General features: G+C 46.8%; 2 protein-coding genes across 5 annotated transcripts; both read left to right on the top strand.

Annotated features, from left to right (window-relative positions):
• The first annotated feature begins 295 nt into the window (after positions 1–295).
• On the top strand, positions 296–108,507 carry LOC142577907 (uncharacterized). 4 transcript variants are annotated; one of them, XM_075687337.1, is made up of 4 exons: positions 296–394; positions 532–650; positions 107,911–108,050; positions 108,191–108,507. In XM_075687337.1, exons 1-3 carry the CDS (start codon positions 298–300, stop codon positions 108,040–108,042), a joined length of 348 nt encoding a protein of 115 aa, XP_075543452.1. In that variant the 5' UTR covers positions 296–297; the 3' UTR covers positions 108,043–108,050; positions 108,191–108,507. The 4 variants fall into 4 exon arrangements, with proteins under 4 accessions (XP_075543452.1, XP_075543451.1, XP_075543449.1 ...); XM_075687336.1 differs by having other exon boundaries at positions 108,142–108,507; XM_075687334.1 differs by lacking the exons at positions 107,911–108,050; positions 108,191–108,507 and adding exons at positions 17,760–17,899; positions 18,039–18,354.
• Positions 44,293–52,186, top strand: LOC142577653 (uncharacterized). Its single transcript, XM_075687127.1, has 6 exons — positions 44,293–44,298; positions 46,810–47,354; positions 47,883–47,983; positions 48,096–48,214; positions 51,707–51,846; positions 52,003–52,186. The coding sequence occupies exons 1-6, from the start codon at positions 44,293–44,295 to the stop codon at positions 52,037–52,039; spliced, it is 948 nt and encodes a 315-aa protein (XP_075543242.1). The 3' UTR covers positions 52,040–52,186.
• Positions 108,508–109,421: the final 914 nt, after the last annotated feature.

The following is a 109,421-nucleotide window of genomic DNA, read 5'->3' as shown; positions in this document are numbered from 1 at the left end:
TCCCTCTCATTTTGCGAAGGCATCCCTGCAGTTTAAACCGATTCAGCAGTGCTGAGAGCAAGCTGGTTGAGTCGCCCATGTTCGTGCCTACAGGCAGCGCATAATTCAGATACTAGGAACAAGCACCAATGCGGTGACCCACGTATATTGCTTTCTGCTCATGTCTTTCTCACTATGGCATCGTGCAATCATCACGTTTTAGCTGCTCGTTTCGACACATGCTTGCGTATCCATCGCGTGACAATGGTGTTCGCCAAAAATGACCGTGCCTCGACTATCTCCCTCGCATGCAGGTTCATGAAGCCAGCGCCTGTGTTTCGGATTACAAACTTGGTGGATCACTGGCAGTACAAGGCCTGGCTCACCTTCACGGATTCCACTGCGCACCAATGCGGTCAGTCTGAGCCGGACGCTATCGTCGTCGGCCTTATCGCCGCCTCCCGAGAAAGGCGTTTTTCTTTACATTTTTGTGTTTGTCTATTTGTGGCGAAGCGAATTTAAGCCCTAAAGTGTATCCTTGCACTTGTGCAGTTGGTCAGTACTGCCACCCGGATTCACCGCGGCCCGGTTTCTGGTTGTACGGCCGGGTGCTGTCGTTTTCCAAGCTCAAGCTCTTCTCCAACGAGAAAAATATCCCGAACCCGCCTCCGGTAAGAGTTCGTTCGCCACTTCCCCATTTTAGTCGCGCTTGCTAGTTAGGTCGCCGTTCGTAAGGTGCACAATACTTAGCGAGTTTGAAGAAGCCTACGCTTTGCACTAACACCCTGGTCAGAAGGCCCTCGGTTTTACCTAGCTCTACTGCCGTAAATATTCAGTTCTAGTGCTGTGTGCGATCGTTCAAAACTGGCCCAGCGACATTTGGGGAATCCGTCAACAAGACATGACGGCGCGGTTGCTACAAGTTGTTACCGTACTGACCTGTACGATTTTTTGTTAGCCCAGGGAGGAACGTGGTCTTATATTTATACTCGTCGCTATACCTGGGGACCCGCCGTGGTTGCTCAGTGGCTATGGTGTTGGGCTGCTGAGCACGAGGTCGCGGGATCGAATCCCGGCCCCGGCGGCCGCATTTCGATGGGGGCGAAATGCGAAAACACCCGTGTGCTTAGATTTAGGTGCACGTTAAAGAACCCCAGGTGGTCAAAATTTCCGGAGTCCTCCACTACGGCGTGCCTCATAATCAGAAAGTGGTTTTGGCACGTAAAAACCCCAAATATTATTAATTATACCTGGGGGAGGGGGCTATTCTACAAGTGACCGCCTAGTCGACATTTCCATTTCGTCTGCTGCTGAATTGGCTAGAGCCGCCTGTTTCCTTCTGACGCGCACTGCAGCCCAGCTATACAGAACTTTAGCAGTGGGCGAAATGGACATGACCGTTCGGTGGACCCTTACAGAATACCCCCCTCCCCCCTTCCTGATTTCTGGCTGGTCACTATATGTTGTTTAAGAAAAAATGCGGCACACATGACCAAATGCCCCAAGGAGAAGGAACTCTGATTACGGTAATTTTCGCTGTTATAGAATATGGCTTAATTAACGGACGCCGTGACGTAAAAAATAGGTTGAACGGTGTACGGAACTCACGTCGAGTTGTCGGAGCTTGTCTGATAGTTACCTTGTTACTTGCAACGCCTCCTTGCACCTAACGCATGTATCCCTGAGAGATAAGGAGCAAGGACCAATGCGTGCTATATACTTATCTTCATTCAAGGGACCAAAGACGGTCTTTTGTTGATTTCAGTAAGCTGTAGCTCTTTGGCATATTCTGTTCTCCACCCTGCTTTGTTTCTTCAAAGGGAGTCGGAAACGGTAGTGATGTTGCAATAGCCTCATACCGTTTTGTGGGACCAACGCATGCCTATCCTAAGGAGGCCTGCGCACCCTTCCGAAAAGAGAAATACGCAACTGTATGTCCCGTGGATAGAAATTCCTTGCTTGGAAGGAAGGCCCACTTCAATCTCTTGCCGCAATGACATTGGACGAGGTTCTGCACTAGAGCGCACCGACCAAGGTGTATTGTTTATCCGTAGGGCGGAGAAGCGCGCTTTGATGAACTTTTTTTTCCGAAGGCTCGAAGTGGTCTCTAAACACCTCCCCTGGAAATTTGACCAACGCGATGGTATATGCGTGCGAGGAATTGGGTGAATACTAATCCGAAAGACTTCCCTGAAATTCCTCCTCGACTTCTTTGTATACGTGGTGCGCTTATGGTCATCATTCGCGAACAGGACGGGGGCAACCACATGTATATCGAAGTCGTCCTTGCCCGACGCGACAACAGCGTCGTCTGCTACGGCGGGCACCATTTTCCACAGCGCGCTGACGCGGAACGCTTTATTTGGGCATACATACGTTTCTGCATGGAGTAACCGCCACTGAAGAGTCCTCAGAATATACAGTGCGTCAGTTATTGCTGCTATTTTTCCCAATGTCCCACTGTAAACACGCGTACTAACAAAATGTAAACTTTACTTTGCATATAATATTTCCCCGACCTTTAGTTTGATTACAAACCAGATAAAAAAAAAAGCAGGACATGCTGTCGTATAAAAATTCCTAGCGACATTTTTTAGACTGTCTTTAGACTATTGTTACTAGAACCTACCAACTGTCAATTGAAATACTACCAGCTGTCTTTATAAATGCTAACAACGCTCTAGTAACACCCTAGACACAATTGGCCACCAACTCCCAATAGAAACGTGTTCATAGTATGTATTTAGGCTTCCTACCAACTTCATATGAACATTTGTCTTTGTTCACTCTAGTAACATTCTTTCAAAAGAAGAATGTTCATATATTTTCGGCCAACTTCCCACCAACCACCTATTAACATTCTTCCAATTGAAGAATGTTTGTAAACGTTCTTGCCAACTTCCTACCAATCCCCTATTAACAGGCCTTCTTTATACGACATATTAACATTGTTCCAATTGAACCATGTTTGTAAACATTCTGCCAACTTTCTACCAATCACCTATTCACATTTGTCTTTATACACCCTAGTATCATCCTATCAAGAAGTGGCCACGGTACTTCAATTGAAGCATGTTCAGATATGATCTGTAAACATTCTACTAACCATCCACCAACACAAGTCTTTAGGCTCTGTTGTAATACTCTGGCAATATTTTACTTACATGTGCATATGTACTTGCTACTGACGTGTTACTACCCCTCTAGTAACATTTGTCCCACATACGACCTAGTAGCGTAGTGTAAAAATTTGTCAGTATGTGTGAGCATGTTGGTAAAAGGCAGTATGCAACGTAGAAGGTGCATGTACATGGAAAACAAATGTAAGTTTGCACTGAAAGAAGTTTATTCACACAAAAATATTTACACAGTATTGTGAGAGAGGTAATACAGAAACTAATAAAAAATAATAAATGATTAGTGACTTAGTTATTACGGCACGGCAGCTGTCGCATAATCTCTAGCAAGCATCGATTATAATGTATTTTTACATTCAGAGCTGATGTCTCTCAGAATGTTTGCAGGGTGATGCCTGCACAGAAACAAAATGGTCAGCGTTAACATCATGCTCAGGTTCGCACATGACAGACATAGAACAGCTTTTTAACAAGGTTCACATGAAGTCTAAAGTTGTAACCGTCATCCCTGTTTACTTGCAGAGGAGATAGCAAGGATGGGGCACATGTTGCAATGCATATCCTTTGCTGCGTTGTATTTTCTACGTGTTAATAAAATTAGGAAAGTGTGCAAGGTTGTTTCCGGAAAAAAGGGAACAGCCTAAAGCTATTGTTATAGCCTCCAATGTTGTGGCCTGAATAAATTCAGTTTCTCAAAATGTTTTCTTATCCAATTATCTGCATAAATAATTTGCTCCCTCAAAAAGTCAATTACATGGTTTATTCCTGGTGAAATTTGTAGCGCACACAATATACACGGACGCAGAGAAGGTGGGCGCGCGAGCGCTTACTCACAACTGTTTATTTTTGGAAAGAGAACGTGAAAGCGCCAGCCAGCTGCACCGAGCATGTGCAAAACTTGTCCGTGCCATCTATTTTTACATAAACAGATTGCAGTGCTTGACGCAGTATTCAAGAATACGAATTCTTTGTCAGTGATAGCAACCAATGGCTGACTGACGCATTTTTAAGCACGCCTTATTATATGGAACGCTTCTGTAATTTGACGTGTTCGTTTATTTTTACTCGAAAACAAAATATCAGTGTCAAAAAATACCGGTTCACAATGACATAGGTTGCAGTGGTTAGACAAGTGCGAACAATTTTCTTTCACATTCGCACTTGTCTAACCAGTGCAGCCTATGTCATTGTGAACCGGTTCGCTGAAACGTATGTCATTGTGAACCGTGAAATTGTACGTTCAATATTCGACTATCTCTCATCCTGTACAGCCAGAGTAGGAAAGAGCAAAGAATGAGTTCATGATCAGACAATATTTACGAGACATTAGGTCATTGCGAATGCTGTGAAAACGAAGTATTTGTACGCTTCGTGTTTATAGCAACTTCAAGCGAACCGCATGACGCGGTATAGTTCAAGTATGTAAGAAAATCGTTCTTAAAACATTTCACGTCGTTACTGTTCGCGCCATAATAACCTGCCAAAATGCAGCATAAGAAACTGAAATAAAATAACATCAAAATAATATGTTCTTTTCTGTCATTCTTCATAAACATATCTTTTATTATAATTTGGAGACAGATAAAACTTCAACGCAGTGCTGTCTTGAGGAACCGCTGTTCGCTATTTGTGCAGTGTGCAGTTTAAAACACGGACAGTGCCAATATTAAATTGCCTCACACGACACTGCATCGCGGCTGGCAGAGAAGCTGCAGAAACGTTCACATCACGGAACGAAGAAAGCACCGTGGGCTTCGCAAACACGTTGCTGGTTGGCTTGGAACGATGAATTAGGCACAACACAGCATAAAGCATAAACAGCAGCAAAAACAGCTAGATTGCTGCTACAATGCGCGACGAAGCACCTACATCGTTCCGACCGTACCATGCCGGCGTCGCAAAGGAACTGATTGCGATTATTCGTGATTTGGGAGAGGGCATGTACGCCTAATTCTTCAGCACAGAATTAAGCGTACTTTTCTTCTCCCAAATCACGAAGAATCGCCGTCAGTTCCTTTGCGACGCCGGCGTGGTACGGTCGATTGGGACGGTCTCCTTCTTTGCCTCGACTCGGACCACTGTCAAATTTGTACGCATGCGCGAGATAGGCATGTGACATTCTTTCCATCCATCTGCTTCGCCTTGACCGCCGCGGAACTAAAGCCCCGTTTTACGCCGAAACATGCGCCCCTCCCTCCCACCTTGCGATGGTTGACTCAGACCTAGACATTCATCGCTTCTCGGTGGAACATGTGGCCGGCTTTTGTGTGCGCACCCCTTTCTGGGAACTGCACTTGGGGGAATGTACCTCGTGGCAGAGGTTGAAAAAATAAAATGACAAGACAGCTGGCTCAATTTTGTTGTGCCTTTAGGGACTGTATAGCTTTATATTTCGAGGCAAATATTGTTCTGAAAACAGGCCTTTTTTTCTTCAAATGTAAAAAACATAGAAAAATAAAGTTATATTGGGTAAATTAAGTTGTTATCCTATTTTGCGCAAGAACATCCTTTAGCGCTTGCCGCTTTCAAAGAAAAAATTTTGCTCCAGGGCGCCCAGCGCAAAATAATGCTGAAGCCTATTGTAGTAGTATTTTTATAGTCAAATACATGTCCAAAGCGTGGCGGCTATGACGTTAGCAGTTTTCAGACGCCCGAAGCAAGGCAAAATCATGGCCTTTGATATCCTGGCTCTTGGTATCCGGAATGCCATAATTACAGATGTCATGGTGACCACTGGTTGGAGCTCAAAATTTTGTCGCCGTGTTGTGAAGCGGAATCACGGAATACTAAGAGTGCATAATTATTTCTTTTCAATCTGTTTTCACACACAGCAAGCTACCATCGCCGTAAAGCAGGGAAGTTGGCATAGTTACTTTGCCTTCACTTTGATGCAACGTCCTATTAGTTACCTTTAATGTGCAGAAGCCGTCGGTAGGAGACAGGGACGAAAGCGCGCGAATAGGGACGCGTACAAAGCTACATTTTTTTTATAGAGTAAGAGTACTTTCTTTCTTTTTTTCACAGAAAGGTGTTACCTGCACAGAGTTCAGCTTTTCTTTCTGTTCGACCTGTGCGCTTACTCAGGTGGAAACTCGCGCTCACTCAGCAGCAGCTGTATCGCGACGCTACTGTGCTGACACACCCGCCGTGGTTGCTCAGTGGCTATGGTGTTGGGCTGCTGAGCACGAGGTCGCGGGATCGAATCCCGGCCACGGCGGCCGCATTTCGATGGGGGCGAAATGCGAAAACACCCGTGTGCTTAGATTTAGGTGCACGTTAAAGAACCCCAGGTGGTCAAAATTTCCGGAGTCCTCCACTACGGCGTGCCTCATAATCAGAAAGTGGTTTTGGCACGTAAAACCCCAAATATTATTATTATTATTACTGTGCTGACACGTCCCAGCTTAGGGCGTACTATTTATAGCGCGGAGTGCGCTGATCTGATTACCTCGTTGCAAAGCTAATTGGTGGCCTTGCAGTAGCAGTGCGTGGTAAGGGCCGATTTACGCTCGAGCCCCACGCCGCACCACCCGCCTGCCCGAACGCATGTGGTCGGGTGAAAATTTGCGCATTTCGCAGACTGGTACACACATTTCGGTTTACACGGCATGTGCGAGCCCAGTGTATACCAAAATTTGTGAACCAGTGTGCGAAATGTGCTGTTTTCTGCACGACCGCGCGCGTCACGGCTCAAGCGTAAATCGGCTTTTAATTAACCAGCCCCAAGGCGGGGATAAAGCTGTGCAACTGGTGCGCGGCCTGCACAGTACTCAGCTATCACACCGGTCAGGTGGTGTAGCGGAAACAAATTTCTCGGAGTGTGCTGACGTCACCGCACGCTCACGTAGTCCAGTAGAACCTTTAAAAAGATTAGTTCTAACAGTTAACGAACATATTTCTTTAAAAATTTTAGTAGCACTCCGTCAACAATAAATCGCTACCGACTTCGATTGGGGCTACGATTTAAAACAAAGAGCTTGATTCCTGAGTATGTCATATATCGGCACTAATGTGTGTTAGAAAAAAATATCAAGAACTCTCAAGTTACTTCCCATTCTAAATATTTTTCGTCAAACAGTACGAGCTGTGGACGTACTGAGGATACATGTCCTTCAGAAAAAAAATAGTTTGATGATGTGTTGTAAAACATTCTTTACACAAAAGTAACGAGCCTTCTGACGCAGTACGAAAGTTGTTATATAGACAAAAGCTAGAAGACATGTTGATGGGGCACTTAAAGGGACCCTGAAACGCTTTTGACCATTTTCTAGAAACGTACTGAGTCGTTAGAGTATGTCCTTCTGATCATTAATTGACACATCTAAGTGCCCCGCATAAAGCGTGTAATTTATTCTAAAGTTTTAAACATGCACATCGCTGCCGATCGCAGCACACTGCTCGGTGGAATTTTAAGCCGCCCCTACCCATATGACCGAAATCACCCATACGACGTCAGTGGGGCGAGCTATCCGATTGGCTGACAAGGGCGCGTGTCGATAATTTTTCCAACTTTATGGTAAACAACTGATCTTCGTAATAGTTGGAATGTTAGTTAATTTGTTTTTATGAAAACAAAGTAACATAAAGAGAATGCACAAGAATAATTTTCGGTACGCTTAAGCACTTCCGGCACACAGCAAGTGTCGTCTGCTTGTGTTACAACGTACTCCATTTTGACGACAGCTCCGCGGTCAGGGTCGGTCTCAGTCTTTTCGCGAGCACTATGATTCGACTTCGTTACCTTGTGGACTGCAAACGTAGCGACTGGCAATATGTCAAGCTGCGACATCGTGTCCTTCTTCAAGGCAGCGTACGAGCGAACTGGCTGCTGCGCATCGGACTGCTGCTATCCGATCGGCGCCAGGATTTGCGCGTTTGTGGCCGTCACTTTACACCGGAAGATTACTAGCGCAATAGCGTTTCGCGAGTCCGGTATTAGGGCAAACACAAGCGCAAGGGGACAGAGTCTGGCCGCTTGACTGTGCCGTAACGGCATGAGCCATGAGATGAGCAGCAGAGCAAATGTGAATGGTCTGCATGGTGCAGCCACCTGGTGGCACAGAGCTCAACCATACACAGTAGCAGCAACGAACTGTATGCTGCAGGTGCGTATTTTTCGCAGGAGTGTAATCATCAACACGTTGTTTTTATAAATGTTTTTAATGTTTTACACTTGGTTAGAGCAATATTAGCGCTTTGTTTGGCTGGTTAAGCGCTGCGCCAACAAGTGTATAGACCGTGCAGACCGATCAGGCCGCTCACGTACGTCTACGCTAAAGTTCCTTCATCAGCTTGAGTTTATGCCTCCAGTCATTTGCCGAAATGACCAGCTTGCCTGTGGCTACAGGAGTACAAGACACGTCAGAATGACAGAATGCTCGCAACGCAAGCTGCTTCATTAGCTCTCGCTTGGGGTCGACCGCCAAGCGGCTAGCGGAGAGGTCTCGCGCGGGCGGGGGCCGGCTCCAAAACAACCGGGAGTGGACGATGTGACGGCGCATCGTGACGCTTAACCAATGAAGGCGGAGCTTAGCCCCGCTCGCTCGGCGAACGAGTTGAGGAGGAAAAGCATGGCTAGGGAGGAGGGTAACTTCTAATCGCTTGTAGCTCCATTAATACGTAACGCTTCACTTAAATTGTGGTGCGAATGTTCTGCTTAAGCTGTACCGTACGCGTCTACAAAATTTGTCCGAACGGTTTCAGGGGCCCTTTAAAATATTATATGTGCAAAAGTATGAAGGAAGTCTTTTAAGGCTTATTTAAAATATTCTTTATACAAAAGTGAGAAGGAAGTCTTTTAACGGTGTACTTAAAATATTCTTTATACAAAAGTAAGAAACAAGTGTTTTGACAGTGTATGAACAAATGCTACCAGAATGTAAATGTAAGTAGACTGTCAGTAAAGCAAACAGAAAGTTGGTAGAAGTTCTAAATAATGTTATTAGGTATTTTTGTAAGGCCTACTCGCATTGCCCACGGACACGAGGCATTTGTTGGCGTCAACGTAATTGTACTGTTTAATCTTCACCGTCCATAGTAGCCTAATTCGTTTTCGATGTCTGGAACTTGAAAACAATCGCCAGCCATTTGTCGAAGTATTAGAGAAGAGAACCGCAGCGCGCAGCACCTGGTTATCTTGCAAAATTCGCAACGTGGTGGCCGTTGAAAGTGTGATGGAAAAAGGCGGGCGGCGCAGAAACGATCCGTTCAAAGAATGAGGCCACCCTGTGTACGGAGCGGGGCAGGAGGCGCGCATAGAGGCACCCAGCGTTATATTTAGCTCGGGCCCAACTCCTACGCGGCCTGTTCAACGAAAAAAAAAAAACGTTTTTCTGAGATAACTTCTGGACCGATTTTAATGAAATTTAATGCATCCGAGCGATAAAGTTAAATTATAGTGACTGCTGGGAGCGGAATTTTGATTTAGGCAGAAGAGAGGTAAGGTGTGCAGACAGGACGCAAGAGTAGAGAAGTGGACAGCACGAACGCCGCTTCTGCTTCCACTCCTCTACTCTTGTGTCCTGTCTGCACGCCTCACCTCTTTTTTGCACAATGAATCCTTAGCGACTAGCTCAGCTTTCTGCCGTTCTAAGTTCGATTTAGGGCCGGAATTTTGTCGAAAGAATTTTCAAAAATTCGAACGCTCGAAAAAATTATAGAAACATGAGGTTTATAAATTAATAGCTCTCCGTCAAGAACAGATATGACGGCCGTTAAACGGCATCCATTAGATCATTGAAAGTAGACAAATTCGATATGTCAATTTATATATTACGTAAGTTTGTTACGTTGTGTACAAGCGTGCTGCAAAAGCTGCATTTACACATTACTATTTTTTTTTAGATTCATGTGTAAAGGTACGTCCTCATTTGCGGAAATGAGTTTCAGAAATGAGCGGCAGAGCTTGTTGTGTCGTCTTCTCGCCTCGTGTCCCGTCTAAAGCCCCTCCATAAACGTTTTCGCCGACCAGGTTAAGTAGCGCCAACCTACCCTCCTCCTCCGCACACCTCTCCCATTCACCCCCTTGCTTCCGGCGTCAAGCGGAACTCACTTAGCTGCAGCTTCAGGCACGTTCACACCGAAGGCGGAGCGGACAAGCGGATCCGGCCAAGCGGCCGCGGATTTTCCGCTTTGCGGAAAATACGCGGCCGCTTGGCCGGATCGCGCCTGGACCGATTTTTTCCGCGCGGATAAGTTGGCCGCTTTGGCCGCAGCCAATCAGAACGCGACACTGCGGAAGCGTTGGTGAATGAATGTAAACGAATGTCTTTCTCTGGGCTTTTCGCTTCTGTTATTCAAAAGCGTCAAAACGCCAAGTTGGGCCAGTTGGTTGGGATTTACAGTAAGGTTTGTTACAGCGCAACACAAGACAAGGACAAAAGGAGGTATAAAACGACGACACGGCGCCGTGTCGTCGCTTATTTTGCAGAAGATAGCGGACGGGAGCGCGCCGACCCACGAAGAAAAAAATATCGAAAGTGCGCGCACAAACCCAAAGTGCCGCGAGATGGCGCCACGTCCTTGAAATTGCTAAAGAAATTGTGAGATGCCCCTCCTTCCCGGCGGCGCGGATAGCCAGACAACGCGGCCGGTCTGAACAGGCGCGGGCGCTCGCCGGCTCGCCGCTTTGAAAATCCGCTTGTCCGCTTAGACGCTCCGCTTTCGGTGTGAATGTGCCTTTCCTGTTCCGAGTGGAAGTGACGCTATGTGTTTATTTTAGCGTTGTTCACTTTTGCGTCGATGGAGATGCTTTAATTGTACCAGCTGCGGTTTAAACTCTGAATGCGATTCCGTCCAAGAAGCACAGCCTATTGTAATCAGCGATATGATCGTGTTCGCTGCTTCTCGCCAACCTGCGATGGTTTGTCCCACGAGAGACAACGTACAACGGGATGTAGCGCCTGGGTGCTCGGAGACCACTGCCGTTTTTCGTGCATTTGGAAAACAGCGTCCGCGATCTACTACTTCAGCGGAATACAACAGCCTGTCACCTTTGCATTCTTCTCGTGGTGGCTGCCACAGCTCTGCTAAGCACGCGCGGCCGTCTCACCATCGTCTAACAGCAGTCAAAGCGGAAATTCCCGCAGCGCAACTCCAGGAAGCGGAAACGCCGGAACCGGAAGTGCCGGAACCGGAAATGCCGGAACCGGATTTGGTGTGAGGGCAAAAGGCGGCGCTCAACAAAGGTTGTCGGTACCTAAGAAAGCGGCGGTGGCGCGTGGATGCAGCGGTTTTAGTCCCGTCTACCTTTTGCGCTGTTAACGCCAGGATGGAAAACCAAGCACGAGATACGGAGTTCAGCGTGTTGCCGTAGCCACGCGTGCGTTTTGCTTCCCGAAGCATAGAATACTGTGCGAATGCCATATATTAACTGGAATTTTAAGCAAGAATTATGCTGTACTTAATAACAGTTGACTTATGTGCTTACTGTATGACTTACTCGCAGAATACATCCGAAGTGCCATTATTTCAGCGCCAGGTCTCGCCACTTACTGGTTTTTCAGACTTCCTCTGCCAAATTAAAATTATAATCCCTAATTAAATCGCGAACAGCGTGCTGGATTCTATCACTGTAAGTCATGGTAAATTCATTTCCATCAACGTCTCACAACACATTCCGGTCAGTTGTCAATTCCTTTCAACGTATCGTTGAAAGGGTTCAACGCGTTCAACGTATGGTTGAAAGATGTCCATCTTGACACTCGTAAAATGTTTACAACTGTAGAACGAAGGGTCTCCGATACAATTTTTGTGGAACCGATAAGAATTTCGCCTGTCGTACGGAACGCTTTCCCGCTATAATTCAATGCCCCAACTCCTTTCGTCGCAAGCTGTAGCAGACGATCGATCCTCATGCATTTTCAGGTTAAAGCGCGCTATTGTTTTAAAGAAACCTCTTCATATATTGCATTTGTGTATTTCTTTTCGAAGGCGCACTAGTTACTGTGCGTGTATACGTGTGCCATTGAAAATAAGCCTAATGTAGGCGGCATTAATCCAAACACTCTCGATGACCTCGTGTGGAAAGCCAGTCAGACATCGATCTCTCGAATGAGTGACATCGCTCACATACTCCACGTAGAGTGGGCAGAGACGGGTGTAAACGTGCGGAACGATGCCACTGCGATATGCTGCGATGCAGATGTTTAAAACCTAATATTAGACGCGTTACGCAGCGCACTTGAATTTGCCTCTCGGTGATCGCAATGATGGCCTGCCCTACCGACTGATTGCGATGGCAGAAAAATAATTTCGGAGTGATTTTAAAGGCACACCAAAGATTAAAAAAACCTGAGCTGCATTAGAAAATTCCGTTTCACTTACTTAAAAGAAAAATCGTGTCAGGCGAGGGGACCCGAAAAGACACCAAAGAGCAAAACCGGGGTAGATGGCGCATTGAACTTTGCGAACCAGATTTGATTTTGAAAATGCAATTTGACGGCATCTGCCTGGGCCTAGATTTTATCGGTGAAGGTGGACTACATTCTTTTGTAATACAGCCAAAAAATGCACTTCAGGAGTTTCAACATCGTATACTTAACCGCAGCGGCCCAAACGTGGAAAAATATCTTGAAATGCGTGACGTCACTAACTGCAGCGGCTCTGTCGCGACATTCATAAAGTGAAACATCAAAAAAAAATTATATAAACCACTCTAATATGGCGAAAGTAAAGTTTTGAGAGAATATATTACAACTTTAAACTTATTTGCTGTTTCCCTATGGGGGGGGGGGGGTTAAACACGGGCGGCTGACTTCAAACCTCTGGTACGTTGATTCATGGAGATATCGTAACGCTTCGCAAAAATATTCGCTAATCCCAGAACACTGAGTGTCAGATAATCTACATCTCTCCTCAACTGAGGACCGTAGATAAGCGTGGCGCCCCCTAATATTTCGCAAAGGTCCATGTGTCGCCTGTGTGTACTGTCTTTGGAGCATGCTGTATAATGCATAGCAGTTGTCTGGGGTTGCCCAATTTAAGTGGCCATCCAATATTCTTTGGGCATAATTCTCATCGTTTATGACTGCGAATTCAAAAGTTGCAAGGAAGCACACGCTGCTTCCCGCGCCTTGATTAGGCCGCCATTCGAGATAAAGCTTCGATATGTTGCCGAAAGCTGTTGTCTGTAGTCATTCTTCTTTCACTGCCTTTTCTAAAATAAATGCACGAAGTATACATTTTTGACATCAGTGATAAAATTCGTATAAGAAGTGGATAAGAAGCTGTAAGGACTCGGGAAGATAGATCACTGTTGATTACGAATTCACAGATTTCCATGAAGTGGCTACGGAGGCGACCGCAGACTTCAGCGGGCCATTAAAGAAGCATTCAGAAAGTTCACGCCGGAAAGGAAACCGGCATTTCTTTTAGTCGTCCTGGAAGGGCAACCTTCGTCACCGAATTGGAACGCTAATAGCGCACTCATAATTGATATAAACTGGTAAGTCATCAGTAGACGGCGGCCATCAATTTGTTAAGTTGTCAACGGTGAACTTAGCGGAGCATAGTGCTTGGTGGCCAGTGCGCAAAGATGGTTCGGCGATATACATCGGCATAACATACACCCATTCTTCTTGTCTTTGGAAGCGTCGATATATACATTCACGACTAATACTTGCAGGCCTTGAACCCCTTTTAACTAGACTAAATGATTCAAAAGGCTGTCCGACAGCAATATTTAGCGCATTTTGAAATTCTAGGATGACGAACAGCTTAGATTTTTGTTTTCGTTAAGGGAAGTTTAAAAATTACCTGTTATTCAGATTGTTTTTGTTGAATTTCTATTTTTTCTCTTCCCATCTCCCTTATCGGTCACCTATCGTTTGGGTCGGGAGATAAGCGCGGCGATGGCACATGACCTCCGAGATTGGAATATTTCGGAGGCTATGGTATACAGCTTGTACTGGTTGTACCGTTCACCGTAGATCGCTGGACATGGAAAGCACAATTATAAAGTGGTCCTGGCTTCCACTTTCGCGCTTTCCGAAGTCATGCACAGATAGATTCACTTAGGTGACCATGTATGCGAGATTCAAAGCGGAATAGCATAGCGTTCCACGCGTAAGCTACGCTATACCAGAACTCGCTTTCTGCAAAGTTCGTTTGCGGAACGGTAACGCCGTTTCATTTAACCCTGATATTATGGTAATGTTAAATTAAACCTGTCTTGTAAGTGCTTTCGCATTCACAACTCTTAAGTGATTGGGTGTCCTCGGATTTTTGTTTTATAGCGAAGCGTTCTTTGCCTCTTCCTTCGACTTTCCCACTGCTGCTGTCGCGCACACCGCGTCGGGGGGTGGTTCAGATCGTGCATGAGATTCGCGAGTAAGACGGTAAAGGCGAAGGGAGAAACTCGTTTTCCCCCCACCGAGTCGAATGCGCACAGTGCCTTCTGGAGCTCCCTGGTCGTCGCCACATTAGCCTCTTGACAACTATAATTATCCATACGCACCCTCAGAAGCCTACCAGAAACTGAAGCGCGTTCCCTCCGCGTCCCCTCTGCAGGCCAGAGGGGACGCAGAAATGACTGTAGAGAGAAGGAGAGGGAGAAGAGGCAGTTCCCATATACGAGAGGGGAGAGGTGAGCAGTTGCAAGGAAACAGGCCAAGCTTAAATAATTGGTACGGTACAGTACCTTGCTGCTATTTCTAAAAAATAAACTGCATGCAAATATGTCAAGCGGGCAACTTAAGCAGGGCATGCAGAAGCTGAGCCGTGTTAATTAAGTCCAGCAGACACTACGGAAGCAGTCGACCGTCAAATCAACACTTCTGTGCCCGCCGCGATAGCTTTACGGCTATGACATTGCTAGAGGTCGTGGATTCCATCCCAACCGAGGCAGCCGCATTTCGACGGGGGCGAAATAGCAAACGCACCTGCACTTAGATTTTGGGACACGTTAAAGAACATCACGGTGTCAAAATTATACCGGAGTACGCCACTGCGGCTTGCCTCATTGTCCGAGTCTGGTTCCGGAACGTACAGCCCCATAATCCAATTCAAGTTTTCTAGTTCTGCCACAATGCGATGTGCCATGTGAAGAAATGACAACCTTCAACCCTCTCAGTGGTTATAAAATATGACACACTACAACGCCCCAAGTAAACATCTCTCCCTGTGCGTTCTATGTACTACGCAGACAAAAAGCAGTGGTACCTGCAAGGTAATGTTTAACAAGCCCCTCTCGTGGTAGCCTAAATGTTGAAGAAATTAGGCTTTAGCCGCCAACACCACCACTAATTATCGTCAATCAAAGCATCCAGCACGGTAAGCTTCGCTTACATCGATTCCCGCAGTACGTGGGATCTGCATAATTTTTCTTGTGGATTTCGGCCATTGCGGTTGTGCAAAAATCCTTGAAACTTCCAAAGTTGACTTTTCTAGGATACAACACAGACAATTTTACATATAGAAGTACAACTAGGTTCGAGGAGACGTCACTGCTGGCTGGTACAGGAGTTTCGCTTCACGGCGACGGCACCACCAGTCTTTCGTTTGCGCATCTGTACAGGCTTACCATGCTGGCGTTCTCGCGGCAAGAGTGGCTTCTTTTTTCAGTTCTTGGCATAGGTGGAGGGTAATTTGCTAACATACCACAAATGATTTTCCTCTTCATTGTAGCTTGATCACTTGAACAGAAGAGGCGAAAGCGTCACGAGGCGTAAATGAAATTAATCTCTTCTTTCAGCTAAAATACAGAAGTGCCCTGCTAACGCGCGTGTTACCACTATAGTGTATGAAATACGCTTCGGCTATCTGCCCAGACAACGGTCCCGTTGCCTGTAAAGTGTGGGTCTCCTTTAAATTTCGACTAAAGCTTCCGCACCAGCTTAACATCAAGTCATGAATTTTGACGGTGTCCTGCACGGATCTATTATTTATTTATTTATTTATTTATTTATTTACTTTTATCGGTAAACTGGGCCTACATTGTATTGTAGTAGAGCCAAAGAGTGAACTTGGCAAGTTTCACGAATTTCCATTGTACCACAACATAAATGCATTTAAATCCGTAACGTCACGCTGATGTGTGGCACTGGAGTTCTATCGTGGAATAAAACAAAAAAATGGAAGTTTGGCTTGTAGGAAGCAAAGTTCAGAAGTGCAAGTGTTTCGTAACTATCAGTGTCAAAATTAGCTAACATCTCATTGACATACGATTTCAGTGAGTCGCAAGGAGTTGCTAAAGGAGCGTGTGAATCTTTTTCTTATTCAGGTATTCCCCGAGAATATTGGTTTCGGTTCAGTTCCCACGTAATTCAGGCTCAGGTTGTTTGACACCTAGTGCTTATGTACGCGAGTAGTTCTCCCCACGTTCTCCCATTCCCTAACCCCTCTCTCTAGTTAGGCCACAAGCCATTCTTTCCGAAACAATATGCTTTGCTCAATTATCACTCAATGAAAAAATACACAATTGCATTCTGCTCAATGAACCCTTGCCCTTAAGTAGAGAGAGAAAGCGATGAGTACTACCGACAGCATGGCACCGGCAGGTTCAATGTGTATGCACCCTTAGCTTGTTTCACGATGGCCTGCATTGCCATTTGCTTCACCAGTGGAACACTGAAATGCCTCTATGCTGCCGTTTGATTCATTGTGTACAGGGTTTGTGCAGTGTGGCTTGATAGCACGAGGTTGTGGGTTTGACGAGATTCCGGTAACAAATAGCGGGTGGTAAACAAAAAAAAATTGAATCCCCATGCTTTCGGAGCCTGTTGAGAGTGCAGGAGGTGCCAGGCCAGTTTTCTACCGAACTAATTCATGAAGTGTTTGGTGCTCTCCACACAATTGTGCACGGCCAATGCTATCGGTTCGCTCAATACAGTTTAACCTGCTTTCCTTATGAGTGGGCAGTCCACTCAGGGCGAGCGGGCTGCCCAGTCGCACACTAAAGTATTGGTGCTTCAAGCAGGCTGGATTTTGATTTTACAGCGAAGCTGTTAGCCTCTAGTTGGTCACCATTTTTCGTGTTCGCATCTATCGGCAAAATTGTGGGCCGATCCTGGCGACAGTGCTAAGACAAGAGCATTTGCCCCTACCCCAGTGTGGCACAGGCTTCAAGCAGTTAGCAAAACTTAGTGAACAGTGCAGACATTCTCTGGGATCGCTCATGCAACGTATACAGAACAGTATACATTTCAATAAAGAACAAGCATAAAGCGATCATCCAAACCACATAATTGATAAGGCGCTCCTGATAACAATGCCAAGCACGTAGCTTGGCATTGTTATCATTTCCAGGTAACGATTATTGCTGCGCAAGCTGCCACAGTGATGGTAGCATGCAACGTGAGGAGCGACGTTCCTAGCCTTTCGTATATAAGAGAACCAGCCGATCAAATGACTTCAATGTTGTTGCAGCACCGCTATGGGGGGCAGCGTGCTGTCACAGTTACCATTACTCTAAAGCAATAAAGCGTTGCATAAACCCCCAGTAGTTGCAGTGGTGGTTTTCAACAGCTTCACTGGACATACACTTTTGCAAGGCTGGGACGTAGAGTCAGTTTGTTTGCAAATATGTATGTCATATGAATAATGAAAAATAAGCATGCAGTCTGTTGCCTAGACCAAGGCCTTCCCCTCTCCACTCCAAACTAAAAGCTCAACACCAGAAACTGCCCTCCTTTGTATGTCTTGCAGATCAGCCTGAGGTGTTACCGCACTTACCGTATCCAAGTGAATGTTGGGATTTTGGACGATTACGGACACATCATCAGCGCATCGGTAGTCCGGCAATCTGTTGGTCACCGCTTCATTGCCGTCACAAGTTGAAATTCTAGGTGGGTGTCGTGCTTTGCATGATAGCTGTTTCCTTTCCAAATCTGTGCATTTCACTGTCCTCTTCTTTCTCTCTCTCTTTTCGTCCTACAGCTGATGAAACCACGTTCCGTACTTTATTTTCATTTTTTTTTCTTCTAGTCTCAAGCCTCCAGTCAAGAAAGGGTTCAAGACTAAGGCACATTAAGCAAAGCCTCCCTCTGATGCTGTGAGCTCAGTGCGTGGTATTTTACGAAAGCTCTAGCTAACACACGATGCTTCTTTCTGCTGAAAACTATGGTTTGCTTTAGAAAAGTGGTTTTTACAATAGATGTACTTATTCAAATTTCACTTGCACGAATTTGTTATGACCATAACCGGAAATTGCAATGTCTTGTACACTTACCTTACCAGGCTATTTCAAGAAAGAAGTAGCGATTTTTTTCCACATGAAAAAATAAAATTTTTCCACCCAATTCCCATTCCCCCAGGCCTCATTTTGTTATGACAAGCATCTGGCGCGTGCAAGAGCCCCTGTAGTATGGCGACACACAGCGTCCGAAGTTGGAAACAAGGTTTCATGATAAGGGGGAGGGATTAGGTCACAACCTAAGGGCCGTTTTGGTTTTTATTCTAATGCCCATGTCGTGCTTTAGCGAGTTCGACCCAAGTAAATAGTGGCGTACTGAACTGAATTTCAAGTAGAAAAAGAAACACGGCTAATGCTTACCGTGCGGTGGTGAAGAGGGCCACTTATTGGCGACTGCGGTGCTCACTCTCCTTGTCTCGGTAGCGATCTCTCTGGTGACCGGTGCCTCTCCCTGGAGCGCGGACGGTCCTTACTCCTGCGCATTGCAAAACACGCAACAGGTGCACATGAGAAAGGCGTTCGCGAAATCACAACATGCAGTAATTTTCATTCATTTAAGAAAAAATAAGAGCGGTGCACCTATACATGATGCTGATTAGGTTGTATGTAACATGCAATCTCGGCTACAAAAGTTTGCAAGAGAGGGATCCAACCGCATCTATGGAGCCCGTACCGTTATATTAAAACGCCATACTACAACACCACAGATTGAACAGACGACAATACTCACCTCAAAACAAGACCCTCTCACGTTAAGACGCCGTAACATGTCGACAATTACAAACCGATCTATACCCCTATGTAAGCAGACTACACGCCACACACCCCACACTATATTCATACAAATGTCCCTTTTGTAACAATTACGCTTCCCTATATCACACCACCTGGGCGTGCCCCAACGTGAAGGCAGCCCCACAAATACCCAACCCCACACCCGAGCAGTGGGAGGCCGTGCTGACTAGTTCGGACCCTCGTAACCTGCAGTAACTGCTGTGGCGGGACCGGGAGACAGCAGGAGCCGTGGACTAAGGGCGCCTCGCGCACAAGCAGAAAGACACCGGCTTGTCCTTTCCTCTTTTTAAAAATAAATGTTTATCCTCCTCCTCCTCCTTACCGAAAGAAGTTTACCAGTAAAACCGGGCAACATCTCCACACATACAGATGACTTCTCTTGATTTGACCTCTGCAGAACTGAACAAGTTAAGCTATGCCGCAAGCTTTATTTAACAGGACGCAGAAAAAAAGAAAAGCCCAGGAACTGCTTATTTATTCATCAGTAATTGGACAATTCTAACTTGCACCCACATTCCGTGTTCAAAGTAGAAATCTAATGTGCACCCATCTTTCTTTTATTTTAGCGAGAAAAGCGTAGCATGGGGGGGGGGGGGCTCCTCTTATGGCAATATGAAAAGGCGAAATCAGCAAACTTTACCTTCAGAGAATAGAAATTTACACTTAACGGTCCATCATTAGGTGTTACTCAATCTTAATTGCTACAAACCACAACACGTGCTTCATACAGTCCATTGGGTTTGATATTCTACGCTTAAGAAACGACTTCGTAACAAACACAAAGATCTTTAGAATGAGCTTTTGTAATCAAACACAAAGTAGCACGTCATCAATGTCGTCGTGATACGTGACAATGAGAACCGCTGCCATCGCTTGCGGTTTTGCATTGTATCCGATTGCATCACGTGCAGGCAATATTCAGACCAATCTTCAAATGCACAGAGAGAGAGAGAGAGAGAGCGATCCGAATTGAGTGAACACCGTAACCATTTGATGCGCTCTATCGTTTTTGCTGTAAAGTCATACTAGGGAAGGCTGATAATAGGCATTTCTGGTGGATGATGATGTGTGTTCAAGGCCTTCACCGTTTCTTAACGGGGTTGCTATTGGCGCCCCCTTCGAGGTCAGGCGCGTGCATGTTTACCACTCAAGTTGGAATTATTCAGCGAAGGCCAAATTTGGCATCGAAATAACGAGTCTAGGCCAACAGACAAACACGGATGCTGGCTGGAACCTTCGGTCGGGATTAAACTAACTGAAAAATTTAATATAATGGCATTCTATTAACGATCTACATGACCGATCGCAATGATAACGAGATGCCAGTAAAGGCAACAGCAAGAAAAGTGCACATTTCGTAAATTCCGAAAGCGTGTGCGTAAATGGACCAAACTATAGATGATGATAGGAATGCAGGTTGTGTTAGGGCCACGACGACAGACGTTATGCAGCTTTAAAGGTCGTCAGTCTAACCGGCACACGCAAACTCAAATCATCGGTCACAATTGAACTAACATATTAGAGGCACGCATTCCACAAAGGTTTGCAGCCCGTTGCCAAAGCAACCAACAGTGAATTTTTGTCACGGCCAAACTGCCTCGACTATTATAGGCCTACTCGGCGCTGCATCATCATTTCTTCTGGAAAACCTTTCAGCTTCCCTTTAATCGTATTGACAGGGGTACTCGTTTATGTTCATCGGGCGACCTCGTTTCTGCGCCTAACAACACTTATCGCACAACGCAGGACGCGCCTGCATGTATCGGAAGTTTCTGGAATGTTATCGACGGTTCCATCCGCTGTATGTCACCGAACCTTGTGTAATCTGATTGCATGCACGCGCGACGCCAAATAGTATAGAATTTTATGCAAAACACGTGGAATTCCCAGCTATTAGTCTGGAGCATTCGACGACTGATGTATGAAAGCCGACGCGCTTGCCCCGCTGATCAGATTTTGATGATCGCCGACTGTCTTCGCCGCTGTCGCTGTTCTTTAAGTGTAGCCTGTTTTTATGGGTATAGGTGCGCCCAATAAAAGTAAATTTCGTCTTCCACAGTATTGCTACTGCGTTCTTTACACGTCACTACTACGTGACATCAGCATACTTTTTTTATGTATATATATATCGCACTAGGTATTGTACCAACCACCATCTATTGTGTTGGACATTGTCTTGCAATTCTTCGCAGTGTTTAATTTAGTGCATTGTGTGGTGTCAAGCGAAATTATCATGAGCTGTAAGTAATAATACTGAAAGCCTGAATGCATGCCATTGCTTAGCGCGTTTATTGCGCGGTGCTATATGCGTGTTGTTCTTTTCGTGATTTCTTGGTGCTCTGGAAAAAATAAAACAGTGCATTTGCAATAAAGACTGCATTTGCCTTATCGTGAATTTGCCTCCGTGCTTCCGTTTCTGCATTCCTGGCGCTTGTGCAGCATCTCTTGTCCGTGCCGCATGGCATCCGTGACGATGAGTGCCGAGGTCATGCGTGGGAAAATGAATATGTAGGTATTATTGCCGAAAATGAATTCGATATGCTTATGAAATGTCTGCACAAAAATACAAAGCTCTTTGGATATTTTGGGCTACCCAAAAGTTTCGCTTTTCGCTACATTTGGCTGCCTGTGGTTGGAGTGATCTGGCAACCCTGCCCACAAGCTGCCTCACAAAGAAAGGCAAGTGCTTGGTATGGCAACAAAGTCGTTCGCGGAAGCCACTTTGCTTGCGACGCATCTTACGGCGGCCTCTCGTTCCTGATGCCGTTTGTGACGCACAGTCTCTTTTCGTAGCTTTGAGCAACTCGTCACAAGACCAGCTTTGGATTTCCGCGGCAAGAACTAGCGTCAAAAGCCGGTTGTATGCATTTATGAACAGAAGAGAGGGTGAGCAACCAGTGACCCTCCAGATTCAAAACCTTTGGCAGGTGCCGAATAATTAGCCCTAAACCTGCCATTGAAAGAGTGTGGACGGCACATGTTCTTAACCGTCAGCGCTGGCTGTGCGCGCTATGCGCGGGGATAGTCACGTGATGCGTGGCTGTTTGATCATTGACCTAAATTCTCCTGATGATAACCAACCTGTTCTAATTTTGGGACTACCCTTCCATATTCTGGAGAAATACTGGAAAGCAAAACTTTCTGTGCAATAAATAAAACTGCGACAAAACACAGGTCCACCATGAAATGAGAACCTCGTTTGAATTCATTATGACAGAATGTCAAAATTTTATTAGTTTAAGAGTAAAATAAGCACTTGATTCTATTCAAAAAATTACCGCTAAAAAGTTCTTTCTGGACCTTTGTGTACTAGACCCACAGTGTCTACCAAGTTAACATTTCCAAATTCGCTGTTTTCCACTTTCCCCGAGTGCCTTTGCGAAAATTCCCCGAGTGACACTGAACTTCGTTTTAGGTCAAGACGGTTTGACTCCATGTCGCCCGATGCTGCCGCTGTCTATTAAGCGTGTAAAAAAAAGAAGAAAAAAAAACACGACGTAATACACTTTAAACAGTAAAGATTAATGTTTATTTTATTCAAAAAGAAAACGGAAGGGTGGAGTTAGTAAAGTGCCCAGCGCATAAAGTAGCTTTAAAAAAATAGTAAAAACCATTGCAAATCGAGTCGTACATCCTCAAATACGAATAAAAAGGAGATGCATACAGAATAAACTATCTTCGAATATGAGCAATTTCTATAGACTCATAGCAAGCTCATTGGTATGCGGCCTGAACTTTGTCATGAGTGAGATTCTCTCTCAACAGTTGGTAAGTAAACCTCCTGTCCTGACATAGTCTCAGCCCAAGCAAAACATCTGAGTGTTGTGTTTCAGAGCTTTAGAGAGTTTATTTTCGTTTGGATGAGGGACACCTGCATCTCGGTTATGTACCCTCTAGGGAGCGTACTGCTGCAAAAGTTTTTCAAACTGGTTCACGAATAGCCGAGATAGAAATATTTCAGTGCCGAAGCCATGATTTCAGGAGGCGAGGGCCGCTGCCAAGAGAGACACTCGTTCCACTTCCCCCGTCGAGCCTCCGCACGCGAAATTCTTTCCCTGAATTCTCCCATGCATACCGGAGTTCAAGGATCACGTGATGCAAATGTCACGGGCCCGCCTTCATTTTTTTTTCTCATCTCTTTCTTGCTGCGCGGTGCACTTCTGCTGACGGCGTCGCGCATGAACTGTCGCGTCTGTTTCGCGCAGCACGCAAAATCGCGCTCTGCCCAAGATAACACCTGACTAGAAGTATGAGCCAATGCTAACGCGAATACTAAGGAAGACACACGCGGATCACGGAGCATGATCGCAAGCTCGAACGTTGAAGAAAATAACATAGTTTCGTTGTCCGCGTGCGACAGCACGACGTAGGAACCTGCAGACGAAACGGAAGTACAGCCTCCCTTACAGCGGTGTAAAGTAAAACAAGAACGCACTGACTTTCTGTTAGTGTGTTTTATTATTTCTTTAAAGCTTATTTCGTCTTTTGAAGCAACAGATTGCACAAATAACAGATGTTGTCTTAAATAATTCTCGAAGTCACGTGTCACTACGAGCGACGTCACAGCAGTGCGGTGTACGTAGGCGTACTTGTACAATTACGTCCGCTCTCCGACTGGAAGCATGGCGCCCCCGAGGAGAAGCGCAGATGGCATTCGGTTTGAAATTTGAGCTCTTTCCGCGGCGCGTAGCGATGTAATACTTAGCAGACACGATCGTTACCGAGCATAGTATGCAGGGCGCTTTTTGGCTCAAAATGGCCAGACCTGGTGAGGGGCCCTTTAAGGGCTCAAATCGCTGCAGGCATATGCGAAAAAGCTCAGAAGGCCTGCCAGTACACTAATTAGGCATATTGGAGCTCGTACTGTGAATGGAGATGGCGGGTGCACGCATATATAATTAAGCAATGCATACTGCGCCCCATGGCAATTGCCCCCTCACGACACTTGTTAGGCGTCACCGCAATACTTTCGCGTATGCTCCACTACGTAACACAGCTGTAATGAAGGGAAGCTGACTTTCAAAAACCGTATTTGGAATGTTTTGTGCATTTAGAGCTTCGAAACAAATCGCGAGGTCCACGAAGGCGGAGTGGGTGCCGTTGCTAACAACGGCGAAATCTTACAATGTAAAACCCGGCGCAGAACGGCAAGGCGCCTGATAGCGAACGTCGAAGCAGTTAAGCCCAGCGTTACCACGGTGGTGCCTACCGTTGCCAGCAGATCCGCCTGCGAGAGCGCCGGTTTGAGTCATCATCATCATCATCATCATCATCATCATCATCATCATCATCATTATTATTATTATTATTATTATTATTATTATTATTATTATTATTATTATTATCATCATCATATTTATGTCCACTTCAGGACGAAGGCATCTCCGAGCAATCTCCAATTAGCCCTGTCGTGCACCAACCGATTCCGAGTAGCATCCGCAAATTCCCCAGTTTTGTCGCACCAACTAGTCTTCTGCCACCCTCTAGTGCGCTTCCCTTCTCATGGTACCCTCACCCTAATGGTCCAATGGTTATCTAATCTGCGCATTACACGACCTGTTCAGTGCCATTTTTTTCTCTTAATGTCTATTAGAATATCATCTATACCCGTTTGCTCTATGGTCCAAGCCACTCTCTTTCTGGTTCATAAAGTTATGCCCAGCATTCTTCGTTCCATCGCTCTTTGTGCGGTCCCTAGCTTGTCTCAAGCTTCTTTGTCAGCCTCCAAGTCTCTGCCGCATGTGTCAGCACCGGTAAAATGCACTGATTGTGTGGCTTCCTTTTCAATGATAACGGTAAGCTCCCACTCAGGAGCTCACAATGTCTGCCGTATGCGAACCAGCCCTTCTTATTCTTTTGTGAATTTCCTTCTCATGGTCAGGGTTCCCTGTAATTAGTTGACCTAGGTAAACATACTTCTTCACAGATTCCAGAGGCTGACTTGCGATCTTAAAATCTTGTTGCCTTTCCTGGTTATTTATCATTATCTTTATCTACGGCATATTAATAATCAGCCCCACACTTACACTCTCCCTGTTTAGGTTCTCAATCATTTGTTGTAACTCATCCGCAGTGTTGATGAATAGAACAATGTCATCGGCAAACCGAAGACTGCTGAGGTATTCATCACCAATCCTTACTCCTAAACCTTCTCAGCTTAATAGCTTGAATATTTCATCCAAGCACGCAGTGAAGAGCATTGGAGAGATTGTGTCTCCTTCTCTGACCCTTTTCTTTATAGACGAGAAGAAAGGGGGTTAACCGTGGGCCAGATTTTTATTAGTCATATCATGAGAAGCCAACAATCACTGACACCAAGGACAGCATAGGGGAAATTACTTGTGCTGAATAAAGGAAATAAAGAAACGATCAATTAGTGGAAATTAAAGTGGATGAAAGAACAACTTGCCGCAGGCGGGAGCCGAACCCACAACCTTCGCATTTCGCGTGCGATGCTCTACCAATTGAGCTACCGCGGCTGCGTTTCCCCATGCACTTTCTTGGGTATTTACGTGTACTAGTAGAACACATAAATACCTACAACCCACAACCTTCGCGAAATGCGAAGGTTGTGGGTTCGGCTCCCACCTGCGGCAAGTTGTTTTTTCATCCACTTTAATTTCCACTAATTGATCGTCTCTTTATTTCCTTTATTGAGCACAAGTATATTTCCCCTATGTTGTCCTTGGTGTCAGTGTTTGTTGGCTTCTCGTGATAAGACTAATAAAAATCGGACCCCTCGTTTAACCCCCTTTCTTCTCGTTTATTACATAACGAGGGTCTCGAATCCGGCAGCATTGATGCCTTCAGGTGGCATATGTGGTTTTATTGACCAGTTGCCTTCACCGAAAAAGATCACGTTCTCGTGACGCCTGCGGCAAAAACGACGTTCCATGTCCGCCGCCAAGGTCTATGATTGGTGGCGCTGGCTAACACTCCCAGGGTTCTACTAGTACGCATAAATACCCAAGAAAGTGGATGGGGAAACGCCGCCGCGGTAGCTCACTTGGTAGAGCATCGCACGCGAAATGCGAAGGTTGTGGGTTCGGCTCCCACCTGCGGCAAGTTGTTTTTTCATCCACTTTAATTTCCACTAATTGATCATTTCTTTATTTCCTTTGTTCAGCACAAGTAATTTCCCCTATGTTGGCCTTAGTGTCAGTGTTTGTTGCGTTTTCTTTATAGGTATCTTCCTAATTTTCTTGAGTAGAATTAAGGTGGCTGTGGAATCTTTATGGCCTGTACTCCTTGATTACGCGATGCCTCTATGACTGCTGGTATCTCTACTGAATGAAATGCTTTTTCGTGATCTGTTAAAGCCATATAGAGAGGCTCATTGTACTCTGCGGATTTCTCGATAACCTGATTAATGACACGGATGTGATCCATTGTAGAGTATCCTTTCCTGAAGCCAGCCTGTTCCCTTGGTTGACTAACGTTCCATGTCGCCCTTATTCTATTGGAGATTATTTTGGTAAATATTTTATATAATGCTGGGAGTAAGCTGACGGGTCTATGTTTCTTTCAGTTCTTTAACATCTCCCTTTTTGTGGATTAGTATAATGTTTGCATCCTTCCAGTTTACTGGGACCCTTGCAGTCGATAGACACTTCATATTGAGGGCAGCCAGTTTTCGTAGCATTATGTCTCCTCTTTCTTTGATTAAATATACTGTTATTCCATCCTCTCCTGCCACTTTTTCCAGTTTCATGCCATGTAAGGCCCTTCTGACCTTATCCCTAGTTATAGGAATAGTTTCTGTATGCTGTTCATTATTGTTTCGAATAGAGTACTCCTGACTCCTCTTGATACTCTACAGGTCAGTCTGGAATTCTTCAGCTGCTTTTACTATGTCTACGATATTTCTGATATTACCCGGATTACCCTTTAGTGCATACATCTTGGTTTGTACTATGCCAAGTTTCCCTCTCACTGATTTTAGGCTGCGTCCATTTTTTATGGCTTGTTCAGTCTTTCTCATGTTATAATTTCGTATATCACTTATTCTCGCTTTGTTGATCAGTTTTGACAGTTCCGCGAATGCTATCTTTTCTCTTGAGATGGACGATTTATTTATTTCTTTAAAAATTGAATTATGGGGTTTTACGTGCCAAAACCACTTTCTGATTATGAGGCATGCCGTGGTGGAGGACTCCGGAAATTTCGACCACCTGGGGTTCTTTAACGTGCACCTAAATCTAAGTACACGGGTGTTTTCGCATTTCGCCCCCATCGAAATGCGGCCACCGTGGCCTTATTTATTTCTTGTTTCTTTATTATGCCCTTTGTTACTTGGGTGAGCTTGGCTACTGGTTGCCTTGGTGCCTTGCCTCCCACTTCAATTGCTGCTCCTGAAGCCAGCCTCGTTACGCTTTCATTCATTACATCTATGCCAAGATCATCACCTCTCAGTTCTAAGGCTGCATATTTGCTTGTAAGTACAAGCCTAAATTTGTCTGCTATTACATTACCCTTACTGCCTCTAAGTTAACCTGTTTTTCTTAACCAATTTTGCTCTTTTTCTGTTCAAACTGAAAATTCTAGCCCTCACTAACTTATGATCACTGTACTTTACCCTATCTATCACTTCTATATCCTGCACTATGCTAGGATAGGCAGAATGCATGAAATCAATTTCATGCAATCAAAATGGCGGCGATGGTGGTGGCTTTGATGAATGGTGTTTCGGACCGGCGGTCACGGCAAGAAGTCTGAAAACTAGGACGGCGAAGGGTTCTCGCGTCCGAAATTTCTGACGTTTTTCTACGTTGACTCTAAGGGGGACTTGGTGGCGCCACGAAGCCGTCAGAATTATCAGGCGTCAGGAAAGTGTGCCGTTGACGGCACACTGACAGCTACTCCAGCGGATAACGTGGCGTCAGAAGGGATTCGTTCCCATTCCTCTCTGTTACTCGAGTCAGCATTACCGCGGCTTTCGTTCCCTTTCAACAAAATTACTGCTCATTTTCCCTGATATAAACACAAATTCCCCGAGTTTTCCCTGAGTATTTCCAGACTATTCGAAATCGTTGAGAATTTACGGTTTTCCCGGTTAGTAGACACCCTGCTAGAACTGAGCTGTACTCAGTGCTGGTGTAGTAATTAGGAGTTCCCAATAACAACAGTACACCGTACTGTATACGGTCAAACCTAGTTAATACAGTATTTACTTGCATAATGATCGCACTTGCGTAATTATCGCACCACTGAGTTTTGTCGTAAAAATTCGATTTTTTTCTCTTTCCCGTGTAGTGACCGCACCCCGAACTTGCCGCACTGATATGTCGTGTGCCAAGTCTAGCTAATGATGATCGCGCTTACCACCTGTCGAATGCTGTCAAATGCTACGCAAACGGCTCTTCAAGACCTACCAAGCGGTCTGCACGCACTAAACATGCATTCTTAAGCAGATGCCCCATTTCATTCCTTTCATCACTTTCCGCACTTCTATGAAGAAAAAAAAAGCTACAACCAAACTTGCCTTGGCTTTATTAATTGTAGGCGTTATGAAAATGGTGGTCAACAACAGCAACGACAACAAAAAAGTGCCTTTCGATTCTTCTCATCTGCACTCCTGGGCGCACAACAAATCACGAGCGGCAACGATAGAAACGTTTACATTCATACGTTAGAAGCGTACCTTATCCATACACCGATATTTGTAACGCAGCTAAGATATTTGCCCAGCCTTAGCGGAAACGTGCCTTATTAGGATAGTAGTGAAGACAAATGCCACAGTTTCTGCAACATGCCCGCCATGTGTTTCTATGTCACTGGCAGCTAAGCGCGCCCATCTCCGTTTCTGTGCCCTCAAAGTGGACATGGTTATGTTATTGCCGCAAACTTGCCGATATTAACGATATTATTCATTACTGATACGGAATAAACTGTTTCAAAGCAGCTAATGTACTCACGAGATGAAAAAAAAAATCTCGTTCGGTGCCTTCGGCTTGCCCCGCTGGCTATACAATTCTTGTTTTGGTATCCCACGCTTACCGCGGCAGCCATCTGTTTGTTTGTACAGCGGCAGCCGTCTGTTTGTTTTTCATCCCGCGTTTGCGGGAAATTTAACCCGCGTAATGATCGCGCCCCTGAATTTGCGTAGATTTTTTTTTTTGACAAAAAATGTGTCATCATTATACGAGTAAATACGGTATGTACCTGCTTTATATGTAATTGCAGTTTAAACGTAGTCTCGCAGATTCCCCACCCAGACCCATTGAACCCCGTGTGTTGGCTGACCGCTTAAGCCGTAGTCGCTCAGTGGCTACCGAATGGTTAGTGCATACTACTTTCTTTCTTGTTCTCCACGCACAGACACAAAATCGGCAAAATTTCATTTGCACAGACGTTCGATTCTCGAGATGCGACACCCCGATGACAGCCGCCAGCGATAGTGACGTTAAAACATGGCCACTATGATTCATTTTTTGCTCATAGAGCTGTTGCCCATTGCAGCGCAAGAATGCACGACCTTCGAGACTGGCTTCCTGTAACACGAAGAAGCTGCCGGTAAGGCTGCGAATTCGCTGTCGCCGTCGAACCCAATCTAATTCGATGCAAGTAGCAACGGCGTGGGAAAACATTTATGTTTTAAATGCGTAGGCATTTCTATGCTTGCCCAATCAGAAAAATGCCCTTCCCTTCCATCAAATAACGACCGCTTTCAAGATAAAGCCCACAGCAGCGAGCGATTGCTTCTTCAAGCCGCCTGTCGCCTCAACGTCAACAAGGCGGCGAGAACACAGCGCTCGCGAAGCTCTCGGCTCAAGCCACTACCTGCGCCTTTCGCAAATCGCTTTCAATACGTGGACCCGCACGTTTCTCTTTAGCGCGCATTGGCGAAAATCAAGCGCAGGGAGCTATTAGTAGTCAGCACTCTCTGTCTGCATCGCAGATCGTTCCCAACATAGGGCCCGCGCGGTGATGCCATATACGCAGGCACCACTGGTGTACGTTTGATCACGGTTCATGCTGGCTCGATGCGGATGGATAATGCGCTAATGAGCGATAACGGCTTATAATGAACAGAAAATCATCAGCGCACCACGCACCGCCACATGCAGTACTTTGATTGCGTCATCAATGCACCTTGCGCTACCGTCCGCACCAGTTCGTGTCATCGCAGCACAGTCGTTTGTTTGCAATGGCCTGATGAAGTTTCATAACATTGATAATGACACCGGGCTGTGTGGAGATGATCAAGTGGCACAACGCTTACGCATACTCAGACGACTGCCTGTTAAGTTCCTGCATGAATTTTTTTTCTTCATTCCGCCAGTGTGTTTGCGGTTGTAGCATCGTCGTGGTGTCTAGTGGTCTTTGCTGCAGCGTGTCGTGTTGATGTTATGAAGAAGTACTGTACACATTGTTATATCCGCGGAATTCTCGGATAGCGGCACTGTTGCCACCGTCTCGCCTTGCCAATCTTCATCGAAAGTGATGACAACAACGACGCTGTGAAAGTGGACGATGGCCCTTCGTTATCTGACGCAGAGCGTGCTTAGAGGAATATACGTTCCTCACCCTTGTCTGAAGTTTCCACGCCCCCTCCTCAGTCCACTTCCCCCCGAAGGTTTTTTTTAATGACTTTTGTCAGGCGACTTGCACGTGCCGTTGTTGCTATCACCTACACTACAGTTGTCATAATTGATGCAGTAATGCATGCCCCGTTGTTAGGCGAATTTTCTGTATGTATATATAAAGAATGTAATTTTATTGCCAATTCTTTTTGACAGCACATGCTCGAGCAATGAGGTTCCTGATGGTTAGAAAATATATTTAGTAGCAAGTGAGTGTCTTTCCTTTCCACGTCTCCTTTTACCGCAACGCGTCTGCGCTCCTCTTTGCAAAAAGTCGACTCTAATGGAACTTTATGCCGCAGCATATGATGTGACCGGCGTCGAACGTAGCTTCGCCTTCATTTACACACCTTTCCGTCTGTTTGGCAAGAGAGAAAGTATGGTTCGCAGCGAAACTAGAGGGCCTGACGTGCTTTGCTGCTCCAGATGCAGACGCTAGCGAGATCGACTTATAACGCCCCCTCCATTTCTCCAAGTCTCGAGCCATTTTGGCTTACGGTCGCGCCACCTATAATCGCTGCTTGCCTTCTCAGGTCTCCTCCCCCCTCTATTATTTGGGAAGTTCCCCTTATCCTCTCTCTCCTTCTTCTCCACTCTACAGTTCTATGTGCGTCCCCTCTGGCCTCGCACGTACGTTAGCAGAAAGGGAAGCGCTGCAGTTTCTGCAAGGCTCCTGAGGGGAGTCACAGATAATTACTGCTGTCAAGCAGCTAAGGTGCCTACGGCCAGGGAGGTCCAGAGGCCATTGTGCACATTCGACGCGGTGGAGAGAAAACGAGTTTCTCCCGTCGCCTTTCCTCCTGACTCGCTAACCTGTCGCTCTTGAGCGCAGATGCTCTGAACCACTGCCCGAGGCGGTGTGTGCGACGGCATCAGCCACAGCAGCTGGAGCAGTGGGAAAGTCGAAGGAAGAGGCCAAGAAAGCTTCGGTTTAAAAAAGCATACAAGTTCATCAAAGCCCTGATTGCAATTGTTTCATGCCACCTTGCAATGTCTCTTCCCATCTGAAGAAAATGTGCGGCTATTATTAAAAAATATATAATTTTTCGCAAGTTTGACGGCTCTTTGAAACGCGCTTCAGCAGCCCGCAAAGAAATTTTGGTTATATGCTGGAAATTGTTATATGCACTCTAAGGAGTGTTCCAGTGCAATAATTTTGCACGTTGGTTAATTCATAGTAGAGACAGAAATATTTTAAGTGCCGCGAACCCATAATCTCCGCATTCGAGCGTCACAGCCAACACAGACACTCTGTCCACGTGACCCCCTCTAGCCCTCGCATGCGAAATTCGTTCCCTGCAATCTACCACACAGCAGCCCGAGGAGAGCGTGACGAATAAGTCACGGGCCCCACCTTCCTTTTCTTTTTTTTGTGCATCAGTGACGGTCTCGCGCGTGAGCTATTTTCTTTGTCTCGTTTCGCTCAGCGGAAGACTTACGCGCTCTGCGACACCTTATTAGCGGTATATAAGTAAGTCGGATTATAAGTCGGTATATAAGTAAGTCGGATTATCAGTCGGTATATAAGTAAGTCGGATTATCAGTTGGTATATAAGTAAGTCGGATTTAATCGCTCATACAGACACGCGGGCACAGTAGTAGAGCAGCAGCTTCCATATTTATTTTATGCGGTATAAGTCAGCGCCACAGTCACGAGCACAGAGGCAGACGCGAGAAGATGAAAAAGGACGGCGCTGGAACACGGGAGAAAATGACAAGGAAACAAGCTGACAAAACGGAAGTACATCTCTCTTGCTGCGGAACAATGTAAAACAAAAACACGCAGACCTTCGGTTTGTATGTTTTATTATTTATGTAAACTTTAATTCGTCTCTTGAAGCAACAGATTAAACAAATAACTGATGTTACCTTAATTAAACTCGAGTACACATGTGACTGTGAGTGACGTCATAGCACTTCCATATATGTAGGCGCACAGCACCCGCGAGAAGAAGGACAAACGGCGTTTCGCTAGAAATTTAAGCTCCTTACGCGGCGCGAAGGGAACAGACACGGTCATTAGCGCGCATTGTATCCACTGAGATTGTGGGCTCAATATGGCCACACCTGGTGAGGGACCCTTCAACGAGGCCTTCAATATCAGTTTTCTTGCTATAAACGTGATGTGCGGCAAGCAAAACAAATTGCCTGTCACATAGCAACTAAGCTCCGGACTCGGTTTTCCGTGTGACGAAAAGTCCGGTGCCACGAGAAGTTATCGTATGTCATCCCCCACGACAAGTTCACCTTTCTGAGAAGTTTTCCTATGGGGAGCTGACCTATGACGGCTGGCCGCGTGACAAGTGGGCCTAGGTCCGCAAGTGCCAGTGCGAGGCGAAGACTGACTCATTATACAATCGCATTGTAGGTGAGGCGTCCCAAATGATCTACACCAAAGCCTGCTGCATGTGAGAAGAAGTTGAAATACTTGAAGATTTTCGTGAATGCAAGCAATGAAACAAACATTCACCTTCGTGACAAGTTGAAAAAAAATAAGAAAAGAAGCCGCACACTCGGAAATTTGACAGCTGGGCCGTTCTGGCCTGGCGCTGCAAGCATGACAGGCATTTTTCAAAACGGCAAAGTGAGAGCCGCATAGGCCCCCAGCGTTGTGCGCTACGAAAGCAGTTTCTACATTTATGCGTGCATCACACGTGTGCTAATTGTCGTGCATGTTCGCTGAGTCTTTCGTGTCATTTCAGTTATCATCGCTATCACGGGGAATATATAACATGCTGTGGGCCTTCCGCCAGGTGTATATTAACCTCTCCAATTTAAATCAAGAGCGCTCTCTATCTCTGTTCTCTAACCTCAATAGCCATATAATTCGGGTCTCTTTTGAAGTGATGGATATCTCCAACATCTTGGGCGTTATTGTTGGCTGCGCCGTTGGCAGAGCCTCTGTGCAGAGCATTGCCTGCGAACGTTTTTCGAGAGAAACGGGTAAAACCAGCGTGTGTCCTGTGCTCGTCTTTTTCACGTGTTTCAGGGCTTCGATTGCGCCAGGACAGCCACATCAGTGAAACTTCCATGCTCACAGAGGCGCGTTTTATGCACACCAACGGCTTCTTTTTGTAGCTTCTAAACACTTATTGAATTGTAGCAAATCATGTGCATTCGACGAGCCTGCCTCTGTCGATCAGTGCTGCGCAAAGCGTCTGAACTAACACGATAGAGAGAAAGAGAAAACTGGGCAGTTAAACATTCACCGCAATAGATTACTTTTTACCCGTCGCGGTAGCTTTGCAGCACGAGGTCGAGGGGTCGAACCGTGGCTGCGCTGGCCGCATTGTGATGCGGGCGAAATGGAAGAACTCCCAGGTACCGTGAATTGGGCGGACGCAGAAAAACGAGAAATAGTCAGAATAATCCGGATTCGCCCCCTCTCCCCAATACGATGCGCCTCAGAAAAGCCCAGAAATTCATTTAGATGTTACTTTTGAACGAGAGGGCGAAAAATTCGGACATCATCATTTGCTGGCCGGCAGTTCATGAACGCCGTGGCTGGGGGGCGATATAGTTTCTTTCGCCGTGTTTCTTTTCAAAATGGCTTCCCGTTGTCCGTATTATACCGCGTTATCCAGATACGATATCGAATGGTGTATAGGAATGAACGTGCGATGCCGTGCAAGTGTTAACGTAGCGGTCTGTGTGGAATGTAATGACGAAGAACGAGATGAGGAAATGTTTATTTCCTGAAGACAAGGACACTCGGAACTAGTAAATCTGCGCTACATTGCTCGGGAATAAATTTGGGCCTATGTCGTCGACGAAAGTAAAATTACTCTAGCAGGCGCGTCGCGACCAGCTCCCTCCCCCCCCCCCCCTTTTTTTTTTTTTTGCCGGCCGTGTTCTGAAGAAAGCGCTTGATGAGGCAAGCGCTGCATGGGCAACTGAACGTGACTGGCGCCTGACCTTTTCGTTTTTAATTGCACGGTTTTTATACTATATATTTCAGTTGAAAAAATGCGTGCCGTCGTTCATCGAGAAGGAGCAGTGTAAGTGGCCTGTGGGGATTATGATAAATAAATCATTTCAATTCAATTTATTTACCATAAATTTTCCCAGAAGGAGTTATGGGTAAAAACCGGAGTCAACCACCCGAATTCGGACCACTGTTCCAATCAACGGGTCGTACATTCTGTGGGTTGGTCTGTCCGTATATCCGCACAAGTCTGAGCACTCTTTCTCTCGTGGTCTTTAAGGCTTTGAACGCAGAAACAGCAGGTGGTCAGTATCCGCCACAGACGGCCCGCGAGGGCTCACTTGCATACGTAGGTTGTGCATCCATGTTCGCGTCATCCATTGTCAGGCAAGACAGATATCCTACACCGACACGAGGACAGAGAGCGTTCCCGACATCTTGACACTGCGTGCGCTAAGTCGCAACGCCTCTACCTTTATCACAGTTTCTTTAAGCAATATGACTCTATTCCAATTATACGATAATTCCAATTATAGCAATGATTATATTTCAATTATATTGCTTATTTCGATCCGCATGCATTATCACCACGATCGGCCAGTCTTCGGCGGTGTAGATGATAAGTAAGTGCCAGAATTGAGTTAAAGGCAAAACACTTCAAGACAAAAGACACTTCAAGACACTTCAAGACAAAAAAAAAAAAGGAGTTCAATTGTTGACAGAGTTGATGCCGCGATGCTGTACAAGTGATGTTCAACCATCACTTCAACCAACCAGTTCTGCGCGCGACTTGTAGCTGCCTTTCAACTACAGAGGTTCGCGAATCACTGCTTCCAGTTCGGAGAACTTCAGAAACAGCTCTCTCCTGCTTTTTTCCGCAGTCCGAGCATGAAAAGTCACCCATTGCCTTGAAACATAATGAAAATGGACAAAATTCGCACCCATAAATGAATACAAAGCTATCTCTAAGTCCTTCCGAAAAATGAGTTTTGCAAATCGGATGTACAATACCCTTTATTGATGCTTACGCTCCCAAAAGTGGTGTTGGCAATATGGATGGTATACTTTCGAAACAAGACACGTTCACTAAAGTTACTCAACAAGTAGCACTGTGACAAATATGTATACGGGATGATCATATTTAGGTTTTCCGGATTTTTCTTTAAACGCCTGTCGCAGTTGACATCGTTGTAGTCCTTGAGCTGGATTACTCAGAGAGGCGGACATAGTTGCTGCTGAAAGCGAAACACATATTCAGCTAATTAAAAAATCACGAGTTAGCGTATTAACAACTTACCGGCATATAGTTGCAATTTGCGGATTGTAGCAAGGCGTACCCATTTGGAATACATTTCTGGAATGACACCAGTTTTGAGATTTGCGCCTTCAAGCTCGCAGTGAGAATTCACTGTTGTCGACTTTTTAACGAAACGCACTTTTACGCGTTGAGCAATAGAGCAACTCGAACGCCCATGTATTTTGTCCCACGAAACGAGCGTACTAAGCGTATCTTAGTCGAATACTTCAACTTAACGGGGATTGATAGGGGAACTCTGAGAATTTGTAGAAACGAGCACAGTAGTTGTGAAATGCTTCTCAATCTTATGTTTAGCTTTTCTTTAACCCAGCTTGTTAGGGAGCCAAAGCGTATACAAGGGCAAGCAAGCTCCATTCTTGATCTCGCTTTCGTTTCCAAGACACTAAACACTGATATCAGTATCAAAAATGGAATGTCAGACCATAAAATGCTTTTACTTACTTTTGATAACTTCAGTTTCAGTCCCAAACAAATCACGAGTAAATCTCGTATGTCTGTCAAATATTGCAGCAGAGCCGATGATGTCAGTGTTATTGATTAAATTGAAATAACGCTGGATAGTCTTTTAGAGTCGGAATTTGAATACGCGAATGACCTATGGTTGAAGCTGAAACGAATAGTATAGCGTAGTGTGAAGAAAAATTGATCCCATAAATAAAAATGCGAGTAAAGAGGAAGACACCTTGGATTACACGCAGCAATATCCACCTCAAAAGAAGGTTACAACGAATAGTCAGAGCAGAAATTTCTTCAGCAAGAAGCTTTTTCTTCACAAATACGCCGACCAATTTTACGACACACGAGCCAAGAAAGTTCTGGCATTACCTGGCAAAACCGGTGGCTTCGATCGACTAAATGGAAATAGAAGGAGCCGTTATAGATTACGCAAACTGCCTGTATCGCGAACGCCTTTAATCACTATTTCATATCTGTGTTCACCCGTGCTCCTGCCTGAGAATTCAATCAACCGGAATACCATTTCCGCATGCCCGACCTTGTCATAGCAGAATGCGGCATTCTTAACTTACCTCTACAGCTTAATGAAAAGAAATTGCTGAGCCCGACGGTTTACCTAATGCTTTCTTAAAGCGATACGCGCAACAACTGTCTCCTCTTCTTCAAAAAAATGTTCTCCTTATCCATAGAAACAGCATCCGTACCCGCCGACTGGCTTTGCGCAAAAGTGGTCCCAGTTGTTTGCAGGGGCCTTTGATTCTGTCCCACGTTGTAAATTATTGAGAAGCGTAATATTATTGGTAGTAATTCAAACATAGTTTCCTGGATTGCAGCTTACCTCTCAGGCCATACTCAATACGTCGAAATAAAGGATGCGAAATCCAATAACCTAGACGTTTGCTCTGGTGTTCCACAGGGATGAGTATTAGCAACTACACAGTTTTTATCGATATAAATGACATTTTTTCCTGTGTCACTCCAAATGTTGTACTGAGATTATTCGCAGACGACTGCGCGGTGTACACTGCGGGTCGATCGCAAGATGGCCAAAATAAATTGCACTTAACGCTGACTAACATTGATTCCTCTTGTAAATTTTGGGATATGAAAATTAATGTAAGCAAAACGTCGTCTGTCACCATAACAAGGAACCATCTTTTATCAGGATTTGCTGTAACGCGCAATAATGAAGTAAAATACTTGGGGGTAACATTTACTGAAGAGTTGAGTTGGGAATCCCACATAGATAATGTATGTTCAAAAGCATACTGACACTTCGGATTCGTTCGACGAAAATTGTCAGCTGCACCCCCGCAAGTAAAACTAAAGGCCTATAAGACTCTAGTAAGACCCATTTTTACTAGACCCAGGTAGTAATGAAGAAGGTCCCATAGGGGAACCTAAAGAGAGCATCGCCGCCGATAACAGAAAAAGATGTAAAACAAGAAAGAGAGCTCGCCATGCAATACGCTACATAAACAGAGAGGGCGGCAGAAGAAAGGAAAAGTGGGCAGAGATTGAGGACCAGTTAAATAAACAGCAAATAGAGATGTATTTGGTTACAGAAACACACCTTAGAGACTCGGAAACGCCGCTGGAGATTGAGAATTATGTTTGGGAAGGGTGCAACAGAACGAAGTCGGAAAGAAATGGAGGGGGAGTCGGAATGCTCATCCATCAGGGAGCCAAATGAAAAAGAGTAAATTCAAAATGTCAAGATCATGTTTAATTATATCAGGTACAATGAGTGGGAAAAAATTTGGCTGGTTGTTACGTATTTGTGAACTGGAAGTAATTGCTCAAAGAAGAATAAAGAGTAAGTGGAATGCATAAGCGCTGATATTAGGGGTTTAGGTAGTGGTGCTGAGATCATCCTATTAGGTGACATGAATTCCCACATACAGGATTTAGATGGCTATATCGACAACAACGAGAAGTCACTCCTAGACCGTTGTGAGCAACTTCACCTCGTTATCGTGAATACAGGGCCTAAGTGTGAAGGGCAGATCACGTGGAAAGTGGGAAACCGGCAATCAACCATTGATATTGTCTGATGACAGAAGGAATTCATGATAAGTTGCGAGAAATTGTCATCGATGAGGAAGCGTTTAGCAGTATAGGAAGGGACCATAAACGCATCATTTTGAAAATGGGATATGTATTTGGGAAAGAGAGCACGGAGTGCTAAATGGGGAGTCCTAATTTGAACGCTGAACAAATAACAAATATACTCACTACAGTCGAGGAAAAACTTGTCAAATGGATAAATAAAGAGTGGGAATATAGTGCGCTTTTAAGTGTAATAACGACAGAAATACGGAAAGAGAAACAACATGTTTGTTGGAAAGGAAAAAAGAAACCAAAAAGCTGGCGGAACAGGGAGATACAAGAAGCGATCGCCGAACGACAGAAAGCATCCCGCGAACACAGGCAGGCAAAGAAGGCGCAGTTGCCGCAGGCTTAAGTCACCAGTAAATGGGAAATATATCGGGCGAAAAAGTCTTGGTTCAAATGCTGGTGCAAGGAAAATTAAGAGGTGAAATTGAACGTTGGTTGTCAGAAATACGTGAGAAAAAGCAGACCGCCCCAAGAATATTTTTGAACCATATAAAATTATTAGACAGGAAATCAACAACAATACATCATATCCTAGACGCAGATGGAAGCAGACTGGAAGGAGAAGCGGCAATAAATTATATCCGAAAATTAACAACCGAGTCTTTCCATTGCAATGACGAGGTTGCATTTGAAGAAAAACAAAGAGCATGAAAGAGACCCAGGCGGGAAAGCAGCTGGTGCTGACAAATTTCATGTGGAAGAAAGCCGAAGAGAAAATTCCTAAGCGCACAACCACAGGGCTAGACGAGGTTCCCGTTAGGCTGATTAATGAACTAGTACCTAAAGGTAAGGAATCTCCGGTGAAAGCAGTGGAAAAAACTTTAAAAGATAGACGAATATACCAGACAGTTGGCAACAAAGTAGTTTAATATAATTTATAAAGGTAAGGTCGAGAAAGATAGAATTCACTCGTATAGACCGTTGACCATTACATCGGTAATATGCAGGCTAGCAATGCAGGGAATCAAATTAATGCTGCAAGCATGGACCGAGAATAATGGGATTTTGGAGAACTTCCGAATGGCTTCAGAATAGGTAGGCGTTTAGATGACAACTCATTTGTTCTTACTCAGTGTATTGAAATATCAAAAGTATCAAAAGTAGAAAGCACACCGTTTTATGTGGCCTTTTCAGACATTACAGGAGCCTATGACAACGTAGACCGCAATATTTTGTGGGATATTATGGAAGGGAAAGGCTTAGATGACGATTGTCTACAGCTTTTGAAAGAGATTTACCTGGAAAATATCCGTTTGCGTAAATGGGAAGGGATGAGGAGCGAGGAGAAAGTTTATATCAACAAGGGACTGAGGCAGGGGTGCCCTTTATCCCCACTGCTGTTTATGATGAACATGGTGAGGATGGAAAGGGCGCTAGAAGGAAGTAATATCGGCTCTAATCTCTCATACAAACAGGCGGATACAGTAGTAGAGCAGCAGCTTTCAGGTATATTTTACGCGGACGACATTCTGTAGCTAGCTAACAAGCAAATGATTTGCAATGTCTGGCTAATAATATCTGTGGACAGGAAGGCAACAATTTAGGTTTGAAATTTAGTGTTAGAAAATAAGGTGTTATGGTATTCAATGAAAACATTGAACAGACAGTGACGCTACAGGGCCAGAAAATACCTCGGGTAACAGAATATAAGTACCTTGGTATATGGACGAACGAAGGCAACAGATATATGGAAACACAGGAAAAATCAACAATCCCGAAGGAGAAGACAAAGGCAGCCATAATGAAGCACAGAGTGCGATATGGGGATACTGTAGACCTTTTCATCGGGCGAGGAGGACGGGGCGCGCGGAGAGCCTTTCCTCCTCTCTGGCTTGGGCGATCCGGCGCGGCGCTGCTTGGAAGTATTGTTGTCGCGTGCTGCGGAACGATTTCGAGATGTTTTAGATGGTACTTTGTAAAAATTTACGCCATGTCCGTTCATATAAGGTCGTCGGGGAAGCCTTTCGGTGCATCGGTAACTAAAGTAGGCGGAAATATCTCTTGGGGGAGCAAGAATGTGACGCTCTTTATCTGCCGCGGCGTACGGACATTATCAGTCACGGTGTGTTTATGTGCTGTGAACTATTTTGCTTATATCGGTTTAAATTAAACAAAGAAAACCGGTGTCTCTGTATTAGCAGCATGAAATGGTAAATCTGCTCACTATCACATCGCTTGGCGTAGGGAGTAAAACATAAAGCATAAGAGCGCATGCTCGTGCACGGCCAACCTAAGGCAACCACGAAACATCTAAGCGGCAGGCGCTGTCAAATATTTGTGATGCACCGGCATCGTTGTCGCGCATTTCAAGTCTAGCAGGCTTCAAATTACCATATGTCTACGCTAGCCTTCCTGCATGAGGCCGATGGCGTTGCTCAACACAGAGATTACTGCGGTTGGTGAACCAGCACGATACATATGTGAGCTGTGCGCTTCGGCATTGCCTTTTTGGCCTGTATACAGCCATAATATATTAGAGGTATCGCATTAAAAGAATACGATGCCTATTTCTTAGGACAAAATTTCCGTAATACGTGTGAGTGCGTCGTAAAGAACGGAACGAACACAACCGAAAAAAAAATTCGGTTATCAGCCTCTTTCTCGAAAAAGCAAGAGAAAACGGGCTAACGCCGCAATACGACCTCGCATAGTCACGCCGCACAACATTTATAATTATATAACCGCTCAAGCCGTATGCTTGTACCATGCGGTATATAGAGCAAAGATATCTGTAATCCAGCACCTACCACTGTTTAGGACGCTCGCGCAGTTCGTAAACAGTCCCTTTGCTGGACAAGCTTAATTCAGACTGTAAGGTATGCTGCTATTACTTGCCAAAAATATTTTATTGAGGGGCGGAAACCTCATCCATCGAACCAAGTAGTCACGCAATGTAACCTGCACCAAACAGTTTGAACGCTTGTACCCACGGTACCCACGGTTGTAGAACGGTACCCACGCTGTTACGATCGTCGCGTATGTTTCATGGCTCCTAAACCGCAGCTTAGAAATAGAGGATAATACTGCAATAAGGTCACATTAGTGATTGGAACATTCAGAAATACACAAATGATCTGCGAGGCTGATTGTAGGCTCAAATATGCACGCACACATCGCGCTGCGTGTTCCGTCCACCTCAACGCCAACAGAAATTCCGGCCATGACGCCTTAAACCACTTCAGCACGTCTCACAGAAACGTTTACCACGTAGACGACGCACGGTATACTAAACAGACCGCACGACCGCGAAAACAAACGCCAGAACCTACCGCCGAGCGCATACCTGCCATGCAAAAGACCACTTTCACCCAAGCCAGTACGGCGCTGCTCATAGGCGGCGCCATTGCGTTCACAATATGGCGGCGCCTACGAAAAAACGGTCTATAGGCACGAGGTCCTCCGAGGTACGTGGAAAGGTGTAATGGCTCCAGGACTTACTTTTGGAAATGCGGTTGTTAGCTTTATATCCGGGGGTACAATCAGGACTCGATGGGAACCAAAGGTCAGTGGGTCGCCTCGCATTGGGCGCTCACGGAAAGGCAACAAATGCAGCTGTGCAGGGTGCTATGGTCTGGACTAGTTTTGAAGTGAGTACAGCTCGCAGTAAAAATGAGTATGAAGAACGACTGAAGAATAGGGAAGAAGGCTGGGAGAGTGTTGAGCTACCTGTACAGGAAAAATATTGATGCACAATGGAGGAAAAGAACTAGGAAGCTTACCAGCAAGTATGCGGCCTGTAGGGTGGGCAACACAGCCACAAACAACGTCAAGCGGGAAGTCAGACCGGCTGAAATAATGTCATGGGTGGCGGCAATGGAAAATAAACCTGCCATGAGTAACTACTTAACAGGAAGAAAACGAGGTCCGGAAAGAAACCATTTATGATAACTGAAAGGGAAGCTCATTACTTTTGGAAGCGAGATCGGGGTGCCTTAGAACACGCATCTATAAAGCGAGATATAAGAAAGAAGCATGCTTGCTGCGGTAAAGCTAGGGAAACTATGGAGCATGTTTATTAGAATGTGAAGACGTCTACGCAGCGGTAGATTTAGGCACCACTAGCCTGCTTGCAGCCCTTGGGTTCAGCGAGAGCAGTGGAAAAGTAAACATGTCTGAAATAGGAATTAGCAAGAGGCGATTGGAGGATTGGCGGGAGAAAAGTATATAGGCAAACGACAAAAAACGGTGATGTATAAAAGCACAGTTTGCAATAGGAGATCAGAAAATTTGGTTGTGCGAGTTCATATTGTTTTTTTTTTATTGTTTATCCTAGGTACGGCATTAGGCAGTATAATAGCAAGAGATTGGTGGCGCAAACCCCCACCCCGTTCCGAACGGGACGCTCAAAACATACATACATACATACATACATACATACATACATACATACATACATACATACATACATACATACATACATACATACATACATACATACATACATACATACATACATACATACATACATACATACATACATACATACATACATACATACATACATACATACATACATACATACATACATACATACATACATACATACATACATACATACATACATACATCCTTATCCATCCATATCCATCCAGCGCGCAAAGCATACCAAGCGTAGATCTTAAATGTAACTGTATTCAATATATGCAAAGCGACGTGGTTCGACCAATATTGCAAGGGTTCCGTCCTGTTTTATATTGATCCGCTTATTGAATTCAACTTTCCGTTAGCGTTGCATAGAAACATAGGAAGTCTTATAAATTGCATCACCGGTTATGCGTAGCCCACAGAAAACACTCTTTACACAGAACTGTCCGATCTGAAATTCGTCAGTGTGATTGTGGCTTTGCACACGAAGACACGTATCACGTTCTTCTAGAATGCCCGCACCACGACACACCAAGACGCCGACTTAAATCGTCATTACCGGCTTTAGAGCATGGTCCTCTAAATTCATGAAATTATATTAGGTGCATCACCAAGAAGAGCTATGCAGATGTGCGCTTTAATAGCATTAAACGCATTTCTGGAAGACAGCGGAATAATTGGCCGTTATTAAGGCCCGGAAAAAATTTTTCTGAGAATTATTTTTTTTATTGTCAAGGTGTACATGTGATACTATCATAGTTTGACTCGTTGCTTGAGTGTTTATTTGTTGTGTAGCACCGCGTTTCGCGTTATTGCTTTAAGTGCGTTTTTGTAACCTCGACTTGTTATTTTGAATTCCATGTGACAATGCAACGTTGTCATATCTTGTTATATGCTGTGTGCTGCTACTGTATGCTGCGTGTATCATATGCATGGCCCAAGCAGTAGCCGACGCTGCATTTTTGCGCCAACATCTTATATCACGTCAATAAAAAAAACAACGTAGGAAAAACGGCGCACGGCCGGTAACCTCTAAGCATACGTAGAGATATTGAGGAGACAATAACAACATAATCGGTTATTATTTGACTCAGCGGCAACAAAAGTAAGTCACTGTTAGTAAGGACCTCTGATGTTGAGCAAAACACGATGACCCTTCGAAGTCAATGACTTCCTGTTTACCCTAGAACCGCGCACAGAGACGAAATTATTTTTCAAAACTTGTTTTCCTTACACGATAACTCGGATCTCTGGCTACCTACCACTTATTAATTGCAGCTCTTCCTGATATTCAGCATGACATATAACACACTACGTCACCAGTGACACACCCACCTCAACGTAAATTTCTAATCGCATTAACGTCGCCACACATCTCCAAAAAATGGATGGGTCGCCATTATTTCTTTAAAGACAAGCTTTCTTGTCCCCTTCCTTCTACTTTCCTTCTACTGCTGCTGCTTCTGTCCGGTACATCGCGTCAGGGCATGAAGGTGAGGGGGAGGAAGGGTGGTTAAGAGCGTTTCTATACATGACAGGAGCGCGGCAGAGAGGAAAGGCGAAGCGAGAAACTCCTTTGTACCTTTTCACTTCACCGAATGTGCAGAATGCCCTCGGCGTCGCCAGCAATTATCCGTGATTCTCGCCGGAAAAGCATTGAAAGGATAGAGGCGTTTAGCTTTCTGCTATAGTGAAAGTTGAGAGGGACGCAAGGTAGATTGCTGGAGAGGAGGACGGATAATGGTTAGAAACGATGCCATCGCGAAACGCGTGAATAACAGCCTTGACCGCTCTTCGCTCGCGGTTCCCATACGATCCGGCTGGAGAGGGGATCGGGAAAAGGTGATGTGTAAGGAAAGGAAACGCTGCTACTCGACATTCGATTGCGGGGAAACTGGATAAACTTAAGTTCAAATTAACGTACGGTATGCTACTGCTATTTGTGAAAAATAAACACATGCATATATGTGGAGCGGACGACTTAGGGTGGATGCGAAGAATCAGAGCCGCATTAAAGAGCACCGTAGGGCCTAGCCCACGCTACGGAAGCCGTCACACATAAAATCAACACTTCTGTGCCAACCGCGGCACCTTTGCGGACCCGGGGATCGAATCCCGGCCGCGGAGGTTGCATTTCGATGGGGGCGAAATGCAATAATGCCCGTGTCCCGTGGATAGGGGGCACGTCAAAGATCCCCTGCGGGAAGTCAAAATTAATCCGGCGTCCACCAGTAAAGCGTGTACGCTTCATAATCAAATCATGCTTTTGGCTCGTAAAACCTCAGAATTCATTTAGCTTTGCGGCTATGACATTGCTTGAGGTCGCGGACCTGATCCCAACCGCGGATGCCGCATTTCGACGGGTAAAAACTAAATTTAAAAAAAAGAACTCTCCTGCACTTAGCTTAAGGAACACTTTAAAGAACACTACGGTGTCAAACGTAATCCGAAGTCCGCCACTACGGTGTGCTTCCGAATCCGATTGTAGTTTTTCCACGTACAAGCCCATATTTCAATTAAAACCTAATATTTCTGCCAGGATGCGATGTGCAATGTGGAGCAATGAATATGCTCAACCATCTCAAATATTATAGAGTATGGCGCACAACAACCTGAAATGAAACATTCGCCGTCAACATCACCGCTAATTATCGTCAACCGAATCAAACAGCACAGAAAGCTTCGCTTAAATCGATACCGCGGCGAAATGCTGTAGGCAGCATCTCCGCGAAAGTGGTTGAAGTAACCACTTCCTCTTGGTCCATTTGGTAAAAACAGTTTTTGTTGAACTAAACACAACGATAAAGATGTTTAAGATGCGGGCGACTAACCCCAGCGCGGAAGACTCGTTCTTCTGACCTCGTCTTGTTGTCCACGACTGGGGGTACACTTTTATTGTTCGCCCCTTTTTTTTCGTTATTTTATTATTTACTTTATAATTTATTTTATCCCCCCCCTATATTGTTTAGGAGCAGCAAGAGAATGGTGGCGAGGCCTCGTTTATTCACTGGTTGCGCGACTTCGTCGGTTCTACCCATTTTCTCCCTCCCCTCACCATCCTCTCTTCCAGTCAATCTAGCTTCCGTCTGGTCTTACACATTAGTAAAAAGGCAGGCGCTGCTTTTGCGAGAGATCACGGTGAATTACAGCTGTCAAACGCTAATGTGGTATACCATCTCTCCCGGGGAGCTCGAGATGGTATTTTGCACATTGGACACGGTGCAAAGTTCAGAAGCGTTTCTCGCGTCTCCTTTATTCTCTGTCCTCCATGCTCTTTCCGGGAATATACGCTCTCTGAACCACCACGACTAAGCCTGCAAAACAGCACCCCATTGTCCTTGAAGTGTCGTTTCGCGCGGGTCATAGCTTCTCCAAACGGAGAAAGGGGGGGAGAGGGGTATATGTTCGTCCAGTATGTCAGAACAAAGGAAAAATTCGACGCAAGCTTTTCGGCCTCCTGCGGTTCGAGGGAGGGGAGTAAATCGTAGAACGAGGACACGCCCATGTTGCAGAGCCAACCAATCGTGGCCGATCACCCGTGGTGGGTTGAGCTATACACCCTTGGGCTCCAATTGAAATCGAACCCGTGAGTGGGCACGTGCTAAATACTTTCGAGAACGCCATAAGACAAGTCGCTGCACAGCAAACGGCAGCTACTCGACCGTCACAGATCAGCTGAAGTCGCGCTCCCTACGATAGAGTCCACCGACTCCGCTTGTGCCTCGAGTATGGCATCGTCGGGCCTTGCTTCTACCTCCGCTGCTGCTGGATTCGACCCTAGACTCTACGGCTACGTGATGCTTATTGCAGACCGTTCCAAGCTGTCGACGAGCATCAGCTTCAACGACGATAGCAGCAGCAGCAGCAGCGACGACAGCTGCAGCAGCAATAGCAGCAGCAGCAGTAGTAGCAGCAGTAGTAGCAGCAGTAGCAGCAGCAGCAGCAGTAGTAGCAGCAGCTCCTCCAGCAGCGACAGCGACGTCGTGCCGACCGGCGCCTCCCAGTCGAAGGACATCGAAAGCGTGCCATCCACCTCCGGCGCCGCAGCCGTCTTCGTTAGGAGCGAGCCACCGGCCGGAGCGTCCCAGTCAAAGGACATCGAAAGCGTGCCATCGACCTCCGGCGCCGCAGCTGTCTTCGTTAGGAGCGAGCCACCGACCGGAGCGTCCCAGTCAAAGGACATCGAAAGCGTGCCATCGACCTCCGGCGCCGCAGCCGTCTTCGTTAGGAGCGAGCCACCGACCGGAGCGTCCCAGTCAAAGGACATCGAAAGTGTGCCATCCACCTCCGGCGCCGCAGCCGTCTTCGTTAGGAGCCAGCCACAGATCTATATACAGCCGAACCTCGTCCGTCCGGCGGACTTTCCTAGTGACCACCCGGACCAATTTCACGACTGGAGCGCTTGGCCCCAGTTCCCTCCCAAGAAGAAAGCGGACCCACAGCGGGCGATCTTGGAGAGACTGCCGGCCATGCTTCCCCATGTGACGCTCGTCAACCAGCACGAGTTCCTGCTGCGTAGGATGGAACTGCGGATACACACACTGGGCAGGCGAGTGTTTTTTACAGCCGACGTGTTTTCGCGCCGTAGTGCACGGGGTGATCTCAAAACGGTTCGCTTTCAGAAGCGTTGCAATATCGCACTCCACAGGGCAGCGTGCCGGCTTCCGTTGTTGGCATGAGCGTTCCGAGCACGTATTAGCGTCGCTGCCGAGAAGCCTCACATGCCACATCGTGGTGTACATGCTGGTCTGAGAAAAAAAAGCAGTGGGAAGTAATCATGCGAACGATAATCACCCTCATTTTTCGAAGGCATCCATGCAGTTTAAACCGATTCAGCAGTGCTGAGAGCAAGCTGGTTGAGTCGCCCACGTTCGTGCCTACAGGCAGTGCGTAATTCAGATACTAGGAACAAGCACCTATGCGGCGAACCACGTATATTGCTTTCTGTTCATGTCTTTCTCACTATGGCATCGTGCAATCATCGTGCTTTAGCTGCTCGTTTCGACACGTGCTTTCGTACCCATCACGTGGCAACGGTGTTCTTCAAAAATGACCTTGCCTCGTCCCTCGCATGCAGGTTCATGAAGCCAGCGCCTGAATTTCGGATTACAAACTTGGTGGATGAGTGGCAGTACACGGCCTGGCTTACCTTCACGGATTCTACTGGGCGCCAATGCGGTGAGTGTGAGCCAGACGCTACCATCGTCGGCCTTTTCTTTACGTTTTTGTGTTTGTCTATTTTTTGGCGAAGTGAATATAAGCCCTAAAGTGTATCCTTGCACTTTCGCAGTTGGTCAGTACAGCCACCCGGATTCACCGCGGCCCGGTTCCTGGTTGAACGGCCGGGTGCTGTCGTTTTCCAAGCTCAAGCTCTTCTCCAACAAGAAAAAGATCCCGAACCCGCCTCCGGTAAGAGTTCGTTCGCCGCTTCCCCATTTTAGTCGCGATTGCTAGTTAGGTCGCCGTTCGTAAGGTGCACAATACTTAGCGAGTTTGAAGAAGCCTACGCTTTGCACTAACACCCCGGTCACAAGGCCCTCGGTCTTACCTAGCTCTAGTGCCGTAAATATTCAGTTCTAGTGCTTTGTGCGATCGTTCAAAGCTGACCCAGCGACATTTGGTCCACGCGACCTGCCGGAGAGAGAAATACGCAAGTGTGGATAGAAATTCTTTGCTTGGAAGGAAGGCCTACTTCAATCTCTGGCCGCACTGACATTTGACGAAGTTCTGCAATAGGCTGCACCTACCAAGGTGTATAGTTGATTCGTAGGACGGAGGAGCGCGCTTTGATGAACTTTTTTTTTCGGAAGGCTTGAAGGGGTCTCTAGACACCTCGCCTGGAAATTTGACCAAGGCTATGGTATGCGGGCGACGATGCCTTTCAGTGAATACTAATCCGGAAGACTTCCTTAAAATTCCTCCTCGACTTCTTTGTTTACGCGGTGCGCTTATGGTCATCATTCGCGAACAGAACGGGCACGACCACTGGTATATCGACGACCTCGTCGCCCGACGCGACCACAGCGTCGTCTGCTACGGCGGGCACCATTTTCCACAGCGCGTTGACGCGAAACGGTCCATCTTTACATACAGACGTTCGTGCATGTGTTAACCGCCGCCGAAGCGACCCCAGAATATATGCCACTTACTGGTTTTTGACTTTCTTTGCCAATTTAAAATTGTAATTCCTAGTTAAATCGCGAACAGCGTGCTGGAAATCATGGTAATTTTATTTCCAACGTCTCAGACCACATTCCTGGCAGTTGTCAACCCCTTTCAACGTATCATTCATCTTGAGACTCGGAAAAAGCTTACAACTGTAGAACGAAGGGTCTCCGATACGATTTTCGTGGAACCGATAAGAGTTCCGCCTGTGGTACAGAACGCTTTCCCGCTAGAATTCAGTGTCGCAACTCCTTTCTTCGCAAGCTATAGCAGACTATCGATCCTCGTGCATTTCCAGGTAGAAGCTCGCTTCTGTTTTAAAGAAACCTCTACACATATTGCATTTGTGCATTCCTTTTAGAAGGCGCACAAATTAGTGTGTATACATGTGCCATTGAAAATACCCTAATGAAGGTGGCATTGCTCCTAGCGCTCTCGTTGACCCCGTGTGGAAAGCCAGTCAGATCTCGATCTCTCGTATGAGTCACATCGCTCACTCATTCCACGTAAACTGGGCAGAGACGGATGTAAAGGGGCGGAGCGATGCCACTGCGATATGCTGCAACGCAGATGTTTAAAACCTAATATTAGGCGCGTTACGCAGCACACTTGGATTTGCGTCATGGTGACAGCAATGATGACCGGCCCTACCGAGTGATTGCGAATTTGCGCAAAAATAATTTCGGGCTCCTTTTAAAGGCACAACAAAGATAAAAAATCTGAGCTGCAATAGAAAATTTCGTTTCCGTGATTTAAAAGAAAAACCGTGTCATGCGAGGGGACCAGAAAAGACGCCAAAGAGTAAAACCGGCGTATACAACGCATTGAACTTTCCTAACCAGATTTGAATTTCAAAATTAAGTTTGATGGCATCTGCTTGAGCCTAGATTTTATCGGTAAAGGTAGACTACATTATATTGTAGAACAGCCTAAAAATGAACTTCAGGAGTTTCAACATCTTTTAGTTAACCGCAGCCGCCGAAACGTGTAAAAATATTTTGAAAATTTTGGCGTCACTGACTGCAGGGGCTCCGGCACGACATTCAGAAAGGGAAACATCAACAATGTTTTCTCTTATATAAACCAATCTAATGCGGCGAAAGTAAAGTTTTGAGAGAATATATTACCACTTTAAACTTATTTGCTTTTAAAGACGGGCGGCCGACTTTATACCTCTTGCACGATGATTCCTGCAGATATCGTAACGCTTTACAAGAAATATTCGCTAATCCTAGAACTCTTAGTGTCAGATAATTTACATATCTCCTCAACTGAGGACCGTAGATAAGCGTGGCGCCCCCTAATATCTCGCAAATGTCCATGTGTCGCCTCTGTGTAGCGCCTATATGGAGCATGCTGTGTAATGCATAGCAGTTGTCTGGAGTTGCACAAGTTTAGTGGCCATCGAATATTCCGTGGGCATAATTCTCATCGTTTATGCCTCCGAATTCAAAAGTTCCAAGGAACACACTCTCCCTCCCGCGCCTTAATTTGCGTGCAATTCGTGATAAATCTTTGATATGTTGCCGAAAGCAGTTGGCTATATAGTCATACTTCTTTCACTGTCTTTTGTAATATAAATGCACGAAGTATAAATTTTTCACGTCAGTGATAAAATTCGTATCACAGAGGGATAAGAAGCTGTAAAGACTTGGGAAGCCAGATCGCTGTTGATTACGAATTCACGTATTTCCGTGAAATCACTGCGGAGGCGACCGTAGACTTCCGCGGGACATTCAAGCAGCATTCAGAATGTATACACGCCGGGAATGAAACCGGCATTCCTTTTAGTCTTCCTGGACGGGCAACCTTCGTCACCGAATCGGGACGCTAATAGCGCTCTCATAATTATTACAAACTGGTACGTCATCAGTAGTTGGCAGCCATCGATTCCTTGTTTTCGTTGTCAACGGTCAGCTCAGCGGAACAGAGCGCGTAGTTGCCGGGGCTCGCCGACGGTTCCGCGACATACTTCGGCTTCCCACGTACACATTCTTCTTGCATTTTGCAGCGTGGATATGTACATTCAATAATGATTTTTGTAGGACTTGAGCGCCTGTTGACTATGTCATTTAAAAGGTCTGACAGAAATATTTAGCGCAATGTGAAATTCTAGAATTCTAGCCTAAAGGGTTAGATCTGCCTAAAGGAGCAGTCCCGTGGCCTGTAGAGTGTGGTGCTCCCTTAAATTTCAACTGAAGTTCGTGCACCAGCTTAACATCAAGTCATGGCGTAGGACGGTGTCCTGCTCAGGTGTATTTATTTATTTTTTATCGGTAAACTGGGCTTACATTGCATTGTACAACAATGCAAAGCACGCAGCGCTCCCTGCATACATTTCCCGATTAAGATTATTGCTGCGCAAGCTGCCACAGAGATGACAGCATGCGACATGAGGAGCGACGTTCCTACCTTTTGCATTTAAAAGAACCAGACCAACAAATGATTTCAGTGTTGTTGCAGCACCGCTATAAGGGCAGCGTGCTGACACAATTTCCATTATTCTAAAGCAATAAAGTGTCGCATAACCCCCTCAGTAGTTGCAGTGGTGGTTTTCAACAGCTTCACTAGACATACACTTTTGCAAGGCTGGGACGGCGAGTCAATTTGTTTGTAAATATGTGTCGTACGTATAGCGAAAAATGAGCATGCAACCTGTTCCCTAGACCAAGGCCTTCGCTTCCCCACTCCAAACTAAAAGCTCAACACCAGAAACTGCCCTCCTTTTTCTTGCAGATCACTCTGAGGTGTTACCGCACTTACCATATCCAAGTGAATGTTGGGATTGTGGACGATAACGGACACATCGTCAGCGAATCCGTCGTCCGGCAATCTGTTGGTGCCGACTTCATTGCCGTCACCAGCAGCATTTTTAGGTGGGTGTTGTGCTTTGCATGCTGGCTGTTTCTTTTGCAAACCTCTGTATTTCACTCTCCTCTTCTTTCTCTCTCTCTTTCTTTTCTACAGCTGAAGAAACCACGCTCAAAATATTATTGTCATGTTAATTTTTTCTTTTTTGCTTTTATTTTCAGGCATCCAGTCAACAGGGGTACAAGAGAGGCACGCTAAATGAAGTTCTCAAGGCTGTTTGTGTAATAACAGTAATAAAGAAATATTTATTTGTGAGTACAAACAGGCCCTTTCTCTTTTTTTTCCTTGTTTATTGACATTTTACAGTAAAACCAAGACAAACAATGCAATGGTGGTGTGGCTACTGAGGAACAGAAGAATAGACCTGCTGCACACATGGCGATGCTGCAGGTCAGTGTCGCCCTGAAAAGAAAGAAAACAAAGTGGAAGCGGCCTCTGCATATAAATAAGAACACTCTATACCCTTGCATACCTCAGAGAATAACGGGCACGTACCCAGGGGCTGGAGGGGCCCGAAATTAAGCGGCATGTCCCCCCGCTCCTCACCGCCTCGCCCATGTTAAAGCACCGCGAAATCAAACGTGAGACTTGACAGCTATTAGGGGGCCAACATTTTGCTGCCTTTTTCACTCCTTTTAGATGGCGATAGTTATCCGCATCTCCTGGGGTGTGAAGGCCAGTTTTCTCATCGATCCGGTGCCCGCGCGATTAACTCAAGAAATTTTCAGTGTTCGCCATTGTTTGAATCCCACCGATGGCAACGGTTGTTGTGGTCGCACCGATGGTACGACCTGTTGGGAACTCGGCGCTGACGCCCGTGGTTGCACCTGGGTCGCAAGCCCCAAGGGTAGCGTTGGCCTGGCGGCCTGGGGTACAACTGGAAGCATCCGAAGGTCCCGGCAAAGCATGAGTCGACTGGTAACAACAAAACAACTTGTTTATTCTAACATCGCAAAGAGTTGGCGGTCAGGTCGACCGAAGTAGAGAGACGGGAGAGCACTTTACTCAACAGAAGAAATCGGAGCCCCTCTCTTGGCGTCCGGGAGCAGCTGCTCTTATACTCTCGGAGTCGAGGGCAAGAAGGAACGTCTCTGGAAGGGGGCGCACGTGACGGCGCCGCTCGGGCACGTTGGGACGAGTAGGTGACGCATCCGCAGGGCCGGCGCCGCTCGGGCACGTTGGGATGAGTGGGTGACGCATCCGCAGGGCCGGCGCCGCTCGGGCACGTTGGGATGAGTAGGTGACGCATCTGCAGGGCAGGCGCCGCTCGGGCACGTTGGGATGAGTGGGTGACGCATCCGCAGGGCCGGCGCCGCTCGGGCACGTTGGGATGAGTAGGTGACGCATCCGCCGGGCCGGTCAGACCTCCTCGCTTCACAGTTGGGGGAGCTCCTCTCCCCGGCTGCCGCGCTTTGACAAGCGTGGGCACCAACATGCACACACACACACACGCACACCGAAGACACGTGGCATTGGAACATGCCTGGACGCGCTTGGCGGGGAGGCGTAGCAGCGGCGCCGAACGGGCCAAAATGTCTGCCGCTTTGACCGAAGCCCCGGCGTCCGTTGCAGTCGCGCCGGCTAAACCGCGCGTCGTAGGCGAAACGTAACAGACCGCCCCGCCGGGGGAAGGAGATCCCGATGGACAGGGGACTGCATCCGCTGTCCGGAGGGATGTCGCTCGATGATGCTCATAACCGAAGTCGGGCGTCCCTCGACGTTTCTTGAGCGCAGCGCACAGAGAAGGCCTCGTTCTCTCGTTCAGGTTCGCACAGGACACTGCAAAGTGACTTCGGGAGAGTTCACATTCTTGTTCTGGTTCCCGGCAAGCGTCAGAACTACGCTGAAACTCAACCGCTCAGTCAGCAAGCACGGCACAACCCTCACTAAGCCCTGCCAGGCTCTTTCCCCTTTTATACCACTGCCTAGTTCCTTACAGTAGTCTAGCATCACTCAGAACGCGTCCACAAATTGGAAAATTGCACTAGAAAGCATATCATCACTTTGAAACACTAAACAAAAGCAATATGTTAAAAAACATCCTGCCTCAGGAAGAAAAACATCAGTAACAAACAATTTTGAGGCTGATTCCTACGTTAGGGGCCTCGACTTAAGCCATCGGCGTTACCGTTGAGACTCCCCTTTTTGTAACGCACCTCAAAGGAATATTGTTGCAAAGCGAGGCTCCAGCGCAGGAGGCGGCCATTTTTGGGAGAGATGGTCTGCAGCCATTGGAGAGGGCAGTGATCCGTCTCAATGATAAACCTCGAGCCGGCTAGATAGCATGACAATTTCTGGACGGCCCACACGAGACACGCACACTCTTTCTCGGTGGCGCTATACGCCTGCTCACGACTGGTCAGCTTACGACTAGCATACAGGACGGGGTGTTCTACTTCTCCATTTTCCCGTTGGCACAGTACAACGCCCATGCCTCGCTCACTAGCATCGCACTGAACAACGAACCCTTTTGTGTAGTCTGGCGATCGTAGCACAGGCTGGCTTGTTAGGGCACTCTTTAGGGCGCTAAAAGCTCTTTCCTTTGTCTCGTCCCAGACGACTGTTTGGGGCTCTGTTTTTCTTAGAGCATCCGTCAGGGGAGCCGCGATATCAGAGTACCTGGGGATGTACCTCTGATAGTAGCCGGCGACACCTAAGAACGACCGAATATCGGTCTTCGTGCGCGGTTGCGGAAAGTCTCGCACAGCGGCCACTTTTATTTCAGAGGGGCGGCGACGACCCTGACCAATCACGTGACCGAGGTAGACAACCTCGGCCTGTGCTAACTGGCACTTAGGAGCCTTTACTGTCAAGCCCGCTTCGCGCAGGCGGGTTAGCACTGCCCGCAAGTGTGCCATATGCTCAGACCAGGATGCGGAGAATATCGCTACGTCGTCTAGATACGGTAAAGCGAATTCTTGCTGTCCCCGCAACACTTTATCCATGAGGCTTGAAAAACAGTATGGCGCGTTCTTCAAACCAAAACTCAACACTTTAGGACGGAATGTTCCCATTGGTGAAATGAACGCCGCATACCTACTAGCCTCTTCTGTAAGTGGAACCTGCCAATAACCCCTGACAAGATCTAGGGTGGAAATAAACTGAGCGCTACTAACTTTCTCAAGGCGCTCCTCGATGTTAGGGATCGGATAAATTTGATCCTTAGTGATGGAATTAAGCCTGCGGTAGTCGACGCAAGGACGAGGTTCCTTGCCCGGTACCTCAACTAAAATCAAAGGGGAGGTATAATCACTCTCACCTGCCTCAATAACACCGAGCTGTAGCATTTTCTTTACCTCAGCCTCCATAATATCGCTCTGGCGGGGTGACACCCGGTATGCCTTGGATCGTACTGGCTCTGGGGAGGTAAGTTCTATATCATGAGTAAGTACAGAAGTCCTACCAGGCCTCTCAGAGAACAGACCTTGAAACTCTTGTAATAGCTGGTGTAGTTCGGTTTTCTGCTCAGGCGACAGCGATGCTCCACTGACTAAGTCACTAATGACTTGACCGGTGTCTTCCCTGTTCGTCACTGAGCCTTGTCCCGGAAGCTCGACCGGAAGCTCTTCAGGAACGTTTACCATCATGCACACCACTGCTTCCCTTTGTCTATAAGGTTTGAGCAGATTACAGTGGTAAACTTGCTGTGCTTTCCGCTTTCCTGGCAGACTTACCACGTAGTTAACGTCCGACAGTTTCTGAACAATTCGTGCTGGGCCCTCCCACTGCACGTCTAGTTTGTTGTTTAGCGATGTGCGCAATATCATGACCTCATCGCCCACCTCAAAACGACGGGCCCTGGCTGTCCGATCATAATAAACCTTGGCCCTCTGCTGGGCCTTTGCCATTGCTTCACCTGACAACTCCTGTGCCCTTCTTAAGCGTTCGAGGAGCTTAAGCACGTACTCCACCACGACTGGGTCGTCGCCCCTGCCTTCCCACGATTCTCGAAGCATGCGAAGCGGAGATCGAAGCGAGCGACCGTACACCAGCTCAGCTGGCGAAAACCCCGTAGCCGCATGCGGCGCGGTCCTTAATGCAAACATCACCCCAGGCAGACACAGCTCCCAGTCAGTTCGATGTTCAAAACACAATGCTCTCAACACGCGCTTCATGACGGAGTGGAGCTTCTCAACGGAATTCGACTGTGGGTGGTACACTGAGCTGTGTAGCAGCTTTACCCCACACCTTTCGAGAAAAGTTGTCGTCAAAGCGCTAGTAAACACTGTGCCCTGATCTGATTGGATTTCCGCAGGAAAACCAACTCGCGCAAATATGGACAGTAGTGCATTGACTATCTCACCTGAGCTGAGTTCTTTAAGCGGCACTGCTTCAGGGAACTTTGTCGCTGGGCAGATCAATGTCAAAATGTGTCTGTACCCCGTGGCTGTTACCGGCAGAGGTCCCACAGTATCAATAACGAGCCGTCTAAAAGGCTCCGTAATGATAGGTACCAATTTCAACGGCGCCCTTGATTTGTCCCCTGGTTTGCCCACCCGCTGACAGGTGTCACATGACCTTACGAAATGGTCTGCGTCCCGAAAACACCCTGGCCAATAGTACTCTTGCAAGAGACGGTCCTTAGTTTTCTTAACTCCTAGGTGTCCGGACCACGAACCCCCATGCGTCAAGCGCAACAGATCCTGACGATAGCATTGAGGAACGATCAGCTGATCGAACTCCACTCCTCTGCGGTCTAGATACTTCCGGTACAGGACTCCACCTCTTTCCACAAAACGCGCATTTTTCCGGGCGATACCTTCCTTGACATTGCAGCGCACGTTTTCTAGGCTGCCATCCTTCTTTTGCTCGGCTATAAAAGCCGACCGGCTGACTTTTAGCAACCTATCAAGTCCGTCTGACGTAGGCGCGATGAGCAAATCTGCAGATAGCTCTTCTAACTTTCCGGCATCGGGATTTTCCTCTCCAGTATCTGGCGCCTTCAACGCTACCGGCTCAATTTTATTCAGTTCGTCAGCTTGCTGCAGCTCTGACCCTTTTTCATTGTTCGATAACGTCGGCCCCGCAACTACCGCCTTTGCAGCGAGCTCCCGAACCTTCGATCTGGTTAATGCCTGAACGCTAGCCTCACCAAACAAAAGCCCCTTCTCGCGCAGGAGGTGATCGGACCTGTTCGAAAATAGGTACGGGTACTGGGGGGGCAGCATAGATGACACTGCCGCCTCCGTCTCAAGCGCTCCGAAAGGTCCTTCAATAAGCACTTTTGCTACTGGCAGACACACGCTATAAGCTTCCACGGCTTGCTTGATCCATGCGCACTCGCCCGTGAACATATGGGGTTCTACGTAAGACGGGTGAACTACATCCATTGTAGCTGCGGAATCGCGAAGCACACGGCACTCTTTCCCGTTCACGAGGAGGTCTCGCATGTAAGGCTCGAGAAGCTTCATGTTCTCGTCAGTGCTGCATAATGAAAAAAACACAACTTTTGGTGTTGTTTCCGGACACTGCGCCGAAAAGTGACCCGGCTTCTGGCACGTATAACACACGCGCGCTTGCCTCATCTCGAACCGCTTTCTGCGTTCGGCTTCGGCTGCCGCCGTCTCTTTAGGTTCGGTCGCACTGCTTTCACTCGCATCCGCACTGCGTGTGTTCCCCTTTGCTCTCATGGGTGTGAACTTCGGCCTCTCAAACTTCGAGCCAAATTCACCCTTTTGACCGTCCTTAGCTCCGCGAGCCCGACGCGTCACAAACTCCTCGGCTAGCTCAGCGGCTTTAGCCACCGTACAAACGTCTGGCCTATCCAAGACCCAGTACCGCACGTTCTCCGGTAACCGACTATAAAACTGTTCTAGCCCGAAACACTGCAGAACTTTCTCGTGGTCACCAAACGCTTTCTCTTCTTTGAGCCACTCCTGCATGTTTGACATAAGCCTGTACGCAAACTCTGTATATGACTCACTTTTGCCTTTCTCATTTTCCCGAAACTTCCGACGGAACGCCTCCGCTGACAGCCTGTACTTTTTTAGCAGACTCGATTTCACTTTGTCGAAATCCTCTACCTCCTCTCTATCCAAGCGAGCGACTACGTCGGCCGCCTCGCCGGGTAACAAAGTGAGCAAGCGCTGTGGCCACGTTTCCCGAGAGAACCCCTGCTTCTCGCACGTTCGCTCAAAGTTAACCAGGAACAAACCAATGTCCTCTCCAAGCTTAAACGGCCGCATCAGGTCAGTCATTTTGAACAATACTCGTTCTCCTGCACCGTGTGCCTAACTTCCATTACGAGCGCGTTCCATCTCTACCTCAAGACGCTTCATTTGCAAAGCGTGGTCGCGCTCTTCTTTTTCTTTCTGCTCTTTAAGTTCGCGCTCCTGTTTCTCTTTTTGCTCTTTAAGTTCGCGCTCCTGTCTTTTTGACCTCTCCTCAATAGTCTCAAGGCATTCCGACAGCTCGTCATCCTCAGCCTCTAACTCAAGAATAGCCTTTAGCAGTTCTGGTTTTCTGAGTTTGTCTGAGACATCCAGACCCAACTCTCTTGCAAGCTCCAGCAATTTCGGTTTGCGCAACGACTTCAAATCCATGGCTGCTCTGAATGCTGCTTTCTCTACTGCTTACTATTGTCTTGCCGCAAACTAACCCGGCAGCAACGACAACCACAATTACCAGCTCTGTTTCTGACACTAACAAAAGCCTGGCAAAGCTCAGAAGAAGAAAGTCCCGCACTCACCAAACCTCGCAGCCCAGAATTCCGCGCAGTCGTTCCGCTGCAGGCAACCAGTCATCACACAGGGCTCGTTGCTCTGCTCCCGGATCGTTGTTGAGCTGCTCAGCATACAGTCAACTGTATCTCTTCGCTGCTGGCCTCCGTTGTCGCGATCTCACCGCTGGCAGACAGTTGTTTGAATCCCACCGATGGCAACGGTTGTTGTGGTCGCACCGATGGTACGACCTGTTGGGAACTCGGCGCTGACGCCCGTGGTTGCACCTGGGTCGCAAGCCCCAAGGGTAGCGTTGGCCTGGCGGCCTGGGGTACAACTGGAAGCATCCGAAGGTCCCGGCAAAGCATGAGTCGACTGGTAACAACAAAACAACTTGTTTATTCTAACATCGCAAAGAGTTGGCGGTCAGGTCGACCGAAGTAGAGAGACGGGAGAGCACTTTACTCAACAGAAGAAATCGGAGCCCCTCTCTTGGCGTCCGGGAGCAGCTGCTCTTATACTCTCGGAGTCGAGGGCAAGAAGGAACGTCTCTGGAAGGGGGCGCACGTGACGGCGCCGCTCGGGCACGTTGGGACGAGTAGGTGACGCATCCGCAGGGCCGGCGCCGCTCGGGCACGTTGGGATGAGTGGGTGACGCATCCGCAGGGCCGGCGCCGCTCGGGCACGTTGGGATGAGTAGGTGACGCATCTGCAGGGCAGGCGCCGCTCGGGCACGTTGGGATGAGTGGGTGACGCATCCGCAGGGCCGGCGCCGCTCGGGCACGTTGGGATGAGTAGGTGACGCATCCGCCGGGCCGGTCAGACCTCCTCGCTTCACAGTTGGGGGAGCTCCTCTCCCCGGCTGCCGCGCTTTGACAAGCGTGGGCACCAACATGCACACACACACACACGCACACCGAAGACACGTGGCATTGGAACATGCCTGGACGCGCTTGGCGGGGAGGCGTAGCAGCGGCGCCGAACGGGCCAAAATGTCTGCCGCTTTGACCGAAGCCCCGGCGTCCGTTGCAGTCGCGCCGGCTAAACCGCGCGTCGTAGGCGAAACGTAACACCATCTATTGAACGGCCACGCGCATCGCTGTTGCTTCGTTAGTTCAACCTTCTTTGTTTTAACTGGTCCAGGGACCAGGAAAGGGATTCGCTTCGTGGTAGGTTGGTCTGTATGCTCGTGAAACAAATTGCAGCGGTAGAAAACACCATCTGCGCTTAACTTTTCTTTTCGCTTCATCATTTCCTCGAGCGACTGCTCGCCGCGACGTTGGCAGACCCTCAGAACCGTATACCCGCGATATATGGGTTAGATAAAGTGGAAAATAAAATAATGCGAGGCAGCGTCCATCATAAAACCATGCAATAACCCTTAAACCTATAAGCAATATGACTGTCAGCCGTTACCTAGTCTCGTTTTCCCTAATTGTACAGCGATTTTCGTGCAAAGGAAACTGGAAACAGGAGTCGCAAAGTGTTGAGAAATTAAGTGATATACTAAGGCAGAGAGACAAGGCAACAGCTGCAGGAAGGAAAAGCGAAAAGTAAGAAATTTAACAATTGTTTATAAAAATATTTATGGATCAACATCTATTTACTTATCAAGAAAGTAGAGAAAATTGCGCCGGAAGTGAGAATAATTCAGTGTATATTGAATGACGCTTCTACAGGCATCAGTCCAGCCACATGACATAGCCACTTCTCTGCTGTGCTTATGTGGGTGTTTTTCTAACCTTCCGCGGTGAAGTGCGTTTAAAACTGGTGGCCACGCATCGTTATACAACTTCCCAAATAACAATATGAGTCGGTTTGGGTGCTTACCTTGGTAGATCAGTAAACAAGGGATCCAAAAGAATTGTGATTGTTCCGCAAATAAATATTTCTCTATAATTCTTCCAGAGCCGATTAAAAAACGCGACTATAGTCGGATGCAACTTAAGTCTGCACGGAAGTCCCGCCCACGACCTCATAACCGCCAGCCACGGTTCCTCCGCGAGGCTGCAAATAATTCATACTTCAAAAGGTTTCCTGTTACCCAAATAAGGCGGTAACTACAAAAATAATTATTAGCGCGTAATTTTACGTTTTCCCTCGTCTATTATAGTCAATGGCGAAAGCCTAATTCTTCATTGAACTGAAATAACATGCTTGCTTCGCAGAAACTATTTACTGTCAAGTTCCACTTCAATGGGAAGTGAAGTTTCATGAGTAAAACGGGTTCAGCAGTCAAATGAACAGTACCGGAGACTTTTGAAGAGTGAAATGCCCAGACTTCATACATTTTGTCCATGTCGTCTGCACACCTCATTGCTTCCACCGATGAAAAGGCTGTTAAAAAAAAGCAGACTCTCCGGAGGTATCAAGTACGACGCCATATTGAAAAGGGCACACGACGACGATTTTGTTTGCTTCTGTGATTGGCTGGCAGACTAACAAAACCCTGCGCGGTCCGTGTGTCTTGGTTGTCAACTGCTGTTTTTTTAAGGTGTATTCTACTATAGTAATCGTTCTTTTACCCTTCTTTTCTGCGTGAGTCCATTTGACGTGGTGCCTTGATCGCCAAGTAAAGGAGAGGTGTTTCTCACAGGCGCACCTGCAAGATATACACCTTACTTCATTTATCTTTTGCGGGTTTCATTACTAATATGGATGAGATAGTTCAAGTGGCTGAGGAGTTCTATAGAGATTTATACAGTACCAGTGGCAGCCACGACGATAATGGAAGAGAAAATAGTCTAGAGGAATTCGAAATCCCGAAGGTAACGCCGGAGGAAGTAACGAAAGACTTAGGGGATATGCAAAGGGGGAAGGCAGCTGGGGAGGATCAGGTAACAGCAGATTTGTTGAAGGATGGTGGACAGATTGTTCTAGAGAAACTGGCCACCCTGTATACGCAATGCCTCATTACCTCGAGCGTACCGGAATCTTGGAAGAACGCTAACATAATCCTAATCCATAAGAAAGGGGACGCCAAAGACTTGAAAAATTATAGACCGATCAGCTTACTGTCCGTTGCCTACAAATTGTTTACTAAGGTAATTGCAAATAGAATCAGGAACACCTTAGACTTCTGTCAACCAAAGGACCAGGCAGGATTCCGTAAAGGCTACTCAACAATAGACCATATTCACACTATCAATCAAGTGATAGAGAAATGTGCAGAATATAACCAACCCTTATATATAGCTTTCATTGATTACGAGAAAGCGTTTGATTGAGTCGAAACCTCAGCAGTCATGGAGGCATTACGGAATCAGGGTGTAGATGAGCCATAAGTAAAAATACTGGAAGATATCGATAGCGGCTCCACAGCCACCGTACTCCTCCATAAAGCAAGCAACAAAATCCCAATAAAGAAAGGCGTCAGGCAGGGAGATACGATATCTCCAATGCTATTCACAGCGTGTTTACAGGAGGTATTCAGAGACCTGGATTGGGAAGAATTGGGGATAAAATTTAATGGAGGATACCTTAGTAACTTGCGATTCGCTGATGATATTGCCTTGCTTAGTAACTCAGGGGACCAATTGCAATGCATGCTCACTGACCTGGAGAGGCAAAGCAGAAGAGTGGGTCTAAAAATTAATTTGCCGAAAACTAAAGTAATGCTTAACAGTCTCGGGAGAGAACAGCAATTTACAATAGGCAGCGAGGCACTGGAAGTCGTAAGGGAATACATCTACTTAGGGCAGGTATACTGACGGCGGATCCGGATCATGAGACGGAAATAATCAGAAGAATAAGAATGGGCTGGAGTGCGTGCAATTGGCAGGCAGTCCCAAATCATGAACAGCAGGTTGCCGTTATCCCTCAAGAGAAAAGTATATAATAGCTGTGTCTTACCAGTACTCACCTACGGGGCAGAAACCTGGAGGCTTACGAAAAGGGTTCTGCTTAAGTTGAGGACGACGCAACGAGCTATGGAAAGAAGAATTATGGGTGTAACGTTAAGCGATAAGAAAAGAGCAGATTGGGCGAGGGAACAAACGCGAGTTAATGACATCTTAGTTGAAATCAAGAAAAAGAAATGGGCATGGGCAGGACATGTAATGAGGAGGGAAGATAACCGATGGTCATTAAGGGTTACGGACTGGATCCCAAGGGAAGGGAAGCGTAGCAGGGGGCGGCAGAAAGTTAGGTGGGCGGATGAGATTAAGAAGTTTGCAGGGACGGCATGGCCACAATTAGTACATGACCGGGGTTGTTGGAGAAGTATGGGAGAAGCCTTTGCCCTGCAGTGGGCGTAACGAGGCTGATGATGATGATGATGATATAACATAACCAGCCTAAGAAAAGATTTCAATGTTGTTGCAGCATCGCTGTGGGGGGCAGCGTGCCGTCACAATTACCATTATTCTAAAGCAATAAAGCGTTGCATAACCCCCCAGTAATTGCAGTGATTTTTTTGAACAGCTTCACTGGACATACACTTTTGCAAGGCTGTGACGGTGAGTCCATTTGTTTGTAAATATGTGTAATATGTATAACGAAAAATGAGCATGCAACCTATTCCCTAGAACAAGGCCTTCCCTTCCCCACTCCAAACTAAAAGCTCAACACCAGAAACTGTCCTCCTTTCTCTTGCAGATCACTCTGAGGTGTTACCGCACTTACCGTATCCAAGTGAATGTTGGGATTGTGGACGATAACGGACACATCCTCAGCGCATCAGTCGTCCGGCAATCTGTTGGTGCCGACTTCATTGCCGTCACCAGCGGCATTTCTAGGTGGGTGTTTTTTTTTTTAGCTGGCTGTTTCTTTTCCAAACCTCTGTATTTCACTCTTCTGTTATTTCTCTCTCTGTTTTATTTCTACACCTGTTGAAACCACGCTCAGAATATTATTGTCATCCTTAATTTTTTTTTGTTGTATTCTCAGGCGTCCAGTCAACAGGGGTACAAGAATAAGGTCCGCAAACTGAACTTGTCAAGGCTGTTTAGGTAATAACAGTAATAAAGAAATTTTTATTTGTGGGAACAAACAGGCTTTTTTCTTTCTTTTTCCTTGTTTAATGACATATTAGAGTACAACAAAGACAAACAATGCATTGGTGGTGTGGCTATTGAGGAATAGAAAAATAGACCTGCTGTACACTTGGTGATGCCGCAGGTCAGTTGCCTCTCTGAAAAAAAAAAAAAAGGAAAGTGGAAGCGATCTCTGCAGATAAATACGCACACCCTAGTTCCGTTGCATACCTCAGAGAACGCCATTATGTACAGAATGCAGGCACGTACCCAGGGGTAGGAGGGGACCGAAGTTAAGCGGCATATCCTCCCTCCCCTCACCGCCTCGCCCATGCCACCACTCCTCACACACATTGCTAAATTTCCGCGTAATCAAACTTGAAACTGGACAGCTATTAGGTGGTCAATATTTTGAGGCCTTTTCGCTCCTTTTGGATGACGGTAGTTATTGGCATTTCCTGGGGTGTGAAGGCCAGTTTTCTAATCGATTCGGGGCCCGCTCGATTAATTTAAGAAGTGTTCAGTTGTCACCATCTATTGAACGGCGATCGTGTCGATCCAAGATGGCAGTTTTGCCCGCAGTTTCAGCAAACGACAGTTTTGTTGTTACTCGGTGCCTGCGTCGGCCACGTGGCTTCAGAAACGCAAGGTCACTGTCCAGATTTGAGTTGGCAGCGGTTGCGGTCTCATCTGCAGCAGTTGTGGCAAAAAGTTGTTTTCGTTTTGGCATCGCGTTGGATATATGTTCTGCTATAGCCACCGGCTCACTGGCGCAAACATAATCAGGATGTGCGCGCGGCAGTGAAAAACGTGTTTCAAACGAAGACGTGCTCTGTGATCGCGCTGCGAGAGCCAATCAGTCACGAGAAGCCGTGACTGATGGTGGTGACCCTTCCACACCGATATTGTGCATGCAAAATATAAACAGGATTTGATCAGTCTGAGTAAACGCGCATTGGCGCGTAGTAAGCATTTGGGTATTGTTTTCTTGATACCCTCGATAATTCGACAATCGGCTAATTCAGACATTTTTTTTTTCAGTACCGTGAAATCTGAATTAATGGGATTTTACAGCAGAGACTTTTCAAGTAATTTCTGAACACAGTTTGCATGTGTTATCGAGCAAATTTCAAGCAAGAACTCCTGTAATTCACTTTTTTCTTTAAGAATAAATGGTGAACAGATCATTTATGCTTTGCAGCAAAGCCACCCTCTGATGCTTTGAGCTCCGTGCCTGGTATTTTACTAGAGCTCTAACACACTATGCTTCTTTGTGCTGAAAACTAAGGTTTGGTTTAGAAAAGTGGTTTTCAAACAAAATGTACTTATTCAAATATAACATGCACCAATTTTTAGTCACCATAAACGGAAACTGCAATGTCCTGAACAGTTCCCTTACCAGGTTATCATGGTATATTTAAGAAAAATATAAGCGATTTGTGTTCACATGAAAAAATAAAATTTCTTGCATCTGATTTCCATTGCACCAAGCCTCATTCTGTCATGACAAGCATCTGGCGCTTGCAGGAGCACCCGCAGTATGGCGAGGCACAGCTTCCGAAGTTGTGAACAAGGTTTCAAGATAAGAAGGAGGGATTAGGTCACAACCTTTGGGCCGTTTTCGTTTTTATTCCAATGCCCGTGTAATACTTTAGCGAGTTAGAACCAAGTAAATAGTCGCGTACTGAACTGAATTTGAAGTAGGAATAGACACACGCCAAATGCTTACCACGGGGTGGTGAAGAGGGCCATTTAGAGGCTCGAGACGGCGGTGCTCCCTCTCCTTGCCTCGGTAGCGGTCCTCATGGTTGCGGTCCCTTTCGCGGCTGCGGTCTCTGTAGTCCCGCTCGTGGCTGCGCAACCGGTCACGCCTACTCGACTTCTCTCGGCGTGACGATCTCTCTTGTGACCGGTCCCTCTCCCTGGAGCGCGGACGGTCCTTACTCCTGCGCAATCGCAAAACACGCAACAGGTGCACAGGAGAAATGCGTTCGCGAAATTGCAACATGCATTAATTTTCATTCAGTTAAAAAAAAATAAAAGCGGTGCACCTACACATGACGCTCATCATGGTGGTGTGTGCCGTGCACTCTCGTCTGCAAAAGTTTACCGACAGAAGCTTTCGAGTAAAGTCATGCAACTTCTCCACATATACATTTCACTTCTGTTGATTCGCCCTTTACGGAACTGATGAAATCAAGTTATCCAGAAAGATTAATTTAAAAAAAGAAGGTTAAAAAATCAAAAGCCCAAGATCTGCTGATTGATTCATCAGTAATATTGGCCAATTCTAACTCGCACCCACTTTCTGTCTCCAAAGTAGAAATCTAACGTGCACCCAATCTTGTTTTATCGAGAAAAGCGCAACATGCTTCCTATTCTGGCAATACAGAAGAAGACGAAATCGGCAATGTTTACCTACAGAGAATATAAATTTACACTTAACGTCCATCATATCTGTCACTCAATCTTGACTTCTACAAAGCACAGCACGTCTTCCATACAGTCCATTGCGTTTGATATTCTACGCTTATGAAACGACTTCACAACAATCACAAACATCTTTAGAATGAGCTTTTGCAATCAAAGATAAAGTGGAACGTAACCAACTTCGTCATGATACGTGAGAATGATAACCGCTGTCATCGCGTGTTGTTTTGTATTGTATTCTACTGCACCACGTGCAGATCCGGATTGAGTAAACACCGTAACCATTTATTCCGCTCTATTGTTTTTGCTTTAAAATCCTACTAGGGAAGGCTGACAAATAGGGATTTCTGGTGGATGATGATCTGTGTTCAAGGCATTCACCGCTTCCTAAGCTGCCGCTAAAGGAGCCTGCTATTGGCGCCACCTTCGAGGTCAGGCACGTGCATGTTGACCACGCAAGTTGGAATTATTTAGCGAAGGCCAATTTAAGGATGGAAATAACGAGTCTAGGCCAGCGAACAGGCACGGACGCTGACTGGAACCTTCGGTCGGATTCAAACCAACTGAAAAATCAAATTAACGCAATTCTATTAACGATCTTCTGCATGCTAACAGTCTACATGACCGATTGCTATAGGATAACGAGATGCTGGTAAAGGCAACAGCGAGAATGCATATTTCATAAATTCTGAAAGCATGTGCGTAACTCGGACCACTTAGATTATGACAGGAATGCCGGTCACGTTAGGTTCACGACAGACATTACGCAGCTTCAAAGGTCGTCAATCTAACCTGCACATGCAAACTCTGCTCATCGGTCCCGACTGAACTAACACATTAGCGGCACGCATTCCGCAACGGTTTGCAGCCTGTTACCAAATCGGCCAACAGTGAATTTTCGTCAAGGCCACACTACTTAGACCATTGGGTATTTATACTCGGCGTTGCTTCATCGGGCGTCGGCGACTAAAGTCACTGTTCGGTTTTTAATCGACACAGATCTATTTGCAGCAGCTGCACGGCATTCAGAAAGCCGACAAACTGCCTCACAAAGAAAGGCGAGGGCATGGTATGGCAACAAATTTAAGCTGTTCACGGACGCCACTTTGCTAACGACACACCATACGGCGGCCCCTCGATCCTGATGCCGTTGGTGACGCACAGTCTCTTTTCGTAGCTTTGAGTTACTCGTCACAAGACTGGCTTTGAATTTTACGCTGCAAGAACAAGCGTCAAGAGCCGGTTGCATGCATCTATAAACAAAAGAGAGGGGGAGCAACTTGTTACCCTCAAGATTCAGAGCTTTTGGAAGGTGGCGAATAAGCCTCAACCTGCCAATGAAAGAGTGTGGACGGCGCATGTTCCTTGCCGTCAGCGCCGGCTGTGCGGGCTATGCGCGGAGGGAGTCACGTGATGCGTGGTTGTTTGATCATTGACGTAGATTCTGATTATGCCAACCAACCTGCCGTAAAGTTGGGACTACTCTTCTGTATTCCGGAGAAATACTGGAAAGCAAAACTTTCTGTGCAATAAATAAAATTGCCACAAAACGAAGGTTCACTATTAAACTGAGACCCTCGCTTGTATTGATTATAACGGGGTGTCAATAATTTAATTGTTTCATAGGAAAAGAAGCACTTGATTCTATTCAACAGAAATCATACCGCTAAAAAAATTTCTGGACCTTTGTGTACTAGAACTGAGCTGTACTCAGTGCTGGTGTAGTAATTAGGAGTCCCCCAAAACAAGAGTAGAACGCACTGTATACAGTCAAACCTCGTTAATATTGACACAACTATATTTGGCAGAACCATAATGCAGCGGGTATGCGCCAGTGGGGACGAAGCGGGGAAAACGAAGAAGGCGTTGTTGTTTTTGCCTTGGACGACTGATATAAAGTGCGTTTCTTGGCGGTGCTGCTACGCATACTCGTCGATCCCACGTCGTTACAATATGTACCCGCTTATGGGGAGACGCGGGTCTTGAAATGACAGAAAATCGCAAGAAAGTCGATTTTCGGAAAAGTGTATTTTCGCTAGGTTTATACATTCAAGAATCCCTCCGCGGAATCTAGAACCTAAATTTAATCGGAAAATAATCATAAAACATACGGGCCAAGGTGCCCGCGGAATTGTAAAAAGATTGCTAAAAATATTTCAACTTCGTGCCGTCGTCATTTGCGAACGCGGTTAAAACCCCCTAAACTTCGTTAAGTAGTGCCAGGCATTGAAGAATGCCGTCTGCTCCTCGCGCGCTACGGCCGAGGCCTATGACGCGTCGCTAATGGCGTAATAGCATCACGTGGGCCCTCGCGCCGTGCATCAGCGCCATTTTTGCTCGAGAAGCGTCTACGGAATGGCGAGGAGCACATGTTGGGTCTGTTGCGATTCGCCTGCGACACGTGGTTTTGCCGGCGCGACTGCGGCGGGGCGGCAGACATTTTGGCCCGATCGTCGTCGCCGCAACACTCATCGCCAGGTGTTTCCAGGCGCGACTGCGGCGATGCGACCGCCTAGGGATCATCCTCGCATTCCAGTCATTGTGCCCGAAACAGGCGATGCCAAAGCAGGGACCATCCTCTCATTCCAGTCATTGTGCCCGAAACAGGCGATGCCAAAGCAGGGACCATCCTCTCATTCCAGTCATTGTGCCCGAAACAGGCGATGCCAAAGCAGGGACCATCCTCTCATTACAGTCATTGTGCCCGACCGGCAGCGCTACAACAGGGTGCTACGAGATCGTGCTCGACAGGGTGCTACGAGATCGTGCTCGTCATGGTACTACGGCATCGCTACGACAGTGTGCGTCACCATTAGCCCATTGTACATTCACGTGCTCGTCTTTTGAGGGGTTCCTTCTTGCCCTCAACTGCGAGAGTATAAAAACAGCTGCCCCCGGACGCCAAAAGGAGGGCTCCGATTTCTTCTGTTGAGTGAAGTGCTCTCCCGTCTCTCTACTTCGGTCAAACCTGACCACCAACTCTTTGCGATGTTAAAATAAACAAGTTGTTTCGTTGTTACCAGTCGACTCATGCTTTGCCGGGACCTTCGGATGCTTCCAGTTGTACCCCAGGCCGCCAGGCCAACGCTACCCTTGGGGCTTGCGACCCAGGTACAACCACGGGCGTCAGCGCCGAGTTCCCAACAGATCGTACCAGCAGTCCGATCCAAACAGCGCCGTTGCTACGCTCGAGCAGTTTAGCCCGCGCCACGGTCGAGGAGGGAGCATGAAAGAGAGGAGAAACGAGGAGGAGTGAAGATGGAGGAGGAGAGTGCCGTTTCATTGCTAAGTTTAAGGGGCTTTAAACGCGGTGGGCGGCGCGTGCCATCTTGAGCTTGTTTGGAAGCTGCTTTCTTTGTGCGTATTTTGCGCCGGTTCAAAAGGGCGTAGGTGAGGAGGAACCGACGCTATGGCGTCATTTCTGAAGGATGAGCCGGTGCCGCTGATTGGCCAAAGCACGCACGCCCCCCGCGCGCCTCGCTCCTATTGGTCTGGCGCCGTTTGGGTGCCGATTCTCGCGTGCCCGACAGGTTGGTCGCTCCCGTGTGCGCTGCGTGTTTCTCTCCGTGGTTTTTCTTGCGCCGCTGTGCGCGTTTGTTCAGCCGCTCGCTTCTCGACAACGTTCGATGAGGTGTCTTTTCGCCGCCCGAATGGCTGGAGCAGATCGTCGTCTGAAGACTACTGCGCGTCAAGCGTTCGGCTAGGCGCGAAACGCCCGTGGAATGCGCGACAGAAGACGGATAGGCATGCACCCGGAGTCGGCCGTTGCTGGTCTGCCTGAAGATTCTGCCGGATCGAGTTCCGAGCTGCAACTCGGTACGTCTAGCATCAACACTTAGTCCACCCACGCCTCGCGTGTTGGCAGACACCGTGTAGATACCGTTTTCTGCACGACCGAAGAGAGTAGCAAGCGCGCAGCGTTCGCCGATAAGGTGAAACCGCGCCTGGCGTCGCAGTCTGCAACAGAGCGAAAGTTTGAGCTGCTGGGTGTTGACACGAAAGAGGACGTCAACGACAGTGGAACGGAATTCGCGATCGTGGATTTATCCGTGCTACAAGACTTTTTAGGAACTATGCCGTGTCCCATGTGCGGTAAGAAAACGCTGATGCTTTCGAAGGACCCAACCAAGGGGTACGAGCGCTGTGCCAAGCTTGTGCTGGAGTGCTTCACGTGTGGCATGCGCGAAAGGATCGCCGGAGGCTTCACATGTCCAACAAAGATCACACAAACAGAAATGCTTTCACAAACAAGCTTGCAAAGAGGCACAAGCCAACAACAGACTCTGCCTGCTGTCCTGGGCTTTTATAGGGCTAGGCGTGACCTGTGCTGAATGCACAATTGTGTGAGTGTGCAAGAGATATACATATTTTTTATAAATCTGAATTCTGGGATTTTACGTTCCAAAACCATGATATGATTCTGGATTAATTTTGATCACTTGGGAAGCGCTAAAACACAAGCACTTGAACTTCCTTGCATTTCGGCTCCGTTGAAATGTGGCGAGCACCACTGATATTTGATCCAGATTTTTTGTTGTAGCCATAAACTTTGTGGAAAGGATATATTTTGCTGTGGCCATGAACTCTGCAACTTTATTTGCATAGGGATGCCATTTGTGTGCCTTCTGTCAAATAAGGAACTAAAATAGATATGTGAGGCTCGTGGTGCTAGCTTTGTGGCATTGCTTTCAATGACTATGCATGATGTTGCAACCAATATCTCTGTGTTATTTTTGCACAATGGCCAAATGTATGTCATGAACTTCTTGCTGAAAGACAGGGCTACACAGGTATGCAATTCATAGTGCCATATTGTTAGGCCATTCAAAGTTACTGTGAAGTGAAAGTTCAAATTCGTTTTTCTCAGGATCATTTTTTTGGACATCTCCAACAAAACTGATATAAACATAATTGCAATATTTTTGCTAATTCTCATTTGTATTTAGTGGCAATTAAAATTTAGCCGACAACTTTAGAAATAAATAAATAGCATCACCGGCTAGATCCGTTCGACGCAAATATATTGATACCAAACATTTTGCTGGTACTTAGAAAGAATATATGAACATTCCCCCCTCCCCCCCCCCCCCCCCGTAAGCCAGTGTGTGGTACACCACACACTACCTTACGGGGGGAGGGAGGGGAACTGGGGGAACTGCACAGAAGCACATTTTTGTTTCAAATGCATAGGCATTTCTATGCTTGCCCAATCAGAAAAATGTCCCTCCCTTCCATCAATTGACGACCGCTTTCAAGATAAAGTCCACAGCAGCGAGCGATTGTATCTTCAAGCCGCCTGTCGCTTCAACGTCAACAAGGCGGCGAGAACACAGCGCTTGCGAAGCTCTCGGCATAATCCACAACCTGCGCCTTTCGCAAATCGCTTTCAAGACGTGGGCCCGCACGTTTCCCTATAGCGTGTATGCGGCGGAAACGCAGCGCAGAGAGCGATTAGTAGTCAGGACTCTCTTTCCACATCGGAGATCGTTTTCAACATATGGCACGCACAGTCATGCCATGTACGCAGGCACCACCGGCGTACGTTTGATCATGGTTCATACTGGCTCGATGCTGTTGGATAAGGCGCTAATGCGCGATAACGGCTTATGATGATCCGAACATCATCAGCGCACCGGGCGCCGCCGCATGCATGCAGTACTTTGCTTGCGTCATCAATGCACCTTGCGCTGCCGTCCGCACCATGCAGTTTGTGTCACCGCAGCGCTGTCGTTTGTTTCCACTGGCCTGAATCAAGTTTCATAACACTGATAATGACACCGTGCTGCATGCGTGGAGATGAGCAAGTGCCACAATGCTTACGCATACTTAGACAACTCCCTGAGAAGTTCCTGCATGAATTTTTTTTTCTTCATTCCGCCAGTGTGTTTTCGGTTGTAGCATCGTCGTGGTGTCTAACGGTCTTTGCTGCAGCGTGTCGTGTTGATGTTATCAAGACGTCCACATTGTTATATTCGCAGAATTCTCCGATAACGACACTGTTGCCACCGTCGCACCTTGCCAATCTTCGTATGTGAAGTGGATCGCGATGTGAAAGCGGATTATACGGCACTTCATCATCTGACGCGGCGCGTGGTTTGAGCGTCATGCGAGCTTTCGCACAGAAGCGGGGCCTCGTGGACAAACTCGCCCGCGGCCTTACCGAGTTCGAAGGTGTCGGGGCAACGCCACCACTGCGGCAAGTGAAGGTTGCCGATTTTTTGCTGCCTATAACCCCAAATAAAGCCTGCCGTGTGTGCGTTTGAGAGCATCGTGACGTAGTTCTGTCCCGGCCGGTAAGTATAGCTTCTAAACTGGCATTGGCGACTAATTTGTACATCGTTTAGTGCATCCCTAAACGTCGATCCCATCCGATTACGTCTTAATGAGGTTTGATTGTATCTTGATTTTCTAGGCATGTATGTTACTGATAGCCTGCTAAATTATATTTATGCAATGCTGTGGAGGCTCCCGGGAATGTGCTACACGTATTTTCTTGCCCGAAATTTGTAAGCATCAAGGGGGGACCCGGCAGAGTTTTTAGAATTGCTAGTAGGTAGAGCGGGGCGTGGCACTTTTGACGGAGCTCGACGTTTCTGCGCAGGCGCGAGTAAGAGCGGGCGCGAGAGAGAAAATCTGGGGGCTTTTGCTCCTTGAATATATGACTCAGCCTGGGCACTATACGGAGGAGGTTTCTCAGAGCGCGTTGTATTCGTTTGTCCCCTATAGACACGCAGGCATTGCGGAGTGCTGTCGAGTTGGTTCATACGCTCCGCCGCTGGCTGCCCGCGCGGTGATGCAGTGGGCGCCGACGCCGCTTCCATGGTGATCGCGGTGTCTGAAGGGACAATGTTCTGACTGGTGTTGTATAAGTCGCGGGTCGCTTTTTTCGTCGCGGCGATAGATCGGATTTTTTACAAGCACTGCTCCAGGAGGGCACATGTAACCGGCAAACGGAGGCCTCAGGAGAGCACCTGAGGTTTTTAAAAGCAGGCGGCGCAGGACCTCCGGGGCACCCAAGCAGCAGCGGAGGGATCAAAGCTGGAAGCAGGGCGGCCCGTGGGTTGGGGCCGCAGAGGCCGAAGCGTGCCAGGGGGTGTTCGCATAAAAAATTACTAAACTTTCAATCCAAGCATTCCAAAGTAGTAAAAAACGGAATTGCCATGTCGTGCCTTAAGTCTTCTCTCACCAGATCCTGCATGCATGCACAAAATGAGCGCCAGTTTTAATGCGCAGGTCCGGCGCCTATTCCAAGCAGGTTATCCTAGTGTAACAGTGGCCACTGTGGCTGAGCGCCTAAAGAAGTCGGTTTCCAGGGGGGCGGACGGGATTACAGAAAGCAGTAATAGCAAAAAAAAGAGTAGTGGCTATTGCGTATATTCATTCAGTGTCGCACAGGCTTAAAAAAGTTGCAAGTAGATATGATGCTAATGTTGCTTTCACTGCTCCCAATAAGCTAGGTAAGATATGCGCTGCCGTACAGAGGAAAAAGGACCACGTAAAAGGCAATAAAAAACGAAACAGATATTTGTCCAGTGAAGCACAATAAGAACAACAGTTTTACTGACTGTCGTATGGGTGTGGTTTATAACATTCCCCTTAGCTGTGGCCAGTTCTACGTAGGGAAAACAGGACGGTGTATCAATGAGAGACTAATGGAACGTAAGAGGTCGTTAACCGGTGGATTGCCTTCTAATCTTTCCTCACACTGCCAAGATTGTAACTTCACGCCAGAGTTAGATGAATGCGCGATATTGTACAGGCATAAGAATGAAGATACGCGTCTTATGGTAGAGGCATGGCATATCTATAATGGCGGAAGTGCGTGCGTGAATCAGCCTTCGATTACTTTACATACGGAAGAGAATAAATGCCTTAACAGTTATCTCTCACCTAGACTGGCACGTGTATCCGACTGACGCGTGGTGTTACCATTCCTGAGCTTGCGCAGATGAGTTTTCTGTCTTCTTTCTTTTTCGCCTCAGTGCTCCATTCAGTTGATATATAGTCAGCGTTCGTGTTGTCCACTTCTCTTCTCTTGTGTCCTGTCTGCACGCCTCACCTCTTGTTTGCATAATGAATCCTTCCAGGTGGCGCTCACGTCTCTTTGAAGCGTGAAAATCAAAACGTAATGCTAATATAACTTGTGAGGCACTCGAGAAGCACACAAAGGCAAACCAAGCGCAGATCTTAAAAGTAACGTTATTCAATTTCTAAATTCCTAAATCGCAGTACGTGTCATGCACAAGTATGAAGTTTATTAGGGAATTTGTGTTAATTGTTTTAATATGTGCTTTGATGTCTCCTTCCAGTAATGTCCGCCTCTTCGAATATTCCAGCTCAAGGACGAGAATTACGCTATCTGCAACAGGCATTATGTTAAAACGTTCCAGAAAGCTTAGATATGATGACCCCGTATATGCGGCATCCAGGATACATAGCATGCCTATACAGATGACACTAATTCAACACAATCGTCTACTTCAGCAAGAGTTATACCGTACTTCAATAACGAACAATCCTCTCGTGCAACATCGTCAACAATTACCGGCTTAACTATTCGCTATCTTATGCGCGAGAATATTTATAACTTCCTTAAGAGAGGCGCGAAAGAGGATAGTTTTCATCGCCTCCCAGGCGGCGCTCACGTCTCTTTGAAGCGGGAAAATGAAAACATATAACGCTAATATAACTTATGATGAAATCGAGAAGCACAGAAAGGCAAACCAAGCGCAGATCTTAGAAGCAACATAATTCAAGATATGCAAAACGACGTGGTTCGACCAATATTGCAAGAGTTCGGACCTGATTTATATTGAACCGCCTATTGAATTCAACATTTCATTACCGTTAGATAGAAACATAGGAAGACTTAGTAGTGGGATAACAGCTGTGCACCGCCTACACAAAACACTCTTTATACACAGAATTGTCCGATCTTAAATTCCTCAGTGTGATCGTGGCTTTCTTGACGAAGACACATGTCACGTTCTACTAGAATGCCCGCACATCGCCTTACCAAGACGCTGACTTAAATCGTCATTACCGGCTTCACAGCATCACCCTCTCAATTTGAAGATACTATATATTACGACCATGACCAAGAAGAGGTATGCAGGTGTGCGCTTTAATAGAATTAAACACATTTCCGGAAGACAGCGGCGTACTTGGCTGTTATTAATTAAGGCACGGAAGAAATGTTTTTGAGACAATTATTTATTTTTATTGGCAAGGTATACATATGATACTATCGTAGTTAGAATCGTTGCTTGAGTGTTTACTTGTTGTGTTACACCGCTGTTCGCATTACTGCTTTAAGTGCGTCTTTGCAACCTCGTCTTGTTATTTTGATTTCCATGTGACAATGCAACATTGTTGTAACTATGTTGTATATTATTATCTGCTGTGTGTTGCTACTGTACGATGTATGTATCACATCCAAGGCCCAAGCAGTAGCTGACGCTGCATTCGTGAGCCAACATCGATCTCCTTCTATCATGCCAATAAAAAAAAAGAACGAAAAAAAAACGACGCATGGCCAGAGGCCTCTAAGCTTGCGTAGAGATATTGAGGAGACAATATCAAAATATACGGTTATTATTTCACTCGACGACAAAGATAGTAAATCAGTGTTAGTAAGGACCTCTGATGACGAGCAAAACAGGATGACCCTTCGAGGTCAATGACTTCTTTTTTACCCGAGAACCGCGCACAGGGACAAAATTATTTTTCAAGTTTCAAGTTTTCCCTACACGCCAACTCGGATCTCTGGGTACCAGCCATTGATTACGCACAGCTCTTCGTGATAATCTCCATGACATATAACACACTATATCACGACTCACACGCCCACGTCAACATAGATGGCTAATCGCATTAACGTCTCCACACATCTCCAAATGATGGATGCGTCACCAGTATTTCTTTAAAGACAAGCTTTCTTTGCCCCCTCCTTGTACTTTCCCTCTACTGCTGCTTCTGTATGGCACACAACGTCAAGGCATGGGGGGGGGGGAGGCGGGTTCACAGCATGTGTACATTACAGGAGCGCGGCAGGGAGGAAAGGCGACGTGAAAAACTCGTTTGTATCTTTTCACTTTGTCGAAGGTGCACATGTGCCCTCAGCGTCGCCACAATAGCCGCTTGACAGCTGTAATTATCCGTGATCCCCCAGCAAAAGCATTGAAATGATTGGCGGCGCTTACCTTTCTGCTATCGTGAAAGTCGAGAGCCACGCGAGATGGAATGCTGGAGAGGAGAATAGTTAGAAACGACGCTGCCGCTATATTACCGGTGTTTGCGACAACATGGTCCACATACGTGCAAGGTGTGGTGGTGGTGGTGGTGGTGAATTGTAGCAACAGGCGGGTTTAGCCTGGCGAACAAGGCCGGCAATTGCTCCGCCCGAGCGTCTCGCACAATACCGCTGAAGGGTTTCACCATAGGTCTATCAAGCCAGTCTCTCTTAAGAATTCGATGAGTAGACGTGAAGTTTCTTTGCGGGCTATAACTGATCCCTCTGGAAATATAAGGTGTTGCAGGCACGCATGCGGAAGGTCCTTGTTTTGCAGATTCTTCAGGAGAGTGTCTCTTTCATTTTGGAATTGCTGGAAGGACCACAAAAAGTGCTCAATGTCTCCTGTCTCATTGCATGCCGTACAGTTCGGAGAATTGATTCGCCCCGTTTTAAATAACCAGGCTGGTGTATTAGCAGATCCTGTCCTTATTCGATATAGAAGTGTCGCTTCCTCTCGGTGCAATCTCTTGGTTACGCAGGGCATATGCGGTGGAACCCAAAGCGACGCAAAGTGATTTCGAATGTCAGATTTTTGCACTTGATCACTCTTCGGGGCCTTGATTTTGGGAGGATGATAGAGCGCTGCGTATGCAAGCGCATCAGCTTTTTCGTTTCCTGAGATACCAATGTGGGAGGGAATCCACTGAAACTTTACTGTGAAGCCTTTGTTGTTCAGTTCTTTCACTATGGCTAGCGATTTGCGTGGGAACTTGAGGGATGGCAAACCACGGTATACTTGTTGTAATGCAGCCTTTGAGACCGTAAGGACAACAACATTCTGCGGAGGCAAAGTCTTTAATTTGCGCAGAGCAGAAGCTATTGCGACGCCTTCAACAACTGTCGACGAGGCTATACAGTCCAGACGGCCAGACCACGTATAGCTTAGAGAGGGAATACAGAATGCAGCTGCGCAGCGGTCTTCGTCTGCCTTGACAGAGCCATCTGTGTATACTTGTAGGTGATTCGGGTAAGTCGTGTTCAGGTGTTCCAGGACTAATGACTTGGCTTCTGCAGATGGGATGCAGCTCTTTGATTGCAATCGTGGTACACTTAAGTTGCATGTGATGTCCTCGAATGTCCAGGGTGGTTCTATCCTCTCCCTCTGTCTGGAGCAGCGCAATCCTAATACGCGAAGCGTGTTCAATGCTGCATAAAAATGTGAGCGCGGCCTGTTACCTATACGTCGTAAGAGGGCTCTGCTGGGCGTAGACTCACTCAATCGTAGTAGCTGGATCATCAGAGCCTGGGAAGCCTGAAGTCGTAGAGGGCGTGACTCAGCTTCGTAGAGCACTTTCTTGTTTTACGCTGGCTGAGGGACTCCAAGGCAAAGTCGGATACCTTTTCTGTGGATGGCTTCTAAGCGCTCGTATTGGCTGTCTGAGGGTGACATCAGAGGTAGCTGATACAGGATTCGACTGGTAACCAACGCTGTATGTAGCCGTAGCATCGACGTCGGGTGGTTGCCCCAGCGTATGCCAGCGACTCGCTTGAGCACATGTAGCCTGGGTGACGATGACGCCACAACGTGGTCAACACCGCGGCGCCAGAGTAGCCTGTGGTCTAAGGTGACGCCCAGAAATCGGACGTTGGTGACTTGTCGAATCTGGTATCCGTCCAAATTCAGCGTCAAGCGTGTAGATTTTCTTTTCACTCCAGGAAATAGAACGAATGATGATTTCTCTGCTGATAGTGATAATCCAATCGTTGCCAAGTGGCCCTGAATGGCTTTTACTGCTCCCTGGGCTATTCGTGCGAGGCGGCGATGCTGGTAGCCGGAGACCCATATACAGATGTCATCGGCATATATAAATATCTTCACTGGTGTTCGATAGTTTAGTACTCTTGGGAGGCTACTCATGGCAATGTTAAATAGTAAGGGAGATAAAACACTCCCCTGTGGCACACCACGAAACATACGTATTTCATCGCTCAAAGTGTCGCCAAGACGAACTCTGATGCGACGATCATTAAGGAAAGTATGTATGAACTGCAAAAGATGACCCGTGACGCCTATAACTTGTAGCTGGCTGATGATGGCTCTTTGAGACACGTAGTCGTAAGCCTTAGAAACATCCATGAAAACAGCAAGTGTCGATAGGCCATCCGCACTGTAATGTTCTATGTGGCTCAGCAGGTCCAGCACATTGTCTTGAGCGCTTAGACGCTGCCGAAACCCAGTCATGCACGATGGTAGTTTACGACCCTGCTCGACATACCAAGTGAGTCTTGTGCACGCCATCTTCTCCATTAGCTTCGGTGCACACGAGGTCGGCGATACCGGTCTGTATGAGTCCAGAGCTGCAGGATTCTTTCCAGGCTTCAGAACCGGTACCACCCATGCTACCTTCCATAAATGTGGGATAGCCCCACTGGCCCAGATTTGGTTAAAAAATGCCAGCAAATCACGCCGTCTCTCAACCGGTAGGTTAGTCAGCATCTGATTACTGACAAGGTCAGGACCCACCGCACAGCGACGTCGGAGGCTGCTCATAGCTAGTTCCAGCTATCTGAGTGTGAAAGGAGCATCCATTAGAGACGACGATAGCGACGGAGGCGGGTTGGTTGTGCCGGCTGACCTGCCGGAAGAGTAGATTTTAGCGAAGGCATTCGCAAGACAAGACAGTGTCTTGCCTAACTTCAATGCTAGGGCTTCGAATGGCTTGTTTGGTCGAAAGTTTCCAGCAAGGTTATTAACGACCCACCATATCCTTGGAACTGGCGTGAAGACCGATAGGCTTGCACAAAATGTTGCCCATTGATCTCTTCTTAGTTTCCTTGTATAACGTCGAATCACTGCGTTAATCCTGTTATATATAGTCTTCATTGGTGGGTCGCCCTTCGTCCTCATCAGCCTCCGTTCCGCTCTTCTACGGGCAGCGCATAGATTTTTGAGCTTTAGATCCGGAGCGGGGAAGTGGTCGGGTAGCTTCAGCTCAGCGGTAGCCAATCTCTTGCTACGTAGCATGTCCGCGAACAGGTCTCCAGATGATTCGCTTAGGCCGTCCCTGTACATATCCCAATGCGTCACAGGACAGGATCTTCGGCCGTTGGTTCTATATCCAGCAATGTTAACGAAGACAGGAAAATGATCGCTGCCCATTCTATCTTTACTAGTCGTTGCCGATGCGAGGATGTCCGTTGAGTGTAACGTCAAGTCAATGACACTGTAGGAGGCCGGTGGGCGAAAAAACGTTGCCTGTTTGTCATTTGCCACGCAGAGTCCCTCGGTGTTTAAAGCACTAACAATTTGCTTTCCACGTGCATCAGCCGCCTTGTCGCCCCAGAGAGTATGGTGCGCGTTGAAGTCCCCACATATAATCCTCGGAGCTGGGCAGCGGCTGCAGAGGTCTCTTATAATTTTTCCCATCGAGACCTTCAGGCGAGAGCTCACATACACGGAGGCCACGCTGAGGCTTCGGTTTCCCAGCCGCACTTGTACAGCAGTGACTTCCAAAGCACTGCTGCAAAGGTCTTGAACTGGTAGAACGTAATGTGGTATTTCACGTCTCACATACAGCATGGCGCTTCCGTTCGGAAATGTCGGAATACTTTGGTTTCCATGTGCGACATAACCAGCAATTGATCTGGAACTTGGAAGACCAGCCTCGGACAGGGCCAATATTGGTACAGGCATGTTGCGTAAGAAAAGCGACAGTTCAGGTAGATGGCACGCAAGACCCGCACAGTTCCATTGCATAATAAGTGGCACCTGTGGACGAGATGGTGAACATTGTGTCCTGACCGCATCCATATTGCTGGGTGCTTTAAAAAGAGGTAGAGCTTAGAATCACTGACTCGAGAGCCAGGACTACTTCGAGCATTTCCTTCATCGAGCTCGCCGGCATCTTCTCTATGTGTGATCGCAAGGCCTTGAAGAGAGCACGTAGCACCTGCTGACAGTCCTCCTGTGGTGTTGTTTCATCGCAACGTGGTTGGGGTCGCTGCAGTACAGACACATAACTTCGCTGTTCCGGTTGTTCAGCAGTCTTCGCTTCTACGGGGCCTCTGTTCATTGATTGGACTGCTTTAGCCGGTCCGCTGCGCGATGGCACAACTGTGTCCTGGATTCCTGGAGAAGGCTTCAGGCTTGGAAAATCAGTTTCACTCTTTGAGCTCCATTTGATTTCGTCTGACTCTCTGTGACTTTCTGTCTTTTTCTTCGGCGTATTTTTCTCGTCGTTTCCTGTTGGCCCCATGATAAACGTTTTCTTACGCTTTATTGCCGCTGCCCGCGTAGGACACTTGCTATAACTAGCTGGATGACAACCCCTGCAGTTTGCACATAGAAAGTTCTCGCTGCACGCGCATGTTTTGAAATCGTGCGGTCCTCCACATCTCTTACACCGCGGCTCACCACGGCAGTACTTGGCCACATGTCCATAGCGCTGACACTTGAAGCACCGAGGTGGTGTCTCAACGTAGTCAATGGTCTCGTGTCTTGTGAAGCCCAAGTTGATCTTGTCTGGACGGTCTGTATTTGGAGCGAACGTAAGAACCACGGAGCTGGTTCGCCTGGACTCCCACTCGGTTCCGGAAATTTGGACGCGTCGCGTGACTCGCCTTGCATGGTAAACCCCTTGTGGCTTTAGGTATAGCAACAGTTCCTCGTCAGTGTACCACTTCGGTACTCCTCTAATAATGCACGTGTTTTGCAGGTACGAATTGGGCACTCGTGCTGAGATCGCAGTCCCTGAGATTGACTTGCAGCTGAGAAGGGAATTCACATGCTCTTCTGTCTGTACATCTAGAAGCAGGGCTCCTTGAGCAGTAAATCGGCTCCTAACTGGCGATGCGCCAAGAATTTTTTCAATTTCCGTAGACAGAATAATGGGATTTACTTTTTTCAGGTCGGCTCCTTCTGTGGCAGGCGTAACAATCACCGGGATTCCGACGGTCCTCTTCTTGCGGTGGCGCACAAGCCTGAAGCCTTCATCGTCCAGATCTGTGATGTCAGCTATGTCACAATCGTCAAGAAGCGTAGACTCGTCGTCTGTCTCTGTAGCCTTGTATCGCTTACAGTCACGGTTGCTCTCAGGGTCAGTCGGTGGCCTCTGGCCCGGTGTCAGGTCAGGCGTAGTCATGACGGAGCTCTCGCCGCTACCAGATCGGGCTCTTCTGCAGGCTCCTATCGAAGCGACGGGAGGCGAAGGCCCCACCGGCCTCCGGTAGGGAAGATACCTTGGCGAGTCGTCCGACGTCTTCGACAAATCTATTTGACAAGATGTCGAAAAATATCAAAAACACTAGGGAGCGAGACAGCAGTGCGACTGTCCCGCAGACAAACGCCATGAACCCCATTTACATGACGTGGAGCTCATATTCACTAGCCGTTAATTTTGTTGAGTGATGCGATCTCTCGATGGTTTCTTTTTATTCTACTCTTGCCGCAATGCTGCTTCTGTACCTGACTAATAAGCACCCGTCGTTAGTGCAGACATATATCAAACAAATCTGCACGGTGCAATCTCTGCATATGTCGTTGTGATTTTTCTGACGATGAATACATGTGACATCGCCGATTAAGTGCAGCCGAAGTCGCCTCAAGAAGAGTAATTGCCAATTTATTGATGGAAACGCGTACACTAGCCAACGAGGTCACCAAACACACAGGTTGATAAAAGCGCGCGTTAGTGCTGTACCTCCGATGCAATTCTGCTGCATACGCGGATGAACTACCGTTCCCGCTGCAGTTTGTGCAATCTTATATTCCCCAAGGGAGCTGCTTCGAAACGTACAAAGCTAAAGACTGACTAACTTTTCAGTACTTTTCTTATATTACTAGAGAGAGCTGCCACGTGCTATATTTAAAGGACAGTCAAAGTAGATGAGCGCTGGTGGCAAGACCTGCTTTAGTCGTCTGCAGCGTAACTATAAAGAAATCAGTTGAGTACAAAACTCGCATGCAAGAAGGGACTACGTTGTGAAACAAACAAATCACAGATCACTGGGCTTGTTAAGTTTGCATAGGCAGCATCGAGGTGTGATGACTTCCCATTCCCAAACGGGACGCGAACTTTTCAGCGAGAAATGGAACAAAAATACCATATGCACCACCTATTAACAATTCTCGCCCTGAACTATCTATTTTCTAAACACATTTCCAAAATCGCAAACGATATCTAAGATGCCCTCGGGCGAAAAAAATAACGCTTTTAAAGAAGCACTTCCTTGGTATCATTCCGATAAGACACAGCGAGATTTATACCCTTTACAAACAAGGCAGGGTGAAAACTTCGCAGCTCAAAAGAATCGACAAGAGTTATGCATGGAGCAACTAGCAACAGTTAAACATGTGCGAAGCCACGCGTAAAATAGATGTAAAGACATGAAGTGCACGACAGCTGGTGCGAGGATTTACCGCGCCACGATTTACCGAAACCAACATCTTCAGTTCTTGCAAACTTCGGTAGCTTTAACATACAACCCAATGCGCTCGTGCAGTCGTGCTGCCTAGCTCGCGCAATGCGGCAAAGAAGCGGAAAACAGCATTCCTAACTTTAGCGAAATGCCTTTAAACCTCATGCTGCACTGCAGACGAACTTAGTTGCTCACGCGTCTAACTATGATCGAGTGGGAAAAAACACCGACGAGACAAAGGAAAGGATGAGAACAAGAAATTTCCCTTCGAAGCGACGATACATTTTTGCTACTGTTGCTGCCGCTGATGAGGCTTTGCGGGGAATGATTAGAACCGTATCGCTGGCACGTTTTTAGCGGTATTTGAGCCCCCCAACCTGCAACAGTTCTTTTTCGACATTCACTGAAGCTTTGGCAACCCCACACGTGCGAATGGTGTTGTCTATCTTGCTCTGAAAACGTGAATAAGACGGAGAAGCACGATCAACGACACAACAAACTACGGTGCGTGCCAGGCTCCTCTCCCGCGTGTTCTGCGCAAGGCCGCCACCAGTGGCGCGTCCGTCGGCGTGCACGGCGCCTATAACTTTATATTTATGCCACGATGCGATGTGCAATGTGGCGCAACGACTATGCTCAAGCCTGTCACATGTTATAAAGTATGGCGCACAACAACCTTGAAGCAAACGCCTCCCCCTGTGTGTTCTGTGTGATACGCAAACAGTTAGTAGTGGCGCACGTAAGATAACGCTTACCATGAACTCACCACTTTTGTATTGAACAAAGCGTTGAAGAAATTAAACATGCGCCGTTAACATCACCGCTAATTATCGTCAATCAAATCAAACAGCACAGAAAACTTCGCTTAAATCGAATCCCACAGTAGGGGGGGGGGATCCGCATTATTTTTAACACCCCAGTAAAATGCTCTAGGCAGCATATCAAACAAAGTGGATGAAGTAACCACTTTCTCATGTTCCTTTTGGAAAAAACTGTTTTTGTTTAACTAAACACAACGATGAAGATATTAAGGATGCGGGCGGCTAGCACCAGCGCGGAAAACTCGTTCTTGTTATCCACGACTTCGGGTACACTTTTATTGTTCACCGCTTTTTTTCTTTATTTTATTTTTTCTTTACGATTTACTTAATTTATTCCCGTCCCCTCTATTGCATGGGAGAAGCAAGCGAAGGGTGGTGAGGCCTCGTTAATTCACTGCGTCGGTTCTACCCATTTTCTCCCTCCCCTCACCCTCCTCTCTTACAGTCTATCTAGCTTCCCTCTGGCCTTTCGCATTCGTAAAAAAGGCAGGCGCTGCTTTTGCGAGAGATCACAGTGAATTACAGCTGTCAAACGCTAATGGGGTATACCATCTCTCCCGGGGAGCTCGAGATGGTATTTTGCACATTGGATACGGTGCATAGTTCAAAAGCGTTTCTCGCGTCTCCTTTATTCTCTGCCATGCAAGCTATTTCCGGGAATATGCGCTCTCTGAACCACCTTGACTCAGCCTGCAATACAGCTGCCCATTGACCTTCAAGTGTCTTTTAGCACCGGTCATACCTTCTCCAAATTGAGAAAGAAGCCTCACATGCCACATCGTGGTGTACATGCTGGTGTGAGAAAAAAAAGCAGTGGGAAGTAATCAGGCGAACGATAATCACTCTCATTTTGCGAAGGCATCCATGCAGTTTAAACCGATTCAGCAGTGCTGAGAGCAAGCTGGTTGAGTCGCCCACGTTCGTGCCTACAGGCAGCGCGTAATTCAGATACTAGGAACAAGCACCTATGCGGCGAACCACGTATATTGCTTTCTGTTCATGTCTTTCTCACCATGGCATCGTGCAATCATCGTGTTTTAGCTGCTCGTTTCGACACGTGCTTGCGTACCCATCACGTGGCAACGGTGTTCTTCAAAAATGACCTTGCCTCGTCCCTCGCATGCAGGTTCATGAAGCCAGCGCCTGAATTTCGGATTACAAACTTGGTGGATGAGTGGCAGTACACGGCCTGGCTAACCTTCACGGATTGTACTGGGCACCAATGCGGTGAGTGTGAGCCAGACGCTACCATCGTCGGCCTTTTCTTTACATTTTTGTGTTTGTCTATTTTTTGGCGAAGTGAATATAAGCCCTAAAGTGTATCCTTGCACTTTCGCAGTTGGTCAGTACAGCCACCCGGATTCCCCGCGGCCCGGTTCCTGGTTGAACGGCCGGGTGCTGTCGTTTTCCAAGCTCAAGCTCTTCTCCAACAAGAAAAAGATCCCGAACCCGCCTCCGGTAAGAGTTCGTTCGCCGCTTCCCCATTTTAGTCGCGCTTGCTAGTTAGGTCGCCGTTCGTAAGGTGCACAATATTTAGCGAGTTTGAAGAAGCCTACGCTTTGCACTAACACCCTGGTCAGAAGGCCCTCGGTTTTACCTAGCTCTACTGCCGTAAATATTCAGTTCTAGTGCTGTGTGCGATCGTTCAAAACTGGCCCTGCGACATTTGGGGAATCCGTCAACAAGACATGACGGCGCGGTTGCTACAAGTTGTTACCGTACTGACCTGTACGATTTTTTGTTAGCCCAGGGAGGAACGTGGTCTTATATTTATACTCGTCGCTATACCTGGGGGAGGGGGCTATTCTACAAGTGACCGCCTAGTCGACATTTCCATTTCGTCTGCTGCTGAATTGGCTAGAGCCGCCTGTTTCCTTCTGACGCGCACTGCAGCCCAGCTATGCAGAACTTTAGCAGTGGGCGAAATCGACATGTCCGTTCGGTGGACCCTTACAGAATACCCCCCTCCCCCCTTCCTGATTTCTGGCTGGTCACTATATGTTGTTTAAGAAAAAATGCGGCACACATGACCAAATGCCCCAAGGAGAAGAAACTCTGATTACGGTAATTTTCGCTGTTATAGAATATGGCTTAATTAACGGACGCCGTGACGTAAAAAAATAGGTTGAACGGTGTACGGAACTCACGTCGAGTTGTCGGAGCTTGTCTGATAGTTACCTTGTTACTTGCAACGCCTCCTTGCACCTAACGCATGTATCCCTGAGAGATAAGGAGCAAGGACCAATGCGTGCTATATACTTATCTTCATTCAAGGGACCAAAGACGGTCTTTTGTTGATTTCAGTAAGCTGTAGCTCTTTGGCATATTCTGTTCTCCACCCTGCTTTGTTTCTTCAAAGGGAGTCGGAAACGGTAGTGATGTTGCAATAGCCACATACCGTTTTGTGGGACCAACGCATGCCTATCCTAAGGAGGCCTGCGCACCCTTCCGAAAAGAGAAATACGCAACTGTATGTCCCGTGGATAGAAATTCCTTGCTTGGAAGGAAGGCCTACTTCAATCTCTGGCCGCAATGACATTGGACGAGGTTCTGCACTAGAGCGCACCGACCAAGGTGTATTGTTTATCCGTAGGGCGGAGAAGCGCGCTTTGATGAACTTTTTTTTCCGAAGGCTCGAAGTGGTCTCTAAACACCTCGCCTGGAAATTTGACCAACGCGATGGTATATGCGTGCGAGGATGCCTTTGGGTGAATACTAATCCGAAAGACTTCCCTGAAATTCCTCCTCGACTTCTTTGTATACGTGGTGCGCTTATGGTCATCATTCGCGAACAGGACGGGGGCGACCACAAGTATATCGAAGTCGTCCTTGCCCGACGCGACAACAGCGTCGTCTGCTACGGCGGGCACCATTTTCCACAGCGCGCTGACACGGAAGGCTTTATTTGGGCATACATACGTTTCTGCATGGAGTAACCGCCACTGAAGAGTCCTCAGAATATACAGTGCGTCAGTTATTGCTGCTATTTTTCCCAATGTCCCACTGTAAGCACGCGTATTAACAAAATGTAAACTTTACTTTGCATATAATATTTCCCCGACTTTTAGTTTGATTACAAACCAGATAAAAAAAAAGCAGGACATGCTGTCGTATAAAAATTCCTAGCGACATTTTTTAGACTGTCTTTAGACTATTGTTACTAGAACCTACCAACAGTCAATTGAAATACTACCAGCTGTCTTTATAAATCCTAACAACGCTCTAGTAACACCCTAGACACAATTGGCCACCAACTCCCAATAGAAACGTGTTCATAGTATGTATTTAGGCTTCCTACCAACTTCATATGAACATTTGTCTTTGTTCACTCTAGTAACATTCTTTCAAAAGAAGAATGTTCATAAATTTTCGGCCAACTTCCTACCAACCACCTATTAACATTCTTCCAATTGAAGAATGTTTGTAAACGTTCTTGCCAACTTCCTACCAATCCCCTATTAATAGGCCTTCTTTATACGACATATTAACATTGTTCCAATTGAACCATGTTTGTAAACATTCTGCCAACTTTCTACCAATCACCTATTCACATTTGTCTTTATACACCCTAGTATCATCCTATCAAGAACTGGCCACGGTACTTCAATTGAAGCATGTTCAGATATGATCTGAAAACATTCTACTAACCATCCACCAACACAAGTCTTTAGGCTCTGTTGTAATACTCTGGCAATATTTTACTTACATGTGCATATGTACTTGCTACTGACGTGTTACTACCCCTCTAGTAACATTTGTCCCACATACGACCTAGTAGCATAGTGTAAAAATTTGTCAGTATGTGTGAGCATGTTGGTAAAAGGCAGTATGCAACGTAGAAGGTGCATGTACATGGAAAACAAATGTAAGTTTGCACTGAAAGAAGTTTATTCACACAAAAATATTTACACAGAATTGTGAGAGAAGTAATGCAGAAATTAATGAAAAATAATAAATGAGTAGTGACTTAGTTGATTATGGCACTGCAGCTGTCGCATAATCTCTAGCAAGCATCGATTATAATGTATTTTTACATTCAGAGCTGATGTCTCTCAGAATGTTTGCAGGGTGAAGCCTGCACAGAAAAAAAATGGTCAGTGTTAACATAATGCTCAGGTTAGCACATGACAGACATAGAACAGCTTTTTAACAAGGTTCACATGAAGTCTAAAGTTGTAACCGTCATCCCTGTTTACTTGCAGAGGAGATAGCAAGGATGGGGCACATGTTGCAATGCATATCCTTTGCTGCGTTGTATTTTCTACGTGTTATTAAAATTAGGAAAGTATGCAAGGTGTTTCCGCAAAAAAGGGAACAGCCTAAAACTATTGTTATAGCCTCCAATGTTGTGGCCTGAATAAATTCAGTTTCTCAAAATGTTTTCTTAACCAATTATCTGCATAAATAATTTGCTCCCTCAAAAAGTCAATTACATGGTTTATTCCTGGTGAAATTTGTAGCGCACACAATATACACGGACGCAGAGAAGGTGGGCGCGCGAGCGCGTACTCACAACTGTTTATTTTTGGAAAGAGAACGTGAAAGCGCCAGCCAGCTGCACCGAGCATGTGCAAAACGTGTCCGTGCCATCTATTTTTACATAAACAGATTGCAGTGCTTGACGCAGTATTCAAGAATACGAATTCTTTGTCAGTGATAGCAACCAATGGCTTACTGACGCATTTTTAAGCACGCCTTATTATATGGAACGCTTCTGTAATTTGACGTGTTCGTTTATTTTTACTCGAAAACAAAATATCAGTGTCAAAAAATACCGGTTCACAATGACATAGGTTGCAGTGGTTAGACAAGTGGGAACAATTTTCTTTCACATTCGCACTTGTCTAACCAGTGCAGCCTTTGTCATTGTGAACCGGTTCGCTGAAACGTATGTCATTGTGAACCGTGAAATTGTACGTTCAATATTCGACTATCTCTCATCCTGTACAGCCAGAGCAGCAAAGAGCAAAGAGTGAGTTCATGTTCAGACAATATTTACAAGACATTAGGTCATTGCGAATGCTGTGAAAACGAAGTATTTGTACGCTTCGTGTTTATAGCAACTTCAAGCGAACCGCATGACGCGGTATAGTTCAAGTATGTAAGAAAATGGCTCTTAAAATATTTCACGCCGTTTCTGTTCGCGCAATAATAACCTGCCAAAATGCGGCATAAGAAACTGAAATAAAACAACATCAAAATAATATGTTTATGAAGAATATTGGAAAAGAACATCTCTTTTATTATAATTTGGAGACAGATAAAACTTCAACGCAGTGCTGTCTTGAGGAACCGCTGTTCGCTATTTGTGCAGTTTAAAACACGGACAGTGCCAATATTAAATTGCCTCACACGACACTGCATCGCAGCTGGCAGAGAAGCTGCAGAAACGTTCACATCACGGAACGAAGAAAGCACCGTGGGCTTCGCAAACACGTTGCTGGTTGGCTTGCAACGATGAATTAGCCACAATACAGCATAAGCATAAACAGCAGCAAAAACAGCTAGATTGCTGCTACAATGCGCGACGAAGCACCTACATCGTTCCGACCGTACCATGCCGGCGTCGCAAAGGAACTGATTGCGATTATTCGTGATTTGGGAGAGGGCATGTACGCCTAATTCTTCAGCACAGAATTAAGCGTACTTTCCTTCTCCCAAATCACGAAGAATCGCCGTCAGTTCCTTTGCGACGCCGGCGTGGTACGGTCGATTGGGACGGTCTCCTTCTTTGCCTCGACTCGGGCCACTGTCAAATTTGTACGCATGCGCGAGATAGGCATGTGATATTCTTTCCATCCATCTGCTTCGCCTTGACCGCCGCGGAACTAAAGCCCCGTTTTAGGCCGAAACATGCGCCCCTCCCTCCCACCTTGCGATGGTTGACTCAGACCTAGAAATTCATCGCTTCTCGGTGGAACATGTGGCCGGCTTTTGTGTGCGCACCCCTTTCTGGGAACTGCACTTGGGGGAATGTACCTCGTGGCAGAGGTTGAAAAAATAAAATGACAAGACAGCCGGCTCAATTTTGTTGTGCCTTTAGGGACTGTATAGCTTTATATTTCGAGGCAAATATTGTTCTGAAAACAGGCCTTTTTTTCTTCAAATGTAACAAACATAGAAAAATAAAGTCATATTGGGTAAATTAAGTTGTTATCCTATTTTGCGCAAGAACATCCTTTAGCGCTTGCCGCTTTCAAAGAAAAAATTTTGCTCCATGGCGCCCAGCGCAAAATAATGCTGAAGCCTATTGTAGTAGTATTTTTATAGTCAAATACATGTCCAAAGCGTGGCGGCTATGACGTTAGCAGTTTTCAGACGCCCGAAGCAAGGCAAAATCATGGCCTTTGATATCCTGGCTCTTGGTATCCGGAATGCCATAATTACAGATGTCATGGTGACCACTGGTTGGAGCTCAAAATTTTGTCGCCGTGTTGTGAAGCGGAATCACGGAATACTAAGAGTGCATAATTATTTATTTTCAATCTGTTTTCACCCACAGCAAGCTACCATCGCCGTAAAGCAGGGAAGTTGGCATAGTTACTTTACCTTCACTTTGATGTAACGTCCTATTAGTTACCTTTAATGTGCAGAAGCCGTCGGTAGGAGACAGGGACGAAAGCGTGCGAATAGGGACGCATAGAAAGCTACATTTTTTTTTTATACAGTAAGAGTACTTTCTTTCTTTTTTCACAGAAAGGTGTTACCTGCACAGAGTTCAGCTTTTCTTTCTGTTCGACCTGTGCGCTTACTCAGGTGGGGAGGAAGAAGAAGAAGAGGCTGCGCACGGTTGCACTGCACATGGGTTCCGCCTTTACATCGCTAAACCCTGGATAATTGACGTCAGCGCCGCCACAACCAGCCTCACTCGACTCCTTACGTCGAGAGGAACACGTGGACACCCAAAGCAATACTGTGAGTCGCTTGCTTCACGAATTACCGGACTCTGAACTTCGCAAGAGGCGCCCGCCCAGCTAAGCCTTACGACGGGTACGGTCTAGCCGACGACCTTGGCCCAGTTCGGCGCACCAATGGCCACCAATGATGGCACCGAGATGAATCTCGAGCACGCGCAAATCCCACTTCCTGATGAACCTGCCGGCGGAGACTGGCTGACTGTTAAGTACGGTCGGAAGAAAACATCGACTCCCACCAATCCACCTCTCCAACCCCGACACCCATCGGTTCCCCGACAAGCCCGACTCCCACCGCTACCCCGAAATGACCTCAAGGTAATCATCCGCCCCCGAGAAGGACTCAACCTTGCCACCTGGACCACGCCACAGGTTGCTGAAGGCATCAAGCTGGCATGTCAGCACCCCACTACTGAGCACGTACGGACCCTTACTGTAAGAATTGACCCAGTACAAAACATCGCTATTGCTAGCACACCAAACGAAGAGCTAGCTATGAGCATCCGTCGCATCACTACAATTCACCTGGGCGGTCGAGAATTCGCAGTCACGGCATACGTGGCGGCACCCGACAGCTCCGTCAAAGGGGTCATTCATGGCATTCCCGCAGGCACTCCCACAGAAGTCCTCCTTAACGGACTCTATGCACCTGGCCGAGAAATCTTACATGCCCGTATGCTCGGACAAACCGCTACGGTAGTGATCACATTCACTGGCAAGGCTGTACCCTTCTACGTGCGATACTACAGCGGTGAAGTGCGATGCAAACCATACCGACCAACCACGCATTTCTGCCGCATCTGCCACCAAGTCGGCCACCGGACCGATGTATGCCCAACTCCAGAAGCAAACGTATGCCCCCAGTGTGGTACACGAAACCCAACTCAGGACCACCCCTGTCACCTCCGGTGCGCCTTATGCCAGGGGCCTCATCCTACGGCTTCCAAGGAGTGCCCTGATCGACTGAAGAAGGCATCTTCAGCATCCCGAAGGACCAGCCGCCGGGACTACTCAAGGTCGAAGTCTCAGTCACGTACAGACCAGCAACGGAGGCGTTCCCGCTCCAGGTCTCGCTCCTGCTCGCGGAACCAACAAGGAGGGACACGGAACCTCAACGGACCTGCTGTACCGGGATCACAAGCGGTGAGCTGGTCAGCACGGCTTTTCCCCTCTCACACAACCCACCAAGACAACACCCTGTCATCGCGTCTACACACAGCACCCACCCTACACAATTCTTCGCCCATAAACAATACTGACGTTCAACTGCAAATTCTAGCTGAGCTAAAGGCCATCAGAGAAGAAAACAAACGCCTTCATGAAGAAAACAACAAACTTCGCACGCAGATTGCAGAACTATACGCCACTCGTACTGCCACTCAGCATTCCACACTAATGACCGCACCCTCAATGCCATCATCTTCGGAACGTTCTGAACCGATGATTCTCGCGGAATCAGCAAAACCGACAGAAATCGCACAAGTCGAGGAGAAAGTTGATGTACTGCAACGGCAGCTCCTAGCAATGCAACAAAGCATCCAGCAACTGGCAAGTGTTATTGAAGAAACACGGCTCGCAAAAGATCAGCGACGCAAGAAAGTTAGAACACTAGTACAACAGGAAGTAGAGCAGGGACACCCTGCCGGTCCACCCGTCAGCCAGGACGAATAGCAAAACCAAGCACAGGAACGAAAACCCACTCATAATCTGGCAATGGAATTGTCGCAGCTACAAACGCAAGCAAGGGTCACTGAGACAGTACATAAGTAACGCCAAAATGAGACCAAGCGTAATCGCACTACAGGAAACAGGCACACACCCAACTCAAACTGGCTACAACACACATACCACCACGCCTGACAGCCGCGTGGCCACACTTACAGCTAAAACGCTCACAACCACACAACACACTATAGACGGCAGTGATGTCGATCATAACCTAATTGAGATCCTGCCGCTCCAACGAGGCCGAAAGAGCCTTTTCATACTGAATATATACAGCCCACCCAAGCAGAAGCAGGCCAAGTTCGACTACTTGATGACTAAAGCGATTGGCATAGCCAAAAATAATAGTCTGCTGATTGTAGGCGACTTCAACGCGGCTCACCAGGCATGGGGCTACACGACAGCCACATCAAAAGGCACTGCACTCCAGTACACGATACAGCAGCACCGTCTCACCATCCTCACAGACCCCGCATACCCCACACGTCTAGGAAACAGCGTCTCCCGAGATACATGCCCTGACCTCACCCTTACTAAAGGGATACAGCAAGCTTCCTGGCACAACACGGAGGAAACTCTGGGCAGTGACCACTGCATACTTGCCACCACATTGAACGTTACGCATGCACGACACCCGATAAAAAAGACAACACTCACAGATTGGACAGCTTTTCGCAAAGAGCGAGCGGATGACTCCTCAACCAGTATTACGGATCTCGAGCAGTGGGTACGAGAGCTCCAACAAGACGTAGCCAGACATTCAAAACAGATCACACTCACCACAGACATACCGGCCGTAGACCCGCACCTTCTTCATCTCTGGGAAGCACGTCGAGGCCTTGTTAGGAGATGGAAGCGCCAAAAACATAATCGTAAATTGAAACTACGTATAGCGAAACTCACGGCAACCGCGGAATGTTATGCTGAGGAGCTCACCCGTCACAACTGGCGACAACTATGCAACAAGTTGCAGGGTAATCTTAGCACGGCCAAAACATGGTCGCTGCTACGCCATCTTCTTGACCCCACACAAAGCAAGGCAATTAGCCAGCAAACAATTCAACGTATCCTGCACAACCATCCGGGTTCTGATGACGAAATCCTGGAGGAGTTGCGGGCGCGGTACATAGGCGATTTCGAACCCGCACAAGGACAACCTCCAACCTACAGCGGGAGCGACAATTACGACCTCGACAAGCCGATCACCATCACTGAGGTGCAACAAGCACTCCATGCACTCACACGAAACACCACCCCAGGCAAGGACAAAATAAATAACAAGCTCCTGCGCAATCTGGATGATGGCACCATTCAATCTCTTACTGACCTCTTCAATCATCACTGGGAAGCGGGTACGCTACCAGCAGACTGGAAGCACGCGGACATCATACTCATTCCGAAGCCAGGCAAACTCTCCAGCTTAGAAAATATGAGACCAATCTCACTGACCTCATGCCTAGGCAAGCTTCTGGAACATGTCATTCTGAACCGGCTTCAACCTTACCTAGAATCCAGCGACCTCTTTCCCGACACAATGTTCGGGTTCCGGCCCCATCTTTCTACCCACGACATCCTTCTTCAGCTGAAGGAACAAGTCCTTGAACACATCTCACCGCACAACACCGGAGCGATTTTAGCACTCGATCTCAAAGGCGCTTTTGACAATGTGGCTCACCATACCATCCTTACAAACCTAAGCCTCACGAACTGTGGTCGTAATACTTACAATTATATACGCGCCTTTCTAAGCAACCGCATGGCCACAATAGGCATTGGCTCACTCAGAACCCCGACGTTACCTACTCGCAACAAAGGAACCCCACAAGGTGCCGTTTTATCACCCACCCTTTTCAATATTGCTATGATGAAATTACCTGAGAAACTCAACGCAATACCAGGAATCAGGCATGCAATATACGCCGATGACATCACTATCTGGACCACCACTGGTTCCGAAGGAGAGAAACAAGACGCCCTTCAACAAGCGACCGACGCCGTCCAGCAATATGCAAAAACAAGTGGTCTCCGGTGCTCCCCCGAGAAGTCAGAACTATTAGTCGTTCGACAGAAATCACGAAGAAAACTCACTGAACTACCCCAAATCACACTCACCCTCGACGACAAAGAAATACCCACAGTAAACCGCGTCCGCATTCTAGGACTCCACATACAACAGGACGGCGGAGGCGCATACACCATCCAACGTCTCAAGCAGACCACCTTCCAAATCATGCGAATGGTCAGCCGTATCACCACCAGACAATACGGACTGAAAGAAGACGACATAATACAGCTCGTCCGGGCCCTGATAATCAGCCGCATTGCCTACGCTGCCCCGTACTTGCCCCTCACTCCCAAGGAACTTGATCAATTAGACGTACTTCTTCGGAAAGCCTACAAGCAAGCGCTCGGCCTACCACCAGGAACAGCGACACTCAAGCTTGAAGCCCTAGGAGTCCATAATACTATAAGAGAAATTATAGACGCCCACCTCACAAGCCAACGAGAACGACTAGCCCTCACACCAACAGGAAGGACAGTCCTAGCGCGCCTAGGCTACCCCACACACGGCAAAGGCCACGAACAAGCAATTCATCTGGCCCCCAACTTCCGGGAACACATCAAGGTAGCCCCTATCCCCAGAAGCATGCACCCGGAACATCATGCCGATCGTCGCCAAGCTCGCGCAAAAACTCTAAAGACAAAATATGGCAGTCTCCCCACCACACTATACACAGATGCCGCGCAGTACCCCCAAAAGGCAGCCATGACGGCCAGCGTTGTCGACTGTAACCTACAAGAGGTGGTCTCGATGACGGTCCGCACTGCCAGCGCCCTCGTAGCGGAGGAGACAGCCATCGCCTTGGCCATCACCTCTAGTCCGACCAACGAGTACGTCACAATCATTACTGACTCCCAGGCAGCTTGCCGTAGCTACGCGAGAGGCAGAATATCTTCAATAGCCCACCGACTCCTCAAACAAGCCTCCCAATTGCCGGACGTTGAAATAGTGTGGACTCCAGGACACGAGTCCCTCCGTGGAAATCAGCGTGCGCACGCTGTAGCCCGAGCTCATGCCTCCCGGGCGCCACAAGAGAGGGATACGGCCGCCTCCATGGAGCCCGTACCCTTACAATACAACGCCATACTACAACACCACAGATTGAACAGACGACAATACCCGCCTCCACACAAGACCCTCTCACGTGAAGACGCCGTAACATGGCGACAACTACAAACCAACACATACCCCCATCTAAGCAGACTACACGCAATACACCCTACACTATATTCATACAAGTGTCCCCTTTGTAATGATTACGCCTCCCTATATCACACCACATGGGCGTGCCCCAACGTGAAGGCGGCCCCGCAAATACCCAACCCCACACCCGAGCAGTGGGAGGCCGTGCTGACTAGTTCGGACCCTCGTAACCAGCAGCAACTGGTGCGGCGGGCCCGGGAGACAGCAAGAGCCGCAGGAGCCCTGGACTAAGGGCGCCTCCCGCACAAGCAGAAAGACACCTGCTTGTCCTTTCTTTTTAATAAATGTTTCTCCTCCTCCTCCTCCTTACTCAGGTGGACACTCGAGCTCACTCAGCAGGAGCTCTATCGCGACGCTACTGTGCTGACACGTCCCAGCTTAGGGCGTACTATTTATATCGCGGAGTGCACTGATCTGATTACCTCGTTGCAAAGCTAAGTGGTGGCCTTGCAATAGCAGTGCGTGGTAAGGGCCGATTTACGCTCGAGCCCCACGCCGCACCACCCGCCTGCCCGCACGCATGTGGTCGGGTGAAATTTTGCGCATTTCGCAGACTGGTACATACATTTCGGTTTACACTGCATGTGCGAGCCCAGTGTATAACAAAATTTGTGAACCAGTGTGCGAAATGTGCTGTTTTCTGTACGACCGCACGCGTCACGGCTCAAGCGTAAATCGGCTTTTAATTAACCAGCCCCAAGGCGGGGATAAAGCTGTGCAACTGGTGCGCGGCCTGCACAGTACCCAGCTATCACACCGGTCAGGTGGTGTAGCGCAAACAATTTTCTCGGAGTGTGCTGACGTCACCGCACGCTCACGTAGTCCAGTAGAACCTTTAAAATGATTAGTTCTAACAGTTTACGAACATATTTCTTTAAAAATTTTAGTAGCACTCCGTCAACAATAAATCGCTACCGACTTCGATTGGGGCTACGATTTAAAACAAAGAGCTTGATTCCTGAGTATGTCATATATCGGCACTAATGTGTGTTAGAAAAAAATATCAAGAACTCTCAAGTTACTTCCCATTCTAAATATTTTTCATCAAACAGTACGAGCTGTGGACGTACTGAGGATACAAGTCCTTCAGAAAAAAAATAGTTTGATGACGTATAGTAAAACATTCTTTACACAAAAGTAACGAGCCTTCTGACGCAGTACGAAAGTTGTTATATAGACAAAAGCTAGAAGACATGTTGATGGGGCACTTAAAGGGACCCTGAAACGCTTTTGACGATTTTCTACAAACGTACTGAGTCGTTAGAGTATGTCCTTCTGATCATTAATTGACACATCTAAGTGCCCCGCATAAAGCGTGTAATTTATTATAAAGTTTTAAACATGCACATCGCTGCCGATCGCAGCACACTGCTCGGTGGAATTTTAAGCCGCCCCTACCCATATGACCGAAATCACCCATACGACGTCAGTGGGGCGAGCTATCCGATTGGCTGACAAGGGCGCGTGTCGATAATTTTTCCAACTTTATGGTAAACAACTGATCTTCGTAATAGTTGGAATGTTAGTTAATTTGTTTTTATGAAAAAAAAGTAACATAAAGAGAATGCACAAGAATAATTTTCGGTACGCTTAAGCACTTCCGGCACACAGCAAGTGTCGTCTGCTTGTGTTACAACGTACTCCATTTTGACGACAGCTCCGCGGTCAGGGTCGGTCTCAGTGTTTTCGCGAGCACTATGATTCGACTTTGTTACCTTGTGGACTGCAAACGTAGCGACTGGCAATATGTCAAGCTGCGACATCGTGTCCTTCTTCAAGGCAGCGTACGAGCGAACTGGCTGCTGCGCATCGGACTGCTGCTATCCGATCGGCGCCAGGATTTGCGCGTTTGTGGCCGTCACTTTACACCGGAAGATTACTAGCGCAATAGCGTTTCGCGAGTCCGGTATTAGGGCAAACACAAGCGCAAGGGGACAGAGTCTGGCCGCTTGACTGTGCCGTAACGGCATGAGCCATGAGATGAGCAGCAGAGCAAATGTGAATGGTCTGCATGGTGCAGCCACCTGGTGGCACAGAGCTCAACCATACACAGTAGCAGCAACGAACTGTATGCTGCAGGTGCGTATTTTTCGCAGGAGTGTAATCATCAACACGTTGTTTTTATAAATGTTTTTAATGTTTTACACTTGGTTAGAGCAATATTAGCGCTTTGTTTGGCTGGTTAAGCGCTGCGCCAACAAGTGTATAGACCGTGCAGACCGATCAGGCCGCTCACGTACGTCTACGCTAAGGTTCCTTCATCAGCTTGAGTTTATGCCTCCAGTCATTTGCCGAAATGACCAGCTTGCCTGTGGCTACAGGAATACAAGACACGTCAGAATGACAGAATGCTCGCAACGCAAGCTGCTTCATTAGCTCTCGCTTGGGGTCGACCGCCAAGCGGCTAGCGGAGAGGTCTCGCGCGGGCGGGGGCCGGCTCCAAAACAACCGGAAGTGGACGATGTGACGGCGCATCGTGACGCTTAACCAGTGAAGGCGGAGCTTAGCCCCGCTCGCTCGGCGAACGAGTTGAGGAGGAAAAGCATGGCTAGGGAGGAGGGTAACTTCTAATCGCTTGTAGCTCCATTAATACGTAACGCTTCACTTAAATTGTGGTGCGAATGTTCTGCTTAAGCTGTACCCTACGCGTCTACAAAATTTGTCCGAACCGTTTCAGGGGCCCTTTAAAATATTATATGTGCAAAAGTATGAAGGAAGTCTTTTAAGGCTTATTTAAGATATTCTTTATACAAAAGTAAGAAGGAAGTCTTTTAACGGTGTACTTAAAATATTCTTTATACAAAAGTAAGAAACAAGTGTTTTGACAGTGTATGAACAAATGCTACCAGAATGTAAATGTAAGTAGACTGTCAATAAAGCAAACAGAAAGTTCGTAGAAGTTCTAAATAATGTTATTAGGTATTTTTGTAAGGCCTACTCGCATTGCCCACGGACACGAGGCATTTGTTGGCGTCAACGTAATTGTACTGTTTAATCTTCACCGTCCATAGTAGCCTAATTCTTTTTCGATGTCTGGAACTTGAAAACAATCGCCAGCCATTTGTCGAAGTATTAGAGAAGAGAACCGCAGCGCGCAGCACCTGGTTATCTTGCAAAATTCGCAACGTGGTGGCCGTTGAAAGTGTGATGGAAAAAGGCGGGCGGCGCAGAAACGATCCGTTCAAAGAATGAGGCCACCCTGCGTACGGAGCGGGGCAGGAGGCGCGCATTGATGCACCCAGCGTTATATTTAGCTCGGGCCCAACTCCTACGCGGCCTGTTCAACGAAAAAAAAAAAAACGTTTTTCTGAGATAACTTCTGGACCGATTTTAATGAAATTTAATGCATCCGAGCGATAAAGTTAAATTATAGTGACTGCTGGAAGCGGAATTTCGATTTAGGCAGAAGAGAGGTAAGGTGTGCAGACAGGACGCAAGAGTAGAGAAGTGGACAGCACGAACGCCGCTTCTGCTTCCACTCCTCTACTCTTGTGTCCTGTCTGCACGCCTCACCTCTTTTTTGCACAATGAATCCTTAGCGACTAGCTCAGCTTTCTGCCGTTCTAAGTTCGACTTAGGGCCGGAATTTTGTCGAAAGAATTTTCAAAAATTCGAACGCTCGAAAAAATTATAGAAACATGAGGTTTATAAATTAATAGCTCTCCGTCAAGAACAGATATGACGGCCGTTAAACGGCATCCATTAGATCATTGAAAGTAGACAAATTCGATATATCAATTTATATATTACGTGAGTTTGTTACGTTGTGTACAAGCGTGCTGCAAAAGCTGCATTTACACATTACTATTTTTTTTTAGATTCATGTCTAAAGGTACGTCCTCATTTGCGGAAATGAGTACGCGCTTATTTCGGCAGAGCTTGTTGTGTCGTCTTCTCGCCTCGTGTCCCGTCTAAAGCCCCTCCATAAACGTTTTCGCCGACCAGGTTAAGTAGCGCCAACCTACCCTCCTCCTCCGCACACCTCTCCCATTCACCCCCTTGCTTCCGGCGTCAAGCGGAACTCACGTAGCTGCAGCTTCAGGCACGTTCACACCGAAGGCGGAGCGGACAAGCGGATCCGGCCAAGCGGCCGCGGATTTTCCGCTTTGCGGAAAATACGCGGCCGCTTGGCGGGATCGCGCCTGGACCGATTTTTTCCGCGCGGATAAGTTGGCCGCTTTGGCCGCAGCCAATCAGAACCCGACACTGCGGAAGCGTTGGTGAATGAATGTAAACGAATGTCTTTCTCTGGGCTTTTCGCTTCTGTTATTCAAAAGCGTCAAAACGCCAAGTTGGGCCAGTTGGTTGGGATTCATAGTAAGGTTTGTTACAGCGCAACACAAGACAAGGACAAAAGGAGGTATAAAACGACGACACGGCGCCGTGTCGTCGCTTATTTTGCAGAAGATAGCCGACGGGAGCGCGCCGACCCACGAAGAAAAAAATATCGAAAGTGCGCGCACAAACCCAAAGTGCCGCGAGATGGCGCCACGTCCTTGAAATTGCTAAAGAAATTGTGAGATGCCCCTCCTTCCCCGCGGCGCGGATAGCCAGACAACGCGGCCGGTCTGAACAGGCGCGGGCGCTCGCCGGCTCGCCGCTTTGAAAATCCGCTTGTCCGCTTAGACGCTCCGCTTTCGGTGTGAATGTGCCTTTCCTGTTCCGAGTGGAAGTGACGCTATGTGTTTATTTTAGCGTTGTTCACTTTTGCGTCGATGGAGATGCTTTAATTGTACCAGCTGCGGTTTAAACTCTGAATGCAATTCCATCCAAGAAGCACAGCCTATTGTAATCAGCGATATGATCGTGTTCGCTGCTTCTCGCCAACCTGCGATGGTTTGTCCCACGAGAGACAACGTACAGCGGGATGTAGCGCCTGGGTGCTCGGAGACCACTGCCGTTTTTCGTGCATTTGGAAAACAGCGTCCGCGATCTACTACTTCAGCGGAATACAACAGCCTGTCACCTTTGCATTCTTCTCCTGGTGACTGCCACAGCTCTGCTAAGCACGCGCGACCGTCTCACCATCGTCTAACAGCAGTCAAAGCGGAAATTCCCGCAGCGCAACTCCAGGAACCGGAAGTGCCGGAACCGGAAGTGCCGGAACCGGAAATGCCGGAACCGGATTTGGTGTGAGGGCAAAAGGCGGCGCTCAACAAAGGTTGTCGGTACCTAAGAAAGCGGCGGTTGCGCGTGGATGCAGGGGTTTTAGTCCCGTCTACCTTTTGCGCTGTTAACGCCAGGATGGAAAACCAAGCACGAGATACGGAGTTCAGCGTGTTGCCGTAGCCACGCGTGCGTTTTGCTTCCCGAAGCATAGAATACTGCGCGAATGCCATATATTAACTGGAACTTTAAGCAAGAATTATGCTGTACTTAACAACAGTCGACTTACGTACTTACTCTACGACTTACTCGCAGAATACATCCGAAGTGCCATTATTTCAGCGCCAGGTCTCGCCACTTACTGGTTTTTCAGACTTCCTTTGCCAAATTAAAATTATAATCCCTAATTAAATCGCGAACAGCGTGCTGGATTCTATCACTGTAAGTCATGGTAAATTCATTTCCATCAACGTCTCACAACACATTCCGGTCAGTTGTCAATCCCTTTCAACGTATCGTTGAAAGGGTTCAACGTGTTCAACGTATCGTTGAATGATGTCCATCTTGAGACTCGTAAAAGGTTTACAACTGTAGAACGAAGGGTCTCCGATACAATTTTTGTGGAACCGATAAGAATTCCGCCTGTCGTACGGAACGCTTTCCCGCTATAATTCAATGTCGCAACTCCTTTCGTCGCAAGCTGTAGCAGACGATCGATCCTCATGCATTTTCAGGTTGAAGCGCGCTATTGTTTTAAAGAAACCTCTTCATATATTGCATTTGTGTATTTCTTTTCGAAGGCGCACTAGTTACTGTGCGCGTATGTGTGTGCCATTGAAAATAAGCCTAATGTAGGCGGCATTATTCCAAACACTCTCGATGACCTCGTGTGGAAAGCCAGTCAGACATCGATCTCTCGAATGAGTGACATCGCCCACATACTCCACGTAGAGTGGGCAGAGACGGGTGTAAACGTGCGGAACGATGCTACTACGATATGCTGCGATGCAGATGTTTAAGACCTAATATTAGACGCGTTACGCAGCGCACTTGAATTTGCCTCTCGGTGATCGCAATGATGGCCTGCCCTACCGACTGATTGCGATGGCAGCAATCCCCTCCACCTCCCGTCAGCAGCACTCTTGCGGGTCAAGCTCCCCTAGCATTGGTCATCCCAGCTGCTCAGCCCCATGGCAGCCATCTCACCCCTTTTGTTTTCACAGACGGGAGGTGGGGGGGAGTGTCTCCCCACATTCAGTACTCTCTCCTCCTTTTCTTTACAAAAGACGCTTTAAAAGCTGCACACTGCCACCACCACAGAACAACCCCTGAATAAGTAGCCGAATGGACTCCGACAAGTCGGGCTAATAAAATTCAGTTATTTGGTTGGAGTCAGTCTGAAAGTCCTAATCAGTATCCCAACCAGACAGGCAATTCTCTTGAAATGTTTAGCTTTACCTTCAAATGTGCAAATTTTTCCATATTATGTTTTACAATGTATTGCTTCATTGCATGCTTGTCCATGGTAAAGAAGTGTGCAATATCATGAACAACTCTGTATTTTATGCAGTTGGACATAGGAGACGGGGTGCTGGTGGAGAAGCAACTTGTTGACAGGATCAGCCTCAGCACAAAGCACCAGCCATCGAAATTTGCACGGGCGCTCCTTCGTGCAGTGTTTAGCCCGGAGGAGCTGGAAAATAGCTCCCTCCATGGCAAGGTTTGCCGGGCTAACAAAGACGCGGCACCAAAAAAGGCTTTAGACCAGAAGAGGGTTGAGGCGGTTGTGTGTAAGTTTATTGTACCACTACATTCTTTTAGATAAGTTCAAAATACAGTGTGTAGACAGTTGATACAATTAGGGATTGCAAATGAACTCGGTCATTAATGGATTTTTAATTTTTTTCTTTGCAGCCTACACGTGCTCCCTCTTTAACGTCGGAGTAAAGGAGGTGAAGGGGAGCCTGTCTGCAATGCTGGCTCGTGGACAAGTGCACTAGGATCTCTAACTTCATGAAGTGATCAACAGGTGTAGCTAGAACAAGGAATGCTGGCAAAATTAATGTTTTGACTCGTGGACTTGTATTTGTGAGGTAGACAAGTGCACTTTCTACTAGTCCACTGGTTGAAACGTTGGCTTTACCGCCATTTCTTGTTCTATGATTTTTAATCACTCCATTCTTCCTGTAAACCTTAGGTCAGCGGTATGGGTTCTGCTGAAATTGTTTTATTGTTCTGATAATTTTATTCTTATTTATATGCTCAGCATTTCTGCTAGTCATTTTTATTCCTTGTAACCTTAGCAGTTCTCCTAGTCATTTGTTCTGCTCAGTCTTGTTTCTCACCTAACATATTTGCTGTATATACAAGAAGCATATCATTTCTTTGCCATGCAAGTGCTGAATCAATAATTAGTGGTGGGTGAATATTCCAATATTTAACATATTGTATTTAAAAGTGAGCTATTAGGTATTTTTGTAACATGCAGGCCCTTTCAATGTGTTTTAGGCACACGGGTCCTTCAACAGCTCCCCCCCCCCGCCCCCCACTACTAGTCATACAGCAGTCGTTCTTCCTTGCTTGTTTGCAACCAGTCGCTAACGATGTTGAGAGGCTGTTCGGGCAGTTTTAATGACAATTTGTGATGTCTTTAACACAATTTTGTTCCTGCTGTTAGCTGTCTTGCACCAATCAGTGCAGGCATGCTATCTTAATATACGAAAATAATTTTCCTGCTATATATACATGTGCCTGTGTCAGAAAAAAAATTGATATTTGCCCATCTCTAGTATACACATTGCGGGCAACCTTTATAGTTCTCTAAGACATTGCATACGTCACGATACCCTGCTAATACTAATGCATATGTTTATAGAGGTCCTGCTATGACAGAAACTGCTGTGTTATTTTATGCCAAAGACTGGAGGAAGGGAAAGAAATTAGCATTTCATTAACCATTTTGCTTCACATTTAACATGTGTGTTGGATCTGCATAATCTTTTTTCATGTTCTTTTTCTCTCTTGGTGTTGCAACTGATCTGGCAACTCGTGTTTTGTTGTACAAACTATGGCCTTTGTTTTTTTTATATGTTGATGTTCATTTGATCTTCGTTTAGTTCATTTAGTCTTCTGTGTGATGTTTCGTTAGTGTGGCAGTGTACTGCCCTAAAGAAGCATTTGGTATATTTTTTGTTGTCTTTGTAACATGTATAATTATCGGGTGGGCTTTTATTATTCATTCTAGTCCGTATTTATTTTGAATTTATGCAGTTATGACTGCCCCTTCTGTGGCAACTGAAAATTCACATAATTAACCCCATGGAGGATAAAATATGGTCTCTGATATGCTGTTTGATACTTCAATATTCTGATTTAGACGAGAGGTACTTAATGCAAAGCCTATAGTACTGTATATGCACGTAAATTAATGCGACCACAAATATGGCGCGGAGGGGGGATCACCAAGTGATGTGCCGCTGTAAACTGCAAACGAGGCATAGGAGTGGATGGTCGCAGGGTGATTTAGTCATTGGTACTGTGAACTGCATGGCATTGCAAAATACAGTGGAACTATGAGTGCATTCTCAATTTGCTTGTCATTCCCGATATCTTTGTCGCTGATGGTGACAACAGCGTCGTCATCCACGCAATTACCAAGTTTATTGAATACAGGCAGCACTTAAGGTTCATGCCCGCGACAGTTTGATTGAGCTTGTTTGAACACTGCTCATATGCAGTAGCGATGTGTAGTGTCTGGTTGTTTATACCAGAGCAGTTCGAAGAGCCTGAAAAAAAAAGCTACATTATATTTGTCATGCTTCTACTTCTACCTGGTGCAGCAGTAGAAGCAGGTTCTCCTAATTATAGTGTACATGAATTGCCTGCTGGGTTTGCTATAAAACGTTTTTGGACATTCCCTTTCACCACTGTATAGATTAGTCTAATAAACTAATCATTTTACAACAGTATTGTATGAATTCCTGTTTACAAGCAGCTGTCTTAAGCTGCGTCATAGAGCCAAAAACAGTGGTCATATTTCAACATCTAGGAGACATAAAGTATGGTAAGCTAAAAGGACACACGAGGGAAACATAAAAGCAGTGGCCAAATTTCAACATGGAGGAAACATGAAGTACGGTAACATAAAGGATGCATAAAGGAAGGACACATGGAGGAAACATAAAAGCAGTGGCCAAATTTCAACATGGAGGAAACATGAAGTACGGTAACATGAAGGATACATAAAGGAAGGATACCTGGAGGAAACATAAAAGCAGTGGCCAAATTTCAACATGGAGGAAACATAAAGTACGGTAACATGAAGGATAGATAAAGGAAGGATGCATGAAGGAAACATAAAAGCAGTGGCCAAATTTCAACATGGAGGAAACATAAAGTACGGTAACATGAAGGATACATAAAGGAAGGATGCATGAAGGAAACATAAAAGCAGTGGCCAAATTTCAACATGGAGGAAACATAAAGGATATTTCCTCATGTGAACTTCGGGAAACATACAGTAAACATAAAGGACATAACCATTTTCATGAGGGTAAGCAGGGCATGCAGAAGCTGAGCCGTGTTAATTAAGTCCAGCAGACACTACGGAAGCAGTCGACCGTCAAATCAACACTTCTGTGCCCGCCGCGATAGCTTTACGGCTATGACATTGCTAGAGGTCGTGGATTCCATCCCAACCGAGGCAGCCGCATTTCGACGGGGGCGAAATAGCAAACGCACCTGCACTTAGATTTTGGGACACGTTAAAGAACATCACGGTGTCAAAATTAAACCGGAGTACGCCACTGCGGCTTGCCTCATTGTCCGAGTCTGGTTCCGGAACGTACAGCCCCATAATCCAATTCAAGTTTTCTAGTTCTGCCACAATGCGATGTGCCATGTGAAGAAATGACAACCTTCAACCCTCTCAGTGGTTATAAAATATGACACACTACAACGCCCCAAGTAAACATCTCTCCCTGTGCGTTCTATGTACTACGCAGACAAAAAGCAGTGGTACCTGCAAGGTAATGTTTAACAAGCCCCTCTCGTGGTAGCCTAAATGTTGAAGAAATTAAGCTTTAGCCGCCAACACCACCACTAATTATCGTCAATCAAAGCATCCAGCACGGTAAGCTTCGCTTACATCGATTCCCACAGTACGTGGGATCTGCATAATTTTTCTTTTGGATTTCAGCCATTGCGGTTGTGCAAAAATCCTTGAAACTTCCAAAGTTGACTTTTGTAGGATACAACACAGACAATTTTACATATAGAAGTACAACTAGGTTCGAGGAGACGTCAGTGCTGGCTGGTAGAGGAGTTTCGCTTCACGGCGACGGCACCACCAGTCTTTCGTTTGCGCGTCTGTACAGGCTTACCATGCTGGCGTTCTCGCGGCAAGAGTGGCTTCTTTTTTCAGTTCTTGGCATAGGTGGAGGGTAATTTGCTAACATACCACAAATGATTTTCCTCTTCATTGTAGCTTAATCACTTGAACAGAAGAGGCGAAAGCGTCACGAGGCGTAAATGAAATTAATCTCTTCTTTCAGCTAAACTACAGAAGTGCCCTGCTAACGCGCGTGTTACCACCATAGTGTATGAAGTACGCTGCGGCTATCTGCCCAGACAACGGTCCCGTTGCCTGTAAAGTGTGGGTCTCCTTTAAATTTCGACTAAAGTTTCCGCACCAGCTTAACATCTCATGAATTTTGACGGTGTCCTGCACGGATCTATTATTTATTTATTTATTTATTTATTTATTTATTTATTTATTTATTTATTTATTTACTTTTATCGGTAAACTGGGCCTACATTGTATTGTAGTAGAGCCAAAGAGTGAACTTGGCAAGTTTCACGAATTTCCATTGTACCACAACATAAATGCATTTAAATCCGTAACGTCACACTGATGTGTGGCACTGGAGTTCTATCGTGGAATAAAATAAAAAAATGGAAGTTTGGCTTGTAGGAAGCAAAGTTCAGAAGTGCAAGTGTTTCGTAACTATCAGTGTCAAAATTAGCTAACATCTCATTGACATACGATTTCAGTGAGTCGCAAGGAGTTGCTAAAGGAGCGTGTGAATCTTTTTCTTATTCAGGTATTCCCCGAGAATATTGGTTTCGGTTCAGTTCCCAAGTAATTCAGGCTCAGGTTGTTTGACACCTAGTGCTTATGTACGCGAGTAGTTCTCCCCACGTTCTCCCATTCCCTAACCCCTCTCTCTAGTTAGGCCACAAGCCATTCTTTCCGGAACAATATGCTTTGCTCAATTATCACTCAATGAAAAAATACACAATTGCATTCTGCTCAATGAACCCTTGCCCTTAAGTAGAGAGAGAAAGCGATGAGTACTACCGACAGCATGGCACCGGCAGGTTCAATGTGTATGTACCCTTAGCTTGTTTCACGATGGCCTGCATTGCCATTTGCTTCACCAGTGGAACACTGAAATGCCTCTATGCTGCCGTTTGATTCATTGTGTACAGGGTTTGTGCAGTGTGGCTTGATAGCACGAGGTTGTGGGTTTGACGAGATTCCGGTAACAAATAGCGGGTGGTAAACAAAAAAAAAATTGAATCCCCATGCTTTCGGAGCCTGTTGAGAGTGCAGGAGGTGCCAGGCCAGTTTTCTACCGAACTAATTCATGAAGTGTTTGGTGCCCTTCACACTATTGTGCACGGCCAATGCTATCGGTTCGCTCAATACAGTTTAACCTGCTTTCCTTATGAGTGGGCAGTCCACTCAGGGCGAGTGGGCTGCCCAGTCGCACACTAAAGTATTGGTGCTTCAAGCAGGCTGGATTTTGATTTTACAGCGAAGCTGTTAGCCTCTAGTTGGTCACCATTTTTCGTGTTCGCATCTATCGGCAAAATTGTGGGCCGATCCTGGCGACAGTGCTAAGACAAGAGCAGTGGCCCCTACACCAGTGTGGCACAGGCTTCGAGCAGTTAGCAAAACGAAGTGAACAGTGCAGACATTCTCTGGGATCGCTCATGCAACGTATACAGAACAGTATACATTTCAATAAAGAACAAGCATAAAGCAATCATCCAAACCACATAATTGATAAGGCGCTCCTGATAACAATGCCAAGCACGTAGCTTGGCATTGTTATCATTTCCAAGTAACGATTATTGCTGCGCAAGCTGCCACAGTGATGGCAGCATGCAACGAGAGGAGCGACGTTCCTAGCCTTTCGTATATAAGAGTACCAGCCGATCAAATGACTTCAATGTTGTTGCAGCACCGCTATGGGGGGCAGCGTGCTGTCACAGTTACCATTACTCTAAAGCAATAAAGCGTTGCATAACCCCCAGTAGTTGCAGTGGTTGTTTTCAACAGCTTCACTGGACACACACTTTTGCAAGGCTGGGACGTAGAGTCAATTTGTTTGCAAATATGTATGTCATATGAATAATGAAAAATAAGCATGCAGTCTGTTCCCTAGACCAAGGCCTTCTCCTCTCCACTCCAAGCTAAAAGCTCAACACCAGAAACTGCCCTCCTTTGTATGTCTTGCAGATCAGTCTGAGGTGTTACCGCACTTACCGTATCCAAGTGAATGTTGGGATTTTGGACGATTACGGACTCATCATCAGCGCATCGGTAGTCCGGCAATCTGTTGGTCACCGCTTCATTGCCGTCACAAGTTGAAATTCTAGGTGGGTGTCGTGCTTTGCATGATGGCTGTTTCCTTTCCAAATCTGTGCATTTCACTGTCCTCTTCTTTCGTTCTCTGTTTTCGTCCTACAGCTGATGAAACCACGTTCCGTACTTTATTTTCATTTTTTTTTGCTTCTAGTCTCAAGCCTCCAGTCAAGGAAGGGTTCAAGACTAAGGCACGTTAAGCAAAGCCTCCCTCTGATGCTGTGAGCTCAGTGCGTGGTATTTTACGAGAGCTCTAGCTAACACACGATGCTTCTTTCTGCTGAAAACTATGGTTTGCTTTAGAAAAGTGGTTTTTACAATAGATGTACTTATTCAAATATCACTTGCCCGAATTTGTTATGACCATAACTGGAAATTGCAATGTCTTGTACACTTACCTTACCAGGCTATTTCAAGAAAGAAGTAGCGATTTTTTTTCCACATGAAAAAATAAAATTTTTCCATCCAATTCCCATTGCCCCAAGCCTCATTTTGTCATGACAAGCATCTGGCGCGTGCAGGAGCACCTGCAGTATGGTGAGGCACAGCGTCCGAAGTTGGAACCAAGGTTTCATGATAAGGGGGAGGGATTAGGTCACAACCTATCGGCTGTTTTGGTTTTTATTCTAATGCCGATGTCATGCTTTAGCGAGTTAGACCCAAGTAAATAGTGGCGTACTGAACTGAATTTCAAGTAGAAAAAGAAACGCGGCTAATGCTTACCATGCGGTGGTGAAGAGGGCCACTTAGTGGCGACTGCGGTGCTCCCTCACCTTGTCTCGGTAGCGGTCCTCATGGTAGCGGTCCCTTTCGCGGCTCCGGTCTCCGTAGTCCCGCTCACGCCTGCGCGACCGGTCACGCCTATACTCGACTTCTTTCGGCGTGATGATCTCTCTGGTGACCGGTGCCTCTCCCTGGAGCGCGGACGGTCCTTACTCCTGCGCATTGCAAAACACGCAACAGGTGCACATGAGAAAGGCGTTCGCGAAATGACAACATGCAGTAATTTTCATTCATTTAAGAAAAAATAAGAGCGGTGCACCTATACATGATGCTGATTAGGTTGTATGTAGCATGCAATCTCGGCTACAAAAGTTTGCAAGAGAGGGATCCAACCGCATCTATGGAGCCCGTACCGTTATATTAAAACGCCATACTACAACACCACAGATTGAACAGACGACAATACTCACCTCAAAACAAGACCCTCTCACGTTAAGACGCCGTAACATGTCGACAATTACAAACCGATCTATACCCCCATGTAAGCAGACTACACGCCACACATCCCACACTATATTCATACAAATGTCCCCTTTGTAACAATTACGCTTCCCTATATCACACCACATGGGCGTGCCCCAACGTGAAGGCAGCCCCACAAA

This window comes from Dermacentor variabilis, chromosome 4, assembly GCF_050947875.1.
Source record: "Dermacentor variabilis isolate Ectoservices chromosome 4, ASM5094787v1, whole genome shotgun sequence".
NCBI classification, from domain to species: Eukaryota; Metazoa; Arthropoda; class Arachnida; order Ixodida; family Ixodidae; genus Dermacentor; species Dermacentor variabilis.
Note: the sequence above shows the minus strand (reverse complement) of the source record. Positions and strands in the feature narration are given on the sequence as shown.

Bases quoted from the DNA above. Each gene is read 5' to 3' on its own strand.
- LOC142577653 (XM_075687127.1), top strand. The intron at 47,984-48,095 runs GTGAGTGTGAGC...GCACTTTCGCAG, and splicing joins TTCTACTGGGCGCCAATGCG to TTGGTCAGTACAGCCACCCG. The intron at 48,215-51,706 runs GTAAGAGTTCGT...TTTTTCTTGCAG, and splicing joins AGATCCCGAACCCGCCTCCG to ATCACTCTGAGGTGTTACCG.
- LOC142577907 (XM_075687337.1), top strand. From the start codon at position 298: ATGAAGCCAGCGCCTGTGTTTCGGATTACAAACTTGGTGGATCACTGG. The intron at 395-531 runs GTCAGTCTGAGC...GCACTTGTGCAG, and splicing joins TTCCACTGCGCACCAATGCG to TTGGTCAGTACTGCCACCCG. The intron at 651-107,910 runs GTAAGAGTTCGT...TATGTCTTGCAG, and splicing joins ATATCCCGAACCCGCCTCCG to ATCAGTCTGAGGTGTTACCG.